This window comes from Marmota monax, unplaced genomic scaffold (genome assembly GCF_021218885.2).
Source record: "Marmota monax isolate L192 unplaced genomic scaffold, Marmota_monax_Labrador192_F-V1.1 WCK01_AAM20220418_F8-fsc00040, whole genome shotgun sequence".
NCBI classification, from domain to species: Eukaryota; Metazoa; Chordata; class Mammalia; order Rodentia; family Sciuridae; genus Marmota; species Marmota monax.
Window position 1 is genome coordinate 13251519 of NW_026692782.1, and position 144179 is coordinate 13395697.

At 39.6% G+C, this 144179-nt stretch overlaps 1 protein-coding gene across 1 annotated transcript; it reads left to right on the forward strand.

Annotated features, from left to right (window-relative positions):
- The first annotated feature begins 15638 nt into the window (after window positions 1-15638).
- Window positions 15639-63377, forward strand: Adam7 (ADAM metallopeptidase domain 7). Its single transcript, XM_046447749.1, has 23 exons — window positions 15639-15691; window positions 16602-16707; window positions 20640-20716; window positions 22873-22951; window positions 24153-24229; window positions 25655-25844; window positions 27009-27062; window positions 28562-28633; window positions 35295-35464; window positions 38007-38091; window positions 39937-40067; window positions 41571-41745; window positions 43132-43221; window positions 44057-44252; window positions 44653-44755; window positions 45668-45854; window positions 50900-50980; window positions 52237-52315; window positions 52833-52938; window positions 53305-53404; window positions 57435-57500; window positions 60273-60329; window positions 63264-63377. Exons 1-23 carry the CDS (start codon window positions 15639-15641, stop codon window positions 63375-63377), a joined length of 2448 nt encoding a protein of 815 aa, XP_046303705.1.
- The last annotated feature ends 80802 nt before the right edge of the window (window positions 63378-144179 follow it).

Consider the following 144179-nt stretch of genomic DNA (forward strand, 5'->3'; position numbering starts at 1 on the left):
GGAAGTTTGCTGGCAGCTGGAAGTTTGCTGGGGCCCCTTCGGCTGTGGCTCTCAACACTCCCCTAGCATGCACGAGGCACTGGTTCAATCCTCAGGACCGCATAAATGTAAAATAAAGATATTGTGTCCACCTAAAACTTAAGAATAAACATATTAAAAAAAAAAAAAGATAACTCACAATGGCACGTGATGTGCAAGAATAAAACATAAATATGAAAGAAGTAAAGAAGAAAAGTGAACCTTGGGTTTTTAATATTCATTATTATTACTTTTACTCCTAATATGCATAAGAGGTGTCCTGGATGAGAGTGAGGTTAGTTACCAGTATTTTCATAATAATAACACTGCCCCCTTGTGGCAGCTCTTACCCTGGGATGACACAATGACAGCCTGATGGGAAGATCCCCTTTGTGATGGCCAGACACTCCCTAGACAAGGATCGGGGAGATCTGGGTTTTCTTTGCTTGCATCTAAGAGAAGGCCCAGTGCTTCTTTTACTTTTAACAGAAGAAGGAGGAACAGCCTTTGATCATCTCAGACAGAATGAAAAAGACCCTGGATTTTCACTCTAATCTTTTGGGATGTAAAAATACACTCACCGAAGTCTCCAGCTTTGCTAGGCTGGGTAAGTCTCCAAGGTCCTGGGACTCCTACCTACAGTTAGGCACACTCCTCTGGATTCCCCCAACCACCACCTTATTGTAAATCACCTCCAAGCCTTGCTCTCAGTCCAGGGTATGTAATATGTTTAAATTTTATTCAGAAAATTCTAAATCTTCAGAAATTTGAAGATAATTTTTATGCATCCCACAGAAATCTAACAGCAAACCCATGAAATTAATACTAACGAGAAAAGTAGATCTAAATACTGCTGGTAAAGTCCTTGAAATTCTCTTTTGGAATACATCCCAGAAATCCACTAGTTTCCGAGTTAACTGACTCTCTGGGATCAAATGTATCTGCATATAGACCTGCGGATGTACACACAGGAAACAAAGGTGTAAAGCAAATCCATCATTCTTACTCCAAAGAAAAAAAGTGACTACATTGTTTGTTGGTTTTGTTTTTGTTTTGCATCCACTTGGGAAGTTAAAATAAGCTTCATAGAAACAGAGGACCCAAATATTCTGTCTGTAGATTAGAGAGAAAGCCTCATTGGGTTTACTGAAAAACGCTCTTTCAGTAATTTTACTCTTTGAGAGTGCTTTTTACAGAGCGCGTGGTTGAAGTCAGATTTATTATTATTAGGAACAGAACATTTTAGAGCTAGGAAAAAACTTTCACTACCTAACAACCTTAATGGATTCGGAGCTAATTTTAGAAAAATGGACACACATCGATCCTGGTGCTGATGAGGTTTGTGTTTTCTTTAGATATATATGCTCCAATCACCTTTCTGTTTTTCCAGTTACTCAAATGAAATTTCTAACTGGTCTGAATCAGAAGTTTCCGCAGGAGAAATGTGCTTGGGTTTAACAAAAAGATCATGTACCTTTGAAAGAGGTCAATGTGGTCTTCTGACCAAACCTGGACCTTGCAGGAGAGATTGAGATGGAACCCTTATGCTCACTTAGGACATGGGTGGGACTGCAAAGCTATTGGTTTGCTGGTCTGTGAAACCCCCAGCAACACCAAACCCACTGCACAGAGGAGGACCCAGGTTCATGAGCATGGGAGGAAGCACAGTCATCTTTTGGAAGCTTTGGAGGATTTAACATTTAGCTGTGTGTGCGGGCTACAGTAAGCACTCAAATCAGCGAAAGACGATGTTAGTAAAGGTCACTAATAGAGGTTGTGTTCATTTTGTCTGATCTTAGAGGTGATGTCTAGATTTTCTTGATTTTTCCATAGTGCCATTTTTCTTTTCCTTGCTCTTTTCATTGGCCCGTGTGTGTGTGTGTGTGTGTGTGTGTGTGTGTGTGTGTGTTTGCACGCCCCTCCCCGTGGGCGTGTGTGCAGTTTGAGAGGTCTTCTACTCCTTCTACTCTCCAAATTCTCCTTTCAGTTCTTCTTAACTAAAATGTAATATAAGAACCTTCGAGGGACAAAAAAATAATTCAAGACAGAAATATACTCTTGGGAAAATGATTCCTGCTTTTCTCTGCCATGGCTTCCATGTAATAAAATAGCCAGTTCCAGATGCGGGTGTGTAATTATAGAAGGTCTGCTCTAGAAGGGGTATCCTGAAGCAAAGCACTTCATGGCTATCTGTTTCAGTCTGATGCTTATTTCCTTGGAGTTTAACCTGCCTAGCATTAATTTTTTCAACATAAGTTTGAGAATCTCTTTTATTTGTTCTTTTTAGTTATACATCACAGTAGAATGTATTTTCACATATTATACATACATGGAGTGTAACTTCCCATTCTTGGGGCTGTACATGATGTGAAGTTACTCTGGTCATGTATTCCTATATGAACATAGGAAAGTGATGTCCAATTCACTCTACTGTCTTTTCTATTCCCAACCCTCCTTCCCTTCATTCCTCCTTGTCTAATCCAATGAACTTCTATTCTTCCCCACCCCATCCTCCTTATTGTGTGTTACAGTCCCCACATCAGGAAGAACATTCAGCCTTTGGTTTGAGGGGACTGGCTTATTTCACTTAGCATGATAATCTCCATTTCCATCCATTTACTGGCAAATGCCACAAATTCATTCTTCTTTATGGTAGAGTAATATTCCACTGTGTATATATACCACATTTTCTTTATCTATTCATCTGTTGAAGGGCACCGAGGTTAGCTCCATTGCTTAGCTATTGTGAATTGAGCTGCTATAAGTATTAATGTGGCTGCATCACTGTAGTATGCTGATTTTAAGTCCTTTGGATATATATTGAGGAGTGGGATAACTGGGCAAATGTGATTTACTTCCTAGTCTTTTGAGGACTTTCCATACTGCTTTCCAGAGTGGTTGCACTAATTTGCAGTTGCAACAGCAATGTATTGAGTGTACCCTTTTCCCTACACCCTCACCAACATTTATTGTTTCTTGTCCTCTTGATAATTGCCAATCTGACTGGAGTGAAATGAAATCTCAATGTAGTTGTAATTTGCATTTCTCTGATTGCTGGAGATGTTGAACCTTTTTTCATATATCTTCCTACCTTTGTGTTTCTTCTTTTGAGAAGGGTCTGTTCAGTTCCTTTGCCCATTTATTTATTAAGTTATTTGGGGTTTTTTGCTTTTTGTTGTTGTTGTTTGTTTGTTTGTATTGGTGTTAAGTTTTTTGAGTTCTTTGTATACCCTGGAAATTGAAGCCTAATGATTTTCTGTGATACTCAGTAATGAGAGGATGGAATAGTAGAACCTTATAAACTAATTCTTTAAGAGACCTGGGCTTGCATGAAGCTCCACCGTTTGCTGATTGTCTTTAAATTTTTCTCTTGAGTCTCAGGTTTTTATTTGTAAAATGTCTCAATAATAGCTAACACTGATTGTTAAAACTGAATGACTAAGTGCCTTATAGAAGTCAAAGCTCTGAGTATCAGTTTTCTTTCATCCTGGCTGGAGGGGTTAATTCAAACCTGAATCCAATGTGTGCATTCTGACCTAAGGAATCTCTGGGTGCCCAAGTACCCTCCGTAACTCTCCCTGGTGTCAAAGTTAGCAGTGGGGGAGTTCCTGGCACTGGCTTGGGGGCCTCCTCGGCCTCTGACCCTTGATCAGTGAAGTGCTGCTACTCCAGGCACACAGAGCTCCAACTGTGCCGGAAGGTACACTTGTGGGTGAGCTCAATCTGCAGGCCTTGAATGGGCAGATCACAGAGATGCCCTTGCTTTCTTTTCTATTTTCAGATGAAAAACATGATGGATGTCCCAGCTATCGCAGATTTTAATATGACCTTGGCTCCCAGCATTTGATAGTCCACAAATAACCAGGGAGCTCTGGGGGGTTACACTACAGAGACCAGGAGTGGTCCAAATTTTACTAGAAAAATGAAGGTTGCAGTGAACACTCTCAGTCACAGTAACAAGCGATAGTGATAAAGTTAAGATAAAATCATCAAATTATTGAACTCCCATTTGAGTCTCCGTATCTGTGAGTATAGCATGCTTGGACTGGTGGTGTTAGACCCTGCACAGGACAAATGGATAGGAGCCACAGATTCTGTCTTCCAGAAGCTTGCACATATTTCTAAAGATAAAAATCAAAGTTTTCCCAATAATTCCTAATTTTACTAATCACTTGCAAATACTTTGGAACAGTCGTAGGCAGAGGCAATGTGACTTTACAGATATGACTTCAAGATCTAAGCCAACAATTAAACTTAACATCCAGACCTGACTACGACTAGTCCACACCAAGAAGAAAAGAGAAGAGGGGACCCTCTCTCCAAGCTGCTCACCACACACTGGCTACCGACTGCTGGGCACAGGCGGGCACAGTGTTAGCAGTCGGGGAAGAGTGACAGATGTCATGAAGTCCATGGGCCCCATGGAGCTCTGCGTTCTAGAGAGGGACTGACCATATGGTCAAGCTGAAGGAGAAGGGCATGGAGCGAGACTACCCCAAAGCCACCATGGAATAAGGAGGGCTTTCTGAGTTCCGCTCAGTCAGCTTTGAAAATGTTGCTTCAGCTGAAACCGTAGGCAGATGAAAGGCGAGTCGTGTGGGAGAACCCACCCAGTGTGACAATCAAGGGGTCAAAGGTGCCAAGAACTGGGCTGATCACCAAAAGGTCATTTGACTAATGTTGAGGTCCTTTCTCCCTTTCCGTGGATGGCTATAAAATAGTTTGCAGATCGCAACTGGACACGGCACCTTAAGTCTTAAGTTGGACTCAACATGCTGCTAGGAAATCCTCCCCAGGAAGTCAGAGGAGTCTAGAGTCTCAGAAACTCGTTTATGAGACTTGGGTTCTTGAAAATAAAATATAAACTAAAAGGACGATATGGTTCCATGAATAACTTTCACTACAAGTAGCTACTGAGAGTTTACCATGTGTGAGGGATGGTTCTGGGCATTGGAGATGTTGACTTGATAATAGACAAAAATCTCTGCATAGCATTCCAATACCTGTAGATGGATCATCCCTCCGCAACGGGGAACCCGAGGAAGGCATCCTGGGTGACTTGGTCAGGGTGCAAACATCATAGGGTGACCTTCCACAAACCCGAGGTGGGTGAGGTTGCTGCTGGCGTGACTCAGTGTACTGGGTCACAGAAGACTCTTTCTCATTAAAAAGAAGCACGCTCTAAAATAATGATACAAATATATGCCTTGCCAAGTTCAAGGAACCCAGAAATATTTCCTTGCCTTCATGACAGAGTAAATGTGAGAGTGAAATAGCCACCTATTATCATTATCAAGCATTATTACTGTACATTAATTATATGGCTATACTTTGATGTGAGTGGCAGTGCAGTAGGCTTTTATACACCAGCATCACCACGAATATATGAGCCACGCACTGTCACCCTGAAGGGGTGGCTTAGAGAGAATGATGAGAAGGACAGGGATGGTGGTCCGTGTTAACTCTTGGAGAACATTTTGAAAACCACTGAGGTTGCTGGAGCGGGATTTGAACTTCAGAGAGTTAATAGGACATGTTTGTAGATGAAGGAAGTCAGACCTTGATTCTTCGCCTGTGGACATTCTCTAGGACCGAGGGGAAGGGAAGATGAAGGAGGGACCCTGCCTGCTGCTGTGAGGTCCTTGAAGAGGGGAGAGACGCTGGGGCCTCGGGTTGTGGTAGAGATGTTGCTGCTCGCTGAGAGCATGGCCTGTCAGCCACGGTCACTAAAGCAGTGAGGATCTGGGCACAGGAAGGTGGCAGACACAGTCGGGGAGCTTGTTCTTCTGAAGGTATGTTTTTTCAGTGGATCAGAACGAGGAGTTCATCACTGATACTAGATACCAGGAGGGACGTGGGAGGGCAGAGGGGTGAGGGGAAGATGTGACTCTGTTCTGCAGGAAGGTGGGACTCAGGGAAATGTGAACGCTATCTCCCAGGGCCTGCTCATCCATGGGGGGGTGGGGGTGGGGATATCTGATCAGACTGCGTCTCACATGCTGTCTCCGTGAGGACTTCAGTCTCCACTGTGTAAGCCACTTTGCTCTTCCTGAAGCCAGTGGACTCCTCCATCAAAGCTGTAGTGAAACCGAATTAACTTGAAAGTGAGAAATAACATCCGCTCTCTGACGAAATTGAGAGTTAGACATATGCTATGAATTATTTTTTGTTCATTATCTTACTTAATTTACATACTGATCCTGTGTAGAAATCACTATTGTTCCCACTTTAGCATGAGGCCACCAAAACTCTAGAAATACTAATTCGTTTAATGTCCTTAGCTAAGGAATGCGATTACTGCAATTAAAGGGTGAAATTGTACACTCTGCTAATGCTAGGTCTGCCACTCCCCAGGAATAAGATCATCCCTTCACATAACAGCATGACTCGGTTTTCAAAAAAAAAAACTTCTTGTTGCATTTATTACATGAGATTTACTATGCAGGCTAATTAATAAATTCATGATATTCCATTTGCAAAATGGAGACTATGATAGGGATAAAATGCCCTCGATTTTTCATAATCATATTTTATCTTCCATTTTTTTCAAGTGAAAGTTTTTGCTTATAATAGAGAAAGTCTAAGAAAAGGAGGAGGGGAGGAAGTAAAAACATGGAACCGAACACCTTAATATTAAAAAAGACTTTAGACATCGAACATGACAACAATCCCAACTTATAAATAAGGCATTGGGGCCCAAAGAAATCAGTAACTTGCCAAAGGAAGCTGAATTACTTACAGGAGAACACAGAGCTCCTGGTTTTGAATGTGGTGTTCTTTTCAGTGCACTTAAAATGTAATTAGTAGGCTGCGATTGACTTCTGAGCCTACCAAGAGAATTACAGGTTGACCTCAACTAATGTGGCTTTGAACTACTGTAGAATATTTCTTTGAAGTCAGACAGAAATATCTAATTTTTAACCCCATGTTAGATGTGCAGTTGGCAAATATTTCCTCCATCCTGTAGCTTCTCTCTCCACTCTGGTGATTATTTCCTTCACTGTGCACAGTTTTTAGATTGACATCATCCCGTTAGTCTCTCTTTACTACTGTTTTAGGGTCTTATCTAAAAAGACCTAAACATTCTGGAATATTCCCCATTTTCTTCTAGTAGTTTCAGGTCTTACAAGTTATGTCTTTTTCTTTCTTTTTTTTTTTTTTTTGAGTTGATTTTTTTTATCTGGTGAGAGGGTCTAGTTTCATTCTCTACATACAGATGTGCATCTGCACAGAGGTACAGGCGCTCACTTCCCGACTTTCTGTTCTGTTCCCTTGGTCCACCTACATAAAATGGTCCACCTATTTTATGCCAATGCTAGGCTATTACCACTGCTGTAGCTTTCTGGTATATTTTGAAGTCAGGTAGTGCAATGCCTCCTGCTTTATTTATTTATTTGTTTTTATGATTGCTTTGGCTATTCTTTTTTTGTTTCCATATGAATTTTTGAATTATTTATTCTAGTCTGTGAACACTATCTTGGGTGTTTTGCTAGGGAGCACACTGAATCTGTAGGTCAATTTGGGCAATGCGGACCTTTTCTTGTGGTTGATTCTTCCTAACATAAATACGGGAGGTCTTTCTACTTCTAAAAACTTTCTCTTTAATTTCTTTCAACAATGCTTGTAGTTTTCACTATAGAACTGAAAGACCTAAGCAATCTCATTCTACTTGGGACCTCATTTTGCTCTGAAACTTAATCTCTGACCTACTGTAGTCCTAAAGTCAGGAAAATACTACAGAAAAGCTCTGTGGAAACAGTTCTCGGAAAAGCCCAGATGGTGATCACCTAAGATAGGCCAAGATATCTACATATCTGAAATTCCAGATGGCCCCCACCTAGGTGTGGTGACCAGTATCTAAACTAGAAGCCCTGCAGTTTGGCACTGTACCCCCCCTTGTGACATCCTCATGACTTAAACCAATCAATTTTAAGTGTGTCAACCCCTTGAACTAACCAATAATTCTTTCCAGATTCTCTCCCGCCACTTGATACACTAATCATGTTTTAGAGTTGTTATTTGATTTTCCCATGGTGTGTGATGATTTGCTAAGAGATGCTATGATGTATATGGGGATCCCTGTCTTCTCCAAAGAATGTATAAAACTGCTGCAAACCCTGGGCTTGGGGTCTCTTAGCATCACCAGTTGCTGTGTGCGCACGGAGGACCGAGCTAGCTCGCAATAAATACCTCTTTACTGTTTACATCGATCTTGGTCTCTGGTGGTCTTTTGGGGGTCCCGAATTCGAGCATAACAGAACTCTTTCACGTCTTTGGTTAAATTTATTCCCAGGTACTTTTTTGAGAGCTATTATAAATAAAATTGCCTTCTTGACTTTTATTCTAGTATTTCTGTGGGAAGACTTCACCATTACTGTTAGAATTTGCAGAAGGTATTTTTTCTTCATTTGTTTCCCTCTCTTCATTCACTTAAACACATTGCAGCTCTTCTTCATGTTTCTCCACAAAGGTGGTTGGTAGGAAGATAGCTTTTCAGGTCTATGAAGTGGGCTGCTTTGCATTAGAACACATTCTTTGTCTCTTGTTCTTCCTGAACCTCCACCACTGTGAACCCATCCATTGACTCATTAATAAGCCTGCAAGAAATAGTGCAAACACTCTGGAAAGCAGTATGGAGATTCTTCTAAAAACTAGGAATGGAACCATGATATGACCCAGCTACTCGACTCCTCAATGCATACCCAAAGGGCTTAAAATCAGCATACTACAGTGATGCAGCCACATCAATGTTCACAGCAGCTCAATTCACAATAGCTAATCTATGGAGTCAACCTAGGTGCCCTCAACAGGTGAATGGATAAAGAAAATGTGGCACATGTAGACACAATGGAGTGTTACTCAACCATAAAGAAGAATGACTTCATGGCATTTGCTGGTAAATGGATGGATCTGGAGACTATCATGCTAAGTGAAATAAGGCAATTCTCAAAAGTCAAAGGTTGAATGTTTTCTCTGATTTGCAGAAGCTAATCCAAAATAAGGGTGCTGATTTAAAATTAAAAGGATAAAAGTAAGATTAGATGAGTCGACAAAGGGGAAGAAAAGGAAGAGAGGAGGAATGGGATAGGGAAAGACAGTGGAATGACTCTGACCTGTGTACATATGTGAATATACCACAGTGAATCTCAACATCATGTACAGCCCCAAGACACTAATTTTTAAAAAGTAACCATAAGTAAATAACAGAAAGATCAGTGCAGTAGAGAGAAGGGGAACAGGGGGTGGGAGGAAGGGAGGGGAAGGGGAAATACTGGGCACTGAGTTCGAACAAATTCTATTCCATACTTTTATCATTATGCCATACTCTATTCTATTGTCACGCAGAACTAAGAAGAATGAATAAAAAGGGGAAAGAAAAGAAGGTTTCAAGAGCTTGCTCCTCAAGTTGCCAGCTAGGAGAGTGGAGTGGGGTGAGGAACAGAAAGGAGAAAGCTGAGGAGGGCAGGCCTGAAGAGGTATCTGGGTGGTGAGAGAGCCAAGGAGAAAGAGGGCAGAATCTGGGCACAGCAGGAAGCCTCCGGACACGTGCTGTTGAGGATTCTGTAAAGGGTTCACACCAATGGTAATGAGGATCCGCACAAGTCAAGTCTCCTCGTGGACACCAGGATAGGAATCCACTGAGCACCTTCTGGGAGAGGTTGCTTGGCTAATTCACAGCAGGGGGGTGGAGTGGGGCTGAGCGGATGGGAAGGGAACAAAACACTCTCGCAGTTGCTTAATCTTCTCTGAAATCTGCTTTTGTCTGACATTTAGACTCCAGGGAGTTCCTTTGATATGGAAATCTGTTTCAGGGTTCATTGTTTTATTTAAAAAGCCTTGTATGCTTTAGGGAGCCCATTAATTTAAATACAGAAAGCAGGGACCCGAGAATGAGAATAAATTATGGACTTTTATAAAATGTTTTTCACCATCCCCGGCCAATGACCCAGTGGAGTTCAGAACTGAGGGATAATGTTTTTTCAAAAGATTGATCATGCAGCGATTGCGAGAAGGAAGAGTTCTGTGCCTCGTTCAATAAAGAGATGTTCTGATATGTAACTTAAAAGAATATGGAGCAAGGCAGAACTTTTCTGATTCTCACTTATTATGTGGCTCAAATACGTTACAGAACTTTTTGTGAATTCTGTTAAAGTTATGATTCGCTAAAGAGTTGACCATAACTTGCTCAATGATGTCAGACAAATGGCTGAAAGCTATATCGGTCAACATGAACTATGAATAATTAAGATGCCATGGCCAGTATTCTAAAAATTGATTTATTCTGTTTTCCACTATTTGAGTGTAATAAGGGAGAACTCAAGGTATTTCCCATCACACAAATTAAAATGTTCAACTGTCACTGTGCATGAAGTTGCTAATTTCTAAGGAGGTTTGTTTAGTGAAGGGACAAATACCTGGGTAGGCCCATTGGCCATCAGCTGTCTCTTCAACTGAGCTGAAAGATGGTAAAAAATTCTGCTGGTAGAAATGATCATTGGGTTAAAGTGGTTTCATAGGTATATTCTAAACTTCTGGGAAGAGGGGATATAATCAGATAATAATCATGATGCAAATTAGTTTAGTAATCCTTTTCATTAATTCATAGCAAGTGTCAAGATGCAAGACCCTGATAGCTTCCTGGTGGTGCAATGTCGAAACACAAGGGTTTTCTGGAACTTGGGTTTTCTAAAGCAGACAAATGCTCAAATAATTGGACAAATTACTGGTTTACAAACCAACCTAAGTTTTCAGAAGGAAAAGTATCTTGTTTCACAAAGAAATATGGCTGAAGACTTGGGGGTTAGGGAGGACTTTCTTGAGATAGTGACTCTAGAACTGAGAACTGAAGGATGGGGAGTTAATTTGGCCACAAGGAGGAGAGGAAAAGGCTACAGGTAGAGAGATAACTGAGCCTGGTGTCCCTTTGAGGGGAGAAACGGTTGAATTTTGGAGTAAATACAGATATCCAGGGAGGCTGGAGCTTAGACAGAGACAGAAAGAATATTAACAGTTGAAGACAGGAAAGTACCCACACTGAAGATTCATATTTAAATACTCCTTAAAATATTCAACATTCATCGACTTAATATGCAGGAGGCATTGCTTTTAAGTGATGCACATAAATTACTTCATTTATTCTTTACAACTGCTACAAATTAGATACTATTGTTTTCCTCATTTGGGGAAGAAAAAAAATCTTAGGGGAAGAAAAAAAATCTTAGGTGCAGAAAAATAGGATATTGTCTAAAATCTAGAGGTAGGAAGGTTAAGTGCTAGGAATTGAACCCAGGTGAAGGGGCTCTGAGTGGGTACTTTTATCTACTTTATAATTTCCTCATAATTAAAATAATAATATTTTATTTTGATTAAGTGCTTTCTCCATACCAGATATCTTTCCAAGTTTGAAAATATATTAATGTCTTTACTGAATAAAAATCTATTGGCACCCTGTTGTTCCAGGCACTGATGATTTGGTGGTAAACAAAACACAAAATAGACACCATATTGTCCTCTCAAAGCTTATATTTTAAGGAGTGGAGGGGTTTGGGGAGGAAGGGGGAAAGTGCTGGGGAGTGATATTGTGTGCATATCTGAGTATCTAACAATAAGTTCCATCAGGATGTGCAACTATAGGGCACCAATAAAAATGTGGGAAGAAAAACAATAAAATAATACAAAAAAGCAAAAATAAATAAATAAATAAATAAGTAAGTAAATGTACATTTCTGATGGTGACTAACGCCAAGCAACAAAGGGCCCTGCAGTGCCAGCACGGACATGGAAAGGTCTATTTGGCACAATGTGCTTGGAGTAGACCTCAGTTATGAGATGATGTTTGCGCGGAGACCTGAAAGGAGAGAGGAAGCAAAACACGTGACTATCTTCAAGGAGAGCGTCCCTGGCAGAAGGTACAGCAAGCCAAGACCCTTGAAGCGGAATGTGCCTGGCATGCTCCATAAATACGTATGGGCACACAGTAACTGGCTCCGAGTGGAGAGGGAGGGGGATGGTAAGATGTGAAGCCAGAGAACATCAAGATAAACCATGTAGGTCCTGGAGGCTATCACAGGACCGTGGCTAGCACTCTGAGAGGGGAAGCCATTGAAAGGGTCAGGACAGAAGAATCACATATGTGGTGCATCTGGAAGAGGCACAGAGAACACATGGCGAGGGACCAAGAGTAAAACTGTGAGATAAGTGAAGAGGTGATTTCAATAAACTAGGGTAGAGATGAAGGTGTCTTGGATCAGCACAGTAGAAGTTAAGTGTGGGAGGTGGTGAGAACCTTGATGTCATTTCAGGATAGAAGCAACTAGATATGCTGACGAGGGTGCTGCCAACTGTCAGGAAAAGAAGGGATCAAGGATGATTCCTGAATAACCAAGTATGGAGTTGAAATATCCCAGATAGGAAAGTCTGTGAAAATACCAGGTTTGGAGGATGAGAGCAGGGTTCAGACTTTGTGCTTGTGTTTGAGATCTTGACTAGACCTTCAAGTGAAGAGGTTCTAAGTCTGAAATTCAGAGACCAGGTGAGATGGAGAATTTGGAGGTCATCATTTTATACATGAATGTCTAAAGCCAAAAGATGGGAAGACAACCACCTCCTTTGGTGAGAGAGAAAAGTTTCAAGACTTGAGCCCTGGGAATCTGGAGCATTTAGACACTGTTATGAGGAGGCAGGAAATAAGCATGGAAGAGAGGCACTGCCTACAAGGAGCTAAGCTCTTTCCAAAAGATAGAAATGGGCTAGGAGACGTGGAGCTCACCTGTAATCTCAGCTAATTAGGAGGCTGAGGTAGGAGAATCACAAATTCCAGGCCAGCCAAGGAGAATCAGTGAGATATAAAATAAAATAAAATAAAGGGCTGGGTACACAGCTCAGTGGCAGAGCACTTGCCTCAGATGTGCACAGCCCTGGGCTCAAACCCCAGCACCTCAAACACAAAGAAAAAAGATACAAATATCAATTCTGTCAAATCCTGCTAAAAGGTAAAGTGAGTGAGTATTGAGAATGGACCACCAAATTTTGCATGGCTCAGATCACTGGTAACATCCACAAGATCTGATTTGTTGAGTAAGATAAACTGTTTGACAGGGACTGGAGACCAACTGTGGGATCATTCATTGAGAAGTTTAATAACTGTCTAAGCCAAGAATGGGTAATAGCTGGGTAAAAGAGAGAGTGACATTAAAAAATAAATAAATAATTTTATTAAAGGATAGAAAAATGATCACAGTGATGTATGCATATATTAATTGAAATACTTTGAGTCAGGGAATAACCATTGATTTTGGGGTGGAGGAAGGAATAGAAGTGAATACTTTAGTGGTGCATATACCTTCAAATAAGGGATGGCACATCCATAGAAAACAGGAGGCACACAGACCATCAGGGCACAGGTATTGATTGACAGCAAGGTGGAGATGGTAATGGAGAAAGTGAGAGCTCTTCTGATGGCTTATTTCTCAGTGAACGAGCAAGGCAACTAGATAAGAGCAAAGAAGAGAAGATTTAGAGATTTGAGGACAGAAGAAAGAGTGTAAAATAGCCAAGTGAAAGAGTGGACAGTGAATAAACCAGGAAATAGAAGATTGCTTGTCGCACAGATTAATTTACTTCTCATATCAGCCCCATGAGATAAATATTATTATGCCCATTTTATAAAGGAGAGAACAGAAGTATAGAAATATTTCACATCTTGCCTGAAACCTCAAACTTAGTGACATACAATACAGCTTTGGGAACTTTAAAGTCTACTGGGTCTTTCTGCTAGCATCAATGAAAAACTATTGAAGCATTTTTTACCAGGGACTTGACATAATCAAGTTGGTCATTTGAGAAGATCTCACTTGCTAGACTTTGGCCCAAGAGAGTCCATGGTAACTTAGACTAAGACAAAGACAGAAAAGGTAGAGAGAAGGAGATGGGATCTTTTTTGTAGGTCAAATAAACATTCTTAGTGATGGAAGGATTGTGAGAGGTACAAAGATGGTAATGACTTTGAGAATTGTCATGATAAATGGATGGGGGATCAGTATCTGAGACAGAGATTCAGTGGGGGGGGGGGGGTAGAACTTTAAGTCCTGCTCATGTGGAGCTTGTGTCTCCCAAATGAAAAAGTTGAATAGAAAGTTGGCTGTGAAGGTTTGTTGTTTAGATGGCTAGAAACATAAAATCTGAGACATAGAGCAGAAAGATAACCAAACCACATCTGAACATGAGATGGTTTTGGAATGAGCATAATTAGAGGAAAGAAGGTATAGGATAATCCTGGAGGAACTCCAAAACTTAAAGGATAGATAGAATGGGTATGTTTACTAGTTGCCAGAAAACTAGGAAAAAGTTAAGAAGTCTGTCATGTCAAAGGAGCAAAATAGAATATTTTAAGGGGTAGTATAAGGACAAGTATGATGAGAAACTAAAATGCCCATTGGATATAGACATGATATATCCACTAGAGACATTAAGCCATTCATTCAGATAATAATACAGGTAGATGCCATCCTGAAATGTATCAGCATGAGTTGGATATAAGAAAAGTGCCTCAAGTCGGGCACGGTGGTGCAAACTATAACCCCAGCAGTTTGGGAGGCTGAGGCAGGAGGATCATGAGTTAAAGCCAGCCTCCACAAAAATGAGGGGCTAAGCAACTCAGTGAGACCCTGTCTGTAAATAAAATACAAAATAGGGCTGGAGATGTGGCTCAGTGGTCGAGTGCCCTTGAGTTCAATCCCAGTACTGCCTCTACCAAAAAAAGTGCCTCAAACAGTCCTGGTAAGACATAATATCAAGATTGAGAATTAAGGGTAAGATTTTTCCAAAAGGGGAGTTTCAAGCTTGTTTAAATCTCAAAAGGACACCTGCAGTTGGCATGGATTGCTTCAGTTGGTGGGAATACTAGGGAGACATTGCGAGGTGCAGGAGGGACAGAATCCTAAATGCAGACCAAGGGCTGGTACTGGCAGGGGAAGATCTCCTCTAATACCTCAGGGAAGCCAGACCTTATAAAGAGCTTCACCCCAGTCCTTTGTACACTTGGCTATCTGTATATTCTTTTTTGTATTAATTTGAAACCACGCTATATTAAAAGGCAATCCGCACCTTTTGTTAGATATTTTGCATTCACGTCTAGAGTTTCTGTCTTTTATGTGATTTATGACATATTTAATTTTCAATGTTTTTATCTTATTTAGTAAATGTCCCCTTATGGCTTTTACCTGTGGTCATCAACATGGCCGGGACTTCACCTTCTTCAACCAAACTAGACATCATCCCTTCAATATTTTTTTTTTTCTAAAACATTCCTGATCTTTTCACTTTTGAAGTTTTAGTAGATCAAGAATCATACTCTGTTAGGCATGAAGTAGGAATCTATGCCAAGCCACCTCCACCACCACCTCAGGGGTTCTTTAATTAGCACACGCTGTCCAGCCCTCAGGTTTTGGCCTCAAGCATTCTAGCAAGTTGTGCAGCTTGGTCAGGAACACTTCCTTGTGCCAGATCAAAACTGCCCATCTAGCTGATAGGCTCTGCATCCTTGCGGTGGACCAAGGACGAGGAGCAGGGCACGGCTCTTCTCAGGTGCCGGTGCCCCTCTTCCACCAGGACCGTTCAGAATGCTCCCCAGGTCTATATTTTTGATGATTTTACTCACTTCTCAGGTCAAAGGTATGTCTTTTTTTGTCAGGGTTTTCTGGTTGTACTATGAGGCAATATCTCTTTAGCCACAAAGTTTAAATTGTAAATAATAAGAACATTAGCTATGCACAGGTGATTTTGCTGAGAACCGTTAGTGTAGGGCTTGGACTAGGTTATGGCTAATCCTGAGGTTTGATGATTCTATGAAATTCCATATCACTCTTAAGCACTCTGACCCATAGTGGACATTCACCAAATACCTACAATAGCGCAGGACTGTGCTAGCCATTAGTCACATTGTACATTAGAATGTTTAAATTCAATAATATCATCTCCACTTTACAGACAAGGGACATGCGAGTAGTGTTTACAAATCAGAGAGCTACTCATAATCACACAGCTGTTAAACTGGTAAAAACTTGATTTGAATCAGAGCATGTTCCAAAACGTGCATGCCCTCTCCTCTTTATAGCTCTTTAAGGTCCCAGGTCACCTCACAGGTGACCATCAATGTGATAGGACCTGAGTAGAGAAGATTGTGTTTATCCTGACGTGGGGCTACCTACAGTTCACTAGCAAGTGAAAGCCTTACCCTTCACTGTGGGAGTTAAGACCTCAAATGTCAATGTTTCTGAAAGACAAAAATTTGGTAATTTACAAAGCAACAGGACCTTCCAGTTCAGACTTTGACAGGAGGCAGAACCAGAGACAGGTCTGAGGAGACAAAGATGGCCAGTACAGAACAGGGTGAAACTATGGAGGAAGATGAGGGACATTTATGTCTTTGACCCCTTTCCAATTTTACTTATATTTTCCTAATTTGTAAATATCCATCTCAATGTTGTTGTGTATAAAATGAGAAAAATGCACATTCAATCTCTGTGTGGATGAATGTTAATATCAGCTGGATTTCCCCCCTCATGTTTTTTTTTTTTTCCTGAAAAAGTGATCCTTGGAGCAGATCTGTACCAACTGGTCCATGTGAAACGGCTTTCTCTGATGCAGAAGCGAGACCTTGACTATGCCCATGATCACCATGACGTGCCGGTAGGTATGAGTGTCATTCAGTAAATACAGTTTATTGCTTTCACAGGAATATGGAAAGCTTCCTCTGGGTCCAGCCAGAAGCAAATAGAAAAAGAGGAGTCTCAGTTCTTGGGAGGACTCCCATTCCGCTTAGAGCCTGTGCTCAGGGGTGCACAACCCTTCAATGGGTTAGGAAACAAACATCTGCTCAGGTTTTAGGGGGTGCCATTAAGCGAGGTGTTCCAGCCACACTTCTCCAAGTTGGTCTAGAGCCACCTCACTTGTTCTGAGCTGGTGCCCATGGAATGTCATCCTGAGAATTTATTTTGTTTTCCCTGAGACCTAGCATGCAGGTTTCTTTGCCGTACAGCCAATATATTCTGAAGCAGAATTGGACAATTTTCTTAGGAACAAAAAGTCCTTCTTGGCCTGTACTTAGAAGGATGTTTGTGCAAGTCTTGAACTTTAAAAATATTTAAAATATTATTGTCAAAAGAAATGAATATTTATCATGGAAAATGGATAATAAAAGGGAGCAAGATTCACAATTAGTTTATTTTCAATCCCACTGTTATGAAAGGTCTTAGATGAATGTTCTTGATGTGTATCATTAAACACTTGCAGTTTGCATTTTAGGTTTTAAATTTGGTGCATGGAAAATATGGACAGGCATTTCACTCCAACAACTATCCTAAGGCAGGGAATTGTTTCTCTCTACCACTGCAGCAGCCTGTTTCCCAGGCTCTCACTTATTAGAGTTCTCAGTCAAAGGAAGATATTTTTCAACTTTCCAAACTGTCCTATTGATACCTCTGTCTCAGGGCTTGAGACAAAAAGTAACTCTCCTCCCAATCTCATTTGGTAAATGATGTCTATTTTTCTCCAATAATTATCTTTATAAATAATTTTTCTCTTGATTTCCAACTCCTTTTTCACCTTCCCATCATTTGTACTGGTCAAAGGTTGGTATCCAATCAAGGATGCACAACCAGTTTTCTACCACAGTGGGCTCTCCTGGAAGCTATTATCTTAAGCCTTCAATATTAATATTAAAATTTCCATTATTAATATATAGCCTGAATACAGGTGGGAAAGATTCAAGATGAGCCTGGAGCATTTTGTAGTACTAGAAAGTGCCCAAACAAATGAACAACCCCCTTTTCCCCAAAAAAAAACACACAAAGCTCCAAACTCACATTGATGAACTCAGGAAATCACTTAAAAAACTCTCAAGGGCCAAAGCTAGGATAATTTGAACAAATAAATAACATGGCCTTGTACTATAACCTGAAGAATAGACTAAGATCCGTGAGCCCAAACAGATATAAATAAATCAATGTGGAAGAATAGGCAAATCTCTCATCTACAAGAATTAAATAATTTATGTAGACATTTCTGTTTCCAGGAGGTGGAGCATGAGTCCCCACCCCTTACGTATGGGCTGGGCTGTGCATTATGATTTCCTTGCAAAGAGTACAGTATGGAGGGAAAGAAAAGAGTAACTTCACAGAGGGGAGAGGTAGCAAACGCCACCTCAGCCCGGTGATGAAGGCCAACCTCATGAATGCAAAGTCCTCCTCATAGCAAGGACTCTGGATGTGACAAAATGGCACCTTCTCTTGTGGCTTTCACCCTCATATCCATAACTACAGTCTAACCATAAGGGAAAAAAACATCAAAAAATTGAGAGGCATTCTACAAAGTACCTGTTGAGTATACCTCAAAACTGTCAGTCACTGAAAATTAGGAAAATCTGAGGGTTGAGGAGGCTGAGGAGACATGACAAATAAACAATGTGGTGCCTGGAAAGGGATTCTGGAAGAGCAAAATGTCATTATGTAAAAACTAAGGGAATCCGAATAAGTGTGGATTTAAAATAATAATAACACATCAATCCTGATTCATCAGTTGTAACAGAAATACCACAGTAATGTAGGATATTAACAGTAGGGAAGACTTAGTGCAGCATGTATCTAAGTATGAGGTAATGTCTTCCCAAGTATTTATAAGTCTCAAAAAAAAAAAACCTAAAATGAAAATCCCATTAATTTCTTAATTAATAAAATTTCACACTCAAATATTCAAATGATACAAAAAGCCCCACTGTCCCATCGTTATGCTCACACACGCGCATATATGTTGAAATATGTGACTGGACCCTTCTGGATGGAGCACATTGCTTCTTGCCTGCCCGACTGTGAATTCCATGTCTTTATTATAAGTCCTATTTTTTTTTTGCAATCAAAAAAGTCTGAACTGTGCACACCTCACTTCCAACAAATACAAAACTAAGGCCCCCCCACACCTCAGAGCCGTCCCTCATCAGATCCTCACCTGGTCAGGACAGAGTTAAACAGATAGAATACCCCAAACCCTGGGCTCCTTCTTGACTCCTCTAGTTTGCCTACCCTGACAATCAATGACTGGTGCATCTGGAGTCTAGCAGGTGCATATCTTTGAGGTTACTTACTCCTCTTTACTCCCCTGCCAAGGCACCTGCTCTGCACGAGCCGCCTTCCAGGGGCTTCCCCTCCTCAGTGCTGATTTCTCAGACCCAGTGTCTGAAATTCCATGCTGGCCTTTGCTTGTCTGCTCTTAGGAGAAGTCTCAGGCCTTCACCTCTGTGGGCTGTTCTTGCTCATCTTCTTCCTGTACCTCTCCCTCCCACTTGTGCTAAACGTGTCCTTGGTTCTCTAGCAACCTTGAACTTCTCCCTCCATGTTCCTCCAATCAGCCGGGTTCCTTCCTACCTCAGGACCTTCACAGATGCTGTTTCTTGCCTGTGGTGCTGGAATACTGCTGTGGTTCTCCTGTTATGATGTTAATCACACCTGATTCTGTGGCTATCTGGTCACCTTCTTTGCCAATCTAGAGCTTCTGTGAGGCCAGCAGCCTCCACCTTGTACACCACTCTGTCTTCATTATTATCACTGTAGTTGAAGCTGCAACTGTCAAATAAATGGACATTGAGCTCAAAGAAATTTGTACAATGAAGACCAACAACTTAAATTATGAAAAAATTATTATCAATCATAAGAAAATAAAATACTACCAAAGAAGATGGTAAATGGACATGAAGCAGAAATTCATATTTTAAAAAAACTACAAATAATGAAAGACACAAAAGAAAATTACCAATGCCAATGCTATCAAACAGAACATCACAAGTTATAATGTATAAAAAAATTATTAGTAGTAATATCCATGACTGGAAAGTTATTTGCAGCAGTCATATCTATTACTGGTATGTTAAGCAATCAACATACCAGTAATAGATATGACTGCTACAAATAATCACATGAAACCAGTATTAATTTTTGGTGAAGTTCTACATTTAGATTTCTTTTCTTTAGGATATTTATCAGTATTTATCAAAAGCCCTACATTTTTTCCAAGTTGTCAACAATGCAACTCTAAGTACAGTGAACATCCCAAAACAAATTTCTGATAATTGATACAGATTAAATAAATGATGTATGATGTTTCACTCACATTTTTTTTTGGGGGGGGGAAGCCTTAAAACACACTCTTGCAAGAGAACATTTGTAAGGGAATGGTCATGATTTCCTAATTGAAAATGGAAACTATAAAACAGCATATACAAAACTGCTAAAAACAAAACCAGAAAACAGAAGATCTGTGTGTTTTGGAGGCATGCTGTATGGACATACAGGAATTTGTGTATGGCTGGATGAGGGGAGAATATTTATTGTATTTTATTATTATTTCATTTCTAGAGAAAAACGTCCTTTGAAAATTTTAATTAAGAATAACTTGGGTGAAATCTTCCTTCTAATACTAGTTCTCTTTAAGACAAGCATGCCCAGTGTTTGCTCCCTGTAAGGACAGCTAGGAACTGGGGATAGGTGACCCCTCCTACCCCACACCACCCACTAGCAGCAGGCTCCTGACCAGCTTGTGTGGAAGTCACATGACAGATCTTGTCTTTTCAGGAAGCCTATGAAGAAGAATTGTTGTATGAAATAAAACTCAATAGAAAAACCTTAATCCTTCACCTTCTAAGATCAAGGTAAGTTCTAGTGTGATTCCATCACTTACAGATTTTGTCATCTCTGATATCCCAGTTTTTCTAAAACTGCCAGTAAAGTCAATTCTTCAAGTCACTGTTATCTCTGTATTATGTGAATTCTTCCTCTTCAGATATAAAGTCATTGCCTCTCAACAACTTAGAGACAGCTATCGACACTCTTGTGTGGTTTCTAAGTAACTCTTTGGGGCACTTGGAGTTCCTGAGCTTCATATAGACACTTTAGGAAAAGAGTTGACACGTTAGTACTTTTTGAATCAGTAGAACAAAAGAATTTTGAAACCCATGGTTTTGAAATTGACTTCTACGTTGTTTAAAATAGATATAGAACCAAGTGTTTTGGAGAGTAAGCTAAGAACTGGGAAGAATTTGCTTCATCCCGACATCTTATATAGTTGAACCAACCCCGAAATCTCTTCTTGAGTCCTTCCCTTTGCTGTTAATTTTCACAGTTTTTCTCTGAACCCTTCCTACATGGGATAGCTGTATCTCAGAGACCCAAACTATAAAAGCACAGGTTGTTGTTGATTGTTCAGTCACTTGGAATGATGCCACTATTAGAGAATGGAGACTCAGGTCTGTTAGCTAAAACAAACCAAAAATACAGAAAAACGTCCTTCCCATCCTAAATCTCCCACTAGACAAACATGCAGAAAATGCAAGCCTAATAGCATGATCATATTGATAATATTTTCAGATTGCATATTCTCCACATGAAGGGAGCTAATATTTATTAAGTGGTTTCTGTGTATTTTTATTAAAGTTATTTCTTGAGTCTTACAACATCTATATGAAGTAAGTACATTAAAACAATAGCTTATCATATATATAGCATTGAATCCCACTATTAGGTATTATTATAACACACCAATAAAAATATAGAAAAATAATAGCTTACCTAGGGTCACAATGAAGGGGGCTTTATGTTTCTGATTAAAATTTAGAGTCACGTTATCAATTGACTGAAGGTCATTCAGATTCTCTATTTCCCTTTGTGTCAGTTTTAAACTAAAACTTTCATGGAAATATGGGTTTTGCCTAAGTTACCACACTTTAGGCATGATGTTTCATAATATTCTCTTGCTCTTTTTTAATGTCTATAGTATCTTCAGTGATAATCTTCTTTTTTTCTGATTTCAATAATTTGAGTGTTTTTTTCCTCCAAGAGAGTTTATCAATTATTGAAAGTGTTAAATATTAAGTAATTAATATGACATTACTTTATAGATATGCCATTGATGTGAACTATTAAGAAGTTTGTTCCAGGTGTTTTGTTTGCATTCATCTAAACATCAATACTGGGATTTACACTGATTGATTGTACCTATGCTTGCATTCCTGAGATAAAATCTTATTTGCCTATTATTCATTATTTTAAATTATATTGTGGTATTCAACTTACAACTTGTTCATAGTGTTTGAAACTGTGTCGAAGTTGACATTAGATGACATTGGTCATATAAAATTAATAGGAGCCCAGCACTGTGGAGCTTGCCTGTAATTCCAGTGGCTCGGTGGGCTGAATCAGAAGAATCCCAGATCTGATGTCAACCTGGGCAAATTAGGATACCCTCTCTCAAAAAAAAAAAAAAAAAAAAATTTTTTTTTTTTTAAAAAGAGAGCTGGGGATGTGGCTTTGACCAGTAAAGCACCCCAGGGTTTAACCCACAGTTTAATCTACTCATTTTAATAAATAAAATGAGTTGGGTAGTGTTCTCTTATCTTACATTTTCTAAAGATATTATTCTTTTAAAATGTTTGATAGTACTCACAAGTTTTTAATTTTGTTACCTGATATTATGTGTAGACTTCCTATGTTTACTATTTACATAATACACTATTTTTCATTCACTTTTCACTACGCTTTTGTCTTTACATTTAAAATGTGCATTTTGTAAGATGGCAGTTAGTCGGCTCTTGATATTTAATGAAGTCTGTCAAAAACCTCTGATTTTTTAATTGGGATGTTTAGTCCATTCATCCTGCATGTTGTCATCGGTAGGGCTGGATTTTAAGTTTTGTTTGTTTGTTTTGCTAATATTTGATCATGGTCTGGAGGCCGCTCATCACATGGTTGCCTTTATCGCTTAGGGTTTTAGAGTGAATCATCCTCACATCCTCTCTGCTCTCATTTTTAGGGAGTTCCTGTCCTCAAATTACAGTGAGACCTTCTACACCTTGAAAAAAAAAATGCTCGTCCATCATCCTCTAATCACGGTAGCTTACAGAACCTTTCCGTGTCACTTTTCTGAAACTAATATTTCCTGATGTGATTCCGAAACTCAATTCAAGCCTTACCAATTTCTCCAAAAGGCGCCATGTCAGCACCAAACCCTGAATTGATTCATCTCACCGAATGAGACCTGAATAGAAAACAGGCACCTTTCTGTAACAAATGATCCCCATAATGTGTCTCTCTTTAATCAACTGACTTTTCTAGAGTCAATATTGTGCTAAGCCTGGAGGAAGGGCAAAGCAGGACCCCAAAGAAGACTAGAGCATCCTGGTGGGATCTACTTAAGCTAGTGATGGTGGTTTCTTCTTATTTTCCATATGAAACTTTGTTTTAACCACTATTATTCTAGTGGATATAGATTATAGTTTTTACTTCACTGTCCTTCCAGAACATACCATCTGCCACCCTCTAGCCAAGAACAATATAAGTCCTTCTTACCAAAATTATGCGTTAAAAAACTTATTTCCTCTATTTAAAGCAAATGCCAACCTCTGGGGGATCTCAGTCATCATATCGCCTTAAGACACAGAACCAGAGGAAAACTTGGTGACGTTCCTTTATGCAGGGGCTGGTGGCCATCCTGTGAGGGTGTGAGGTCCCCAGAAGGCCTCTGTCATCTACAGGCAGGAGCTGAACCATGGAAATAATGGGAAGAGTAGCACCGGACAGGCTCACCATGAGCAAACCACCATGAGGAGTTGGGGGCTGCCAGCAGGATTGAAGCAGAGAGGCCGGAAAGAAGGGCATGAGGGGGACTTGGAGGAAGGCAGGGTCTTCTTACAGGAAGCATCAAGAGCTTGGCTTCATTTCATAGGCAGCTGGGGAAATTGTGATATGAACACAAGAGGGTCAGCATGGCAAAGATTTTAGGATGAACTGAGGGAATGATATTTATATAGAAAAGGTTTGCATATCTGAAACTGGTGTCATCACCTAGTAGACTATGAAATGTGTGATGAAAGAATCCATACTTGGTTTTACACAAAGTAATGATGTGATTCAGGTACAAGATCTCTAAAGCAGACTCAAATGTTTCCAAGTGAGAGAGTGTAGTTCAGAAAGCACAGGAAAATGTGGAACCCAGGAATGAAATACTAACGTGTCTGAAAGGAAAATAATGAGATGGTAATATTTACACAATATTGATATTCATACTTACATTAATACACTCTTCTATGTTAGGAGCACTGCTTTTACCAAGGATCCATTATACATGAATTTGATTCTGCAGCCAGCATCAGCACGTGTAAAGGTCTAAGGTAAGGCAGAGTATCTTCCTCTTTCTTTCTCCGCGCCACCGGCCCCCCCCTTTTTTTTTTGGTTTCTTTTGTTTCTAGGGATTGAACCTAGCAGTGCTCTATCCCTGAGCTACACCCCCAACCTTTTATTTTTTATTTTGAGACTGGGTCTCATTAAGTTGCTACAGGGCTCACTAAGTTGCTCAGGCTGGACTCAAACTTGTGATCCTCCTGCCTCAGCTTCCCAAGTCACTACAGGCATGCACCACCCCTCACAGCTTCCTATTTATTTTATAACTTTTCCTATAAATGTTTGAAGACACCTGTTTTGCTTATTTCTTTTTACTAACTCTCTAAATAGAAAATATAATGGATAAAGGGCTATAGTATAATTTTAGCAGTGAGTGTGAGCTCCTGTGATTTATGTTCATTTTGACAAAAAGATGTCTAACACACACCCTTAGCAAGAAGAGATTTGCAACATATGACCAAAGGATTCAGAGCTGGGGGTGGAGGGTCCTGGAAATCTTTTAGTTTGTGCTCTTATGTTAGAGAACAGGACACTACATCAGAGACTTGCTCCTGAACATTCGCTAGAGTAGAACTGAATCCAAAGTCCAATTCTCTTGAATGCTAGTTCTGAGTCCCCACTATACCATGGCACTTTAGTGAGTTAGCATTTTACTCAATCAGGCTGTGTTTATGATCTCTTTATTTGGGGGCCGTTATTGGGAATTGGGAACTCGAACACTGAGCCACATCCCCAGCCCTATTTTGTATTTTATTTAGAGACAGGGTCTCACTGAGCTGCTTAGCATCTCACTTTTGCTGAGGCTGATTTTGAATTCTTGATCCTTCTGCCTCAGCCTTCCAAGCCTCTGGGATTACAGGTGGGCGCCACCACGCCCAGCTGTCTATGATCTCTAAAGAGTAAAAGGTCAGAGGTAATTCTCTATAGATCTTGGACTCAAGGACAAAGAAAGGTTCAAGGAAAAGAAGGAAGATGAGGGGTCATAGAGGGTAGAACAAGGAGTTTTTCTTTGAGTCATCCCCCATGTTCCAGCTTTTTTAAGAAAGAGAACCCCTTTAGTGACAAAATTCCCCCAAAGTAGTTTTGTATCTTCATATATTTATTCTGCACTTAATGCACAGACAAAAGAATGAACAAAATTTCTGCAAAACCTGAAGCCACCAGGGTGGGAATTATTATTGTACCTAGAAATTGGATTGTCAAACTTCTGAAAATCCATGTCGACTGACTTTTAGAAAATGTTCTTAATTCTACCAAAGCCCACAGGCTATCTTGCTTCTTTACCACCAGAAAACCTGGATCCCTGTTCATGAAGTCTTGACTTTGTAGTTTCCCATTCTTCAAAAGAAAAAGTCAATAAAATAGAATAGGATAGTTATGGATCTTGAATGCATATGGTGTTCCAATTCCCACAGGGGATTCTTCAGAGTTCGTGATCAAAGGTATCTCATTGAACCAGTGAAATACTCAGATGAGGGGGAGCATTTGGTGTTCAAATACAATGCCAAGGGGCCGTATGCTGCCAATTTTACTTGTGCGGAGCTCAATTTTACCAAGAACGCTGCTCCAACGGACACCTCACACAAGGGAAACTACAAGATGGAAGTGAGTGCTGTGTTTAAGTCCTCTTAACCCAGGTGAAACACACCCATTCCCCATGATTCCTGTAGGCTCTGGAGATTGTGAGTCAAGCTAGTGAGCACATCGCAATCTGTTTCATCAGTATCAAGAAAGGGAATGTCTACAGCCCTCTATATCGAAGACAGAAATTTTCAGTGTCTTGAAACTTGTCTTAGATAATGTCTCTCTCCTTGCCTCCCCTGCCACCTGGGGACTGTCGACGACAAGCCCTATTCTCCCTTCCCTCAGGCCAGATGTTCTGATGGTGAAGGATAACTAAGAACAATAACAGGTGGTCTGTTTCTGATGGGATGGTGGCAGAGTCCTTGGGTTTTAGACTTATATATAACTAGTTGGGTAGAAAACTAGTTCTTATCCCCAAAAGAACCAGTTGATATGAACTTGAAAGCTCCATGTTTGTTTATCATCTTCTCAGGTCCAAGGTCCAGTGTCTGAAACTTATTGGATGACTAACAAGTGTCTCCCGATAGAATCACTCAGGGAAGAGACAATTCCTTAGTTCATGAAAGAATGACTGACTTAAATCTCTGAACAAGTCCCTTTCATTTGTCCTCAGAGAACATGCCCACTCCTCATTTACGCTGAAATCATAGAAGAACTTCCTGGTATTGGTGTTTTCTAGAAATAAGAGACCTAGATTTAGCAATATTCATCTGTTTCCTTGAAATTGAGACCATGCCAATTAGGAGTTTGGGAGGCAGGAAAAAATTAGGAGGGACATGGTCAGTTCTGTCATTCAGTCTGGTTGGAGCTCTCACTATATATATATATATATATATATATATATATATATATATATATATATATATATATATATATTCATGGGTGCTTCCTACATGAACTTGCTTATGAACCATTTAATCTGTACATGAAAGAAAAAGAAAAGGAACCTTAAGTATTAAACATGGGATTCATGATTATATTATATCTCTTGTCTAACCTTAAAGACTAAACAAAGGGTAGTCAAATATGGAATGTTGCTTCAGGATTATTAGATATGCTCATTTCATTCACCTTCCAATGTCAGCAAGATTAATTTTCTTATCTTAAAAATGTTAGCTTTTCAGAAATTCGCTGTTAAGGTTAAAAATGTTAACATACTTCATTGAATTGTTCATCAATTTCCAGAGCGTCCATGAACAAAAGTATATGGAGCTGTTCGTTGTTGCTGATGATTTTGTGGTAAGTTTCCAGAGAACATTTTCGCTTTTCATTCATCCTCATGAAACCGCGGATGTGATGGAGCCCAGAGTAGTGGTGTTCTAATCGGAGTGCTATTCTGGTCTCAAACTTCTGTTTTTAACTTCTTCAAAATACATGCATATAAGAGATGATTTAGGTCTTTTGATATTGCAGGGGACTAATCCAAACTAGAACCCTCCTCCCCACTGTGAACATATGGAGAAGCTGAGCAGCATATGAAAAGTTGAAGACTCGTCAACACTCTGTTGACCAAAAGAAAACATTGAATATTTCCAGATACTAAAAATTAAGAAGAAAATCTCCATCAGAAAAGGAAGTAAAACCCAAAGCCTTGATGACCCGTGACATAGAGAATACAGTTGTAATGAGTGAGGAATTAACCTCCTTACAAGCAAAAGTCTGGCCTTTGGAAACGAGTCCTCCACATAATTCTCAGAGCTAGAAGGGGCTGCCCCATCCCTGAAAAAGAAATTAGAAAAGCTCCACTGAAACCGTAAAAGATAAAGGAAGTTTGGTTTGCCCGTAGGCATGGGAAGGGAAAATATCACCCAAGAAAAACCAGAAATTTTAAACCTGAACCATGCACAGAGAGGGCACATGGTGGTTGGTGATTTTGTTTTGTTTTGTTTTTCTTCAGCTGCAGACATACCACGCAAGGCTTTCAGCATAAAAACTGACTAGATATGTATGTGGTAAACAACTTGAGCTGAAGTAAAAAATGTCCTATAAAGACACTTTAATAATCCAAGACGAAATGAATCCTAGGAGGCAGGGTCAGCCAGCATAGTGAAGAGGAGACTAAGACTACCAAGAACTATCAGTTATCCAGTGATACCTTCAAATCATTCTTCATCACGAAAGTATAGGTTTACAGTTATCAGAGAATATAGAAAGTGAATAGAATAGAAATTACAAAAAAAAGAATTAGATGAGATGGTAAAAAATGGCCAGCTTCCTTGTAAAACTATTCCACATTGATAAAAGGAAAATGCATATATCCTTGAATGAATGAAACAGCAGATTAGACACAGGTGAAGAGAGAATCAGTATACTGGAGGATGGAGATGACAGGGAAACAACCACTTATTGATCACAGATAAGTACAGTTGAAAACTATGAGAAAATAGGAGACATTAATGCAGAATAAAAGATTGCAGAGAATGAGTATGGGTTACTGGATGACAGACACTCTTTGAGAGGCAATTCTTGAAAATGTTCCAGAAATAAATGGGGCTGAATAAACCAGATAACAATGTAGAAAAATTACAGAATAGTGAGTATGAGGGGGAAACTGTAACAAAATAAACACCTTAAATATTAAATAGAACAAAGAGAGGGAGTTGCACACTATTTAAGCAAAAGAAGAAGACTTAAGTTTTTTTTTCTTTATAACAGCTCATGATGGATGAAGCATTTTTATTGAGCTTTTATGAAGCTCCTACTATGAAAGCATGTTGATATGATGTTTTTATTTCCAGTATCGCAGGAATGGTCAACCTCACTATAAACTAAGGAACCGAATTTGGGGAATGGTCAATTTTGTCAACATGGTAAGTTTTGCTGTAGTGTGAGTCAAGCTGAACATACAAAGAACATTCTGGGGTCTATCTCCATTGGATTCTTATAGTAACCTTGATACAGTGGGAGTTCATATCACAAAAATTCATCAAGTAAAATGACTGGCAAAAATTTATTGAAAACATTGTAACAACCAATGACAGCTCTGAGATTTTGGTTTTCTACATCAATAACATTTAATATTAAAATAAGTTTTAATATTTATCTCTAACAAAATTGATGAAGCAATGTACAAAAAATTTGAAAGCCAATCACATGTAAACTGAATCTCACGTGTTATATGACCTTGTATGAAAAAAGTTTCTTCAAGCTAAAATGTATTGCCCATGGTTTGGCACAGAAATTATGGGAACTATTTCAGTAAAATCTATTAAGATGACTGCTTTTTGTAGATTTTAATGAATTATAAATCTTAAACAAATTGTGAATTGTACACATCTCTCTTTGCTGCCTCCTTAGACACCCCTGCCCTATTACCAGGATAGTAAAGAACTATGGGAACATGCTGGAAGGAATAGCTAGTGGCTGTTCATTCATCAGTTGAGAAAAACTTAATCTAGTTATCTTATTTGGCTGCTATGAAAACAACTACTGCAGACATTTGAATGCATTGGTGTGGGTGAACATAGAATTTTATGCAGATAACTAAGAGGTGGGAATGCTGGGTTATATGTCACATGTATGCCTCCTTAATTGTTTCCCATGGATTTATATTTTATTTTTAATTTTCATTCAGTTGAAAATGTTTGATGTTCCTTATGGATTCTTTTTGTTTCAGTGCTTATAGCTAGGATGTTGCTTCATTTGCCAATATTTGGGGACTTTTATGGTTTTTGTTACTGATTTCTAATTTTCATTCCATTAGAATTAGAGACTATTTTGTCAATTTCAATTCTTTTACATTTGTTGAGTTGTTTGTTTTTTCTTGACCCAGAATCTGATTGTGTTAGTCAGTTTTTTTTTAACCACTCTGACCAAAATACCTGACAAGAATAATTTAGAGAAGGAAAGATTTATTTGGCTCAGGATTCAAGTTTATACTGCTTGAATTCTCTGAGCTTCTTGGATCTATGATTCAGTGTTTCCTATTATTTTTGAAAGTTCTCTTCAAATACTTCTGCTTTATTCTCTCTCAGCTGGCTCCATGTTGGGGGCCTGAGGTGAGGGAGAACATCATGGCAGAAGAGTATAGTCTAGGAAAGCTGGTCAGCTCATGGTAGCAAGAAGGAGAGAGAGAAAAAAATTAAGAGAAAGCACTCACAAGGGGCCAAGGATTTTGAGGGTTCATCCCCAGAGACCTACTGCTTCCAACTAGGTTCCATCCCCCAGTAGAGTCCGTTCAGCTATCAATGAAATAATCCACTTGATGGATTCATCAGAATGGATTAACCCACTGATTAAATGTATTAATCTATTGATGAAGTCAGAGTCTTCATGATCCAAATCCTTCCCAGAGTCCTGCCTCTGGACATTGCTGCACTGGGGACGTCTTCAGCATGAGATTTTGGGAAACATTCCAGATCTAAACCATAACATTGGGTCTAGCATAGTTAATGTTCAAGAGTACTTTAAAAAAAATATTCTGCCATTGGTGGTTAGAGTTCTCTATAAATACTAGTTATGTCAAGTTGATTGACAGTGTTTGTCAAGTTCTCTCATTTCTCACCCCCACACTCTTGTCTCTGGAAGAAAGTTACTGTGCACAGTTCACACTTCAGGAGAGGGGAGTCATGCTTCCTTTCCACGAGAGTAGAGAGTCTATATCAATTACTGCGAATTCCTCACAAAAGGTATTCTCTTTCAACCCACGAAGTTATTTCTTCAATTGTTGTTGTATATCAATAAGGGCCACAGGGCAATACGCTAGTTGATCTGTGTGTCCCTTTGGCATACCACTATCAAAGTGTGTGAGTGTGTGTGTGTGTGTGTGTGTGTGTGTGTGAGAGAGAGAGAGAGAGAGAGAGAGAGAGAGATGGGGGAATGTGTTAGTTTATACTGTATGAATACTGCTTGAGTTCTCTGAGCTTCTTGGATCTATGATTCAGGGTTTCCTATTATTTTTGAAAGTTCTTGACCATGTTCTCTTCAAATACTTCTGCTTTATTCTCTCTCTCTTCTTCTTCTTCTGGTATTTCAGTTATTCATATATTAGAACCTGTGATTTTTCTCTTCTGTTTGTTTCACTTCTTGTCTTTCAATTTGGGTCATTTCTATAGAGTCAATAGAATTCTTTCCTTAATTGTGTCTTGCCTTTTCAAGTGCTTATCAAAGGTATTCTTTATCTTCACTACTATAATTTTTCTATCATTTCTGTTCATTCTTTCTTATAATTTCCACCTCTGTGCTGAAATTCAAATCTGTTCAAGAATGTTTTTCACTTGTTTTTTTTTTTTAATTTCTGAACAACAAATTACTACAAATTTAGCACCATAAAACAACATCCATTTCAACTTTATTTTAGGCCAGTCTAGGTACAACATAACTTGGTTCTCTGCTCACATCTCATAATGCTGAAATCAGGATGGGGAATGGGGGTTCAGCTCACATATGTTGTTGGTGGAGTTTAACTTGCTCAGTTGTAGAATTGAAGTCCCCACATCTCATGCAAGTGTCACCTGGGCTGAACTTGTTTCTAGAGACCCTGGTCATTCCTTGCTGCCTAGTGCTTCCATGGACCCTTTCACAGTGTGGCAGCTTCTTTAAGCCAGTGAGGGAATCTCTGCTGCTTCAAGTTGGTGGTCTTTTATAAAGGATTAAGTCAGGTACACCCACAGAAACCCTCTTTGGTTTAATTGCACTGATTTGGGAATTCAAACTACATCTGCAAAATCCTTTTACCTTTGCCATATTATAGCCTGATCATAGTAGTGAAATAGTCACAGTCCCACCGACATTTAAGGTACTGGGGTGTTTGTGTCAGAAGACAGAGTTCTGTCAACTCTTTGCTCTTGAACAGTGGGTGGGATTTCCTCACCTTCTAGTGTGTTCCATTGGATAGTGGGCACTATGTGAAGATGGGTAAAAATAAGGAAATAGTCTTTACACCTATTCATGATGCACTTCTTCTTCACAAGGTCCTTCACTGTTCAGTGGAATCCATCTTGTTAGAAATCCTTTTGTTGCTACTCTTAATTGCAGTGCACCAACATTTCAAATCCCACTGGCTCATCTCGTGCTTAGCCTGGGGCCGGGGTTGTTGGTAAGTGTTCGTCCGTGTTCTTGCTCCAAGTTCACTTTGCACATTGGTGGCCAGTACCCAGATCCCTCCTCAGGCTCTCGTCTATTCTTCAGTGGTGATCTGTTGATCAATACTTGATGCTGTAAGCCTGGGTGCGGCCTCAGAGCATTCTCTTATTCTGTTCTTTTTCACCCTTAGAAAAGCACTGTGCAAGGGTCACTGGGTGGGCAGTTCTAATGACCATTCTTGGAGACCTCAGCTGGGCTCAGGACATTTCCTGCCTCTCCTCCAAGGGCAGAAGGTTTTTCTATTTACCCTTTCTTCAGTCACATCAGCCTTCGTCCTTCATTCTAGGCATAAAAAAAAAATGCTGTGGTTTCCTCAAAGCTTAAGGCTTTTGCTCCTTGGTAGAAAGAGTCTGATAGATTTGGTTGAATTTTGCAAAGTAGCAGCTGCTGGTAGCCTTCAGGCCTCTTCCTCTGAGGGTGTCTCCATTCTCCCTCCTGGTCCTCTCTCTTTTTTAAAAAAATCTAAATTAATTAATTAATCAATTTTAATTAGGTACATATGACAGCAGAATGCATTTTGACCCATTGTACACGATTGCAGCACAACTTTTCACTTCTCTGGTTGTACATGATGTAGCGTGGCATCATATGTGCAGTCACACATGTACCTAGGCTAATGATGTCCATCTCATTCCACCATCTTTCCTGCCCCCATGGACCCTCCCCAACTCCTCCTCCCCTTTGTCCCATCAAAGTTCCTCAATTTTTTCCATGCCCCCACCATTATGAATCAGCATCCACTTATCAGAGAGAACATTCAGCCTTTGGTTTTGGGGGATTGGCTTACTTCACTTAGCATGATATTCTCCAACCCCATCCATTTACCTGTAAATGCCATAATTTCATCCTCTTTTAATGCTGAATAATATTCCATTGTGTATCTATATCACAGTTTCTTGATCCATTCATCTAACAAAGGGCATCTAGATTGGTTCTTTAGTTTAGCTATTGTGAATTGAGCTGCTATAAACATCGATGTGGCTGTGTCCCTGTAGTAGGCTGATTTTAAGTTCTTTGGGTATAGACCAAGGAGTGGGATAGCTGGGTCAAATGGTGACTCCGTTCCAAGTTTTCTAAGGAACCTCCACACTGCTTTGCAGATTGGTTGCCCCAATTTACAGTCCCATCAGCAGTGTATGAGTGTGACTCCTGTGAACACCCAGAGGTGGCCTGTGGAGAGTCTGTTCATGGATGTGGAGTCCCTTGTGTCTGTGTCCATATTCTGTCCCCTGCTGGTACCTTAGCAGTTCCATAAAAACGCTTGTGAATTACTCTTACCTGCTCGTAAGGTACTCAGCCTCTTTTTCCCTCCCATTCTGCCATCTGTCCTTGAAGGAGACTGTCTTGCCCTGGATTCCAGCCTAGCTGTAGGCCCTGTTACCTCAGCTCTGTGATGATTTCAAGAAAAATGTACAATTGGTAAGTTCTCAGGGTAGAAGCAACATTCTTTCTGGCATTGTACTTCTCAGGCAGGAGAACTCCTTCCACATCTTAACTGTGGCTATCAATTGAGAATCCTCCCCATGACTTTTTATAATTGGTAGGAATTATCAAGGCTCTGTCACTGACCCCAATTCAAGACTTTAATTCTCTCCTTGGTTTTCTATCTTACAAGTAAGCATACACACAAAATTATTGCTGAATTCTTATTAAAGTTTTACATTTTATATATGAGGCGGGGGTGGGGGTCACATATTATGTTACAAATAAATCCAGGAGTCTTAAAAGCCCTTGAGCTTTCCTATCATATCACTTCTTTTTTTTTGGGGGGGGGGAGTGTGTACCAGGGATTGAACCCAGGGGCAATTAACCACTGAGCCACATCCCCATCCCTTTTTATTTTTTATTTTGTGACAGGATCTTGCTGAGTTGCTTAGGGACTCACTAAATTACTGAGGCTGGCTTTGAACTTGGGATCCTCTTGCTTCAGCCTCCTGAGCCACTGGGGTTACAGGAGGTTACTGGGGTTACATCACCCCGCCCAACTTCCACCATTTCACTTCTGATAATTACATTATCTCATAGGATCTCTCTCATTTTATCTTTCTTCATGCCTTCACCTCTTTTATCTCAGAAGTTCCAAGGTTCTTTCTAGATCATGACGAGTAATTCAACTTTCTAGAACCTTCCAGATATTATTTCAAACCCACCCAAACATCTAAGAGAGAAAACAGGCTTTTGTTGTCTAGGTTCTGTCCTCACCCAACAGGATGCACCTTGGAGGACAAGTGTTTTCCATCTGCCCTTGCATGTGGTTTTATGACATTAAGCACCCCTGGGAAGGGAAACCCTCCACAAAGCTCAGATTAGAAGATTCCCCCTGTGCAGGACCCAGGTCAAAACATTCATCCCACAGTAAAGAGGAAAATTTGGGAATCACAGGCAGGAGTGTCAAATTTGAGGTCATGACTAGATGTCTAAGCTCATGTGAGTTTAAAAGAAGCCTCATTCTCATGGTTATCATAGGTCATCATGGAGACATGAAATTCAGCGTATTCATATCCTACAGGTTAAGAAAAGTAGAAAATCATGCAGGGTCATTGTCATCATCATGACATGACTCTGAAGTGTTTTAATGACTAGTTCCAGTAACACTGCATGAGTGACCTTTCTATTTCGGTTTTTTATTTACTGTTTCTCATTCATCTTTCAATCTCTCCTTCAACTGGTGCTGTGAACCAGCAGTCCTGGAAGATCAGGCTGATAGAACACTTGTTCCTTTTTCTGAAAAATCTCCATAATAATTGCCTCTCTGTGTCAACTTTTGTCCTGCCATGAGACATCTGTCAGCTAGGTGTTTACAAAGCAGTTTGGAAGAGGGGCTTGAGGGTTCAGGGTTTGTGACTATTTCTGCATGCTTTGAGAAATCCCCAGTAAGGTTTCTCAGACAAAAAAGAGGTAGTTATAAAAACCAAGCATGAAGATCAAGCATGTCCCAGCTAAGTTTCTGAATACCAATACCGACATTCAGACCTGCTGCAGAGCCAATCCTGGGCCTAAAGTACAGAAAGAAACAAAGAGTGCTCATACCACCCTGTGCCACTTGTACTGACCATACGTTTTCAGGAGATGTATACCTTGGAACTTTAATAACCTCTTTCTTCTAGATGCATTTGGAGAACGGTGCCTGTGAGGCTTATGATAGTTCAAGGAAAATCAGACCTTGTTGGTCAAGATTCTTTGTTGAGAATGGAAATTTCCCCAGTATCTTGAACAATCAAATATTCATTCTGTTTCAATATATCAATTTGTAAAATAAGAGTTGACTTATTTTCTTAGGTATCTAACAAGTTTACAATGCTTTTTTTTAAAGTATAAAGGAATACAGTTGATGAAGGATTCTTGTAGCAATTTGAATATGTGAGAAATGATTTCTTCTTTGAACAGATTTATAAAACCTTGAATATTCATGTAACGTTGGCTGGCATTGAAATGTGGACAGCTGGAGACAAAATAGAAATAGATTCAAACATTGAAACCACCTTAATGCGTTTTTCAATTTGGCAAGAAACAATCCTTAGAAAAAGGGAGAATTTTGATCATGTTCTGTTACTAAGGTATGTGACCCTTCTTTTCCTACCCACCTTAGGTAGATCATTTAAGAAAAAATAATCAACAAAGAAATCTTTTAGATTAATTGACTTTGGGTAAGATGAAGGGAAAAATACCATTTCTTGCTATATAGAAAATTTCTAAGCAGATTCTTTAATAATCCTTATTTTTGATATTGATCAATACTACAGAAGAAAAATCTGGTATATTTCCTGGACAGAGTTGAAAATATCATTAGGTGAGCAAATTGCTTTGAGAATCTGTGTATATTATTTACAAAATTCTAGCATCAACTTCTTCACCCTCTCATGCTTTGCAAACCCAGTATTACATCAAAACATACCCTTCTGGAAAACTCCCTGGTCTCTGGACACTTCTCATCAAAGGGCGGGCATCCAGCCAGTGGCCATTCTGCAAAACCATCTTCTGAACTATATAAATTGACAGACAAATAATCTGATACGTTAAACCAGCCACAGCTTCAATATTTCTAAGTAGAAGTTTGCATTCCTCTAGACTACTCAGTCATAAATTCCCTTTATGACGGAGCCACATTTTGTCATTACTGTTATTCAAAATATCTAGTGTGATACTTATCCCAGAGGGAAATGATAAGGAGTTATGAAATGGAACTTAATGCAACCTTATGTTTAGCATAGTACTGATATACTAAGAAATGTTAAATTGTGAGAAAAATGATTTGAAGTGATGGCATCTTTCAGCACATTTTCGGATGGCCCTACAGTTACAATATTCGAACAGTACCCATTTTATCTTACTTTATCTAACTGTAAAGTCAGTATTTCTCTAAAGTTCTGCAGACAGCCTGCTGATCTTCTTTCTGGTGTTATTCAGATATTAGCTTGCAGGCTGTATTCAGAAACACAAAGCTTCTAGAGCCTACAAGGAGGGGTCAGGTCTAGTTCTTTGGTAGATTGATGGGCATGAGTCAGACCTCCAAGGTAATATCATGCTTGGTGTTCATACTTGGATGGTCCATAGCATATAGATCCAGGGGCATGGCTGTGCCTGGCTTGGGCTTGCATATTCATGCACTATTGTGCCCCAAATTATGAAAGTTGAAGAATAGTAAAATATCACCATAAACTTCATAGTGGGCAAGAGAAGTCCCTTAGCTCCCTGTTTGCACATGTATTTAAAAATAATTAATAAATAAGTCCAGAAATACTTAAATGGCGATAAGCAAGTAAACTTTTACTTTCACAGAATTTCTTGTTTCTCCAGTAGCTTCTCATATCAATAGGAAGTGTGTAGAAGGGGGACTTAGCATGTTGGGTTTCTCGTGTGTCTTCCCTTCTACCTTCTCATAGATTTAGAGGTGGCCAGCCTATGTGGCATTGTCACAGTGTCACTTTTCTCTCAGGGACCATGAGAGAGGTCAGTCTCTATAGGGTCCTTCTGTGGTGCTTCATCTCCATTCATGGAATTCTCCCAAGATCTCCAGAGTTCAGGAAGGCCAGAATTCTAAGGTCCTCCAAGATGCCCAAGTACTGATACTTGGAATGGAGGTGCAGAAGCATTTCATTAGTACAGAAAGAAACGGTGCATCTACTTGACCAAAAAAAATAAAGTCCCCAGGGGGTCACCTCACCTGGCCACATTCCTTGGATTTGATCCTGTGATAGTCTAAGTGTTGTCTTCCAACCCATGGTAGCTCTCTTTAATTTTCCCACTTTAAAAACTGTTCCTAAATAAAATTGAGGCAGAATTCATATAATATACACATCTGACATTATTTCTTAAGCAATTCAGGAATAGAACGCTTTTTTGGGGGGGTGGGGACGGGGGTAACCAGGGACTGAACTCAGGGACACTCAGCCACTCAGTGTCCCTGAATTCAATCCCTGGTTACCCCTTTGTATTTTGTATTTTATTTAGAGACAGGGTCTCCATGAGTTGCTTAGCACCTTGCTGTGGCTGAGGCTGGCTTTGAACTCTTGATCCTCCTGCCTCAGCCTCCCAAGCTGCTGGGATTACAGGCATGTGCCACTGTGCCCAGCTAGGAATAGACCTCTTTTTACATGACTGCTCTTCTAAATGTTTGATTATATCTACCAAATCCTTTCTGAGTTTCATGATTGATTGAAAGTTTTAAGATTTTTCAATCACAGCTAATTGTCCAAGGTGCTACGTGAGTTCACCACATTACATTTCTCTCCATGAACTGTTTTAAATTTAACTCATTAATTTATTTTTATTTTTTGTAATTTAAGTGGTTTTGTCCATAACTGAATTCACAGTAGACTAGAGTCAAGAAAGACTCTGACCTTATAGTCTTTTTTATTGAAAATAACCTATTTTTAAAATAACAATTTCAACCTAAAATTGGCTTTTTCAATGCCTCTCATATACCATATGCTTCAAATGAGCTCAGTATCAACTAAGGTCAAATTCAATGCCAGAACTACAGAAATAAGAGGGATCATTCATGTGTAAAGGCCTGAACATTGTGCTGGTTCAGTGCAATTTGCCCTTTGTTTTAATTACAAATTTAGATTGAAGAATGTCTTTGTCTCTTGTTTGCAGTGGGAAGTGGCTTTACACACAGGAGCAAGGAATTTCTTATCCAGAGGGCATGTGCCAGCCCTATTATTCCTGCAGTATCGTGAAGGTGGGCTGTGTTTTATCTATGTTATGTTACCTAATCAAAATGTTCAGATTACATTTCTGTAATGTTCTGTGTCCCCTTGAAAGAGACCACGTGTGCATTTGTCATATATTCCCACCAAGGCATGACATGATGAAACTCATACTTCCTTTATTAAATGAGAAAAGAAATGTTTTATTAAAAGAAAAAAACCTATTAATGAATGATAAGGGTAATTGTCAGATCATAATGAAGTGGAGTTCGGAGTTGAAAGGACCATCATGTGCTGGTTAACATACAGTGATTAGTAAAGCTCGTGAGCATGTTAAATACTATTATTTACAAAGACAGGAAACATTCACAAAACTGGATGGCTGATTCAGCAAGTGAGGATAGTTGATCCTGCATGACAAGGAAGCGCATGGAGCACTTAATGTCATACATGACAGTCTTGCCTTGCATGTTCAGCAGGCACAAGACTTCTGAACAGTGTCTCCCTCGTTTATCTGATCTTTTCCCAAGTCTCAAAGAGTCTAGTCATTGATGTTCACATGACTTTTTTCCAAGAGATTATCACAAACATGAGGTTTTCGTTTTTTTCCTGCATTCCGTTACCTCCTTATTGCTGTGCCCATCCTGGTCTTCAGACCTCAAACTTCGAAGCTAGTACTTATTAAAAAGACTATATGATGGATTTATATTGTAACGAAGTAATTCGTAACTACATAGTTAATTGTGATGCCTGTAGATTTACAGGCATGTATTGAGTATTACATGAGGCTCTGATGGAGAATGTTACTCTTTCAACTACATTTTTACAAATCCAGGAACATTTAAAATTCCATATGAATAAAATGAGCAAATTTAAGGTGCTCCATTAGCTTTATCATAAAATGATAGCCTAGCTCTCTTGGGAAGTTATTTTTTTCACTAATACAGGGATTAAAACATGAACTAGAACTATGAGCCTAGGTGACAGATAGTTCTGCCACATGGAGTCTATATTTCTGACCTTCAGGTTTTCCTTGTAACACAATCTCCATCTGCAATGTTGCATAGCAATTATTGAACAATGAAAGACTATCAATTAAAAACAAGAACATCACATTTGTTTTTATTTGTATCCTTTTAAAAAATCTGGTATAGAGCAGATGAGCAGTGACATTTAGTTTGTTGTATAGGACACTTGTCGTAGTCTATGCAGGCCTCTGGACATGGCAAACCCCACAAACAGGCTGGCTAATAAACATGGAAATGTATTTCTCATGTTTCTGGAAGATGAGACACCCAAGATCAAGGCACCAGCAGATATGGTGTCCAGTGAGGGTCCACTTTCTGCCTCAGAATTGGCACTTTCTCTCTGTGTTGTCACATGGTGGAAAGGACAAGAGGACCCTCCTGAGCCTCTTTTATAAGGGCACTGATCTCATTCCAGAGGACTCTGCTGCATGACCTAGTCGCCTCCAACCTCTGGGTTGCAGACTTTTTAAAGTATGGGTTTTGGAGGGACACAAGCATTAGGCCATAGTGACATGAGTTAATAGTTTCTAGCTCTTTGCCAGAATAACGGTGTGTAAATCCATTAGTGAATATTACTGTGCCTCCCCCCACACACACATATAAAAAAAAGAATGCCAAAATTTAGAGGTAGAGATACTTAAAAACTCATTTTCCCAACTTTTTTTCATATAATTAAAGAAACTGGGGCAGAGGGGAGGGAGGTAATTAAGTCCAAGATCTCTCAAAGACGTGCTCATTAACTAGTAGCTAGAAATCAGGTTTTCCAACAACCATTTCAAAGTGCTATGTACTATTCAGTGTGCTTTCTGTTGGAAATTTCTAGTGAACGTTTTTTTTTTCCCCCATCAGGATCTCTTACCTGACATAAACACAATTGCCAGCAGAATAGCCCATCAGTTGGGGCATAACCTTGGCTTGCAACATGACGAGTTCCCGTGCACCTGTTCCTTGGGAAAATGTGTGATGGATACTAGTGGAAGGTGAGGCTCAAATAATGTAGAGAACACATTTAAATATTTTGAGAGTAGTTTGGGGTTAATTCCATCACTTTAGGAATATATATATATGGCTTTTTGGTGTAATTTTCTGGGAGATCTTTCAAAATCACGCACAGGGAAGAATTTCCCTTTTGGAGTTAAATCTAATCAACTGAGACTCTTTCTAGTGATACACCAGAAAAAAAGTGACACTTTATTGCATATTGCAAACATACGTGATGGTCAACTGGTACCAATCTCTACCAAGGTCTTAGTGGAGAAATAGTTCCACACACCTTGGTTTGCTTTCCCTGCTAAAAACTAGAGTTTCCTCCTTTACATCTTTCCTTTTGTCATTCTCAGCAAAGCCCTTCCTGGCCAACTGCTTCAACTTTTAGTCCTTCTCCATCACATTCATGGTCTGGCATTTCACGCTCTTCCTTATTGTTTTGTTTAGTTTTTCCTTGGTACTTACCACTGTCTAAGGCATTCTACCCTTTGCATATTTAGCTCATTTTCTAAGTTACTCCTGAACTAAATCCAAACTCTGTGAAGTCAGGTTTTGACTGGTTTGGTCACTGTTTCGTTACTGTTGTCCAGAGAAGTAACAGACACATGTTAGGAGCACCTTAAATAGTTACGGAATGAATGTCTAGCATTCCCTCATTATTCTGTGAATCACTTTGTGGTTAGGTGTTCTAGAACCCCTTCATAGCAGGCATAGTAATGCACAGTGTACAATTTTTAAAAAGCATTAACATGATCAGCCATTCCATGCATTGGTTAGATGATGTGAAATGGCACAGTGGCGGGCATGGTGCAAGAATTCAGTAACTAATCATCTAATTTTACATCATTATCTGGACATTTAGCAACATTTGCAGGGTCCTGACATCCCCATCTCATGTAATCAAGATTCTAGAAATCCTTCTGTGTTCAATCATTGTGACAATATTACTGTCGAGGAAATCAGAAAAAAAGGAATAGAATGGAGGTGGATTTCAGTTTTGAAGAGAGTGTGTTAGACTCCAAAGGATGTGTATGATATTTTTAAATAGTTTGTTTCAACAAACATTTAGAGGAAACTACTCTGCACCAGGCTCTGTATTAACTAATGCTTATTTTCTTTTTAATGAATGTGATGTAGCCTTGAGAAGTTTCTAATCTTTCAGGGATGTTAACATGAATATACAGTTATTATAAGATTGTTTCAAGGACACATTAGAGGGACTATGGGAGCATCACATACAACCAGTCCAAAGGTGGCTTCAGGTAGGATTTGCTTTGGAGGGAATATATAGCCAAGTACTTTCTTGAAATAACATGTGTTAGCATTGTTTCAAGAGGCATTTTTGGTAATAATGATCCCACTTCCTGCTCTGCTCTCAAACTTAACATTTATATGGATTTGTTCTAAATTCTTCATAAACCTTTCACAGGTGCTGTACCACCTGTGAAAGATATGAGATAATAAAAATCTTTATTTTTACCCTACCCTATTTCTAGCATTCCTGCACTAAAATTCAGTAAATGCAACCAGAACGAGTATCAGCAATTCCTGAAGGACCATAACCCAACGTGCATGCTCAATATTCCATTTCCTGGCTCGTCAAATGATTTTCCATCTTGTGGAAACAAGAAGGTGGATGAGGGAGAAGAGTGCGATTGTGGCCCTTTTGAGGTAATTTGCAATTGATGATGACCTGAAATTACCAAGTTTATGCTCAGCTAGAATCTAGATAGGGGTGTAGCCCAATCACATCAACCATCATCTTCCTTGTCCAGCTCTGGACTCTGCCTTTTCCGTTTTTCATTTGGATACAAGATGTTTGGGCGCCTCAATTCAAGGGTACTTGGCAGATCATGCATCGTGCATAGTGGTCTTGCTGGAGTACACAGCATTACACTTGTCTGCTTTATGTATTAATTGGCTTGTCTGTGAGAAGGACCCGAAGGTGTATCATCAGGTCTGACCTCGCATGCACAGTAGGACATAATGTCCTACAAGTATCTCACAGAGTCAATCAGGTTTTATTCAGGGCCTTGGGAGGTTCATCTGTATCACAGCTGGACAGCTCCCCTTATTAGGACACTTTCTTAATAGAGCAGAAAACTTCAAACCTTTCATGTTTTATTTCAGTCTGGAGCATTTAGAAAAAGCTTTTGAGCAAATTTTAAAGTAATTCTTAATCTGCTTTTTCCCAAGATAGAAACTATTTTCTTCAGAAGCACATCTAATAAGTGCATGTCCTAGACTCAAATTATCAAGTGCATATAAACCACTGCGGGGTGTTGTTAAGGTGTGGAGTCTGGTTTAGCAGGTCTGCAGAGGGTCTGAGCTCTGCAAACTTACTGAGCTGCAAGCTTCTGCCCTTGAGCTGGTCTGAGGACTACTTTTACACTGTCTATGCTCAAGGACCGCAGCCAACAGACACCTTAATCAGAGTGGAGATGGTGACCTGTCTAGAGACATGAACTAATCTTATAATGGCGCATATTAAAGGTGAAGAGGCTCTTAATTTTGGAAATGGATCCTCTTGCCCATGCACATTCTTTGGATGGGTCTTCAGCTTCACCCTACACATGAAGCACTTCACCTGATCAGATGCAGTCAATTTCCTTTGCATTTGGTCTGATCAGACAGGGTCCAGGTGATCGTCCTGCTGTTGTTGCAAGGAAGGAAAAGGGAAGGAAGGTCAGCCTGAACTGAAATACTTGGCATCTTGAGAAAAAGGTAAGATGAGAGCTTTAGAAATTATACTAAATCAAACTCTAACATGAGGCAATGGTAGGACCCTTTGAGGAAGAGGGTCCCTGGGAGAACGGCAGGTCACAGACTTGGGACTCTGAGAGTTCACAACCTGTGCAGTGTTGAACAGCTCGGAGGAAAGGAAATGTGATGAAGTCCAAGCAGCAGCTCCAAACCTTTCTTCACGTGCCACACGTGACTAAGGATTACGCGTCTGTGCGGTGCACACAGAGTCACACAGAAGCACAACCAATGCTCTCTTCACCCAGGAACCGGATCACAATCAGCCTCTGACATTTCACTTTGGTTTTTTGCCAGGAGTGCACTAATCCTTGCTGTGATGCACACAAGTGTATACTGAAGCCAGGATTCACTTGTTCAGAAGGACCCTGCTGTGAATCCTGTCAGGTAAAAGCCTGTGCTGGGAGAGACAGTGTTTGTTTCTGTTTTCACTTTAAGTCTATGTAGGACCAGAGAGCTCTCCAGCCAGGGATGACTGTCCCTGACAAGGGATGGGCTTGTTCAGGAAGGCTCAGCATCGCAGAGTGCTAGGGGAGGAACAAGTGAGTAAGCAGACGCGGGTGTTTTAGGAGTGAAACCACCTGCCCAGCCCTATTCTTACTCCTCTGTAAATCATTGTCAAGCTCCTTAACCTCAGCTGGGAGGAAAACTGGTATTCTAACAGCAGGGAACTAAAAAAGGAAGGGATTATCCTTGGATAACAAAGCAGTAGTGGCTAGTGGTTAGAAAAAGTCTTAGGGAAGAGGACCAGAAATCCAAATGATTCTGCCTAAGGATTTATTGACAACTTTTCAGCTCCATTGAAAAGAAATTTGTCACAATGAAAAGAAAATTGCCTTTCTCGCACCTGCAAGGGGCTTCAGAATCAGCGCAAATAAATGCAGCTTGAACAGCTGAATGAGAGAATCGGGATGTGCTGTCCTCCAGCTGCGAGAGCCAGACTATTCCAATTCATATGCAGGGGTCTGAGTTGGTCTACTGGAGCAGGAGAGGAAGAAATGACAAGAGAACTCCTGCCAGTTTCTCCGTTTTAGGTCCATTCCAACTGTACCCAGGGGGAGTCTAACATCAGATTTCAAAATCACTATAATGTGATGCTTAAAATTACATGAAAATCAAGGCCTTTATAAATTACAATAATGCTCTGTGGGATGAAGAGGGAAGTTAGGTTCCAAGCTTAAAGGCATTTTTGCACATGAGAGTCTCTGTTTTTCTTCAACAGATAAAAAAGGCGGGGTCCACATGCAGACCGGCAAAAGATGAATGTGATTACCCAGAAGTATGTACTGGCCACTCACCCGAGTGTCCGAAGGACCAATTCCAAGTCAATGGTTTTCCTTGCAAGAATTCCGAAGGCTACTGCTTCATGGGGGAATGTCCCACTCGCAACGATCAGTGCTTGGAATTGTTCAGTGACGGTAAGATATGGTCATGGTGAAGGCTGACAAGGAGAATAGCCTTGTCACCTCCCTGTTACTGTCCGGTAGGTCTTGGGGGCAAGATTGGAGATAATATCGCCTAGCATCTCTTTAGCTATTACCTCCATTATTAGCTGACCTTACCTCCAGTATTAATGGACCTGCTCAGTATTGAGCTGGTGCACGTTTGCTACTGTTTGTATCTCTGTCCTCCTTCCTAGAATATTCTCCTGACTCAGTAGAACAGTTTTTTGAATGATTTATTTATTTCATTCTCCTGCACCACGACACTATAGGACATGATACTGAAAGAGCAGTTGCATTAGAAAATAAAGTTTTACGATTCACTAATATCCATGCCTTTGTAATTTTACTTTCATCCTATCATTTTGTATCCCAGGAGCAAAAGAGAGCCACAATATCTGCTACAAGATGAATAAGAAAGGAAATAAATTTGGTTATTGCAAAAGCAAGGACAACACATTTGTTCCCTGTAAAGAGAAGTAAGTGTCCTGTGGTGGTGGTGGGAGCAGAAGTGTTTCATAACAGTGTTTTGAAAACTCAGGAAGGCTGCTCTTCTGACAGCTGTTAATCTCCTGTGCTCAGAGATTAGGAAGAGAGCGGGCGGAAGAGAGGGTATGCACCGTTGCTGGTGTGGACTGGTATTCACATACCCTGTCTACTGCCTGCCAGTCATGGGTTACACAGAGGAAAGACAAACGCGGCCGGAGGGAGATTAAGATGCTCAGGAAGGAAAGGGAACCAAAGCATGCTGCCCCAGAAAGGGAATGGGGCAAACCGGACGAGAGAGGGCATAATTCAAAAAAAGGTGGGGAGGAGGAAGGAAGTGAAGGCAAGGAGGAGGAAGTTGAAATTAGGAGAGTGGGAGAATTTGGAATGATTTATTTATTTCATCCTCCTGCATCACGACACTATAGGACATGATACTGAAAGTGCAGTTGCATTAGAAAATAAGGTTTTTCGATTCGCCAATAGTCATGCCTTTGTAATTTTACTTTTACGTGGACAGGGACCTGCCCCTTTCCCTTCCCCTCCCTTGCTGTCTCATGGCTGACGTGTTCAATGCAAGAAAGAATAAAAAGGAAACCTCTTCCTGCTCCTTAAAGTCATGCTAATTCAAATCGCTACTAAGGAATAGTCTTCTGTAAACTTGAACGAGTGCTGATTTCTGAGGATCACAGAGGAATGTTAAAAATGCTTTTTGACACACTGTATCTACTCATTTCAGTTCCCAGGGTCAGGGCTTAGCTGTCTAATGGCTTTCTCAGCCTGTCTAGGTCCCTCTGCGCTGCTGGTGTGCTTACAGTGACCGGGCCACTTGGCTGACAGTCTAATCTCTGAAGCTCTGTTTTTGCTCCCAAGTTTGAGAATAACCCCCCACCCCTTCTCTTCAGAGATGTCAGATGTGGGAAGATATACTGTACCGGGGCACGGAAGTCATCTCTTCTTGGAGAAGACAAGATCTATCACATTAAGGCTGCAAAGCAGAACATTACTGTCAAATGTAAAACCATCTTTTTATACCACAATTCTGAGGATATTGGCCTGGTGAATACAGGAACAAAATGTGGAGATGGGATGGTAAGATTAAAACCCTTTGTTTATGAAAGCACCTTTGATTAACTGCTCAAAAACATCACTGGGACCTGTAATTGGTTCCGGAGGGCCTTATATATGGGAAAGCAGGCAATTTGTCTTTATTATTGAGGAACAGAATAGCAATAATTCAGTAATACTCTTTTATTTAATTTTAGTTATACTAAATGGTATGACATTGTTTATAAATATGATTAATTAGTATATTTCAGTAGACATCTAATGAAGTTAGACATAAGATTTTTCTAATTAACGCAACCATAAATAGGCATACATTCATTTACTTGATTTGTCCAACCACACTTACTGGTGAAGCCTAGGTTGTCAGTAACTATGCTGGACACAGATGGTTTAAAGATGAGTGTATTTGAAAATTTTATACATTCACTTAAACAGATCATTACGATTTAACAAAAGTGCTTTCCTAGTATTGGGATCAGCAGTATGTATTTGGATCTAAAAAGAAGTGGCTGGTTGCTCATAGAACACATGTGGTCTCTTAAATTTCAGCTTTGGCTTGATGAACATTTAAAAGAATTTTTAAAATTTATTCTTTTTAGTTATACATGAGAGTAGAATGTATTTTGACATATTATACATATATGGAGTATAATTTCCCATTCTTGTGGTTGTACATGATGTGGAGTTTTACTGGTGGTGTATTCATATATGAACATAGGAAAGTGATGTCCAGTTCATGCTAATGTCTTTCCCATTCCCATCCTCCCTCCATTCCCTTCATTTCCCTTTGTCTAATCCAATGAATTTCTATTCTTCCTTCCCCCAACCTTATTTGTGTGTTAGCATTAGCTTTTGGTTTGGGGGATGTTGGCTCATTTCACTTAACATGATAGTCTCCAGTTCCATCCATTGACCAGCAAATGCCATAATTTCATTCTTCTTTATGGCTAAGTACTATTTAATTGTGTGTGTGTGTGTGTGTGTGTGTGTGTATATATATATACACAAAAAAATGTGATATATATATATATCACATTTTCTTTATCCATTCATGTGTTGAATAGGTTGGGATGAACATTTTTAACTCAGAGAAAATGGGACCTTTTATTTATTTATTATGTATTTATTATTTGTCTTTTCACCTTTGACATTTTGAATTGATACTTAATAATTGTACATGTCTGTTGGATGCAACATCACATTTTGATACATGGGTGCAACATGTGATGATCAAACCTCAGTAGTTTGTTATCTGTCACTTCAAATGTGATTTCTTTTTGTTAGAGACATTCAAAATCTTTGTCTGTTTTGGAATATACAGTAAGTTGCTGTGAACTGTTGTCGCCATACTGTACCATAGAACACAAGAGCTTATTACTCCTAACTGTAAACTTGTACCCATCAGCCAAACTCTTCCTGTCCCCTTCCTCTTCCCTCCCTCCCCAGCCTATGGTAACCACAATTCTCCTTGTTACTTTCATAAGTAACATTTTTAACATGAGATCAACATTTTTTATCTTCCACATATGAATGAGAACATGCAGAATTTAATCTCTTTCTCTACCCGGCCTGTTTCATTTAATATAATATCTCCCAGTTTATCTGTGCTGACATAGATGACAGGATTTCATTCTTTCTTATGGCCAAGTAATATTCCATTGGTGTATACATAAAACATTTTTTATCCATTTATCTGTTGATGGACACTTAGCTTGAGTCCATATCTTGGTGTCATGCAGGGGCTCTGACCCAGAAAAGAGATTCAGGGTGTGGCAGGTGCAAGAAGATGCAAGACATAGTTAGGATAGTAGATATGCTTTATTCATTGGTGGCTACAGCCTCCAGCCTCCAGCCTCCAGCCTCAGCTTCAGCCCCCAGCCAGTTCCATTTTAGTCCCATTAGCCCATTGACCCTGGAGTCTTTCCTGATGGCCTCTTTTCTATGCAGGCCAAATGAAGAAGGCACAACTGCCAACAGGTTACATAAGGGGCTGCATGCTCTCAGGTTAATAATGTTCATGACCTTGAGTCTACACACTGAATCAATGTTTCTGCCCTCAACTAAACATAACATGGCTGGTTCTCAGCCCTGGGTACACACAAAAAAACATAACATAGCCCACTGGAAGTCTTGGCAAGGGAGCCTAACTACAGCCATTTGAGGCCTGCCACAACCCTTGGCTATTATAAATAGTTCTGTAATAAACATGGGAATGCAGAAAAATCTTTAGGAAGAAATGCCCACATAATATGCAAAGGTGAAGGTGCACAGCATATTCAGATAATTGATCATTTCAATGTGGCTTGAGCTTCAGGTACAATGGCCAAAGAAACAGCTGAACAAATAAAATGAGGCCAAATTGGAAAGAGTTTATCATACCTCGGTGAAAATGCTAGAATCTGTGCTGTACACAATAGCCAGCTCTTCCAGAATATGTGGAAGGCACAGAATACTTAAAAAAAAATCAACTATTTGAAATTAAATAGTTTCTCTCCAGGGCCTGCTTCCTGTCCCTCTTGACACCATTGCCCACAAATGCTACAGTGGCATTTGCAAAAGGTAAAGGAGAAATAAAAATTGGACAGTAAAAATTCAGGATGGAAAGAAAGACAGCACAAAAATGTGATGATTTAATGGTGACTGACCCAGTCCGCGTGGTGTTTTAGCTGTCCTGTTTCCTGCTAAAGCAAGTCAATAAATATCAAAATGGTGAAAATTAAGGTAGGTGTATCAACCCCAAAAGCAGAAAAGTTAAGAAATTCAGTGAGATAAAGTGCATAAGAAGCATCAGCTCAAAGAAAATGCCAATTTTCAGTTCACTTCAGATTTGCAAAATCCGCTGAGGTGTGAAGCCAATATCTGGCATCCCTTTTACCAAGGGCAGCAGGGACTGAGATAGGGACACTCAATCCTGCAAGTGCACTGTGTCCATGCCACCAGAGTCCTGTCCCTTCATGAGAAGGTGAGGACAAATCACCAGTCCCGCTCTTGATAGTTCTTCACCAGCTCACGATGGCAGATTCATTGCTTAGCAAATGCCAGTTTATGGTGACATCCCAGTGACATCAAAGAGCTTTTCCTATTATCACCCCCGCTCAACACTGGAATACAGCCTTTAAACCCAGTGAACTTCAAATGCAGACAAAAACCTTTGCATTCTCTTTGTGTTTATTTTTACTGGCAAATTTTAATTTTGTACGTCTTTTCCTTCATTACAGGACAGTATCAGGAACATAGAAAAGGAAACAAAAAGAAAAGAGGGAAGAGAGAGGAAAAAAGAAGGAGGAACTTAAGTAGTCCATTCTCTGGCACAGAAGAGCTAAGGCAAAACTATCTTCATAGTTGTCTCCGTATTAGACCCACAGAAAGGACAAAATCAAAACAGCACAGATCTCAGTATCTTCAGTTGGGCTTGAAGTACTTAAGAAAGCTCTGTCTGCATTTTAAGCACTCGGTCCCCAGGCTACGTGATGCAGGTAGAAAGACAGGCAAAGAGAGCAAGTGGTGGGAGACACAGAAGAATTCCAAAGCCTGGACAGAGGAAGCCCATCTGAGAAGGCAGAGATGATAGCTGCCCCCCTCACTACCCCCCACTGTGAAAGAGCTATACATTGAAAAGGAGTTCTTAAAAAGCTAAATGTTCATAGTTTCATTTTACAGAAGTTTTATGCTAATAGTCAAAATAAGGAAAGAGTCCAGAGATTGCCCTTCTCCTACCAGAGAGGTACATTTGTTACAAGTGAGAAATCCAGATGAACACATAATTGTCACCCCGTATCCTTACTAGAGTTCACTCTAACGAAGGTGAAAATGCTGTACATTCTATGGATTTCAATGAATTAGTGACGACATTATGGTCTTATACAGTAGTAGTTTTGCTGTCCTAAAAATATCCCCTGTGCTCTGCCTGTTCACATCTCCCTCTCTCCCTTGCATCTGGAAACCCCGGATCTCTTTTCTTGTTCCCAAGGTTTTGACTTTCCATAATGCCACACAGCTGGTATCATGCAGTATGTAGCCACTTCTCCCACTTAGTAATAATCAGGCAAGTCTCCTCCGTGTCCTCTCGTGGTCCTGTCTTGTCACTTAACTTGCCAGGCCCACATAACACACCTCTGTTTGGAAGTCCCTCAGTCTACTCATTGACCCCTGCTCAAGAACACCCTGGCTCTCCCCAGGTCTGGGCCCTTAGGAACAAAGCTGCTATGACCGTCCATGCACAGACCTCTGCGTGGTGCAGGCCTTCATGTCTCCAGGGTAAACACCAAGGAGAGCAACTGCCGGGTCATATGGCAAGAGCATGTGCAGTCTGGCTAGAGAATACCAAGTGGCCAGCCAAGAGGCTGCGTGACTGCATTCCTAGCAGAAGGAGAGGCCCCCTCATGAGTAAGAAAACATAGACAACATACAGACATCACTGATGTTTCTGAGGGGAAAAAAAGGAAACCATTTTAGCAGCTGGGAAATAAATTTAAATTAAAAAGTTAAAAATAGGGAGATAGGATATTTAAAAAATTGTTACAAGCAAAAAAGTCTATTCAGTTGAGAAAATCCTAGTTATTTATTCTTAACATATTTAGTTTGAGTTAAAATATGCAGTCCATACAATTATTTTTAGAAATCTAGAATCTCAATTTATTCAAACTATTCAACATATGATTAACTGAGACTGATAAAATGCTCTCCACCAATAAACATGGTTTAATAAGTTTAGATCCTTACAGAAGAAATCAGAAGAAACTCAATGGAAATATAAGAAATCATTGTAAGTATAATTGTGGTGTTTTTTGGCAAATTAACATTCAAAGAATAAGGATGTAAACATTTTAATAATTAATGAGCCCATATATAACAATACTTGCATATCTAATGCTTTCATCAATCATTGATACAGGATTGTTCCATCCACCAAAGATTCTACATGTGGAATTTCACAACAGAAAACAATCATACCAATTGCAATTAAATCACAAATAGTGGGATGTATAATCTCCCATGTGATCATGGGAGGTTCCAATGTCACATATATTATAAGTCATTCTAATTTGTGTTTGCTACTTCACGTCCAGGTATGCAGCAACGGAGAATGTGTGAACACTGAAAAGGCCTACAATTCAACCAACTGCCCCTCTCAATGCGAAGAAAATTCAGTAAGAGTGGATTGTTTCTTACGCTAATGTCTTATCAGCCAGTTATTTACATAAGCCTTGTTCTTGAGCTTGTGTGTGAGTGTGCTGTTTTTTTTTTTTTAAATTAAATACATATTTGGGATCCATTTTTTAATGAATTATAATTAATACAAAGAGCCAAACCAGGTATTATTACATACAGATATTGCTAGTATTATGAGTAAATGCATTATTATCAGATGGGTAATCTAGAAATCCAGTAACTTATATACATATGAAGTTTAAACCTGAGGTTTAAAATCTGACCTATCACAATGTCACATAATTAAATGACACCATTGTCAGGATTAACCTAAAGCTTTTGAGAAAAACAACCAAAAATTATTTTAAAATTCAACTCTGTTTAATTCTAGCACTTTATGTGACACTGCTTTCCTAAACTCAGTTAATCAAATCACTTATTAACATTTATTTGAATATGCATCCTATACTTTCAAGTATTGTATATTTTATGTGGATATATATATATATATATATATATATATGCACACACACACACACACACACACACATATATATGAACTGTCATGCAGCCACTTGGTAGGCAGTTTGGTATTCTCTAACCAGGCCGAACATGCTCTGCCATATGACTAGCAGTTGCTCCTCTTGGTGTGTTGGGTGTGTGTGTATGTGTATACACATGTATATCCACTGAAATGTTTAATAACATTTAAATAAACTTAGGAGATGAATAGTATTCCTATGCCCTTTGTTATAAATGGAACTAGGCACACTGGTGTGTTTTAGGGAAAGCTGGAAAGCCTAGATTTAACTCCGAATGTATGACTCCTGGGTCTCTTTTACCATTACATGGTGCTCTTTAATGGACTTAACCTTCTGCTACCACTTTTTCCCCATGTCAGTATGATCTTATTATTTCTAAGTTTAGTATCTGCTCTTTGACCACAATGGGTCTAACTCTAGCAGAGACTATTTTTTAAAGATATGAATGCTTTCTGGAAAGACATGGCATGCTGTCCTGTTCACCTGTCTGAATATGTTGATATAATTCTTTTGTGCAAAGATGTTCTACAAAGGTGTTTGCTAGTTGTATTATATTTGCTTACTTTTGTGCAACATTGATTTTAGTATTCAGTTTAATTCATAGATCAATAAGTGTGTGTGCATGAGTGTGTTTGATGCAGAATTAGTATGAACCAAAATGAGGTTCAAAACATAACTTATGCCAGTCATTTGGTAAAATTATGATTTTCCAGGTGGATAGCAATGAACTTGAGTGCCAGTGTGAGGAAGGACAGATTCTCACCGACTGGGAAGAAACCTTAAACATTACCAGTGAGCATCCTAGAATATAATCTCTTACATATACCAAAAGCTGCGTAGTGAAAAAGCTGTTTCCTTATTTTCCATATTTGCTATATATTTATTATCTTCTACTGGATTTGTATGTTTTTTTTTATTTTGTATGCTTGGGAACCCAAATAGAATTTATTACAGTCACCCTTTAGAATTAGTAAGTCCTCTTCTAGCTAATATGACTCAGTTGTTCTGAAAACTCCAACACAACAAAGCCTTTTCTATAGTCAATTAATAACTAAAGACCAAAACTCTTCTTACCATTGTGGTTCTCTTAAATGTGGTGGAATCTTAAGTTGAGTGTCAATTGGCAATACAGATGGTTATTTGTGTAATGTTTTGGCTTCTTATTCTGTATAAAGTACCTGGGGGAAGGGGAATTATAAAGTACCTCAGGAAGGAAGAAGTTGGGTTTCTAACTGCTCCATTAAATGTTAATACTTCCTCGCCCTAAGATCGTCGCCCTGATCAAAACCCATGTTTCTTGACGTTGCAGATATCACGATCATGGTCATTGTGCTTGTCCTGGTGATTATTGGTGCTGGAATTGTCATGTTATTTATTCGTTACCAAAAATGTATTAAGTCGAAGCAAGTTCAGAGGTACGTCTACAGTTTTTGTGAGAGAGGGACCGTTAACAAGAGTATATAAGCCTTGTGGTCTCATGAGATACTGTGGGAGGAAACTGTCTCTTACTGAAAACATGTAAGATTAGTAGGAAATCAAACTTTTACATGCTATCTCATGTCCATATGTTTATCCCTGTGGTCCCCAAGCTTTGCTGCACTCTGAAATCATCTAGGGGGCTTGGAAAAATTACAGATGTTGATTCCTTCCCAATATATTGTGATTTAATTGTTTTACAGGGCAATCCGAGCATAGCATTTAATTTTTTTTTTCTAGATGATTTAGTATTTCCAGCAGTCTTATCCCATGGCTGTGCCAATGTTCAATTTCCCTCCTGACAGCCCGCCTGGAGATACCCGGGGAGTGGAGAACAAAGGATACTTCGGTGATGAGCAGCAGATGAGGACCGAGTCAGTCCTGCCGGACATCCACCCCCTGCACGTAAGGCACTTTCACCTGCCGCAGTTAATGAACTGAGAAGCGGAGCTGACCCTAAGCTAAGTGAGGCGAGGCAGGCAAGGAAGCCATGTAACAAGGCCCCATGCAGTGAGGCTGTCTGTCTGTCTGTCTGCATGTGCAGACAGCAGTAACCAAGCCACCATTTCCAAGCAGAATAAGCAGACTAAATATAATGTTTATTTTGTGTTCTAATCATGAACATAAACTATATTCTAAGTCATAAAACAAATCTCAATAAACTTAGAAGAATCAAAGTCATGCAAAAGATGTCCTCAAATAAAATATTAGAAATCAGTTACAGAAAGATATTGAAAAAATTCCTAATTAGAAATTAGATAACAAATCCTAAAGAGGTCATGCATCAACCAAAAGATAATTAGAAAATATATTAAATTAGATGAATATTAAACACTTATCAAAGTATGTGGGGAACACTGAAATTAGTCATTAGAAGAAAATTTATAGCTCTAAAGGCTTATAAAAGAAGAAAGATGTCAGATTAATGACCTAAGCCTTTATTTTAAGAAACTGGAAATAGGAAAGCAAATAAGCCCATCAAATGAAGAGAACAAGAGACTTCAGATAAGTCACCAATGAAATAGAAAACAGAAAAATAACAAAGAAAATCAATAAAACCAAGAGTTTTTTTTAAATTTTTTTTAGTTGTAGATGAGTACAATACCTTTATTTTATTTATTTATTTTTATGTGGTGCTGAGGATCGAACCCAGTGCCTCACATGTGGTAGGCAAGCGCTTTGCCACTGAGCCACAACACCAGCCTCCCCAAGAGTTGTTTATGAGAAGATCAATAATTTTATAAACTTCCAGCCACACTGTTTAGAAAAAAAAGTCAGCACCGATTATCAATATCAGGAATCAGAATCAGGAGATTCTATATGTATTAAGTAAATAATTTAAAAAGATGATAAAAAAGCATTATTTTAGTATATTGACAGATGAATGAAATTTTTAAAAATTCTGAAAGATACAAATTACCAAACCTTATGAAGAAAGAGATAATCTAAATATTCTTATATCTAATAAGAAAATTGAATCTGCAGTAAAACAGAAGACATGGTCCTCTACAGAAAAAATTTTGTGGAATCTCAATAACAGTGAATTTAGTAAGATTTCAAGATCCACAATTAGTGTACAAAAAATTATTGTGATTCCATAGATGAGCAAGAAACAATTCCAAAAACAAAGTGAAATAACAAAATAGCATAAAATTACAAAAAAATAATAATTAAGGTTAAAATGAACAAATGATGTGCAAGAAAAGCTATAAAATATTAACAAAAAATAATTTAGTGCCATAATAAATAGAGTGAAATACATGATCATGGATCAGAACATTCACTGTTGTTGCACTGTTAGTTGTCCCATATTGATCTATAGTTTGAAAACAGCCCAATCAAAATATCAACAGAATATTTTTGTAAAACTAATTAATGAATTAACAGAATAACATGATAAGAAAATCAGTAAACATAGCCTGAGACCTAGAAATTTCTGACATGAATTCAGAAATTTATACCTCAGAGAGCATTTACAGCAATCTTCTAACAGCATAGTTTGCAAAAGTTTAAAAGAGAAGAAATCCCAAAGGTCTAGCAACAGTAAAAGGAATCCACAAATTGCAATACATGCATCAATGGGCCACTACAGGAAAAGGATAGTAGTTGATTGACTGATGTATAACACTTGAATAAATCTCTCAACCAGATTCTGAAGCTAAAGAATCCAAATCCAAAAGCAAACTGTTAGATAATAGATGATATCAAACTCAAAAACTGGCAAAGCAAACCTGTGGTATTAGAAGTCAGCATAGCAGTTACCGTAGGAGAGAGAGGATCTGCAGGGGGATTTTAATTTTCTAATTTTCGAGCTACGTGGGGGCTGGTCACAGAGATGGTTCATTTGTGCAAATTCATCTACCTTTACACTTAGTATTTGTGCATTTGTTTGTGTATACTTATACAAAAGCAGAACATTTGTTAAAATACCAGCCTTAGCAATGCATAAAACCTGAGAAAGAAGCTGTCAAATCCTGCAGAAGTTCCTGCAAATAGTGGCTTGTTTCACGCCCATAACAGCTGTGTTTTCCAGTGTGTTTGGCTTACTGAAAGCATCATGTGGACAGATTAAGAAGCTATGTGGTCATTCCTTTTTTAAAAACATCAATAACTGGTGTAAAAAGGAACATCGTTCCAAAAATCATACTGATGAAACAGTGAAAAGCATCTTAAAAGAGGAAAAGCCTCAAACCTTGGGGCTGTGTATCAACCGACTGTTGCTGCATGTAAATGCCAGTGAGAACACGACACCAGTACTTTAGAACTGCTGTCCAGTCCTGGTTGCTTTTGCTCTGTATACACAGATCCAGATGCTTCGGAAGCTTTGTCCAGATGCAAAGCACCTATAAGCCCTGTATCTTTATTGCCCAATGTTGAAGAACACGCTCCTCTTAACCGCTGTGAGCGCACAAGCCACATTTTGGCAGACATGCTTCTGTTGAACTTCCCTGGAGTGTTTAGAAAGGGACAGCTTTCTTTGTTATATGAAGGTTTGCTATCATCTTTATGCACGTGTATGTTTTATCATGGTGACAACAACAACAACAAAAAAGTCTGAGTTTTAGAAAAAAATGTAAGCCTATGCTGAAAGTTTATGGTCTGAAACTACATGAATCTAATATCAATCTTATATGTTGCCCCCAGGTTGAAATGTTAAATGAGAAACTGTATGTTACAGTGTTGGGTGTTAATTATATTAATTATTCTGTGCCTCACACGCTGATACCATTACTTTGCTAATTATGGCTTCCTTAAATTCATATGTAAGTTAGGCACGCTCCCAGAGAAGGGAATCCATGATGCAAAGTTATAGAAGCCAGCATGAGATTCAAGCAAAGCTGAATCTGGGGTACCTGAACAGGTAACCCCGTGATGCATAGTTATAGAAGCCAGCCTGAGATTCAAGCAAAGCAGAATCTGGGGGCATATTTGTTACATTTCAAGACTAAAAAAAATGAAAGGCACTAAGAAGAGAAGCTTGATAAATATTTGTTGAAAACCAGGATAAATTCAATTTACTACTAAGGATGCACTGATGATAGACAGGTTTTACCATAGAGTTTGGGCCATTAGATCTCACATTCAGGGCTTTTATGTTACTTGACAAAATTATTTGAATGATGATGATTTAACTCATCTTATTTGACACCTTAGCTCCCCATTAAAGACCAGTCCTCTGCAAAATTGTGCTTGGGGGGCAGGGATCTTTGGTGTGACTTCCTTGTTATATTACTGAGGCTTGATTTTCCTCCTTTGGCATCGAGTGCCTCTCCCAGGTTTTGTTTCTCCTGGGCCACACCTTCTGGTTGTTTTAATGTCTCCTGGGGACTTAACAGAAAACACTTTGCAGAGAGTGGCCTCAGTCAAGCCCCGCTGTATTTTATTTTATTTTTTTATGTTTTTGGTACTGGGTATTGAAGCCAAGAGCACGTAACCCACTGAGCTGCATTCCAAACTCTTATTATTATTATTTTTTGAATTTTGAGACAGGGTCTCTCTAGGTTGCTGAAGCTGGCTTTGAACCTGTGATCCTCCTTCCTCAGCCTCCCAAGTTGCTGTATAGGCATACACCACCAAGCCCATCACCCATCTTTTTTAATAGGAAGTTCTGGAGATTCCAAAAGACCGTCAGGTGCTAAGGAATATATCTGGCTGTGGAGCCTCAGGATGCAGACCTACTAAGATTAGAGACTAGCAGACCCACCTGGTGCCATACACAATATGTAAAGGAAGTCACTCTAATGTGTGTCTTGGCTTTGTAGACAGGTCTTGGGCTCTTGGATGCATGACAACCATCCAGGGAAGAATAGTGTTTTTCTGACTTTCAGTATTCCTACATTTACTTGGGATTTATCCCAGGGATGGCCATGGGCTTGGGAAATAGTCCTGCTTTCGTGAGTACTAATTGCAGGGAAATGGTCTCTCTTTTCTCTAGCGGAGAACTGCAGAAACCTTGGAGAGCCTCCCATCCAGTTTCTCAAGTCCCCATTACATCACCCTGGTATGTCCCTGCCCTTTCTGTTGGTTGTGGTAGCCTGTGTCCATTTCATTAATCATTTTGATGCCAGGTAATCGTCTGTTGGATCTTTGAAAAGGCCAGTCTCGCGGCTTTCTGATTTAGGGTAGAACAGGTCAGTCTGGTATAGAGGCAGACTTCTCAGCTGCATGGGGAATTGGGCGAGGAGAGGAGCTGGTAAATCCTGGGCAGCCCTGTCTCTGTTTAACATGTTGGCATTTAGATCATCATGAATTCTTGTCAATTAATTTTTACCATATTAACATATTGTTTATTGTGATTATTGATTTTGTTTTTATCCCTTAAATTCTGCTCCTGAGAGTAATGCCTTGCTCACCTCCCCCTAGTCCTGAGACAAAACACAGTGAGGGTTTTCAATGAGGCCTTGACCAGCTTGAGGGCTTTAGAAAGCTTCTTTAACCAAAGTGGTAAAAAAATAAAAAATAAAAAAATAAATCTCAGAGAATCACCCAAACTGCTAACTTGTACATGCAAAGTTGTTATGTTAGCTGAACAACTCTCAGAACTGGGCCTGAACACATCAAGACTCTCAAATCTATATTTCAAAATGAGCAATGGTCCTTGAGGTTTCTTTAGGGATTGATGACTGTGATCAGAATACTTTTCAGTCTATGGTTTCACAGGATCCTCAGACCATACCAAAGGATCTCAGAGGAGGCTAGACAGTATTTCTGGAGCTAAAGGGCAAATACCCTTGTATATGTCCAAATACCCGTGGAGCCAGAGCAGGCCTGTCTTTGAAGTAGGTTTGACTAGGATTCCAGTGGCAAAAGTTTCTGAATGAAGGCTCTAACTTAAAAAAAAAAAAAAGCTTTGAGAATCTCCTTTATTTTTATTTGTTCTTTCTAGTTATACATGACAGTGTGACATTTATACTCCATGTATGTTGATAATATCATACACACATGGAGTATAACTTCCCATTGCTGTGGTTGTACATGATGTGGAGTGACACTGGTCGTGTATTCCTATATGAACATGGGAAAGTGATGTCGGATTCATTCTACTCTATTCCCTATTCCCATACCCTCTCCTTTTCCCTTCATTCCCTTTTGTTTAATCCAGTGAGCTCTTATTCTTTCCTCCCTGCCCCTTATTGTGAGCATCTGCATATCAGAGAGAACATTTGGCCTTTGTTTTGGGGAAGACTTGCTTTTTTCACTTAGCATGATAGTCTCCAGTTTCATCCATTTATCAGGGAATGCCACAATTTAATTCTTCTATATGGCTGAGTAACATTCCATTGTGTATATGCACCACATTTTCTTTATCCTTTCATCTGTGGAAAGGCTCCTAGGTTGGTTATTGTGAATTGAGCTGCCATAAACATCGATAGGGCTGCATCACTGTAGTATGCAGATTTTAGGTCCTCTGGATATTTTAAGTCCTTAGGAGTGGGGTAACTGATTCAAATGGTAGTTCCATTGCTAGTTTTCTAAGGAATCTCCATACTGCTTTCCAGAGTGCTTGCATAATCTGCAATCCCACCAGCAATGTATGAGTGGACCTTTTTCCCACATCCTCGCCAACATGTAACATTACTTGTATTCTTGATAATTGTCATTCTGACTGGAGTGAGATGAAATCTCAGTGTAGTTTTAATTTGTGTTTCTTTAATTGCTAGAATGTTGAACATTTTTTATATATTTGTTGGCCAATCATATTTCTCTTTTTTGAAGTGTCTATTCAGTTCTTTTACCCATTTATTGACTGAGATATTTGGTTTCTAGAGTTAAGTTTCTTGAGATTTTTATATATCCTGGAGATTAATGCTCTGTCTAAAGTGCAGGTGGCAAAGATTTTCTCCTGTTCTATAGGATTTCTGTTCATGTTTTTAATTGTTTTGTTTTTTTTACTATGAAGATTTTTAGTTTGATTCCATCCCATTTATTGATTCTTGATTTTACTTCCTGAATAGTTGGTTCCTAAACCAACTTGATGGAAAGTTGGGCCTAAATTTTCTTCCAGTAGGCACGGGGTTTCTGTCTGAGGCCTACATCTTGATCCACTTTGAGTTTTGTGCAGGGTGAGAGATAGGGGTTCAATTTCATTCTGCTACATATGGATTTCTAGTTTTCCCGGCACCATTTGTTGAAGAGGCTATATTTTCTCTAAAGTGTGTTTATGGTGCCTTTGTCTAGTATGAGATAACTGTATTTATGTGGATTTATCTCTGTGTCTTCTCTATTCTGTTCCATTGGTCTACATGGCTGTTTTTATGCCAATACCATTTCATTTTGGTTACCGTAGCTCTATAGAATAATTTAAGATCTGGTATTATGATGCCTCTTGCTTTACTTTTCTCACTAAAGAGAAAAATAGATATTCTGGGCCTCTTATTTTTCCAAATTAATTTCATGATTGCTTTTTTTTATTTCTATGAAGAATGTCACTGGAATTTTAGTAGGAAATGCATTAATCTGGGTAGCACTTTTGGTATGTGGTCACTTTGACAATATTAATTCTGCCTATCCACGCACATGGGGGAAAATCTCTTACCTAACATATTCTAGGAAAAAGCTGCAAGTTTTTACAAGGACTAATGGTTCCAATAAGACTTTATCTAACTAGTACTATCCACTCCCTCTCCATTCCATAGCAATTTACAAACTGTCTTAGATTTTTCATGGAGCAAGAGGAAGTGTTCTGTATGTGTGCGTATATGCTCATATGTGTGTGTGCCTGTGTGCTCCTATCTGGTGCAGTTCCTGATACAACGTAATTTATTGATTACAGAAATCTACAAATAAAGATCCCAAAGGAGTTGCAGATTCCAATCAAAGTGCCAAAGTGGTAGGTTCCTTTAATGGAGCACCTCCCCTTTTATTTTTCAAATGCTTTTTATCTACTTTGGATTAGGGATGCCCTCTGAACTTATCAAAAGAACAGGATGGTTCTTTTCACCAGTATGCTGAAATTTCTAATGTAGAATTCTGCCAAGCATATTTTGTGGCAAGGCTATTAAACTTGACCACAAGAGCAAGCTAAAATTCAAGAGTGCCCGGGTCTTGACATATATTACAAATGACAACAACAATGTTTCTCTCTCAGACTCTTGTTGGCCAGAGTGTACATACCTACAGGTTCTCCAAGTACATTAAGGAATAATAAGAGAAAAAGACATGTTGTTCTGATGATTGCTTAACTAAAGTTTTTTTTTTTCTTACTAAATAAAATATTGGCTGTAGGTGAAGGGTGATTTCACATTTGAATTACTATGTCTGTTTTGGAAAAAAATGTGAAAAAAAAGTATGATTTTGGTCAAAGAGAGAGGAAATGATTCTTGTTTGAGTTTGTTTCCAATGTGCTGAGAATTGTTTTCCTCCACACAGTGTTCTTAGAAGGAATTCCGACCAATACAGAGACCCTGTCCCTGCTGAGAGAGATACAGCAGAACATTTTCTAATGATCCTTTCACTCCACAATGACAGGTCTGTAGCCTAGAGAGAAGAGTGGAGATGGTCCTTAGGGCAAGCAAACTGTTTGACATCTTGCACTGGAGAACACATTGTTTTCTTTCTTTTCTTGATTGGCTTGTCATTTTACAAGTGAACAGTTAGCCATGGCTAAGGAGATCTAAAATAAGTGTGAATCAATGTAGTACAACAGAATCCAGGAAGGCTCTCCTAGTTAGTAGATAGAAATGACTAACTGAAGTACGTGTCTGTGGATCTCCTGGAAAGCAACTTATCTCTGACCATCTGTTTCTGTTTAGACCTTGAAACTTGACATCCAGAATGGCTGCACAAGCCTGGGCGGAGGATCCGGAATATAAGATCTTCACCACCATCCCTCCATATTTGTTAAAAGTATTTCAGTACTTTTTCAGATGTTCTTTATCAACCCAGAAAACGTTTTATGAGAATTTCTTTCTGTTAAAATTTACTTGTAGAATTCACAACGTACAGCATAGGCATATGCTACAGAAAAAAAAAAAAATGTCTATGGCTTTTCGAATGCTCTTTAGCTTAATATGAAAAGGAGAGTCTCTATGCTCCAGCATTAGCCTGCAAAATGTCAATCTGGTTACTTTTAAAAAAGCTAAAACTTGGAGGATGCTAAATTACAATCCTGAGTCTAAGAAGCAAAATTGCTCATAAGTGGTTAGTTCTTTGGGGGCATGAAAGTACTTTAATTGGAACTGGTGTCCTGATGTCCGTATCACTAAATCTGATCTAAACTGTGGCCTGCAGAAATGCCTAGGAAGGCATGGCAGGGTGGCTGGTTCCAATAGTTAATTAATTGAAGGAGGCAGAAGAATAGTTACCTTGACTGCAGGATAGTTCTCAAAATCACAGGCTGGCAAACGAGGACACGGAAGGCTCCTGGCAGTTCTAAGTTTGTAGGTTTGCCTTTCTAGAATTCCTTAAGAGGCTGATGGACAAATTGAGAGGAAACAGCATTTCAGAAAATTAGCTCTGGCCAGCTGGGAGGACATGCTCAGACCACGGGGATGGGGGGGGGGGGCTTCAAGGTCCTTGGGATGACACAGGAGCACCCAGGGTGCAGTTTCTGTACCTGACCTGCAGATGCCAGTCAGTGTTTCAGGGTGCATGCCTCGAATTGGGTTCTCCTCCATTCTCAACTTTCTCTCTGTGAGCTGTTTGACCTATTGCAGTTGTTTTGTTCATTTGCTAAAATAAAGATCTCAAGTGCGAATTTCGTGTGAAACTTTTCTGACTCAGTGAAACAAGGCCGTGGGTGAGGATGGCTGCCGGCTGTCCTTGGCCTGTCTCTTGCTGAGTGAACTGGCTTATTTCTCCATCAGGAACAACAGTGACTCAGCACTTGGTCCCTGTCAGCTTTCCATGAGCTTTTATTGTCCTCATCAGAACCTCCACTTAAAAAAGGAATTTCCATGAATGTGTTCTGAGAGCAAGATGCCAATTTAAATATTTTATATAAAAAAATTTGGGAGGGAAAAATTCTGTATCAGATGCATAGCAGCCTCATTAAAGCCCACAGTGATCCTCTGACATCACATTTAAGGGACAGCCATGTCTTCACCTTCTCCTGAACATCACCAATACAGAAGGGCTGTAATTTTGGTAATATCTTCTGCCCTCCATGAAAGGATCACCCTCCCAATTTTTTTTTTTTTTTTTTTTTTTTTTTTTACTGTTCCCTTATGTCTTCTAGGAAATTTAATGACTGTTGTCTACTCTTCTAACTCGGGCTCCACATTCAACTAACTACTAAATTCTGATTCCATTTCCCCTCAAATGTCTTCTTCTTTCTCTAATAATGTCTGGTATCCTGTGAGTCATCCTGCCCTGCTGTTTCCTGACTAGAGAATCTTTCTAGATTTCCATCTGCTTCCCTTCTCTTCAGATAAGGGGCTTGCTGACAGGGCAGCCCCTTTTTGATTTTAGGTCATGTTCCCGAGCTTTGCCATCCTGCTCAGCCCAGGCCTCAGGGGCTTTACCAGGCTCCTTTCAAATGCTGCCTCTGCTACCTGCTTGATTTCTTAGGAGTCCTCTCCTTCCAGGACTTTGGAGAGATTAGGGAGCAGTTCTTCCAGCTTCTTCTTACTAGTTGTCCAGCTAAGACAGAGAAGTCCTGCCCCTGGTTGTGGAGCCAGTCATGACGTCATAGGAATATGCATCAGGGGTACTGCTCCATCCTTTGGGATGGGGGTATGTAAAGACTTGGAATTAAGTTATTCTGCTGACCAGATCCCACAGTCAATGTTTCAGGGGCTGAAGCTCTCCATAACCTCCACACCAGCCCCAGGGGGCTCTACTGGATGTCACCTACATACTACAGCTGCAGTCCTATATCCAGCCCCAGGATGAGAGCCCTGCAGCCCAGGACTGCTCTCCAGATGCATCCCTGACCTGATGCTCTCTGGCTCTTGTCGCCTCTGGGGAATTGAATTCTCTCCCTTGAACCCAGAGTTGCTGATAGGAATACTGCTATGCATGGACTAATCCACTCGACCTGTGGCCTAAGACCCTAAGCTTCACACCTGCCCTCGTGGAATTTTTGCTGCCCTGCCCCACACATGGACTTAGAATCCTACCTGCTGCTGGAACCTGGCTAAACCAAGCTGGTTCTCTTCTGGGATGCTGGGTTTGGGGCTGTAGTGAGTCATGGCTTCTGTATCCTGGGCAAAGGCAGAATGATCAGGAAATGAAAAAAGCTTAAACTTGGGGCCCAGCAGGTTTTAACCTATTCACCTCTACAGCATCTTTTTTTTAAATTTATTTTTAATTATTTATTTATTTATTTTTTTATTGGTTGTTCAAAACATTACAAAGCTCTTGACATATCATATTTCATACATTAGATTCAAGTTGGTTATGAACTCCCAATTTTACCCCAAATACAGATTGCAGAATCATATCGGTTACCTAATCTTTTTTAGCACTGCATCTTTTTTTTTTTCTTCAGTGGGACAGATTTGAGTTGAGGAGGAGGAAACCAAATATTTTGTAAGCAAAAGTGACAAAGCTTATAAGAAACAAATGGAATTGGGTGTGGTGGCACACAGTAATCCCAATGATTTAGGAGGCTGAAGCAGGAGGATTGAAAGTTCAAGACCAGCCTCAAAAATTTAGTGAGCCCCTGGACAACTTAGTGAGACTGTATCTCAAAACAAACAAACAGGACTGGGGGGGTAGTACAGGATAAAGCACCCCTGGGTTCAATCATCCCTATTACAAAAAAGGGGGAGGGGGCAAAGATTCATCTCTGCTATCTTGAGTTTGTAAACCCTAAGATGAAGAGTAGATGGCCAGAGATGGAATTGAGAGACAGTGTCCTAAATCAAATCTCCCAGCTCTCCACGTACCCCTGGGTTGCATGTGCATGGGGCTGGGGACCCAAGAGAGGAGCACAAAAGACAAAATCCATGAGAGATCTGAAAACCAGCTACACCATCCCAAAGTCTGAAGTTCCACACACTCCTGGGGTTTAAGCAAAACATCTGCCCAAATCACTTACCACTATACAGAGCAGGTCCAAGGGCAACTCGTAGAAAAGAAGATAAAATACGAACATGAGAATCAAAATCTGAGCAGGCATATCAGTGGCTACACACTGCAGGAAGGGGATTCCTGTAGGGGGACATGAGGGGCAATAGATTTTGCAGTATAAGTCAGGCAAGTCACTTAAAAAAGAAAAATCAGAATCCATTTTTGGTAAATGATTAAATGCTGTTCTACCGACCTTGACACAATCTAGACTATATTTTGACATAAGTTCTGCCAGGAATACGGCACTGGTGATCCAAAAAGAAACAAAGACCTTCACCTCCCTGTGGTAATCACCGGCCCTCACAGTACAGCATCCTGCATTCTCTCATCTCAATCATCTCGGACAGCCACTCTACCTTTTTCTCAAGGCATCTGTCTTGACAATGATTATAGAATTCAAAAACTCACATTGGCTATGCTAAATTTGGAAAGTTACATTCCAAAGAAAGGTATTAACTTCCTTAATACCATGCAAATGTCTGTGTACCTGACCGCCCATCAACGAAGTTCACAGACCCACCACTAGGTGGCCACATAGCTAACTAAATTTCACGTTAACTGCAAAAATGCTCAATGATTCTCTCCCTTTTCCAGACATCGCTGGGCCTTCACAACCTTGACTTTAAATAAACTTACTAAGAAATTTGCTAAACTGCATTATTGATTATTAAGGATGAAAATATGGGTGGATTTGACTAGAAACCACTTCCTTCTCTGCCAGGAGTGTGGGTCAAATAAACAACAGGGACCACATGCTTAAATGAAAGGTAGGGGGTGGGGGCGTTAGCTGCCCTGACACCTTTGAATAGATATTTTAAATGGGAGAAGCAAATGCTCTTTACTCTTGGCTCTCAAGTCCAATCTTCTTGATGTTGGAAGGCCAACAGACCCAAATAACCCAATCTCTTGAAACCAAAATGGAGCTCTCGTTTTTGTTTGTTGGGTTTTTCGTTTGTTGGTTGGTTGGTTTTGCTTTGTTTTAACTGTATCATTTGTTAATTTATTTTTTCAAAGGCCAGAAAATTGACACGGCCTACTGCTGCCATGTGTGGAAACCTGAAGATCCCTCCCCAGCAACGTGTAATGGATAGTAAATGTCAGGGAAAGGCAGCAGACCCCGTGAATTATCTGACTTTGTGGTGGACCCTGGATGACAATCAATGCCCACCTACCAATCATTGCCTAATAACGAGAAATATTGATGAGATCCCCAGGCGTATTGGAAGCTTCCTGATCACTTTCTAACTGAAGGCCAGCTTTTAGAAAACTCAAGGGCCTTTATCTAAGGAAGTGGCTGTCTTGTGGGCTTGACAGACTCCATTAACATCTTTCTCCAGGAAAAGCTGTAATCATGAGCTACATGTAATGGATATTGATTGCTAAGAAAAGATATATACAACTTTAAACCTCTGGGGTTTCCAGGGGCTAAAGGTATAGAAAGGGGGTCTTGAGGATTACAGGAAAGCCATCTGGACAGATACTGTATCAGAGCAGTTGGGAATCTTACATAAGTGAATGCAGAAGACAGGGCACCATGACTTGCTACAGCCACCCAAGGACAAATACAACTTACTGAGCATACACTGTTGTCAGGCATCACTCTAAACTCTTCCTTTGTATTATTTCATTTAACTTAAAAACAGATCTATGAACTAACTACTATTATTATTCTCATTTTGCAGCTTGAGAAAATGAAGGTCAATGATTTGCCAAGAGAGAGAGAGAGAGAGAGAGAGAGAGAGAGAGAGCTGATTAAGCCTTGTAGTCAGAATCTCAAACCAGGAAGTCTGCCTGCAAAGGTCGTGCCTTTAATTATTATGTGCTGTCGGTGTAAGCACAGTTTTGATAGGGAAAAAGAATTCACAAAAACAACCACCCCCACTGCCACTGTCACCACCTCATTTAGACGTGTGCAAGTGAAATTAATGTATCTCTCCCCAACTTTCCATCTACCAAGCTTCTCAGCTCTCGCAGCCATAGTCACAGTGCTGTATGGGTTCACAGAGCAAGGAAGAGAAAGCAAAGAGAGACAGCTGTCACCCAACCGAGGTGCCAACCACAACTGAGGTGCTGTTGTAGAAGATGGAGTGCATTTGTGAAGGGACATGAGACTCTCAAAGTCCACTCCCTGGCAGGCACTTTGCCATCCTGAAATCTTGTTTTACAGAGGCCTCAGGTTCTGAAGGATGCTTTTCCAATGGACAGGCATCGCCCTGGGCGGTGCCTTGATTCTGCTGTGTGTGCCTGGGCAGACCTGTCTCTGCTCCACTGTGTGGTGACAGGAAGGCAACAGAAAATTGATGCTCAGCAGCCAGTGGATCAGGGGACATCAGGTGCCAATAAGGAGGGCCCTCCGATAGAACCTTCTTCCTTGCTTTCACAAAATAAAAGATGGAGCCTATGAACAGTCACTTTGGACACCTAGGGAAAAGGAGAGCATCTTTATAGCACATTGGTAGCCCTGAGACCCACTAAGTCATTTCACATCTGTGAAATATGCAAAGCTCTACAGCAAGGATTATTCTAGAGAGGAGGAGACTAGGGATAAGAGGTTCTCAAACACACAGCAGGTAAAAGGAATAGCAGAAATCTGAATGGACCCCAGACCAAGGCCCTGATTTTAACCATTCCCCACTCCAGTTTTGAGCTGATTCATGTAACTGCAGAGTCACAGGGAACACTTGAGAGACCTGAATCCATATGGGAAAAGGCAGCTTTGATCTTAAAACTAGCTGGCCAGCAGAGAACAGTTAGTGGCCCTCTCTGATCCTAGTCCACGCTTTCCCCTTAAAGCAGCAAGTTATCAATTCTATTTTTCCATCTTCTCCAGGTTCATCAAAGCCATGACTAGAGGGGAGAAAAATTTCAAAGGTCAATTGTCATTCTTAATTGAACTCAAGAGAGAAATCACTGCTCACATTTTGGAAAAATATGAAAAACAATGCTCCATCCATATTTCAATATTTAATCTCACATAATCAGCATCAGCCTCTTGTTATTAAAGTTTGTGTCAATAAGCCAAGAACGGGGAATAACAATTTGAGTAACGACCTAAGCTTCCAGGTTGTTCTCTCTTCTCCCAAGGTCCTGACCCTGCAGGTTCATCAGAAAAGTGAGAAAGTGGCTCTGGACTAATTTGATTTTCTCTGAAGTGTCTCTGATGTTCTCTCTGCAGAAGGACATAGCGGGTTCAAGATAGCATTACCTGCTTCAGTTTGGGGGTGGGCTGAGAGGAGGGCAGGATAATCTCATAAGCAACCCACTGAGCAAAATCTTATGACTTGACACCCAGGCGCTGCCACGCAATTCAGAAGAGAAATAAATCAATTTCTTCCATCTCGTTAAAGCTGCCCTGGTGGTTTGACAGGTTTCGGTGCTGAAAATATCACCAGCTGGACACTGGGACACTCAATATCCCACCTTCAGAAATGAATTATCAGGTGCAAGCCCAACCGGATGCTGCCCCGGAGTTCACTTCAGTCTTCAAGTGGGAGAACACAGCTCAGTAGCACAAGGGCAGAATCAAATAACAGCATCTCCCGTGTCACAAAACAGCCACTGATAACTTCTCCACGAGCAGCTCTGGGGTCTCTTCTAAAAAGAAACAAACAAAAGTAGGGACAAAAGCCAAGAAGACTTGTAGATTTTAGAGAACAAATGGTATGAAAATTTAAAATAAATAAGGAGAAGAATGCATTGACACCATTTAGGTTCTGTGTACTTATTCACTTAAGACGGAATCCTTGTTGTATTTGGGTATTGTTCTAGGGACAGGAGAATACATACAGGTGCATAAAGCTCCACCCTAGAAACCCAAGCCCCTCCTGGAAAAGCAAACAGGCTTCTAAAGAGAGGGACACAGAGTGATGGGAGTGAAGGATATGGAAAATGGCATCCCCCAGGATAGAGAAATGACCACCCCCAACACTGTCTGACGAGGAGGAAGAGGGAGGAGGATGACAATCATTAACCCTCTCCCAGTAAAACCTGTCCCAGTAACAATGGGTGGGAGGGGAGGGGAGCAAACTTTCATCCCCTCCTGGTTCCATCCCCAACATCTCCACCAAAAGCAAATCTCCATCCTTCCCAGCCACAGTGGGTCCTGAAGGGAAGAGCTGGATACGGAAAGGCTGGGCCCTGGACTTTCACCCTTTCCCGTTGCCGATGAGTCCTGGAAGGAGAAAAGCCAATAGTGAAGCTCTGGGTGACAATGGGTCCCAGAGGAGGAAGATAAGCATCGGTGCCAGCTGAGTTCTGAGCTTTTCTCTCTTCCTAGTAACAATAAGTTTCAGACTTTTTACAACTTTTTTTCTGACTGCCCAAACCAACCACTCTGCTTCAGTCCCCAGTGATTATTTCACTCTCATTGTAACCTATAAAACTCAGAGCCATTCTGTAACAAGCCACCATCTTTCTACCCAGAAAGTGAGCCCCCCAGTGCCTGAGACTGATGGACTTCCCAGTGGAATAAAGGAAAACTTGCTGGTCCACTTGTCTGCTCCTGGGTCATTCGTGCTTACAGTGAGGAATGGCACAGAGAAGGAAATGGCCCAGAGGTGGGTGCAATGGCCCAAGGGACAGGAAAGGAGGCATACACTGCTTATTGGGATGGAAAAGGCTTCACATTGGCAGATTCTTATCAGGGTCAAGCCAAGACTCAGCATTCCCAGGAGAGGGAGTGGATCTGAACATTCAGGAATCTGGTAGACTCGCTTGTGGTGGGTATTTTGGTACCACAGAGGGCATGAAAGCAGATTGAAAGTGGGCTGTGTAGCTATTCTATGCTGAGGTTGTAGTAAAAGCAGTGGACTTCCTAAATGACTTAAATAAGAGCAACGTGGTCAAACTTTGAGGTTTAAGGGGGAAGGGAACTCAGTTTTAAAGGGTGGATTAGAGGAAAGCTAACGTGCTGGCCTGGTTAGAAGATACCAAACCTTCCAGAAACCAGGGGAGGTAGACACATAGAAGAAGATGGTTCCAAGCGGATCTTTCCTGATTGGATCAGGGGCAGGGATGAGGAGGGAGAGGTGGCTTGTCTTCTAGGTTTCTGATTTACATGGGTTACACTGGTTCCTTCATTAAGAAATTAAATGTGAAAGGAGAAGAATGTTTGAAGTGAAATGGAGGCTAACTCTGAGGTATTTTTAAACTGAATTTTATGTAAATAAAATATAATGAACAAATATAATAATAAAATACATTAGGACATATTACTCATATATATTTTTCCTCCTCCCCCAAAAATAAGACCACTTAAAAACATGTGCTCCATTTTACTCAGTTACTATGCTAACAGCTGACTAACTAAAACCCTGGACCAAGATCACAGGCATAGTACAGAGTGAATTTTTCAAATACTATTTTAAATTTAAAAGAAATGTATTCCTTTTAGAAGTAATGAAAATAAAGCCCAATGAAGTCAAGTAACTTGTGGAAAACAATCAAGATATTGATAATTCTAGATATGGTACCCAATTTCCCTAGCTTCTCAGGCAGGGTATGGTCCCTGCCCATCCTCAGACTAGAGTAGAGTATAAGGATACTCCAGAAATTCACCCTAACTCAAAAGATTCCATAATCTTCCAATAAGCTCTACTGTAACTGACACATGAGCCCCAATAAAATCCTTCAAAGGAGAAAGGCATCCTGTTTGAAAAGACAGAGTGACACTTTTATTTAATTCTATCCAACATAATCTTCTTTGTCTCCTTTCCTGGGAACATTAAATCCAACACTAATCTTTAATATCTTTTGTGCCTCTACCTAAAGTCTTGAATGCATTTAATATTATAATAATAACTGTTGTGCTAGTCTGCCTTTGTTTGTTCTGAGTCAATTTGGTTACATTTTCTCTTGCCAAAGGTCCATACCTTCCTGTTTGTCTACATGCCTGGTCGTTTTTCATTAGTTGTCACACTTTGTGAATGTCACTCTTGTTGGCACTGGACATTTTTGTATTCCTATAAATGGTTTTGAACTTGGTTCTGAGAAGCAGTGACATTTTGGGGGAAACAATTTGATCCTCTGGGGCCTTGCTATCAGGCAGGACTGGAGCAGGGTTAGTTCAGAGCTGTTTATCCTCCTACAGAGGAAAGACCCTTCTCAGTGCTCCATTGAGTGCCCCAGAAATCATGAGGCTCCCCATCTTGCTTTGGGGAGCAGATACTATTCACTCCTGGGAACTAGGCACATTTTCCCAGAAGCCTTTGACATGTTCTCTTCCCAGTCCTAGGTGGTTTCCCCACATGTGTACACTGACCAGTCCACATTGCAGGTTCCACGTCTGCAGCTCTGTCTTCTCAGGTGCTGTTTCCTGTAAAATATGATTTCAGTCCCCTACCTGGGCTCTTGGTTCCTTCTTCTTGGGGACTCCAAAGGGTTATGCCTGGGTTCTTCTCCTTGGTGCTGTAGCCTGGAAACCCTCCAGGGAGTGAGTTGGGGAAGCCATAGTTCAGCTCCTCATTCACAGTATCTGGGATCACCGACCTTCATCGTCCTTCACATTTTCTTCCATGCTCTATGGCCTGTGTGATTTCACAATTGTTCCAAGTGTGAGGGTAAATCTGGCCTCTGTCATTTAAACTCGTGCCTGGTTGGGGACACAAGAGGAATGAAGCCAAATTGTAATGTCACTCTGTCAAATGGTAAACTAGAAAGCTGAAGACATACCTTCAAAAAATTATGGTGACTTTTTTTTTAACCCTTAAATATAAAACTTCATGCTGCTCTGGTACACAAGCAAAGGGAATCCTCAGTCCTGGAACAATGAGAGGAGGATATACCCCAAGGTTTAAGAGATTAAAAAAGAAAAGAAAAGATTTGAGAAACAAGGATTCACCATAGTAGAAAAGCAAAGGAAATTCTCCCGATATGGGTGGAGGGAGACCCAAGGTGACTGTCACTGAGGGTGCTCTAGGGAGGCTACTTGTATTGCAGCGGGAGGATGTGGAAGTCTGGAAGAGGTTTCTCCAAGAGGAGATAAACCAAAAGGGAATTGTTGGGTACAAAGTGGTCCCTGCTGTTCTGAGATGCAGTTTCTACTCCCAAGGGAGTGGTGGTTCTCAGCAGGGGTGACTTTACCCCTCACAACAATTTGGTGATGTCTGGAGACATTTTGGGTTGTTGCAACTGGATGACAAGGGATACTGCTGGGATCTAGTAGGATGACATCAGAGATGCTGCTGAACATCCAACAATGCACAGGACCACCTCTAGGCCTGCACCCTTCCCATCAAATCATCATCAGACCCAAGCATCAACAGTGCCAAGATGGAAGACTGGAGAGTCTGAAACAAAAACTGTAAATGGGTTAACTTCAAGGAAAAAGAATGTATGTGGAAATAGATGTAAATCACATGTGGTATACAGTTCAAATATGAGCAATATTTAAAGCAACTGCTATAACTTATTTAAAGGCGGTGAGATAAAAGATGAAAAAAGAATCTTTTTCTTAGTTGGAAAACAGTATATATTCTTTAAACTTAAAATGCACCAATGAAAGTATAAACAACTTATTTAGAAATATGGAGATAGCTGGTATAGAAACAATGAAAACTGTTGAATGTGTAGAATGTAACAGTGGGAACCAGGAATGGGAGAGTATGGGGCACAGGTTCCTGCATTACAAACCTTTTAACATTATTTGATATTTAAAACTGTATGTAATTGGTATTAAGATAATAAGACCCAGCAAACTAATTAAAAATTAGAGTCTGTTCAGGTAAATGGGTAACTTGGACAATTTTGATGACAATTTACTATCTCTATTCCCCAGTTGAAACACCAAAAGATGCAGTTTTTCTAATCTTCTTCATAGTTTTTCCAATTATTTTAAGTTGGTTTCCCCTAATTGAAAATTGAGACTGGGAAGGTTGAAGGGGGGATGCTGTGTCCCCTTGTCATTGCTTCATAGTGCCAGAATGCCAGCGTCAACTTGTGATGGGTTCAGGATGAGCCAAGAGGATAGGCATAAGGTGCCCTTAAAACTGGACAGAGGGAGCATCGAGAGCCCACATACTGAAATCAATGGGAACTGAAGAGCTAGGCAATTTGGAGAGAATCAGCTAGAATCTGTACATTCTTTTTCCTTGAAGTTAACCCATTTACAATTTTTGTTTCAGACTCTCTAGTCTTTCATCTTGGCACTGTTGATACTTGGGTCTGATGGTGATTTGATGGGAAGGGTGCAGGGCCTAGAGGTGGTCCTGTGCATTGTCAGATGTTCAGAAGCATCTCTGATGTCATCCTGCTAGATCCCAGCAGTATCCCTTGTCATCCAGTTGCAACAACCCTAAGTGTCTCCAGAGGTCACCAAATGGTTGTGAGGGGTAAAGTCAATATCTGCCATTAGGTTTGTATGAAATCTCCACATATTTATTTGCATGTGTGAATGCATCCAGTTTTAGGGGATAGGATAAAAAAAGAACTTAAATCAATCATGTGGTAAGAGGGCTCAGAAGTTGAACAAATATACATATACAGCACACAGTTTGCACAAAGGGTAAACTCTTACTTTGAAAGTCAACTCATGGTCTCTGTAAGCCAACCAACTAAACTGAACAGTTTAGATGAGCAGTCTACAGTGATTAGAGCAAAAACATCGTTTGTGCAACCATGAGATGGCATTGCTAGATGATAGCATCACTCATTATCCATTCACTGGATGAAATATCAGCATCTGGCTTTCAATTAAAGAGTGGAGCAGCCAGGGCTGATTCTTCTGGTAAGGTGAACCTCTTTGCTCTAAGTAGCACTTTTCATTTAAAACTACTAAAGCCAAGGCTTCAATAATAACCCAAGGATTCTTTAAATGATTTACTCTTTTAATTAGATGCAGTGGCCAGAATATCTTGTTCTACATTACAGAACTTGGAGGGTGACAATGCAATTTCCCTTTCTTCACTAACATAATAATTTTTATTAGTTTGGGACTCACAGAATGTCCATATGTTTAAGAGAATTTAGAAATGGTTTTTAGAATAGTTATGTTGCAATAAGAATTTCAAACTCTACCAAGCTAATGATATTAATATTTGCTTCCATTTGGTTAAAAATATTTCCTTTTTCAACTCAACTATCTCAATGATACATATGTTAATGTATTATTTTTTATCCTTAATCACAAAAGGTACAAAATGGTTCATTATGGTGGTGGCTTCTTTATAAAATATTAGAAGTGGAAGGAGTAGGCATTTTGTTTTACTTTTTGTTTTGTTTTGTTTATAAAGTCAATGATAGCCAAGGAAATTCTAACCTTTTCAGTGGGTCACCAGAGTATGGTGGGATAGGCCAAAGGCACAAAGGTGCACCTTGGTGCTGATGAGTTGGGGTTGGCTTGGGAGGTGGGAAACAGAGGTGTGCTAGGTTGGGATAAATACATACAGGGAAAAGGAAATAATCCCGTGTTAAGCAGCTTGCACACAGACTAGAAGCATGAAGTGAACTCTCTAGTGAGCGTATGAGTTTGAATACGAAGAGCCTTGAGAAATTATTTTCCTGAACCTAAACATTGATTAGTGCAAGGAAGGGAAAATAAAGGAGGTAGGGAGATTATTAAATTCCTCTGTATAATTTTACAATTATTCACTGGTTAAACTCAGTGGGGATTAGTTTTTGAAAATGAATGATACTTGATCTGCTGTTTTCCCTTCTCAGAAAATCCCGTGACCTCCGTGAGGCCCTAGAATAGTCAAAACCACAATAAATGATCTTGTACCCCAAGGGTGTCCCCTGCTCATCCTCCCACACACAGCAGGTGAATCCTTAACCATACCACTGCCATCTTTTTATGGCATTTCTCAGAAGTTTTATGTGGATAAAATAGCCAGAAGCAGACATGTGTTTCTATTTACATATGACTGAGTTTTATAAGATTTTAGTTTTCAAAGGCGGGTAAGTCATCAAGAAACATTTAGTTAGTACCTACTATGTGCTTAGCTCTTAAAAGCATTAAATTTCTATGATAACTATTTTTAAAAAAGCAATTTTTAGCTCTCTACTTAGACTGTGAAAATATCTACCAATATGCAACAGAAAAGAGTACATCACTCAAAACTGGAATTCAGGGCGCATTCAATAAAGTGCTGAGCCATTCAATATTCCAAGTCTCCACATATGTGACTTCAAAACAGAGGCAGAAAAGTGAAGCCATTGAAAATGCAGCCTCTGCAGTAAAGCCCCCCAATTAGACGCTCCAACTCTGATGCATACTGGAGGGTGTCCCTGGTCATTGCTTGACTTCTCGGGGTCACCTGCAAACATTAGATGGGTGCATGGGTGACATCCCTCATGTCACCTGCAGAGATTATTTTCTTCTCTAAATTCCCTTCTTTTATTTCTGAGGGCCCTACAGGAGTTCTCATGTGTGTCCATAAATCACAGATTGGCTGCAGTCACCACAGTGGGGGCACCTGTCCGTCCACCAGGCTTCGGCTTGCTCACATCTGCCGCCTCATCCTTCCCACCAGCCCTGTCCACATCCTCTCTGGCTCATTCCTCACTCTCAGTCCCTGGGAGGCCTCTGCAGGAAGCCTCCATGTGGCCCCCAGATCCACTTTCCGCCTCGTCTATGAACTGCAGCCAGGCACCGTGTCCCCCTCTGGCTTCCTTTTGAGTGTGTCCCCAGGAGCAGCCAGCAGCAGGTGGAGAGGCCAGGATGCCTGGGCTTCTACTTCTCCCTCCCTGTCCTACAAGGCTGCGGTGGGAGTGGCTGGGCTTCTCACTTGTCAGCCACTGCCTCCCGGTCCCTTATAGCTTCTCTCTCTCCCTCTCTACAGTTGAGTCCCTTCCTTCGCCTCTTCAGGGTCATGGCAATAAGGGCCAGCTGCCATTGATAGCATGAGATTCTTTGATGACCTTTTTGAGTTTCTTAAAACCAGAAATATACATTTTTATAAATTAGCAAATCTTCCTCCTCTTTTCAGGACACTATCAATTACCCCCATCTGTGACCCTCAGGGACCCTGACTGCCACGGCGTCAAAACTCTACCACCTCGTGCAGACAGAGTGAGCATATCCACGCTCTTCTATTGGGTGCCACACAAAGATAGGAGCCCCAAACAGACCAGCTTATATCCAGCTACGTCTGCTCACAACAGCTCCACAGAGTCTCATAAGACTCAATTCCCTACAATCGGGAAACAGACCAAGTCAGTGGATCAGTGCGATCAAATCAGTCTCTCTGTCCTCCTCACAGGCCCTGGACCCACTCATGACACCCCTCCCATGCAGGAAACAAACTGGCTTTGCGTGACTACAGATACAGAGGGACACGGCTGGGGACTGTGAGAGGAGGGAAGCCTGGCTTCAGGGCATTAATTCATCCGAACACAATGTTCTCAACTCCAATAACAGCAAGAGGCGATCCAGAGACTCAATGTACAGAGCTTGGACAAATCAGAAAAGGCTTCATGGAGAAGACAGGAATGGCCTGACCTTGACGGATAAAAGGATTAAGGGGTTTTAGAGAGTGTCTCAGGGAAGCTTCACATTTTCCCAACAGGCAGATGTAGGCCCATAAGAGATGGTGGGGTGCGGGTCCCAGGAACCGGATGCAGATGAGGTTGAAAGGCCACTTGATTCAAAATCTTAAACACCACGTGGAGATATTTAGACTCTAAGTGGTCATCAGTGGGTAAACATTGAAATTATAAAATCAACTTGAAGAGGCAAGCCCAGGGCCCCTGGAGGCAATTCTGCTCTGGCAATTTCGGTGAATTGAGCCGGACCAGGAATTCTGATAGCACTTTTTTCAGAACAACCTTATTTGACTTTCAGGATCGTGGAGAAACCAACAGAAGCCAAGCCAAGCCAACATTCCATAATAGCACAACTGAGCACCTTTAAATCTTAAGTTTAGGGAGGCTTACAAAGAATTATGGCCCTTTGCTAAAACTCTGCTCACTAGAGGAGATATGACAGATAAATGGGCCTTGGACACAGTTCTGCACTTGGAAACTGCAAAGCTGTCAAAGTCTTCAGAAACTCAACCAAAAGTGGTTGCTGCACAGGAAAATTTCCTAATTTCCATTTCTTGAAAAATGAGTAGATAATAATTCTTTAGGCCCATGCTACATCTGTAATGGGGCATGGTATGATTTGCAGTCTAAAGAAAAAGCAAAATACAGAAAAAGGGAAAAGAATTGAAAATGATCAAAAATAGCTATAAAAGAAGTCACTCTCTCATGAAATCCAGTGAGATTAGAAGTTGTAAAGTGGTCTATGCCATCTGATCACCTGAAAAGTCTGCATATGACTTTTTCTTTTTATCTCCATAAAGAAGGATAAAAAAGATACAAAATCTTTAAAGGAAAAAAAAACTAACAGGTTTTGAATACTTAAAAATGACCCAAGTTCTGGATTATGTTCTTTGTCCTTCTTGATTTACTAACAGCATTATCAAGTCCTTGAATGTTACATAGTTTGCTCAGGATCACACAGAATAAGTTTTAACTCAGAACACTTAGTCCAACAATCAATGCCTTTTACATGCTACCCACTTGGTATAACTGAGCAAAAATAGTTTCCTTAAATTTACGTATGCTGTATTAGTCTATTTTCTGTTGCTATAACAAAATGTTTGAGGTTGGATATTTTATAAAGAAAAGAGGTTTATTTAGCTCACAGTTTAAGAGATTCAGGGACAAGCTAGAATCTACTTGGCTCTGGTGAGGGCCTCTGGCTACATCACATCATGGGGGATGGCATTTTGGTGAGAGTGGGAGAGCACATGGTGAAACAGAAAGCCAGAGAGGTTCAAGGGCAAGGCTTGATTTTTTTTTTTTTTTTTTTTTTTTTGGTACTGGGGATTGAGCTCAGGGGCATTCAACCAATGAGCCACATACCCAGCTCTCTCTTGTATTTTATTTAGAGACAGGGTCTTGTTTAGGGCCTTGGCATTGCTGAAGCTGGCTTTGAACTTGCAATCCTCCTGTCTCAGCCTCCCAGGCTACTGGGATTACAAGTGCACACCACAGCATCCGGCAGGCTTGCTCTTTTTGTAATAACTTTTCCTGAAGGGAACTTGCCACAGCTCACAAAAACTCCATTAATCCCTTCCAAAGATGGCATCCTAACCACCCTATGTTAGGTCCCACTTGTTAAAGGTTTTGCCCCTTGACCTGCCATATGAGGAGCTAAGCTTCCCATGCATTAAGCTTTGGGGATATACTCAAATGTTAATTAAACCACTATGTATGTTCAACTCAATAGATCAGAGACTCATCAGCAGGGATACTCTAAAGCTGGGCTCCTGCAGGACTGTAAAAAATGCTGTATCTTTCTGATCTAAACTGGATATCTAGCTAAAATAAATATACTCTATATTCCTTCCTGACTCTACTAGATTTCCTTATTTTAAAATATTCCTTGATTGTGTGTATTTGAAAGAAACTCAGATTTGGAGACCATTTATTCACTCGTATTTTATCATCTATTCAATGCAATTTGTTAGTTAAAATTAAAAGAAAAATATAGTAACAATGCTTTATTTAAGAAGTTGAGTGAGAAAATGGGTAAGTGTGCTAAAAATGCTATTGATCCTCTAAAGTTATACATTATATATTTAATATTATATTTCAATTGTGACCCTGAAAAATATAACACGTTGAAAGTGGTAAATTATATTCTGTGAAGGATTTGAACCACCAAGTTTAGAGAACTGGAAATTTATCTAGTCACTGCAGAGTCATTTTATATATTTGAGCAGGAAAATTATTTTAGTGTTCTTAAATTTGTGTAGTTTCCGAGTACAACTTTGAGGTTATCTATACTCCCAATATAGAGTAGAATTAAAGCACAGAATTCAGAACACAGAATTACCTACTTCTGTCCCCTCATTGGATAAGGAAGATGTTCAGGCCCAGAGAGGTGAAAAACACTTATCTGGCTGTGATGCTTCTTTTTAAACTTAAATTTATTGATACATTGTCAGTGAACTGAATGTCTGCTAACTAAGAAATCGGTACTTCATATAATCTATGCATATTGACTGCATAAATAATAACTAGAATATGCATGCTACACACTGAGCATAATGAACAAAACACACATGGTCCCTGCCCTAGATGACCTTCATGAGATGGAGAAGGCCAAAATGCAAAGCAATACATTTGTTAATAATTTGAATTCCCATTCAGGAAACGGTGGAGGAGGGTTCGTTGCCTCCTTTAAACATTTCTGACTGTTTTGTAGCAACAGGCCAATTTGCTGAGCTATGGAAATCCCTCTTCTATAAAGAGATTTTACCTCCCTGGTGCAGAGGGGTTCAGGCGGTAAAGGCCACCAGGCCACTTTCCTCATGTTCAGGTGGGGACACTGGCGCCAGAGAGGCTGATCCCTTGTTAGTTTGCAGCCAGATGCAACCAGACACCTGAACAGCCAGCACCTGTCCCATGTTGTTTCCATGACAACACGCTTTGTTGATATGTTCTAATGCAACTCCCCCATTGTCCATGAGATCACAATGGCCCCATTATGGAGCAGGTTTCAAGAAGATGTCCACCTAGTCATTCAGCACTATTCTAACGTCCCTATGAACATTTACCTCAAACAGAGGAACAGGCATAAAAAGACCGAACCATAAAACCACCGAAATAGGTTTTCTCTTTCTGGCACTTTGACTGGAATGGACCAATTATTTGTTTTTTATGTTGAACAATGATTCCTTCAATGATTTATGAAAACTTGAAGACATTCTGCTGAGCACCTTGCACCTTGCTTAGGTCATCTCATTCAGCCCTCACAAGTGTGTGTGTGTGTGTGTGGGATATCTTTATTTTGCAGATTAGTACCCAAGGCTCTGTCAGATCATGTCTCTTACCTAACGAGTGCTAAAGCTGAATGTAAACTCCAGACTTTCTTGAATCCAAATCCATGCTCTTTACCCTGTAGCAGGTTATTCATCAAACACTCTTCCTAAATTAAGAAAAGCAATATTTGTTTTCGTGCAAGATAATCATGTGTGTATGGTTCTAGGTTTACAACTCACAGAGCCATGTGTAAATCAATATGGCATTTTGAATTTGCCAAGTAGTTTGCATTCCTTTTTATTGTTTGTTCAGTAAGGAAAATCTTTACAGTGAATTTTGCAAGTCATAGTGGTTTAGGGAAAAAAAAAACAAAGCTAAGCAGCGATAGGCTCTGCCATTCTATGTCCTCAGAGACAGGGACCAATTGCAACTTTTAAAGTTTCCTGGGTGTATCTCTAGCTGTCAGAGAAATGCAAATCAAAACCACCCTAAGATACCATCTCACTCCAGTTAGATTGGCAGCCATTATGAAGTCAAACAACAACAAGTGCTGGCGAGGATGTGGGGAAAAGGGTACACTTGTACATTGCTGGTGGGACTGCAAATTGGTGCAGCCAATCTGGAAAGCAGTATGGAGATTTCTTGGAAAGCTGGGAATGGAGCCACCATTTGACCCAGCTATTCCCCTTCTCGGTCTATTCCCTAAAGACCTAAAAAGAGCATGCTACAGGGACACTGCTACATCGATGTTCATAGCAGCACAATTCACAATAGCTAGACTGTGGAACCAACCTAGATGCCCTTCAATGGATGAATGGATTAAAAAAATGTGGCATTTATACACAATGGAGTATTACTCTGCATTAAAAAATGACAAAATCATAGAATTTACAGGGAAATGGATGGCATTAGAGCAGATTATGCTAAGTGAAGCTAGCCAATCCCTAAAAAAACAAATGCCAAATGTCTTCTTTGATATAAGGCGAGTAACTAAGAACAGAGTAGGGTCAAAGAGCATGAGAAGAAGATTAACATTAAACAGGGATGAGAGGTGGGAGGGAAAGGGAGAGAGAAGGGAAAATGCATGGAAATGGAAGGAGACCCTCAGAGTTATACAAAAGTACATACAAGAGGAAGTGAGGGGAAGGGGAAAAATAATATAAGGGGGACAAACGAATGTCAGTAGAGGGAGCAGAGAGAGAAGAGGGGAGGGGAGGGGAGGGGAGGGGAGGGGAGGGGGGATAGTAGAGGATAGGAAAGGCAGCAGAATACAACAGACACTAGTATGGCAATATGTAAATCAATGGATGTGTAACTGATGTGATTCTGCAATCTGTATATGGGGTAAAAATGGGAGCTCATAACCCACTTGAATCAAATTGTGAAATATGATATATCAAGAACTATGTAATGCTTTGAACAGCCAACAATAAAAAATTTAAAAAAAATAAAATAAAGTAAAACTTGGTTTATTGTCAAAGGGGAATTTATAAGATCACTTTGACAAAAATGGTGAAAGAAAATTAAATTCTAATTTTTGCTACCAAAAAAAAAAAAAAGTTTCCTGGGTGTTATTAATGCCTTGCATTGATACACCCATTCATATGACTTGAGATTCAGCATAGAATTGTCAGGGCCCTGGAGAACTATTCTCTGAAATATCTGCTCTCTCTGATAAGGAGTAAAATGAAAAAATATTATAAGGGGAGACCTGGGAGTCACAGAAACTAATGCTTGTGATTTGTGGGTGCCTCATTACCATCACTGAAATATCAGTGTCTCCATGCAACATGTAAGGAACCAGGTGGCCTTAAGGCACCTGGTGCGTGTAATATCACAGTACTCCACAGGTTGAAGGGGAGGGAGATTGAGACTGCAGCGGCCAACACACAACTGCTTTTACACTCATTTCCTTGGCTTCACTGATTATGCCACGTGAATATACAACAGCATGGCTGTCAGTCTGGTTCATACAGAATGACTTCTAGTTAGCACCATCAATTTTCCTGCAACCCCAGCTTCACAGTTCCCAGAACTAAATGCTTGGGAATGGTATATTAAGCAAAATTGAGGTACTGCAGGGTTAATCCAAAATGTGGGAGTTAGTCTTCTCATCTACCTCCAGCTACAGAAATAGAGAGGCCGTGGAAACCTATTTTGATCATGAGCAGAATAAAAACAAGAAATGGAACTGTGGCAAAGGAATTGAACCAGCAGGTAAGAAAAAGTTGCCGGAACAAATTCTTCTGTACAGCACTGCAGCTGAAATCCAGGGGCCTCCAATCACAGTTGAAGCCGGGTACCCAAAGAACTTGAAATTGCTCCTAGCTCTGCATTGACTCTGAATAACCTTGGACTCAAAGTTTGAACTTGGATATTTATTTCCACTTCTGAAGTTGGGGCATTTATTTATCTATCCTTCTGTCAATATATCTAAGTCCTATTTATTACAACCAGAACACAGAAGTATGTACTTCATAGAAGTGACTGAGATTAGGTTCATTGAATAAATTAGCATTTGGACTTTTATGACCTTTGTTGTTCATGCATTATTAAGAGACAACAGAGTGTGGTACACAGTTTGGTACAGAAAAACCTGTGACTGACTCTTGAGGACACTACTTACACAGATGAAGTCAAGTTCAGGAAACTTTGCACTTCATTTTCCTCAAAGGCAAATCATAATAACAGTACCCAGCTCCTGAGGTTGTTATACTGATTAAATGAGCTGATATAAGTACAGAAGTTAGGGAAGAGCCTGGCACATGGAAAACATTAGTATGTCAGCAAACATTACGAGGTTAGTGGGAGCATCCTTGACTCTACAGGGAACTGTTTTATTCTCTTCCTGGAATATTCTGTTAAAGATATGCATGAATGCTGAAAACATCCATGGAAAAGCCAGGATGGCAAAGATGAGGAACCCAGAGAAATAATGAACATTTCGTCCGTGTGCATGTCCCCCACAGTGTGCTCATGTTCGGGGAGTCTCCTTCATAAAACACGAGTTATTACTACTTGTTAACTCAGGAATTTGAAAATGAGAGGCATATTCTTACATTTGTGCAAGTAAGGGGCAGGCAGATCACCGTGCTCCTGTTTGAATTCAGGATTGCAGTCGGCTTTCTTTTTTAACACCATGCTCCAGCAGAGCGGTCCCTTATGAGCCTCCCTTGGAGGCACTCATTGCAGTCCCTCCCCACGCGTTCTCCCTGCAGACACACTGGGGAAGCATCCTTCAGATCCTTTGTTTCACATATAGCCGAGAGGTTTACCTGTCTTCATTTCACATTCCACCGAGTAAAGGAAATTGTTTCCAGTGGAATAAAGCAGTAACAGTCCTAAGTTGGTCTTTCAAACCCATGGACATGGGGCCAAAGCACTTGACAATATAGCAGCTGAGTCCGTTTCTACCCTCGCCATCCAGGTCTGAAGGTAGCACTCGAACAATTATTTGAAGTCTTAGCTTTAAAGAGTATATAATAGATAACTTGTGCTCCTAAAAAAGGGCAAAACTAAATGGGAATAGAGGTTATCTTTGGGCAGAAGTAGAAGGGATGGAGAGGGGCCCTGAAAGTGTCTTCCAGGACACAAGGAAGATGACATTATTCTGCAGGCCCTCGGTAAAGCAACACCTTCACATTTGATATCTGGGCACTTTTCTGAATATATATTGTATTTTAATTAAAACATTAAAAATAAAACCAAAGTCTCCGTCATTAAGGTCCTGGCTACTTAATTCGGGGGCTTCAGGTTAATAAATAATACACATTATTTCCTTTGGTCATCACCCATCTTCCTTCTAGTAATGCTCTCCAGTGGCCAGATGATGCCAAAATCTACAGCTGGGTCCCCACCATCGCTACCCTCCTGTCAACCAGAGTTGGTGCAGGTGATAACCTGAGCACCTTCTCGCCCAAAGGCCTCACCCACAATACCGTTCCTCCTGTCTCTGAAATCTCTGGAGTCCACAGGCCCCTCTCCTCCCTGATGACCCTTGCTCCGCCTGCCACTTTGGGACTTTCCGACCACAATTACAGCAGTTGCCTGACTGGCCTTCTGACTGAAGTTTATACCCATCATAAATAAACCTGCTCAAGCCCATGAATGTGACGATGTTCATATCTGTTAATCGCCAACTGAATGAAACCAAAGTCCCGGACCTTCATAGCCGGCTCCAAATGTCTCACTAGTGACTTTTGCAATTCTGTTTCTTACGTCCTGTTCTCTAACAAGACCATTTGCTCAACATTTGCTGTAGACAGTCTTACTATTCATAATGTTTCCTTCCCATGTTCAAAGTAGTTCCTCTTCCAAGGATTTCTTTCTTCTTCTCTTCAGAGACTTAATTCTATGTATCCTACAAGGTCAAAGTCAAATGCTACTTCTTCAATCAACTCTTTGCCTCACTCAAAGATGCAGATGCAGTTTCTCCCTCCTTCTCAAAGACAATATCTCCTTATTTTTCTAACTCTTGTCTACATGCCAGTCTTCTCCTTGTACAAGGGTGCAGCTTGCGTAAAGGTACTAACTGTCCAGCCAGAAAGCCTCAGTCAGAAGTCCCTCTCTGTTGCTTCCTTGCTGTTTGATTAGAGGGAAGTCATTTAACTTGAGCCACAATTTCTGTTTTGTCACAATACAGAAGACAGATAAGAATTTCACTAGAATACTATTACTGTCATAAAATGAAGTTCTTCCAAGTCTCTAGGAGATCTGGAAGTCTCTGCTCTACTCCAGGTTTCAGTAACCCCTCCACATTATAAAGGTACCTCTCTTCCGTCCAGGGCTTCAAGCTCCTGGAAGATAGTGTTTGTGGCTATTCGTGGTTCCTCCTTAGCACCAGCATGTGCCTGCCACGCTGCTCACGCTAGAGGTATTTGTTCTTTAAGTAAACCCTGCAAAAGTACCACGCACTGGCAGGGTGGCTTCTTTCACAGAAAATGAGGTAAGCAAGGAATTTGACCAGGGATGGCCAAAGATGCCGCGTTCCATGATAAATCAGGAGCTGCTCCCAGGTGCCACATCTCAGAGTCCAAGATTCTAACAGCATGATGGTTCCGTCAATCATAGCTGAGTCAGTGACAGGAACTCTAGTGACCACATGGCCACACACAGCATTAGGTAGGCAAGTTTCCCCAAGTGCTGAACATGTTCCACCAGGACTACAGCAGGCAGGCTCCAGCAAAGGCCAGGTTTCTGCTCTTCCCTGGAGACTTCTTCAGACTGTCACATTGCTTACCTCAGAAGGTGCCGTTGCTAGGCAACCACGAGCTCTTTCAACCACTTAAGTTTTAAGTGCGTTTTATGAAATTTCTCTGCTTGACATCCTTGAATGATGGTGGGGTTTGCTAACGAGAAAAAACAAGCCTGGAAATGGCCAGTTCATGCACCTGGTGCCGTTAACTCAATCAGCTTCTCAAGGTGGAAATGGGGTGGTTCGGCCCGAGGGGAATGATGAGTAAGCAAGGAAAAGCCATTGCAGTGCCAGGCCCTGGTCCCGGCAGGCTGGGATCCTCAGGGAAGCTCCACAATCGCCTTCAAATGCAGTGACTAGTATGCTCTTTTAAAATACAGATTTTCACCAAAAAACAAACAAACAAACAAACAAAAAAACAACATTTTTTACCATTTGTTTTAACAGGGTTTTCAATTGTAGATTTCTGCATTTAATCTGATTTGTATGGCAATTTAAAGCAGTACAGAGACCTTTTTCTTCCATCTGATTTATGATCTTCCTCCGGGAAACTGCTCTAGGGACCCCACCCTGGCCCACTGCTGAACTCCTGTGCTCTGGATGTCTTTGGCTCCTTTGCTGGGGGTGGAAGAGGAATTGGAATTGACTTCTATAACTGGATTCAGCACTGCTGTTCCCGTTTCTCTGCAATGCACCACAGAAGCCTCCTCCAAGCAAACCTAGCTCACCCTGCACTGCATTCATAATCTAGAATACTTCTCAACATTGGAACTTGGATCATGCATGGAGGAGGGTTCCATTTTTTTTTTCTTCTCAAATGTTTGGAGATGATGAAAGGTTTGTAACTAATTGTCCTCTGAACCATTCTTCTGCCCCATAAGCAGACTCTGAAGTCACGTGATGTGCCACAGAACATTCTGCAGAGGATCACCTTAGACTCATAACTTCAAACCCCTCATTTTGTTACTAATGATACTCTAAGTGTCAGAAAATCATATTCAATGATCTAATGCTAACACCCAAAGTAGCTAATACATTTAGAAGTAATGTTTCATTACATAGGTGCTATACTTCCCCCCTTTCACTGATGAGGAGACTCAGGCAATGACAAGTTGCACAACTTGCCAAACATCATGTGCCTAAGAGAGGGATATGGATCAGTCCTGGGGCATCGGTGACTTTGAAACACCACTACAACAAATGTAGCAGATTTAGGGTCATGAGTAGAAGCAACTACAGCGCTGAGAAGCAAGTTCACAAGTTCTTTGGGTACCCATCTTGTGGTCCCAAATTCATTAACACAATACTAGCCTGCTACAGGCTTCAAAGTTTGGTTTGTGAAGGAAAAGTACTGTAGGCTGACAGCATTCTGCCAGTGAAGAACATCAGGCTCCAGTACAGGGGTCTCAGTGCAGTTCAAGTAGAAGAGGGTGCAACCTCTTCTGGGGCGCTGATTGGGATACTTGCTTTCCATCCTGCTATAAATTCCTAATACATCTTTCTGTTTTTCCCCAGTGAGAAAGTTTAAATAAGTTTCAATACATGTGATGATCATAATTCCCTGTTTTCTCTGATCAGCTGTTTTAAGTCTGCTGTCCCAGAGTAACTGTTAAGAGTACCCTTTTCATTCTCAAAAACCTTCCCAGAATGGATAGTAGATTACACAGTAAGGAGATTAGAGTTTCTAATCTATCAAAGTTTTTAAGTGAAAAAAAAACCCTAAATTTTGTCATATAATTAACTTGATCATAGATTCTAGTTAATTTTACATTGATTAGATTATCAGTTATCTTGGTTTTTATATCTTTCACCTGCAAAATGATGATGCCAATACAAATCATGCATGTTGATCCTGAGGACTAAATGATGCACCTTCACAGTGTGGTTCAGTAAGTGTTTGTTGCATTCCTCATTTCCAGTACCATTTATTCAACATTTAAATGCATGCTGACAGTTGCATTTTCATTGCTATGGAAAATTAGATCCTTTCCAAATTAGATGCATTCCTCAGCAAGCATGATCCGATGTTAAATCATTGCATATCTCCAAATACTCAGAATGCTTCCTTGCAGTGGTTGTTAGTGTAATAAATGTCTGTTGATAGTAGATTTGCCTATTAATTGATCATGTTGAAATATTTAAGCATTAAATGATACAATCGTCTCATGGAATCAATGTTAATGCTAGAAAGCCACCCAGCTCAACCCAGTCATTTAATAGGAGAGAAAACTGACGCTCAAAGAAGAATAGATCTTACTCTCCCTGGTATAAGCAAGTCCCTCTTGGCAGTTAAAATGCTTCTTTCATGCTCCTTAGCAAGCAACTCTAATAGTTTATATGCATACTGTGCATTACAGGAAGAAGTTTTTGCATGTATTATCTCTTTTTGATTCTTATATATTTATTTTTTTCATAAAAAATAATAATTCCTTCATCAAAGTGTGAATAGCACCGCAGTCGCCTTAAAGTGGACCACGTGTTCTATAAGAAGGTATGAGCTCTGTATGCAAACACTGCATTGAATATTAAGAAGGCATTGACTCAGTTTAGCTATACAGAAAGTCAGTTCAAGTTCAGGTTTGCAGATATGCTTGCAGATGAGGAACTGAGATATGGGGAGGGGTCTCTGCAGCTTGTAGACTGATCTGCATAGGATCTCAGGCCTGTCATCACACACAGGGAGGCCGGACAGTAAGACACAGAAGTTAATCTGAGGCACACACCAGAGTCCTGCTGGAAGAGACTGGCCTTGCTAAAAAGGGTAGTTGTAGAATTGACCAGGCAGCTATAGCAGAGTGAAACAGGTCTCAATTAAGACTTTTGCAGTAGTCAGTGTTGAGGAATAGGATTGGGTGGGGAAAGAATGGTGTAGGGAAATGCAGGGAGAAGGGGGGAGGATTCTTGGCCATCAGATAAACTGTTGCCATGATTTTATGAAATGTCCTAATTGATCAGAACTCAGGGTTTGGCCTCTCCAGGACATATGATGTGTACTGTCCTGATTACCACCCGTCACATTTTATAGTAATTCCTTATTAAACATTAGTCACCTCACTAGACTGAAAACTATGGGGAGGTAGGAGGATCTCAACCTTGCTCCTACTCTAACCTAACCTGAACAAGCACACTGTTATTGTTCAATGAATACTTGTTGTCACAAATAGAATAACTGACAGGACCTTATTCATGAGTCTAGATGGGATAATAATAAAAATATTCATAAGGGAGGTAATGAATGGGGCAGAGAAAGCTCTAAGGTGGACATCAAGGTGAGATCCTACATACAAGGCTGAACTCTGGCTGTAATGTGGACTCACTTCCATATATAAAACCCAAGTCAACCTGGCAGAGAAGGAGACTCCATAGGACCCTTGAAACTCAGGCTGGAGTATATGGCTTAACCACAATTCTACCCAGAGAGGAGCCACTACCACTAATATTCCCTGTGCTTGCTCAAATTAGCTCAGAGGACCCAAGTCGGACCACCAGTGGGTAAGCAGTGAGTGGTCATTAAAGCATTGAAGTCCTTGCAGTTTTTCACTTAAAGCAAACAGTTCTGGAAGATTCTGCAAAGTCTACATATTCGTTTCATATTTAATTGTCATTTAGTGGACAGCACATATTGATTTTTTTAAAGTAAAAGCAAGAAATACTTGGAAAGGTTTTGCTCATTTCCATTAACTTTATTAGAACTATAACAAATCAGCCATCTATTAAGACTAAAGCTTTTTTGCAGAGGAGACAGAGTCCTGCATTAAATTTATTTTGCTGCATTCTCTGCCCTGCTCTAAGAAAGAACAGTATGTGACTTAACTACACTTCTCCTAATGCAACATTTTCTTGCTCAATCTATCCTTTCCAATCTATCCTTTTGTTAATCTCTTTACTATTATTGTAAATGATTTCACTTAGAAAAGGTAATTTGCTTGTTTGGTGATGAATGAAAGACTTCTGGAAATATCTAAATTATTCAACATGCATTAGGATCTGTTAAGATTTTCTTCATTTTCCCATTTTCTATAAACAGTTTAAGTTAGATTTTAAGGATGATTCAGGCTCAGCTATGAGTCATACTGGGATAAGTGCAGTGTGAGGTGAAGTTGAGATATGGCCAGATGAAAACCAATGGAACTCACTCCAGTTATTTAACTCTGTATCCTAGGGCTTAGGCAAGGGTACAAAGTAGGATGTGAGCTCAGACAGATGAAAACCTGGAAGAGTGAATGAATTAACCAGCCAAGAAGGGTGTGTGTGTATTAACTGCAGTAATGAAAAGTAATATCCAAAAAGGTCAAAGCTTACGGCTCATTACTGGTAGGGATAACATAGACTCAGGCCAGTCTGTGGCTCATGACAGGAGATTCCCTGCTGGACAAAGATGGCACAGCTCTGTCTTGAAGATAGGAAGGTAGCAAAGAACAATGTCTAGATCCTAGTAATGTGAACTACAGTTGAGTTTGACACTCTCTTAACATCATGGAATCAAAAAGTTGAATAGGAAAAAAAAAGTCAAGAGAGAACCTAGAGCCTCCACTTAGGGGAAAAGGTGAAGGATGCAGACTTGGAATTCAGAGGCTCACAATTCATTAGACTGAAGCAGATGGATGGCAGCAAATGTAATTCAAGACCCCTTAATTCACAAGTTGGATGCTCTCAATACACTTACTGATGGGGACTGACTACAGACGATGTGGGAAGTCAAGACAGAAATGAAGCTTTTCAGAATCTCATGGCAGGAATGAGTCAAGTAGTGGGTGATACTAGAAATTTCCTCCTAATGCAACATTTTCTTGCTCACCATCCAAGATGAATGAGTCCTGCCCAGAGTGAAGGGGAGACAGTAAAGAGGACAGCCAGAAGAGTGGGTCTGCACATCTGTCTGAAATCCCCAGGATCATTTTTGGAATAGGCTCCATTTCCCCCCACCCCCCGCCATTTTACAGACAAAGAAAGTGAAGCCTCTGGAAATCCAATAATGTATTAAAACTTTCCATACAGATAGAGATGAGATAGGCATCAAGTCTAGCTCTTTTCCAAGCTCACTGCATAAAGACTCAAGAAACTAAGTCTGTGAATTATGAAGGAGAAAAAAGACCTAGCTCTACTCTTCTGGACTGGACGGTGCTCATCCTCTTAACTATTAGGAAGTATGGCCATCTTCTGGCCTTTATTCTGGAGTCTGACTCAAGTCATCTTAATATCAGCCAATTTCTGGGTGTTTATTGTTTAGGTTCTGAGTGCTGTTAAAAAAAAAGTGACACTTAATTTTTGTCCTTACAGGATTTACAAGCTAATTGGTAAAACAGAATAAAAAATATTGCCTAACAATACAATCAGGTCACAACTTCAGCACAGAATTGTCATGTAACAGTAGAAAAGAACAAATGGGCCGGGGGTGGGGGGAGAGTAGGCAGGTGGCATCAGAATAATGGGAACTGCTATAAATAGAAGAGAAAGGATTTTACTTCTGCCTAGAGGATTAGTGGGACTGGGAAGAAGGGTATTGGAGAAGGTGTTCCTGTACTGTAGAAGGACATGATTAACTACAGGAGTCTTCTAATCCCTGGATCCCTCTAGTGCTGGTCTAATCCTTTATCTGTATTCATCGTTTTTTCCACATGTGTTGATTTCTATTTAACTTTCCAACACCTAAACTCAACACTAAGCCCCAGCTTGCTGAACACAGATGGGTAAGGAGATAGATACCATGGAGAAACAGGCTATTTCAGAAGACACAAGGTTTGGTACACACAGCAAGGCATCACTAGGGTTATCTTTGCTCTTTTTCCTTCTTGTTTGGACTAATATTTTTATAGCATTCTAGCATGAAAATTGAGTTATTATGAGTCAGCAGAAAAAGAAAATTGAGGTTTTTGTTTTTATCAAATTGACCACTAGTATTGCTTATATATTTTGAATGGAAATAAGTGGCATTTGCTTCTTTAATCTAGCCATATGTCCTATGTATATCCCACAGAACAGTTTTATTATCAAGGGTTAGCTACAATGCTGTACTATATAGATTTATACACACAAGGGTTAAAGTATTAGAAACTTATATTAAAGCTACTTGGAAAGTGAGCAGCCAATGAAAACCTCTTTTGATGAGGTAATGTTGTTTGCTTGAACTTCATTGGTTGTGTCTAAAATTCCTGTTTCCAGGAGTTGGAGGACAAGTTTCTCTGCAACCAGAAAGAACTGGATATTCTCCAATTGCTTATGTAAGATATTTTATGACCACTCAATAAAAGCAAGTCCATCCTTCACTTGCCAATAGCCTTCTTGAATTATTTCCCAACAACCCTTGAACATAAACTAGACTGCAGGGGTTTCTGTTTGTTCCAAAAGAAAACCCACAGAAGAGATTAAGGAATGCACAGATGAATTTTTTCTAATTATGTTTGTGTGCTTTGCCGGGAAGAATACTGAACTTAGAGTTAACACACCTGATTCCTCATCCAAACTTGGATACAATCACCTCTGCGACCCTGTGCTGCTACTCAGTACTTCCAGTTTAGTTTTTTCTCTCTTTCCCTAAGACTTTAAATTTCTTAGCTGACAATGATAATAATTGTCAGTCCCACCCACCTCATAGAGTTTCTGCATGCAAGGGCTTAAATACTTAAATATGAAGTGCACAAGAGTTCTGAAAGATATAAATGTCTACCTCAACTTCCAGGGTTGCCTATAATTTTAAGGAAAGATGACATTAATAATGTCTTATTTTTGAGGCAATGTTAGCACCCTTTGCAAGCCTCTTAGCTAGAAGTGATATCTCCATATGTTAAAAATCCCAGGAGCTGGGAAGGCAGTCTGTGCTTCAGCGCTCAGGAGAAAAATCCAGGCTCTCTGTAGGTAGAGTTCTATCTAAGCCAAACTGCCATGAGGCTTAATTATCTAATTAGAATAGTGCTCTTATCTCGGTGGATCATAATAAGGCTGTCCTCAACATTGAAGACTTGAACATCCATCTTGGAGCCCACTAGTCTTTTAAACGAGCTGCCCACATCCCTTTCCAATGTCCAGTCATCTCAGTCCACAAGCCACCGCATGGGCACAGCTGCAGCTCTGAGTCGGCTGCTCTCTTGGCAAGAAGAGAGATGCAGCTTATTCCTTTTCTAGGAGACTGTGCTAGTTATAGATTGTAACATATTTAAAGGCTAAGCTTTTGATATTCTTACTACCCAACTCCCACTTCCCAAATCACTATCCCTCCCAGCCTAGGACATGGCAATTTCATTTGTCACGTAGCTCAGACAAAACACCTTGGAGTCATTCTTGACTCCTCTTCCTCTGCACTCAAATCCTGCAGACCTGCCTTCAAAATGCTTCCACAGTCCATTCCACTGCTCACCATTTCTTCTCTCACCACTTTGGCCAAAACTGCTGTCATTTTCCTGCTGAGTCATTACAATAACCTCCTAACTACTCTCCCTGATTATGTCCCTAGCCCTAATGGCCTATGCTTCACACATCAACCTGAGTGATTCTCCAAGAAAGTAAGTGAGCTCTGTCACTCATCTACTGCAGACTCTCAGGTGGCCCAGAGGCTGACAGTGATCCAGCCCCAACACCCATCTCTTGCTCACATACTATTGCCCACTTCAAATACTTCAAGCTCAAATACATCAAGCACACTTTTCTCTGACCGGAACCCCCTAGCTCCAGTTCTCAGGCCGTTGGCCTTGGATTGACCGTTGCACTATTGGTTGTTCTGGTTCTCAGATAGAATTATACCATCAGTTTTCCTGATTCTCCATCTTGGGACTTCAAAGCTTCCATAATCACTCCCATAATTTGAGCCAAATCCCATAGTAAATCTCTCATCTGGATCTCTATCTATGCTATTTTGATTCTGTTTTTCTGGGGAAACTTGACTAATAATTTAGATATACATATCCTTATATCCTTACATTCATTATAAAACCAAAGCCTCACATATATATGTGTGAGCACAAAAGTACTAATGAGATACTAAAAGTGTTGTCTATTATCCTGGGTATAGACACTCAAATGCTAACACATGAGTAAGTCATTCTCTGAAAACAAATTAAAAACAGTTACATAGGTTGCAAAGAACATAGTTCATTTGCTTCAGATATATAGAATTAAAAAAAAATATCTGGAAGAATCAGCCTGCCTCTCAAAGTTCTCATTTATGTGCAAAAGGGACATAAAAGAACAATGTAGCTGTGTTAATGAAAAAAAATGATTCTGATATTTGTTATAATCATAAGGAAGATTTTTTTCAGGACTATTGTAATAGGTGTGAAGACTGTTGACATCAGGGAGAGAGATAACCTACAAATATAAAACAAAAAAGACATTTGAGGATCGATAGCTAAGAAGCAGAGTGAGGGAATTGAAGGATGGAAAAATCACTAAGAGGAGGTAGGTATCCAGGGGAGGGTGATTCTTGCTAAACTGGATTCTTGCTGCTACTGACTGGATAAGCCTAGGGCAAGGCCCAAGGACCAGGTCTTGCCTGAAAGAGGACTCAGGGGAGCCTGACTAAAGCTTGGCGAAGGCGAGAAACTTTGTGACATAAAAGAGGTCAAGAGATTGTCTGAAGCCCATTTGTCTCCAAACATCAATAAATACGTGTCAGCCATCATTTTAATTCAATAGCAGGCATTTAGTTAGAATCCTGCTCTAGGCACCGCACTGCAGATGAAGGGTAGAAATTCCAACGTGATACAATCCTGACTTGGGAACTTGCACTCTCAATGGGGAAACTAAGGTTTAAATTGCTAATTGTGATGTGATACAGTTGGGCTCTGACAGAGGGCTGAAGAGCAGCTAGACAACAGGATGGAGAGGGCATTGAGGCTAAGCAGAAAGGGACAGAGGCCAAGGAAGGCTGCACAGGGAAAATTCTTCCGGTTTAGATTTTGATGGAAGGTGACAGGTTTTCTGGTTAGAATGAAAGGACGGACAGCTTCTTTCAAGGCAAAAGTAATAACATTTAGACAGGTACAGAAATATAAAAGCAAAAAATGTAATAAAGCTCACTGAGAAAGGTGAGAAGGAGCTGGACCCCACGTTGGGTTCCTGGAGGGACTTGGAAATGGGTAAGGCTGGTGGCCACCTGAAGCCAGACTATGAAGGACTTTACTCCAAGCCCTTGTCCTTGGGCTTGACCTTACAGAAGGAGCAGAAAAGGGAATGTCAGATTTCTGGTATAGAAAGATTTCTCTGGCACAAGTGGAAGACCAATGTACTAGAAGTTTAAGAGATCAAAGGCAAAAGGACAGTTTCTAAAGTCTAGGGAGAACAAAATAGTGTTCAAGGAGGGCTGATGCAGTTGGAAAGGAAAGATTGAGAGATTCAGATGTCCATTAGCAATCACACGTTAATTATAAGGAGACAGTGGGATTTCATAATAGCTCCCACATAACTGAGTATTTGTGAAGATAGTGGTGGTATTAGAAAGTATGTAGAGTACAGACAAAACAAAGTAAAGTAGCTTCCTTTGGGATATATAGTGATTTGCTTTGAACATGTTGAGCTCAAGGTACTTGAGAGGCTTCCAAGTCTATATGCCCATAAAGCTGATCTGCACATGTGGTTGAGGCATATAGAGAGGCAGAAATTGAGAAGGAATTTAGAATCACTATACAAGGAATAGGAACTAAAAGCCCTAGAGAAGAAAAGGGTATACAGCAAGAAGATCATGTGAGAAGACAATGAAGGATGGTACCCAGGGTACTCACACGTAAGAGGAAGCATTATGTGTCCAATAAAACAAAAACAAAAACAAAACCCTCATGATTTATGCTAAGCAGCTCCAACTGTTTCTAAGGAAGGTATATCAAGTTAATGAGAAAAGCCTTGTTCAGAAAATATACCAATAAGTTTATATGAGCAAATTTAATATGTGCAAATCTATTGAATTATTTTGCAAATTGGAGAATTGAAATGTTTTTAGATTAAAAAATAGGGGGAAGAGAGTCAAAAGGGAAGGTCAGATGCTTTTTAGCCTACTGTTCAAAGAAACCTTGGTGGGAACTTTTCAGAAAAAGCACATGCCAAAGAGAGATTTGGAGTAAGTTCAATGTTATGATTTAAATTCTTCTCCCCAAATGAAAACTTTCAGAAGTCTTCAATTCATCCATGTTTTGTCTGTGGGTTCATTGGTTGGGGTGGGGCAGGGGCAGGAGTGGTCAGTTATCAAAGAGCAATGGTTTCCATTTTTGGCTATTTAGTGCAGGTAGAAGACAACTTTTATAAGATAGAGAAGGCTATGAGAGAAGAGGCCCCAAGAACTGACACAAAAATTAGTGTGGGGCCTCCTATGACCCCCAGGGACAGGATAATTCCCACTGACTGGTGTGTTACTTGGTGTAGACATTCATAAATGATGCATATGAACAAAACATATTTGTATAATGAGCTTAGCTATCTAGCTGTGTGATCCTAGGCAAGTTGCCAGCATTTACCCATATATTGATTCACATATGCCTCTGTATCCATATATCAAATTCAAATTCAAAATGATTGCCTCATTGAGATGCTTAGCATGAACCATCATGTCTGGCTATATATTTAATTGTCTTTTTACATTCATTGCCATGTGAATATGCAAAATGTTGCTTTACTGTATGCCCCAAAATAATACAGGAGCAGTTTATATGTAGTTTTTAAAGCTTTTTATCTCTCTCTGATTTTAGAAAATGTCAATTTTAATTTTATAAATATTTTGAGATAACCCAGTCATGTAAAACAGTTAATGGAAGCTTTTAAATATTTCCATGATACAAAAAAGTAAATCAGAAAAGATTTCCTATAAAAAGCAACACAGGAAAGCAGATCTTGTGTGCATTCTGCAGGCAGCTGGTGTCAAATTTTCATGTTGCCCTGTGAATCCCAGAGGACACCCTTATTCATGCCGCAGAGACTGCAGAGATGTGGGTGTGGTTTCTAATACAGAAGCAACTGTCTATGAATATTCATAGACATACGCTAGATAAAGCCCTCTAATGGTTTTCTGGGAACAGTTAAAATAGCAACAGTAAATTTTGAGCTAACCAGATATAAGTAGTTCAGACAAGATACTGAACCCTGAAAATGAATGTAAACAGCACTCCTCTCTCGAAGCCTTCATGCCTAAGGGAGTCACCTCTGAATCAGTCTCCTCTGAGATAAGGAGCATGTTACTTGAAATGAATTAGTAAGAAACAAGAAGCACAATTCACAGATAGCTGCAAACAATAGAATCACATTTTCTTAAGACAATGCCTTATAATTGGATATTTCTGGATGTCAGAAAAAAATACTCTAAAACTCAGATAACCTCAAACTTTCCTTACATAGTATTTATTTAAACAAAATTGTGCATTTAATTGGTGTAATGTTTTTCCTATTCATGAGCTGATCTTTGCCCAAATAGGGAAAAATATAAAATTGCATAAAGTCAAAATACATTTAATTTCCCAATCCAAAAATTATAAACACTGTAACATGAGATAATTACTACCACATAGATAAATTGCTTTATACAACTTTATCTGTGTATACATCTATCTGCCATCTATTTATATGCACATACACATATACATAATATTTTACAAATGCTCTTTCTTTTCAAGTTACATCAAGATAATTTTTTAAATTTATGAAGGATCTCAAAATTCCACAGTATGGATATACTAATACATATTTAAATGTTTAATTACTTTATACTCAATGATTTCTAGTTTTTGCTATCATACATAAGAATATAATAAATACTATTTTACATAACTCTTTGTGGGGCATCTCTGAGGGTTTCTTATAAATAAATCTGCTTATTAATACTAGTCAAAAAATGCCTTCAAAAACTTGGCAAATTAATGTGTTCATGGGCATGGTGCCAGGCTGGGGTGACTAGCAGCCATGTCTCCCGCCAGGAGAGAAGGACAACTTCCAGAAAAGGGACTGAAGCCAACACACAAGAAGCAGAGGTGAGCAGGTAAGAGAGAGAAATGGAGCTCAGGGAGAAATTAAAGAAGACATATTTCAAGTTTGGGTTGGAACACCAGAGAGATACAATGTATGAAAGCAGAATTCTAGATCAAGAAGCCACAAAAGTAATATCTTCACTCTTTCCCACCATGCCTTATAAATTTTGGGTACATGAGGAAGACTTCATACTTTCAAAGTCCATGGGCTCATTTGGAGTGGAAGTGCAGTGGATGAGTGTTCCTGTGGCTCCACATCATCACCAACGTTTGGTGATGTCAGTGTTCTGGATTTGGTTATTCTAATAGGTATATTGGGATCCTGAGCATAAAGGGATTTGATAGTGGTCAGACTCTTCCACAATGATTTCACAATCAAATAATTTATCTAGAGAAGGAATTTGGGAATCCGTTGTAGTGATCTAGAAGAGATGTTGCATAACGCTTTAGAAGAAAAAAATCTTCCAACTCCCTTTTCTTGGGGACTAGACTGATCCCCAAGATGCTTCCTTTTAGCCAGTATTTCTGCACACCATTTGTAAAACTGGGCAAAATTTAAAAAATAAGAATTAAATCTTTAAAGTAGATGATGAAAATAGCATAACATAAGATGGTAAGATAAAGTGGTATAAAACAGGCACTGAAGAAACCAAGACGTGATAAAAATCAGATAATGAAAAGTGGAAACAAAGATTAAAGAAAATCTTAGATTTAAAACACAAAGCTAGCAGAGTAAACTAAATAAAGTCATGAAATATAATGTATAAATAACTAAGAGAAGGTAATAAAAATGGCCAGAGTAATAGGGAGGACAGAATTGAGGGATTAGCCGAGGCTGCTGTGGCCTGTTCCTAAGCTTCATACTGGGTTCTTCTTCCTGGCCGGGGAGTCTGTTGGCTGGGATTTCTAGCCTTTGAGTTTCTCTGATAGTTAATTTTAGGGGAGCAGAACCCTGAGTTTTGGGCCATAGAAGTCCCTTCTTGCATTTCCCCTAACAAGACCTCCCCTATCATTTCCAAAGTTGACCTCAGCACTCTGCACCTCTCCAAACATGATTGATGCAAACTTCAACACATATTTAAATACCTGATTTTTAAAATACCAGTTATTTTGGAAAAAGGGAAAGATTAAAATGAAACTGAACAAAAAGCCCTTGTGTTCACTCCTAGCCATTATTAACTTTTTCAAAGGAAGAACTCTTCCACACAAGATACCTTCCCAATTTGTAAAACTGGTTTAAATTACTTCTGTGCCAGTACATTACAAAACCTTACTGTTCATTTCATTTCACATACATGAAGTTCTTAGAAAGCTGATATTTTTCCTATTATCTATTCTAAAAAGCAAGTGGCTCAGACTGGTTTGACTCTCAAAACCTATGAACAGTTTTATGAAGGTTTCATTTCGTTTTTCTAAATAAATGCAAACATTTCCTAAATGAAATTGATAGCATGGACATCTAAATAATGAACAAACTTTTTCCTACTTGGACTAGTTTGAGTTCATTTTATTTGAACACACTGCAAGGATTATGTCATAAGCATGATTTAAATTGAGCAAATGTCCTTGAATAAAATTTCACCTTGACTTGAAAAAAATTGAGGAATTTCTGCTCACAAATTTATATTAATTATTTCTCATCATATTCAACACAATTAATAAACCTGATAATATTGTAATCATGATTACAAAAAAGCTTAATCTGCAGTATTTGATTATTAGAAAAGTCAAGTTTTTATGATTATTCATTTTCTTCCCTTTTTTTTCTTTCCTCAGTGCTGAAACAGCTTTTTAAGGGCCCAAATCAGTTTGATAGTATTTAGTTTATGTACCTTAAATAATAGTCTCTCTCTCTCTTTTTCTCTGTCTCTCTGTGTTTCTATCATCATCAGGCATAGATTTTAGGAGTAAATAAATTTTTCACTGAATGAATTAGGAAGCGTTTCATCTTTTTTTCTTTTAACATAGCTTAATTTATTTGTATAGATATCAAATCTTTTTGGATGTTCAAAATAAAAATGGAGATGAAATTAGAAGTTGGGACAACAGTATTTTTCAACTTGTTTTTTTGACAAAAAAGAGTCACATTTCTTCTTATCTACGGTCAAATCATATCTTCTATTTTTTGAACAAAAGAAATCATAAAATTGCATATGTGTCTTATCAAGATTTCAAATGAAATAAAATTTTTGGTAGAAAGTTATACATAAATATGATTTATTAAAAATTAATTTGATTTAATTTATTTAGAACTTTATAGTGGTTCCCCACCCTTTTTTAAAGAGATAACAAAAGTTTCCTCCAATTAGGAGTCTTTTCAAAAACCAATACTTCATTTTCAGGAGACTTGAGATTAGTTTATAAATGATCTTCTCTTCCTATTTAAAACTTTTGTTCTGGAATTCTTTCTACTTGATGTGTATACTTTTCTTCAGTATCTTTTAAATTATTCTTGGTCTAAAATATTCTCTCCATCATTATGCTGGGCAATGATCCTATCTTGGTCTCCTTTTAGGAGAGTATGTGTTGGATTTGTGTGGTTACAAGTTGAGAATGGAGGAACTAATTCTCTGTTGTCTGAATTTCTAGCCATTCACCCAAATATCAATCATTGGTTAATCAATCCTTGCCTATTTGGGAAAGCCACCCAAACATACTTGTACTAGAGATGTCTTCCATCACAGTACTTCATAAAATTAATTTTATAGTGCACTTATACATCTTTCACAGATGAGGAAACCGTAGGTAAGACAGATAGCTGTGTCTTCCCCAATGACTTAGATTATCTAAAGCATCTGTCTACAGCTCTCTGGAATGCAGCCAAACCCTGTCGGAGGGGAAAAAGGCCTTGGAGCCTATCCATGAGAACAAGCCCGGAACCTCGGCTTCCTTCTTAGCATCCATGTGTTCTCCGCTGAGGTTCCACTCAGGCGACCTTCATCGTAGAGCTCCTGCATCACTAAGATTAGAAAGTGGGGAGGGAAACAAGAGATGATGCCCGCATGGGGTGGTAGATATGTCTGTTACCTGCTCTGATCATGGCACACCACGTACCTCTATTGAAATGCCTCACTACACCCCACGAATGTGCGCAATTTTACTGGGTATCAATCAAAAATAAAAATACGCTTTAAAACGCAGAAGGGGAATTAAATCTAGAAGACTTATTGGGAGCAGTGAGAAATGTCACTGAACTCTGACCCCAATGGAAAAAACAAACAGAGCAAGGTACAGACTTGGGACAAGAAAGGCAAGAGCTGAAGACCCTTCAATACAGTGGCAGATGATTTTACTCACCTCGCAATGCTGTAAAAATTTATTTTGGGGTCATTAGTGATAAGCCAAAAGCAAACAATATTTTATGTGTCAGTTTAAAGTGGCAGGAAATAGAATGTCTCACCTCAACAAGGTGACTTCAATGAAATGCAAAACGGTGGTCAGAGCTTTATGCATCCCTATACCAAAATGGACTTTTGTCAAATACATCTGGAAGACGCTGGACTAAAAGCTTTCTACTGGTTGGAACAGAGTCAGTTCTGTTGCTGTGAAGTGGGGAGTTGACTCAGTGTGGGCTTGGGCACGTAAACCCCGCATGTCCAGAGGGAAGACTGGCCTTGACCAGCTCCTGAGAGACGACCTCTAAGCCCTTGAAACTTCTTGATGAGGGTTCCTTGTATACCTGGGGCCTGGATGCCAACCACATAATGGGCTACCAGTGTGATCCATGAGGAGCACCTGTTTCCGTTCACGTGGGTCCCTAAGCCATGTTGTATCAGCTGACCCTGGGGTAGCGGGAGGCAGCTAGAGACGGAATGGTTAAGGTTGGTGGAAATACTTCAGACATGGCATCGCCACTAGAGAACTAGTGCTGTGTACCTAACCCACTGGGAGAGCACGGCTGGATGCTCAGGGCTGGTTTCTTCTAGACACAGCCTGTGCACATCTTTCCTTTGCATATATCCACCTGTAACATTAATAATAAACCTGAGCTGTGCATATGATGGCTTCACTGAGTTCCATGAATTTTTCTAGCAAATCATCAAACCTGAAGGTGGCCTTGGGACCCCTGGAAGTTACTGAGAAGGTGGAAAATCTTCAATAGATGCTTGGTTAATGCAGAGAGAGTAACTGGTACTTAAGCTCGGAAAAGGCGACCAATGAAGTCTGGGATACAGCCGGAGCAATACCTTGGACCCAGGAGACAGAACTCATCCAGCTATGAAAAACCAGGGGACCTAGAGTGGAGTTCAGGGCTGGAAGTAAGAGTGCAGATATTTGGATTTTTCACCTACTGCCTCTTATCTCTGTATACATGTGCAAGTGAATTAACCTAAGTGAGCCCTAGCAGTGTCTCCTGTAATGTGGACGTAATAGTAGGTTGTATGAATGTTGTTTTAATGTATGTAAATAGCTAAAAGCAGTATGTAATATTAGTTCAACAAATATGGGTGATCATTATTACCCCGATTACATTGTTTTATGGGTAAAATTCCAAGGAAGCTATCACAGAATCGATGATGGAGTTATTTAACTCATCTAGGAAAGAAAAGTTCCTCCATGATTAATAAAACTAGCCTTGTCTTATAAAATACTTCAGATATATTAAAGCAGTATTTTAAAACAAATATAGAAAAATTTTAAAAGTAACTGTGAACAATATTAGCATACAGAGATATGAAGTCTTATCCCACAAGCCTTTCCTCATTCTTCCTTTTGAATAGGCACATTGATAATTCATTATTATGTCCTTGTATTGTGGCTTTCTTTCTTTTGTTGAATTATTCTCATAGGATATACTGCCCGGGGTGATATTACTGCTATAAAGGATAATAACATTTTTTATGATTGTGCTATTTATAATCATATTGTTTTATAACAAATAAAATGCCACAATTCAGCACTAGCTAGACAATGTGTGCAGTGGTTAAGCCGTAGGGTCCTGAAATCACTTGATTTGGGTTCACCAACCACCTCTGCCGCTTACAAGTTTGTGACACAGCCTTCTCCACTTATGTCCTGAGCATGACTTATTCCTTTATAGGGTTCCAAGGATGAAAATATTTGGATTGTTTGGATGTTGGGAGGATTAAATGATAAATTTCCATGAAGGTGGTTAGAATCATCCTGGCAATTGATACTCCCCAAAATATGAGTCACTTTTGTTAATGTTAATGTCAATCATGCAGGATTATGCTCCGTGTGCTTCTATTAGGCTAAGCATGAGAATACAAGGATCTAACACATTTTAAGATATGGCTAAGTATAGATTCATAACAATGAAAATAAGTGTGTGCCAGAGTTCATAGTTTAGGAAGGAAACAGATCTAACCAAGCAGCTTAGGCAGAGGAAAGAGAGGAGCATCTGTGGGTTGAGGAATGACATGGCAAGTAGACCCCACGGTCAATCCTCAGGTGTGTATAGGTTTCAGGAACAAAGAGACAGTGAAAATTATGAATCCCAGTAGCAGGAAACTAGACAGTGGGTAGAAGTGGGGAGGGTCGGCATGGCACCTGGATGCAGGCACTGCACTATTTCAGAGCCTCTGTCTTAAAGCTGTGGTACCCCTAAGACTGTGCAGTGTGTTCCTTCAGGAGCTAATGACTTGCCCTTTTGGGTATGTGGCTGAGACTTCTGCAGAACAAGCTGTCTGCAAGGCCTGCATTTCCAATGAGATCTTCCTGATTTATTTCCTCTGCAGTAATTAAACTTGCCTTCCTTTGCAGCAATGACTTAAAATGCCAGGCGCTCTGGGCCACAGTGAAGGTGTTTGTTCTTGTCACTGTTGGGTGACTCAGGGACAAGTTTAGATGTCTCTTAACCCCTGCTGAGGCCATTTAAAAATTTTCCTGCAAAATCCAAGAGGAAAGAGCCCCTCCACTACAATACTGAGGCACACCGCCCAGCCATCCTGTCTATTGCATTGAAGACTGGTGACAGTGCTTTCCATCTATTAGTGTCCAGACAGGAGATGGCCCCACCCTCTCAGGGTGTGCTTGTCCACCTCTGCTCCCCAGGGCAGCCACAGGGGAGCAGACCTCTGCCAAGCTGTGAGGAAAATAACAATTTGAGGGACATTTTGTGCAAGAAAGTACACGAAACAGAGGGACTTCAAGCCGAAAAAGATACACAACAAGCTTTTTAAATATTTAAAAAAAAAGAATGCTATTAAAGCGAGCATTCCACTTAAGAAATCCATGGACATTTAAAGTAAGGTTCTGTCTCCCATCTGCAAAGGCGTGAACTCATTGTCTCACTGAAGTGTGTGCAGGCAAGTTTGAATCAGTGCAGAGAAAGATAAGGGCATCAGCTTTTTGTCACTGTGATCAAAATGTCCAAGAAGAACAACTTAGAGGAAGAAAAGTTTTATTTTGGCCCATGGTTTCAAAGGGTTAGCCCATGGTGGGCCAATTCCATGGCCCCAAGGTGAGGCAGAACATCATAGCAGAATGGATTGGTGCAGGAGGCTGCCAGGAAGTGGAGAGAGGAGGACAGGGGCCACAGGGAAGATGCACCCTTCCAAGGCACACCCCCAGTGACCCACCGCCTCCAGCCATGCCCCACCTGCCCAGTTAGTCCATTCAAACCAGGGTGGACTGATGAGGTGACAGCCTGACAATCTAATCATTTCACCTCTGAATATTTCTACATGGACGCAGGAGATTTCAGGCCACCTTACATCCAAGCATCACAGAATGAAAGGAAAGACATAGACAGTGGAGTCAGTCTTTGCAAATCATCTCCCAGTCAAGTTCAAAGCCAGGTAAACAGGCCCTTGGGAAGTGGATGTGGTGTAGCAAACCCAGAAGGAGACTGTGTGCAGGAAGGTGTCGGAGATCAGAGCATCCACACTAATAGAGCCCCATCCCTCCCACACTCCCCCATGCTGGGGACTAAGCTAAGCCTGTCATATGCTTTATCTTATTTAAACTTTATGATGGCTGGCCCTGCTAGGTAGGAACTTCCTCATCCCAGGTTTGCCATGGAGGGGCCTGAGGTACACAGAGTGGACTGGTCAAGGTCATTCACATCAGGAGCTGGGTAAAGACCAAGTGATCAAGGGTTATAAGTTATCATTTAAACTTCCAGGTTCCCTCTGAAAGCAATGAGGAGATGCACAATCAGTTCTACATAAAGACAGGCCTGGAGATGGAGGTAGGAGAGGAGAGGGGGAGACATGAGGGAAGGCAAGCAAAGTAGCACCATTTAGAGAGCTTTAGGTGACATCTGGGGTTAGTAATGAGGGAGAAGTTGTTTCTCTGCTGAGAGGGGGAATCCACTTGGGGAGAGAAGGGAACTCTAGTGGCCCATCCTAGGCAGTTCAAGAGTTAAAGTAAGGAACAAAAGCAGATATTAAAGACAATTCATTATTTTATATTCCCCAAAGGATGATAGGAATCTGCATAATTATGCAGGATTTATACTCTATAAATATTTACTTGGCAATCTGGAAAATCTGATTAGTGATTAATAGACTGGGTGATTTTAAATTCATGGGCCACGGTCATTAAGAAAGAAGAAATTGCCTCCCTTCATGCATTATATTTTAATTCCAAACAGGAAGACTTATTTAGCAGCCTTTGTTACAAAGCTTATCAACACAGTTGGAAAATGAGATAGCATAAACAAGTGTCACCCCAACACTGCTTGGCCAGCTCTACAAAATAGGACAGATGTATTTCTACAGTCCAAACCACTAGTCAGAGCTTCCAGAGAAGATGCCGAAATGGCTCATCCCTTTTTGAGAAAAACAAACAAACAAGAAGTTGCAAACTGATCTATGAGGACTTCAGTTAGAAACAAACAAACAACAACAACAAAAATCATCAACTTAGCAGTCCCAGGAACAGTTTTCTTCAATTTCTGTCTGAGTTGTCCATAAAATCTGGCCAAGGATTATTACAGTTATGGTTTTCATTTTTTAAAAAGGAAAGCAAAAGCAGTAGCTATTTACAATTTTTCCATGGTAAATGAGACCACAGAACTGTGACTATGAGAACACAGTATGCCTGGCTTCAGAATATTTACACACACACCAACACTATGGGGTTTCAGGTCATAAAATAAAGTAATTTGATGTGTTTCACAAAGGCCAAGTGAATGTTCACTTCCTTCTAAATCCTGTTTTTGAAAATTGTAAACCATAGATTCATGATTTGTGTTGAGTTTCCATAAATCATATTCAAAATAAAGCTACATATTTGGAAAGCTTGAGAGCTTTTTGAGACATGGCATATAAGCTGCTTTTAAGGTAGGAAAACTGATCGAAGTTGATATAGATTATTGTTTAGGCATATTTCTTAAGTAAAAACAGAAACAAGACAACTAAAAAAAGAAACGAGAAGGCATGAAGTTAAATATTAGAAGAGTATCATGTAGAATTTTTTGAGCAATTTGATTTTTTTGAACATACACCAAAATGTGCACAGATCTTAAAGTGTACAACTCAATGTGCCTTTACAAGATGTATATGTCCACGGAACCAGTGACCAGATCAAGAAAGCCAACTTGGCCAGCTCACTTTTGACTCCTTCCAGGAACTATTTTCTCCTGAACAATGATGGTATGAACTGAATAATTTTGTCCTACCTCCCAGTTGGTATGTTGATGCTATCACTCCCAATGTGATGGTCTTTGGATGTGAGGCGGTTGGGAGAGAACCTGGGTTAGGGTGGGGCCCTCATGATATAAATAGTGCCCTTCTAAGATGAGACACAAAAGTGCCTGCTCTCTAAAAATGCACCAAGAGTTCATGAAGACAGAGCAAAATGGTAGCCACCTACAAGTGGGGAGAAAAGGACTATAAATGAACATGCCTTGCTGTTACCTTGATCTTGGACTTCTCAGCCTGCAGAACTGTGAGAAATGAATGTCTGTTGTTGAAGCCACCCAGTCTACATTTTGTTACAACAGCCCAAGCCAACTAAGACATTCTGACTTCTGACAGCATAGATTCCTTTTCCTTGGTTTTAAATTTTATGTAATTGGAACTATACCAAAGGAATTCTTTTTTTGGCTTCTTTTCTTTCATGAAATGAAGAATTCATTCATATTAACTAGAGTAAGGAAAGGCTTTTTCTATTTCTAGTTTGTGGAAGGATGTTTTTCTTATGTTTTGCTTTTTCTGTTTGTTTGTTTTCCCATGAATAGTGTTGAAATTTCTCAAATTTTCTTGAAACTAAGGAAAAGGCGATGTGATTCCCCATTCCCACTAACAATGCTAATATGAAGAATGACATCAGTTGATTTTCAAATGTTAGCTGACTCTTACATTCCTAGAATAAGACTAGTTTAGACAAGACATAGTTTCCTTTTTCTACATTTTGCTAAATTCGCTCTGCTAAAATTTTGTTGGAATTTTTGCCTCTGTATTTGTAAGATATACTGGATTATAATGTTCTTACTAAATTTGGGGATCAAGGATATCACAAAGTAGTCTATGGCTGCCTTTATTTCAATAACTTGAGTGAATTTTTAAATATTGGTATCATTTTTTTATTTTGGAAGAATTTATTGGTAATGCTATATGAGTGTGCCTTTGTTATTGTTTTGTGTAGGTGGAATACATTTAGCAATGAGTTCAATTTATTTACCAAATATCAGGCTATAGAAAATTTCCTGAGGCTTTTAGTTTGCATAAGTTGTTCTCTGAAGGACTTCATCTATTTCATCCAAATAATTTTTTTTTGGCAAAATTTCTTCCTAATATCCTCTTATCACTTCAAAGTTTATAGGATATGAGGTAATTCTCATTCTTTTTATTGGTAATTCGTGTTTCCTTTTCCTTCCTTTCTTTCTTCCAGGCTTCATCCTTTGTAGTTATTTATCAATGCTATTATATTTTTTAAGGGTCAACTTTTGAAAGTTGAAAATTAAAAATTTGCCCCAGAACTGCAATTAAATTTCATAAATTCTTCTTTTTTAATATTGTATCTTCCCTAGAATTGAATTGAGAATATGCTTTAATTTCAATAGTAGTTTCTTCTTTGACCCACGAATTACTTATTGTTTAATTTCCAAAAAGTTGAAGATTTTTAAAACATTCTTTTCTAGAGATCAGACATCATACTCTGGAATGATGTTAATTCTTTGAGATTTGATAAAGCTTTCTTTATGGTCTGGCATATGGTGATTTTTTAGTAAATGCTTTATGTGCACTTGAAAACCATGTGGATCCTATGGTAATTGGGTGGAGCATTCTCTATATGTCAACCACTACATGTTTATTCCTGGTGCTGTTCAGATCTTTTATATCTTCACTGAGTTTTGTCTGTTTGATATGAAGTTTTTAACAGCTATTGTCTATCACTTTGGATTTGCCTATTTCTTCTTTAAATTATGTTGTTGTTATCATTATTATTTTGCTTTACAGATCATGAAGATCCATTATTGAGGACAAACATTTAAAATGTTAATATAGTTTTGACAGATACAGCCCTTTATCACTTTGAAATGGACCTCTTCATTTCTAGCAGTTTCTTACCTTCTGGGCTATTTTGTTTGATATTTACAAAGCTACTACACCTTTCTTTTACTGTTTGCATGTCATACACTTGTTTATTTTGATCCATTTATTGCCTTTATATTTAATATGTTTAAATATACATATTTATTCCATTAATATTCAATTTCTTATAGATCTATGCTCATATATAACATTTTAACTTGCTTCCTATTTGATTTACATGTTTTATTTCCCCCTTTTCTCATTACTATATTTTACATTATTGAAACATTATTTTATTCCATTTTCCCTCTGTTAGCTTAGTTATTCACTATTATGGCTCTTGTGTTACTACATAACAGGATAGCAGGCATTTCATTTTCTATTTAGTTTAATACCGCATAAATAACCCCTTTTCTACTCCCCAGTAATGCTCAAACTTACAACATTTTGACTCTATTTACCCCTGTGGTGTTCATGTTATTTTTGTGACACATTTTAATTCTACAGGTTGACTTAAATCCAGAAAACATTTCCAGTCTTCTTTTCTACAGTCAATATTTCTTCATAGTTATGTACATAAATCCTCCTTTTTGATGCTCTTCAGTCTTTCTCTTATTTCCATATTTTCATTTGATTCATTGATTCTTTTAAACATTTCCCAGCATTGTTCTTTAGATACAGACCTGCTGGTGATAAATTTACTGAGTTTTATTTTAAATATGTCTTAATTTTTATTCTCATCTTTGAAGGACATATTTTCTGGGTATAAAAGTCTAGGTTGGCAGGTGTTTGTTTATGTTTCAAAGGTTGTGCTTTTACTTTCTTCTGACTTCCCTTGGTTCTGTAGAAAAGTCAAACAGTCAATGGATCCGTTATTTCCCTCTGATGACTCAGGATTTTCCCTTTCCCTTTGATTTTCATCAATTTAACTATGATGTACCCACCAAGTAGCACTTAATTTACAATTTATCAATATGACTTTCCCTGAGCTGTCAGAAGCCATGAGCTGATGATCTTTCTCACATTAGTTTTAGAAACAATTCAGGTATCTTTAAAATATGTCTATTTTCCATCTCAAATACCAGTAACCAGGAACATGAGTCATATGTCTCTTACCTATTTTACTTAACTCATTCTCCTCTCTGTGTGCTCATTTTGGATATTTCTGTTTACTGTTTTTCCTACTCCTTATTCTGTCTTCTAGCTTATTTTATTTGGTATTGAGGTCTTCATTCAGAGATTTTACTTTTTCAGTTAAAAAAAAATCCATTTGATTTTCTACATGGATATTCACTTCATGTTGAAATCCTGCATGGTTCTATTTTTATTCTTTTTTCTCATTTTGTTAAATATATATGTGTGTGTGTGTGTGTGTGTGTGTGTGTGTGTGTGTGTTTTGATACAGGGGATTGAACTTAGGGCCACTTGACCACTGAGCCCCAGCCCCAGCCCTTTTTTGTATTTTATTAAAGACAGGGTCTCATTGAATTTCTTAGAATCTTGCCATTGCGGAGGCTGGCTTTGAACTCGCAATCCTCCTGCCTCAGCCTCCTGAGCCGCTGGGATTACAGGCATACACCACTGTGCCCAGCTTTGTTGGACATCTTAATCCTAGTCACTTTGAATACCTTGTCTTCTAACTCTGATAATTTGGATTACTTTTTCTTTGTTTCTAGGGCCTCTTTTGTGGCTTTGGTCCAATAATTCTCTCTGTTCACATGCATAGCAACTTTTTATTGATTGTCCTATGATGAGTTAGAAGATTTGTGGAGACATCAAGTGATGTTATCTTACGCAGGGAGAAACCCTTCATTTGTGGTATAACATCACTTGTGGTAAGATAAGTGGTAACAGCAGGGCTACCACTTTAATCCGGTCAGACTGCTCTGGGTCAGCCTGGTGCTGCTGTTTTGTTAAGACTGTCGGCTTCTTTTCTATGCCTGTTCCTAGGGGATGTCCCTTCAGGGCATTCAGTTGAGATCCTTATGATTCATTGCCTCCTCCACAATCAGAAACTACTGGAACTTTCTGCTCTGATTTTCAGAGGTTTTCAGCTTGGCTCTTTAACCTCCTGTCTCATACCACATGGAATACTGACAGTGGCTTTCAGGAGGAGACCAGCTGTGGGGAAAGGCCCTCCACTTTCCAGTTGTATCACTCTGGCTCCCAGCAGGTGCCAAACGCTCTGCTGGTTTCTTTGCCTACTATGGTGGTCCTCTTGCAGAGGTCACTGGATTCGTGGCCTGGAGCTCTACCCAGATCCACAGATATCTCTAGGGAAAAAAGTTGGAACTATGCATCTCTTTGCTCCATCTCATCTCTTCTTTTCAGCTGACTTGTTTTCAGTTCTCATCTCTTGTTTTTAGGTGTAAGTAGTAAGCATTCATTTTCCTGGATAACAGGAGAGTATGGAAAATTCCACTCAGCTTTTCTGAGATTTGGGCTTATTCTTTAGCCTCCTGTCCTGTGCAGATTTGCAGCTCTGCAGATATATTAAAAGGGAGACTAGCTATCTGTTCAAGGACTTTACATCTCAAAATCTGTCACTCAAACCCGTCACGACTCCTGAGATCACTGTTGCTTGTTTGGCACCCAGAAGCAGTTCACAGACTCTGAGCCCAGATTCGTTCCTGGTCTGTGCCCAGAATCAGATGATATCCATGGAGAAGCGAAAGATCCTGACTTCATCTGCTAGGTGTTCCTGTTCCTCTCCCTAGGATTTTCCCCTGTGTCCCTCATATTTCTGTGGTTCTCTGACAGTATTAAATCTATAAAAATTGTATTTTGTGTGACTTCTCTAGGAGGTCTCAATGGAAGCATTGATCTGTTATGAAATTCTTCATCTTATTCCAAAGTTGAAAATCCTTATAAAATAAATGTCATTCTTCATTTTTTTTAACTTCTTCAAATCCAGTGGATTTATTTAGGGCATCTTTTCACAAAGATAAAGATGGGGAAAATAATTTTATTTCAAAGGAAAGGAAGATTCATATGCCACAATTTATTGTATCATATACAAAAATTTGGGGGTGCTTTTAATATAGAACCAATGATAAAAGAGACTATTAAAACTCATTTTTCTATAAATGTTGGTACTTGTACAATGGGGTATCTATGACTTCTACATAGGAGTTTTTTTTTTTAACTCTTAAATTTTGTGGATGTGTTTTCTAACTGTGCATCAAAGGATTGGTAAAATCAACTGTCCTGACTTCTCTGTCCCCTACTGCCTCTTCAGTGACAGTCTATACAGGTTAGCTCTGCTCTTGCCCCAGGCTTGTATCCAAACATTCCCTATTCCCTTCTTCTCCAGTGTAATCCATTAAAAAATGTTGATGGTTTTCTGTTTCATAATGTAATTTGAGTCTTAGAGAGGTGTTGGCAGAGGGATTTGACTTTAAATTCATACAGGCTTTTGAGAGCAATAGCATGATATCATGACTTAAATAATTTGATGCCTCTTTACCTCTGTAGAACAACATGGCAATAGTGTAGCAGTTTACACTCACAAAGTGGTTTTACATGACCTCCCATTTGCATCTCATCAATTTCATAACAAAGTTGCTATTATTATCCCCATTTGAAAACTGGTGATCTGATTTTCCCAAAGGATGACAGCTGGAAGAGAAGATACTAGACTGAGTGGGACTCAACCTCAGGTCTTCCAATTATAAATTCTGTGCATTTTCATTGACTTCAGTGATTTAGTTTGGATAACTAGTATACCAGATATGTGCTTAGAACTTGAAAAAACATAACCATTTAAAGTCCTGCTATTATATCTGTGGAGTCCATGAACAGTCAGACAATAACTTCCAATTTCCAGAATGTAATAGTAACATGCCATGCGGGTGATGATAAGTGAACATAAAGCATTCACTTTTAAACAACAAAAAAGATGAGTCAGTAAACACTTATCTAAAGAATAACACTTGTGCTGAGTTTTATAGGTTACAAAGATTGTGTGTAGAATAGAGGAGGAACAGAAGCTGAGAGGTAGCAGTAAGGGGAAAGTCGCAGAGGTGTATATCACAAACGTTTGAATATTCTAAATATAATCTATTTGGGGAATCACTCAAAAAGCAATCATTAACCTATATTCTATTAAAGATTCCTAGAGCTAGAAGGGTTCCCCAGGGTCTGCAGAGTCAATCCACCTGTCAGCTGCCCCACAGCATCTTAATGAGACCAGCCAAGTGGGTCATTTGTTCATTAAATAAAACTTCAAAGTCTTTTCAATACTATTTTCCACTAACTAACAATGTGTCTATTATTTCTTACTTATTTTAAGAAATGTTCTTTAGAACTTTCATTCTACTTGTTTCTGCTTTGGTGTGATTTCTTTTTTCTTTATATCATCACCGACAAGTGAGAACACAAAGAATAATGTGCAATTGCTCCAATTTTTAAACTCACTGTATATTTTATCAGCTATTCTTGGAAAAGTCACTGTAACCTTTGAAGACATCAGTTTCTCTCCAGGTGGTCATCATAGATTCTCACCTAAATTGTTATGCTTAATGGAAGAACATTTATAAGCTTTTGTTCTGCAGATTTTTCATTCATTTAGCAACAGTTTTCTAGTATAAAAAAATAAATAAAACAATGCAATTACCATTTCTGTATTACAGGTACTATGGTGAATTGGAATGATTCATCCATCCTAACTGACAAATGTTTATAAAATGTATGCTTCCCAAAGGTAAGTTGTGTATCTTATCTCCTTTCATTGTATTATCACTTTTTTTTGACAGATTCTGGGTCACAAGCAGACACTGGGTCTGGGTCTGCCTTGCCCTTAGTCACCAGCACTGAGCCAGAATTAAACCTGGTTTTTAAGGCAGTGATATCCCCATTACTCATGCTGTCTGACTGCTAGCTGCCTCTCTCCTCTTTTTTTAAAATTTTATTATTTTATTTTTATTTTACTGACTACACTCCAAAAAATCTCATTATACCTTGCAAGTGCTACAGTGAACAGGCAGGTGTTGCCTTCCCGGGAGTTTATGCTGCTGATTAGAGTTCCTGAATCCAGAACCAAATGACAAATGACTTTGATTTCAGGGAGCTCTCCCTTTGTGTCAGTTACCGAATATTCCCTTTTAGAATCTTAGATGCATATTTTTGTCCCTGACACAGAAGTAGGACCTGACCTACTTTCTAAATTTATATTACATTGCGCTTTACCCTCACTTCTAACGACCCAATTTATTTCACTGCTTGCAAGAGGAAAAAAAAATGATGTGAACATATATCTGGGTGATTTTTAAGTTAAACTGTTAACAATTCCATCAGTTCAAGGTAAGTCATATAAAACTACTGAAAGAAGAACTGGAAGAAAAAAATTAAAACATTGTAACTTATCATTTAATTGGAAGGGTAAGTATGTTAAAATAGTCCCTGATGTGAAGCTTATTAAAACCACTATCCTCATAGGCTAGTTTGGGAAATGGCTTTCTAGTAAATCATTTCAATCATTGTAGCGAGAATATAGTAGAATGGAAATTGGAATTAAAATATAAAAAAAAAACTCAGGGTTCAATTAAGAGGAATTTAAGAACAAAGAAAAGAGAAAGACACCCGAAAAGCAATAATACAGGAAAATTCCCAGAGTTGAGCAAATGGGTTTCCAGATTTAAATAGATGGAGTTACGATATGGTACAGGAAGAAAATCCTCAAAACATCCAAGAGGAAAAAATAATTCATGCAGAGCATCTGGAATTTGAAGGTCGTCAAACTTCTAAACCAAAATGTTTTCAAAGAGAAATGGCATATTTGATTTATGATCTTATAAAAAGACTCTGGATGCCATGTTAATAATGGATTGGAATAAAAACAGGATGATTGGGAAACTGTCACACTCACCCAACCAATATGCAGTTGACAGTGAGATTGGAGGCTTGTCTGCAGACCTGAGATAGAGTCAATAGGACGGTGAAAATAAGGTACCACAAAGACCAAGAGACTTCCCAGGTCCCAAAATCCCTTGGAAAGTCCCTATGCAGTCTCTTTGTGTAAGTGATACTCAGATTTTATCTGCAATAAGCATAGTCTGAAGACTTGGAATTCTGTTCATAACAAAGAAAGCTTGACTTTTCTATCCCTGCATCCCATACATTGTTCACTGAGTATACAGAAGACCTTCAGCACCGCTGGATTTCCACTCTCTTTCCTTTTCTCATCCCACATTACCCAACTGCTTTAGTCAGCTTCGTGTTGCTGTGACCAAAAGACCTGACAAGAACAACATGGAGGTCTCAGTCCATGGATGGCCAGGTCCATAGCTTAAGCCCAAGATGAGGCAGAACATCATGGTGGAAAGGTATGGCAGAGGACAGAGGACGGCAGCATTCAGCAAGAAAACTAACTTAAAAATGTCTTTTCTAAAGGGCTTCCTGAATCCCCAGTATTATGTAAATCTTAAGTGTTGCTGCCATTTTCTTTAGTGTCTAACAATGGTTCCTGAAACAATTTTGATTTCCTTCAAATCCTTTTCATGAGGTTACTGTATCCCAAACTGCAGGAAATCCTATTAATCTGTGTTTAGACTTCAAGAAATTTGGGCATGAAGGTACTAAGCCGAATTACTTAGGTCAGGTTGCTCTGTCTCTCCTGGCAATGCCAAAATTACAATTAGGAACATTAGTGCAATAGAATATTAATCCAAAAATTTGGGATGCTTTTGTAATATGGTTATATTGGACTGAAGTATATATATATATAAATAAAATATAACAATATATATATTTATAATATATTATTATATATAATATATTATTTATAATATATTATTATATATAATATATTATTTATAATATATTATTATATATAATATATTATTTATAATATATTATTATATATAATATATTATTTATAATACATTATTATATATAATATATTATTTATAATATATTCTATAAGTATATATTACTACTGAAGATAAAAGAATTTGCTTTATATTTTAGTCACCAAAAAAATCTAAAAATTTAACTTAATTTAGGAAGAGGAAAAAAGGATAACTTGATTAGAATCCTGGGATCAGAAAAAACAGAAACATGTTCTGCCTCACATCAGGCCTAGAGCAATGGAGTTGAGTAATAATTAACTGAAACTCTGAAACTTGGAGCCCCAAATAAGCTTTTCTTCCTCTAAGTCATTCTTGCCAGGTATTTTTCTTACAGCAAAGAAAAGCTGACTAACACAACGTCTTAACCAGAAATGTCATGGAATTGGAATCAGCTGAAAAGCAATGGGTGACATCTCTATCACTGAGTGTTTGCTGAAACCCACTGAATAGCCACATTCTCCATTTTAAATCTAAAAATAGAAAGAAAGAAAGAAAGAAAGAAAGAAAGAAAGAAAGAAAGAAAGAAAGAAAGAAAGAAATTAAGCCTTAAATTTTTATAAATTATTTATCCCTGGCCTTGTATAATTTCAACAGAAGCTAGAGGTTTACTTAAAAGGGTGATCTTAAAAGACATGTTATAATGGAAAATACCAGGGGAATGAAGTTTACATTAACATGCTAATAGTAAAAAAAAAAAAAAAAATTTCCTAAAGATCATGCATGACCTCTCTTTAAATATCAGCATCATCGTAAAAATCAAGAATAAAATTGGTTTTGTTAGAGTCCAACATTCTGGGAAATATCCAAGCTTTTATTGAATACCAGAATCAGATGTGATAATTCCATTAGTTTTGGTTTACCTTAGGGTGAAAGGTGTTTGTTTTGTTAGCCTGAGTGTGCAGTAAGAAGTGTTCTCGGATGCAGAGCAAGAGGCTGACTTGGTTTCTTGAGGGCTGAACTGTTAGAGTCTGTAAACAAGTCTGGATGGTGCCTGGCATTTTGCCATAGGGAGTGGTTTGTGAAGTAACGCCAGCTAGCCATTAAGTGTGGAGATTTCTTATTGGTTGACTGATGTATCTAGTTTATGCTAATTAAGATAAGCTGTGTGGAATGTATAAATACCTCTGTTGTCCTACAGTAAATGGCTTCCACTCCTGCTGTATCAACGTACACAAGTTGTTCGTCACCCCCCGGTTATTTTGCTGCAGCTGGCCTGCGGCACTGAACAACTTGCCATAAGTCATACATGCTTAGAACAAAAGCTGGAAACCCAACTCTCTTCTCTCCTCCTTGCTATCTTGAATGTGTCCCTGTCCATCTTGGCTGTAATCCTAAAACTGAAGGACCAAGCTCTCCCAAAATTAGAATTGAGGTTCTATTTGATTGGATTCATAGCCCTTTCTTAGATCTTCCACTCTGGTCCTCTAATGAGAAATCTAGTTTGTTTGTTTTGGTACTAGGGATCAAACTCAGGGGCACTCAGCCACTGAGCCACATCCCCAGCCCTATTTTGTATTTTATTTAGAGACAGGATTTCACTGAGTTGCTTAGTGCCTTGCGTTTGCTGAGGCTGGTTTTGAAATCACAATCCTCCTGCCTCAGCCTTCCGAGCCACTAGGATTATAGGCTCACTCCACTGCACCTAGCTTGTTTTTTGTTTTTAACCGCAAGATACTATTAGTGATGGTTTCAAAGAAAGTCCCAGCCCATGACATTGGGGGGCTCTGTATTTCAGACCAGAATTCCAGAGCCCCCATGAGCTGAGCCCACCGCTGGGCTGTGACCATTCAAGGGCTCCCTGTCTCTCCCATCCCTAGTCTTGGTCAGAGATAGAGACATCTTTGGTTTCTATCATTTCTTCATTTCCCACACAGAACTTTAAACTTGTTTTCACATCATTCAAAAAAATTAAAAATTTGTTCTGTCAACCTCTTGAGAATAGAGAGGTACTCCTTATTATCCAGAGTCATTAACATGAAAATAATATTCAAACACTTTAACATAATAAAATTACTCTCACATACTCAGTGTTTTCTAAATCTTTGTATTGTTACCTACTCTGATCTTCAAAACTCTTGGGATAGATATTATCCTCATTTTAAAGAGGGAAATATGGGCCAGGGAGGTAATTTAGAAAATGGCTTACAAAGAAATTTTCCAAATGGCTCAGCTAATAAGTAGAAGAACCAAAATCCAATCTCTTTAATGCAAAGTCAAGGTCTCCTTTATGCAACATAACCTGGGAACAAAGACATCAGCATAGCCCGCCATGCACCCAGACTCAGAAGTTGTTACTGACCCAGAGGCAACATTACATCATTCTCTTAATAGTCTCCAGTGGCATGGTTGTTTTTTCACCCTTGCATTATACCTAAATTATCCCATCTGTTTTCAAAGCCCTATTGTAGCTGAGCCTAAACTTCTTTTCAATTATAAGAATGACTCAAAACAGAGCTGTTCTGTGTGCTGAGTAATATGAAAAAGCATTTTAACCCCATCCTCCATGACTCTCTTACAACCATATCATTGTAGTCTTCATGCAGAAAACAGAAAAGACTTAAGCTAAGAGACTGACTGACCAAGATAGACTTCACTCTGCAATTTCCTGCAATGATTAACATTTGTCTTTATGCAAAACACATTTGCCTAGAAACTTTCTTTCATTTGAAGGCATTCCTAAGTATGTGGTAGACATGGCTAGAGAATGGCTGTGTCCTACTGCACCTCCTATAGCACAAATCCACATCTCAGGTTAGACAGTGTCATTTATTGTGACATCATGGAGGTCTTCATTATGACTGACCTCAAACGTCCACCCCACTTTTTGGGATTTATGAGATCCCCTGGTCCAGGAACTTCTTGTTCTAGCTCTCATGCACAAAGAGCCTAGAGTTTTCATTCCCAACCCTACAATGAGAAAAAACTTAGATAATCTAAAAAAGCAATGGCTTTTCTTGGGCACATAAAAGAATTCAAGATACAGGTCCAAACACCAACCTCAAACCTGGAAAGACAAAGACGTCCATTGAGAGACAGAAACTGTGTTCTGTTCCTTTGGAATGGAAACAACTGGAGCTGTGAACTGGTAGGAAAACTCATAATTTTGGTGAATTGCTGAAAGTTGAATGTGGACTCACATGAGAGAGAGAAACCACAGGAGCTGCAGGATTAGGGGGCAGGGACCCACATTTTCCTGGGCTTTTCCATCTGAAACCACATCAGGCCTTCACAGTGAGAATCCAAGAAAGATCCTCTCTTTGACTCCATCAGAGTAAGACAGGCATCCACACCCCTAGAACATTATCCATAAAAATGCCTACCCTCCAAAGCAGAAACCTTAAACTCAATTCTGAAACCTAATCCCTGCTGGGAGAAGGAAATTTCTCACCATTATTTTCGGTCTCACCTCAAGGAGGAAAAACATTTGAAAGGAGTCAGGACTGCAGGGAAATGTATTGGGAACTCTGCGGCCAGGAAAGAAAGTTTTGCAGGGGCAAAATGTCATACAACTGGAAAAATACTCGTGAATGTCACAGACATGGGCACACGTCTACTAGACGACTGAGATTCAATCATATTATGGAACGTTCCTCCTAACCAGTGCTTTCCTGTTTAACTAACAGGCTACCAGTATAACAGAATTCCAGCAGAAAGAGATGCTAGACCCAGAGACTGAGAAAATGGGATCCCACAGTTAATAGTGAAGAAAAAAATAAGGTCCCCAGAGACCTTTGAAGCCTTTGGCACCTAGAATGATAGCAAGTATTAAACAACCAAATTTCTAGTTGGATTAACATAACATAAATCTTAAAGGTCCATACCTCAGCCCTTTTCACCCAAGACAACAAATCTGACATCCAGCTGTTACAAGCTGGGGCTTCCAGGAAACTGAGGCAGTTGAAGACCCCTACCCCATCAAACACCAATTATTGTGATCAACTCAGAAATATTTCAGACATGTCACTCAGAATAAGAGGCATGAGTTTATTGAAGTGATAGGAAAAGGGAAAGGGGACACTCTCAAGGGAGAGTGGGTCTTCTCAGAGAGGAGAAGGCCAGCATGCCTCTCCTGCACTCCTGCCCAGGTCCACCTCTAGACATTTGACTGACAGCAAGATGATATCAGACTTTCAAATCCCCACTGCCATGACAACTCCAAGTCATTTTGGCCCATGCTCACCCATTCTAACTGGATTCATAACCATTATTATTATTATTATTATTATTATTATTATTATTATTATTTACAGATTTTATGGTTAAGAGGAATTATCCTTATCTCCCAGAGTTTCAGGATCTGATCTGTGAAAAGGGTAACGAAAATCTTCTCCTTCAGGGTAACCTAGGTTCCTCCTCTTGACATTATTTGGGGCCTGCATTTCTCCTGCAGATAACAGGTTGTTTGCTGAGGAATGTGACATATCTTGTCCACTTCAGCTAGTCAGGGCTGCTGATAGATTGCTTCTTGGAAAAGAGAGCATGTAGGGGTCAGCACAGTGGGCCCAATTTATAGAATTATTCCCTTAGTCCTGTGTTCTCAGTACTCCCATCTGTCTGTCCCCATCACAACTAAAAATGACAAGGAGCACCGAAGGGCAAGAAAAAACACCAAAGAGAAAAAACAGTCATCAGAACCAGACTCCTTTATGACGCCAACGTTGGAATGATCAGGAAAGGCACTTAAAATAACTATGATTTGTACTGAAGGGTTCATCCTTATCCTAAGGGTTTTCTGTTGTAACAACATACCTTGGGCTGGGAAATTTACAAAAAAAGTCAAATCTAACAAAATTCCTGTCTCCAAATATAATGCTGAAGTAAATCAAGATGTTGTCGCCTACGCTGGTGGGTAGGAAGACGGAGACACAGAATGATCTGAGTAGAGAAGATTGCCTTCTGTTACAATTATAATCAAATATCTCTATCTGTGATCACACAATCCAGGAAGCATTTCTATTACAGGATGCTCCTGTGCTGAAGAAAGGCACAAGAGCACAGTGGGGTTGGCACCACTGTTGCCTGCCATGTTGGACCCTGCAAAAGTGCCACTGCAGAAATCGCCTGCATTATTCATCTGTCTGATGGTAGCTTCACTATGTGCCACAGATACAGTTTCACAAATTTAATGTTAAGAAATAAAGAAGTCTTAGAAATGGGGCTGGGGATGTGGCTCAAGCGGTAATGCGCTCGTCTGGCATGCGCGGGGTGCTGGGTTCCATCCTCAGCACCACATACAAATAAAATAAAGATGTTGTCTCCACTGAAAACTGAAAAATAAATATTAAAAAATTCTCTCTCTCTCTCTCTCTCTCTCTCTCTCTCTCTCTCTCTCTCTCTCTCTTTAAAAAAAAAGTCTTAGAAAATCCACATAATGTTTGCCACTGTCCTATTCATAGGGCGGTAAGAAATTGTTACAACTAGTGGTAAGATGGAAAGAAGAGTCAGATTCCAAGTCAAAATGGATTTATTTTCTTCAAGCTTTCATCTAAAAATATGTTAAAGAGGGAAAAATGGTAAGAAGCCAAAAGTGATGATTTACACATTTTACATTAGCAATTTTATATTTGGCATTACCTCTATCAGATAAAAAAAATACATTTAGGTTTGATATAATGCCTTTGGTATTGATGGCCTATAAAATTACATTGAAAAATGAGCATGTTGTGGTACATACATAAGTGACGGTGAGAGGAACAGGGAAGTCACTATCATTTTACACTGCCTTTTACTTTCTCAGTTCTAAAATCCTTGTTGTAATACATCCATGATTTACATCCATTTTCTGTCTATCTTGGAATAAGAACTCCCACCTTACCAACTCAGAATTTTTTCATGCAAATGAAAAAATAATGTTCACAGATAAATTATATTAGGTATGGATCTATAAGAAAATCATTTCTTTTGATTTTTAAAAATATATGGCCATTGGAGAGATTAGTAGTGTCGAAGATACGGAAATATTTTGCTTAAAAATTGAAGAAATTCACCCTGGCTTTAACAGAAAAAAGTAAAAAATTTCGAGAGATTTTTACTATTCTTTCTTGAAATGGAGTTTGATTTAGAAATATTATGTGCTCAAAGAACTCTGCCTTCTGATGTGGACTGTAAGCCAACAGAACCCCATCTCCAGGGAATACCGTCATCCTGGGTGAACCATCCATACACAAGAGTGATGAATCTACAAAGATAGAGAGATTACAGAACAGATTGCAGAAATATTTTGTACTAATTTCAAATGAGTCCTTTAATCAAAGGAGAATTAGGTCTGAGGTTTACTTTCCTTATAACCTGCTAGTGAGGGTGTGGTAGAGAGACCTAACTTACTTACCCAGCTGAAATATCTCTAATATTCCAAATATGTATATTTGAATATATTAATAATACATATTTTGAGATATATAATATTTTGAGGTGTATGTTAATATTTTGAGAGATATATTTAATAATTAATATTATGCATACCCATATTGGTTTCAGGCTATAATCATCTCCTATTTCAGATCAGTCCATGCATATTAGTTCTCTCAGGCTGCCATAATAAAAGACCACAGACTGTAGGTTTCAACAATAGAAATGTATGTCCCCAGAGTCTTGGAAATCCAATATTGAAGTGCCGGCAGGGCTGGTTTGTTCTCAGAGCTCCCTCCTTAGCTAGTGGACGGTGATAGTCCCTATGCCTTTAGGAGGTCTTCCCTCTACGTTCTCACATGTCTTCCTAAGGACACCAGGCATACTGAATCAGACCAATACCAATGACCTCATTTTAACTGAGTTACCTCTTTGAAGATCTTATCTTCAAATGCAGCCACATTCTGAAGTACTGAGTAGTTAGGACTTTTAACAGATGGCGGCGGGTGGGGTGCACATAAGCCACCCTTAGCTGAGTGTGTAGGAAACAGTATATAATTGAAAGTCATGAGGACTCTGCTCACCAGCCCACCTGCCCGCCCTCTCTGTTTGTTTACCTCTTTATCTTTTCAGTCTCCCCATCCTATGCTTTTCCTGGAGACAGGTTGACAACTTTTTATTTCCTTAAGTAACAACCTGGATGGTCACCAATTTTCTTTCCCTTCACCCTTGTCATTTCCTCTGAAGAGCGGGGACTTCCTGCTGAGTTCTGACAGCCACACGATGCCTCTGTTACCCTTGAGGAGGTGTAGCACAGACCTGGACTCAGGGTTCCTGAAAGCACAGGGATCTCTCCCTTGCTGCTGCCCCTTGCCCCACCCCCATTCCTTTTCTCCAATGGTCAGTGGGAACCTGGAAATCCCCACCATACGAATGAGCCTTGTCTCCTGGGGAAGCTAATGACAGAGACTTGTGTCCTTCTGCCGGTGCCATCTACTCAGATATTTAAATTATGTTTTGGTGGCACCAGGAGGGTCACCATGCTGGGCCTGGAGAATGAGATCCCAGTCATGATTTACCCAAATCTCATGTTCAGCTGTGTGGGGGTGGGGTGAGGAGGACCAGGATATCTTTTCCCCAAAATGAGAATAAAAGGTGGGAACGTGAGTCAACAATGTTTAACAAATGCTTTCTGAATTCCAAGACCCACCTTTACTGTCCTAGCTCTTTTTCTGTGCCATCATGTGGGCTTTGAGTTGGGAAAATCTAGTGAGAGAAGTCAGCAATTTCAACCTTAAAGTGAGGTAGCCCTAAAACAGAAGTTAATCACAGAAGTTAAGGGAACATTAAATCTTCACTAGAGACTTAAGATGTGAGTGTTCACCTGCTCACCTATTTCAGTTTTCTTTACTCATAAAAATAATGAATATTTTCAATGAAACCTGCCAGTCATTTGGTACATTGGGTTCCTTAGGCTAAGATGCACGATAGACTGGAATGGAACTGGTTTCCATTGTTCTCTCTCTTCCCTCGCCATATTAAGGACCCCAGGAGAAGAGATTTCACACAGTGGAAACACAAAGTACTGAGTACAAGGAGACCTGGATTCCAGACCTGTCCCTGATGCCAACAATCTCTATTTTGAGAAAAATGGCTTCATCTTTAATGCCTGTGTTCCCACATCTAAAATGATAGATTGAATGAAATAAACTCTAAGTTCCCTACTGCTTTTATTCGCTGAAGGGAGAATAAGACGTCTTCTAAAGCAGAGACAAGAACAAGGGTAATGGAAGCCTGGAGGTTAAATGCTCTGCCCTGCCGTGTTTTTAAAAAGCAAGCTGAACATCTGCAGTGCCAAAGCTCTATGGTAGTTTATAAATAAAACATTGTTCCACCATGTGAATAAGATACAAGTCATCTAAAATTGGCAAGTTAATTTCTCTGTATTGACTCTTTATTTCACACTCTAAAGGGAAATATGTTTATAAAGTTGATGCTGAAAAATAAAGCCAACCATGATTTCACAGGTCTCACTGCCCAAAGGGTGCAAATAACCATGCCATATGTTGATGAACCCATCTTTAGGTAATGGAGTGAACTCTGTGGGGCTCAACGCATTCTGAGTTCTGGGTATCAATAGGAATGTTTTAAATAAAAGAGAATAATACAGAGGAGAATATAAGTAGAAAAGAAAGCACATTACTCACAGTAAGAAGCATCATTCTGTGAAACTATTTTCATATGCAGCATATATGCATACACAACATGCATTACTACATGCACAGATAGATGTGTGTATAACAGAGATGACATTTCTGGGTATATGAGACTATTGGGTCGTTCTATAAACTTATTTATTCCAAATCCAGGTTTTAAAAATATCATGAAAGTCACTGCTCCAGGGCATCTCAAGTCTTTCCCAGTCTCACATCTACCCTAAACTGTGGACAAGAAGAGTTCTGACATTGTATGCTTTCTTGCCGCAACCCTCTCATCTCTCAGTTGTGGCCATTAATTAAGGGGTACTGGATACAGGGGTGATGGGAGATAAAGAAAAGACAAACAGACACAAATAGGGAGAAAAAGCTGGGTGCAGGTGGGTAGCCAAGCCCTGGTGAAGCTTGACTGACTCCAGAGCTAGCTCAGCAAGTTTATTATATAGGTTTCATCAAAAGGTTATTTTGTCGGAAAGTTTCAGCAAAGCAAACAATATGAAGGACACAGGACTGGCAAGACAATAGGGTCCTTTTGTTATGCCCAGAATTCTCTATCCCTGGGAGAAGGTGCTAAACTCAAGGACTTGACTGATAGAGCCACATGCCTTTGCATGTAGCTACCTGGCCAGCATTACCGTAGCAACTGGGGCATCTTAAGCTGTACCTTCCCACAGGCAGCTCCCCACACAAACACAGCCACAAGAGTCAGGCCATAATTTAGATTACTGCTCACCACACTTTCTGGAGAGAAATTATCTTGTGATGGAATGAAGCATTTGTGTTATGAAATATTCTAACTTTCATGATACCTCTTGATCTTTGGATTTGTGTCTTTCTCTGAGTTCCTGTATATACATACACACACACACACACACACACACAACTATACATATGTTAGATGTTATAGACACACATATGTATATATAAATAGCATATATATAGTTGAAGATGAATGCATGATTTCATACAGAAATAGTGGTCATGGGCTATTTTGCCTTCTTGGGGAATGATACTGTCCTCTGCTCCTTAAAATCAAGAATGAAGGGTAAGGCAGGGGCAGACCTATTGTTGATACCTTCTAGGGCCTGGGGACAGGGGCACTGAGCAGTGAAAGTCAGAGAAGAATTAAGCTAGGGACAGACACGGGAGTGCCCTGTATGACATCCTATAGAATTTGGAAATGATGCTTTGGAAGATGGGAATACAGGGTTCGGGGTCACAAAGAGAAGACACAAGATATTTAAGAAACATGCAGCTGTTAACTAGGGTACCAGCAGTGTGGAGGGAGAGGAGGATGGGTGTACCCAAGACTTTCTTAAGAGATCGAAGGCTTGGCCCCAGATCTCCAAATATTTTCTCTCTATTTTTATTATTTTGCTACACACTCAAAGTATCTAAAACTAATTTATTTTTATTTTACATTTTTAGAGAAAGGGAAAAAAAAGGCTTTTCTTTCCTGCCTTGACTTATTGCTAATGTAAGCATTATCTGGATGCTCAGAGGAAAAAAAAATCGCAGTCATTGTCCTGCATACAGTGTCCTTTGACCTTCTCTTTGATCAGTTGCCTAGAAATTCAAATCCATTTCTCCTTGTCCTTCATTAAAAGACTCCCTTTCTGCTTGCACTACTCTCCAGCTGGGGAGCTTACTGAGAGAACTTTTCTATTGAATGTCTTGCACCTTCTCATCCTTTTCTCTCCCATTTATGCTCTTCCCCTAAATTAATTCTTCTATAACACCTTTTTTCTATACCTCCTTAGTCGTAGACACATTATGGGGTCCCAGTGACAAAGAGGATAAAATTCAAATGTTTTCTGCTGAAAAACCACTACAGTTGATTCCCACCTTATCCCTCCTACTTTATTTCTCAAATTCTCTTGAGCAGTTTCATTCATTCAACAAACAAAATCTCTGAACACCTCCTATATCCCACATATTACTTAAATTGTAGGCAGGAGCCTTTGTAAAAATAATTGAATTTGTTTCAAAGTGTGGCTGGAATCCATCAGAGGTGTTTGCTGTGTTTTCAAATTTTGTCCGTTTGTGCTTTTTAAACAGAAATGGCATGATCTGCCTCTGCTTCAAGTTTTTAAGGCTCACTCTGGAGACTGCGGAGAATAGATTCCCAAGAAACAAGATAGAAGAAGCAGGAGAGCCATCACAGTGTTGGGGAAGGTTTCTGTGACTTGGACTAAGGTGACAGTGGAGATGGAGAGAAGCCAGTGGGTTCAGGATTTTAACAGGACCTGGCTGATTGGCTACACAGAGAAACAGAAGTGATTCGGTAAGAACTTGGAGTCAAACGTAACTGTCTGCCCCTGAGCTGATTTCTTCTGAGACTAAATTTATCTATTTAATAAGGTTAATAACATTTGATGAGACCAAACATAGCTGCCCATTTTGACTTTTAGCAACCTTAAAAACCATATACTTACATGTTCAGTGTAATACCAAAATCAGAGAATTATCGGAAGTATTAAATGGGATCAAGTATGCAAAGATGCCAAATAATATGGACCTTAGTAGACGTCAGTTTCTCCCCCTTTTTTCCTTCCTTCTACTTCAAGATCCAAATTAAAAAAAATTATTGTAGTCTTCTTGGAATAACCAGTGCACAATGATCTCCCTATCCTCAGAACTCTACCTTTATATACCAGATTCTCTAGTGCAACCATCTTCCACATCTGCCTATTTGCACAAGTGAAGACTGATCAAAAGATTCCATTGGTGTCACAAGGTAAATTAATGATAAACTCGGGACCAACATGATTTCCTGAGCTCTGGGATTCACCACATTGATACTGCTTTGCTACATATTGATTAAGGTAGGTATTTTATTTCTTCAAGTAGATTGTAAGCTCCTAGGTGACAATGAAGGTATCAGTTGTTTCCAACTCAACATTGGCTTGCATCTACCGTGTATTCAGTAAGTATTTCCTAATGTAATTCAAACCAGATATCACCAACCATTTATAGTAATGAAAGAGAGAAAAAGTAACACTTGGAAAAGAACATGAAGTTTACTATCAAACTCATGCAAAGAAAATGACTAAACATTCTCGAACTGAAGAAGCGATAAGGGAATTATCAGAAAATTTGGGTTAATTAAGGAAAATTTCTCAAAGTGAAAGTTCTCACCATTGCTACTAATGCTACTAGTTCTCTCAAGGCCTTAGGAAAAAATGTTATTTATTAAAAATACAATAAAACAGCAAATAGGACATTGATTCAGAACCAATTGCAAGCACTGGCTCCAACTGGCTATAAGCCTCTGTTAGAGCAGAGGAGGATAACAATGGATCTGAAAGAACCTGTCCAACTGCTTAGTGCTAGGTCTTAATTAGCATCACAGAACTGGAGAAGTCTCATGTTTCAGTTTATTAAGCAATTTGTTTTTACACAACAATGCTTTTTCATCAAAGCTGCCTGTAATTCTATACACAACCAGTTAGACCAATTTAACCCAAGTTAGTAATCCAATCAGATGAGATACCCATGAAATTTATTTGAGTTAGTGGATTAGTTTTAGTTTAAGAGCCATGTAACCTTAAGAAGGCAGTTAAATAATCAGTATGCAAATACTGTGGGATAATTTGCTTCACCAGTTTAAGGAATTTGAAGAGAAGGATCATGAAAAGGGGGCAGCTAACAACTATTCTTGAATTTTTCAGTTTATGAAACATTTGGGGTTCCACTGGCTTCCATCAACTTTAGCATAGCTACTATATTTTTCCACTTTGCAGAAGAGGAAATTAAAATTCAGAGAATATAGGCAATTTTCTCAAAACCCCAATTCTAGTACATGAGGAAGCTTGGTTTCAGAACTGAGTCTTTTCTGTACAAATAACTTTGCACCCCCAGTGCAGGTGGTTTATGAACAATGCTGGTGTTGGAGTCACCTGGAGTTTTGTTAAATGCACGTACCTGCACAAACAAGAGGAACACACCTGGTGGCAGGTGATCTGAGCATGATACTTTGAGATACATTATCCTGTGTACTATCCTGAAATCCATGAAGGCCTAACCACAACCAGATACATCCCTTCAATAAAAAAACAAACAAACAAAAAAAAAAAAACACTTAAGATGTGTTTGAGAAAATGCCTCCAGAATACACCCAAGCACAGATTGAAACCAGCTTTTCAAGAATGGACATGCACAAAAGAAGCCAGTTTGTTCACTCAAAGAGCTTTTGATGTCACAAGCTCAACATGCACAGAAATGATAACTCCCCTCCAAAAGACACGCTCAGCCTGTGAAGAGGCATGGTGACATCTGCACCTGCTCAAAGAAACCCCCAAAGGTCCCCTCCTTGACACCCAATCGACAAGCAGCTTCTCCCCTCTCCCTACCTATAAATCCCTCCACTGCATATCTATTGCTTTGAGCTTTGTTTTCCAGCTGCTTGTTTCCTGGCCCATTAACTTTACAGTAAAGGTCTTTGTTGCAAAAACTAGTGCCATTTTATGTGGATTAATAGGAGTTAGGTAGGTGCCAAGTTTTAGGTATGAAGCCATCTTTTAAGTAAATGTACAAGAAATGACATATTTGTAGGCATTTTACTCAGTGCAAAGACACCGACATGAACATGACTCCACTTAGAGTAAGATGAAGGTTAGCAGGGACGTGGAGCCAGATGCAAAGTATCTGCATCCCTGAGGTCATGCTGTGTATCTTTCTGACTCCCAAAAGCAAGCTGTGTTTCACCACTTCAATGACACTTACACAAAAGTCCCTTCAATCACACTTGAAGCATAACTAGCCAAGGCTAAGGCCGTTGCAAATATTCTGATTAGGAGGAAACCAAAGCACCATCAATAGGAAGCCAGTTTTTAGGAATATGTCAAACTTTTCACTGAATGGGTTTATAAGATAAATGACAGTAGTCACTATAGTGGATAACACAATCAAGTTATTATTGTCAGGTGTATGTGAAGAAAATATGAAAAACAGACTGAGCTCCACCTCCTTTTAAAAATATTGGGTATTTGTTTTAGTCAGTTTTGCATTGCTGTGGCCAAAAGACCCAACTAGAACCATGCAGAGGAGGAAAAGTTTATTTTGACTCATAGTTTCAGAGGTTTAGTCCATGATTTGCCAACTCCACAGGTCTGGGCTCCAGGTGAGGCAGAACATCATGGCAGAAGGGTAGGCTAAAATAAAGCTTCTCAGTTCGCCGCAGTCTGGCTGGGCACAAAATTACGAGCCACTCAAGCAGGAACAAACTTTATTTTTGAAACTGCCGCCAATGCCCTGTACGCTCCTGGGAAGATTGCCGACTGACCCATGCTGTGTTCTCCTGGACGCCAACAGGAAATCCCTCCTCCAGAATCCCCTCCTACCGCACTTCCCCAACCAATGGGAACTCTCCAGGAGTCCCATAGCAGGCCGAGGTGGACAGCAGGAGTCCAATATCCATATGAATGCAGATCTTAACCTAATCATATCATCTCAAAGGCTTGCTGGTGTCACCTTTCAACCAAAAATGCCATGCATCATATTACTTGGCTGTGGCTCTTAGCATCAGTTCATGACAGTCAGGAAGAGAGAGAGCTCCTCCAGCAACAAATACAGACCCCAAAAGTACACCCACAGTGACTACTGCCTCCAGCCACACCCACCAGCCTACAGTTACCACCCAGCTAATACATTCAAGTGGATCATTTCACCTCTGAACTTTCTGGCATTATCTCATCCGTGAGCTTTTGGGGGATACCACATACTTGAACCATAACAGAGTTCCAAGGTTAGGGTGAATAGTCTGCTGATTTGCCCAGGACTGGGTGGGTTTCTGGGATGTAAGATTTATAGTGTTAAAATAGGGATCCTCCCAGACAAATAAGGAGACATTGGTCATTCTATTCAAGACATTTCAAGGAATGCTTTAAAAATTCTTGATTATTTAATCAATTTAAAGTTTTAAAAGAGTATGTTCCCCACAAATCTTTTCTGGGCAATAGCAGTTAGATTGAAGTATGTGGTGTAAAAACAGCTTGATAACCATACGGAGCAACGACCCCCAAAGGAGTGGGAATTAAACATTCAGAAATCCAGTTGCATCCAATGAATTTGTGGAGATTGTTCTGCTAGCTCTGTGCTCTGCGCTAGAGCTTGAAGATTAAAAGATGACCGGGGATGGTCCTGTACTGCAATAATTAACAAGATGTAGCACAGCTTCTAGGAGGAAACATGTTTCCCAAATAATGTCAAGCAGCAGTAGTTCCCGACATGCCCAATGCAGCAATAGGGAAAGAACAGAATGTGCATAATGACTTTGGGCATAACCCAGCAGGAAGAACCCCTGTGCAGAGCTAAAAATGCACAGGTGATTCCACATCCCAGGAAAGACTAAGCCATGTAATGTTAGAGAAACCCCAACAGAAGCATTTCTAATAAAACTAACTGATTGAGAGCATCTCTTTGGATAACAGACCTGCTTCCACTTACTCAGGTAAAGTTACCTATTATTGTCTTTATTTTATTTTGTTTTCTTTTTTCATTCTTCTTTTTTGAGAACCAGTTTTCTAGTTATTACAAAATTACTGAGAATCTGACAGAGTGAGCATAACAAACAGATCACACACATACACACACACACACACACACACACACACACAGAACACTAACTAGCCTCTTTGCTTCATTGTCATTACCATGGCCTTTTATGAACGTGCAACTCCATAAATTCTAAGAAAATGTCACCTTTGTAATTGAACAGATTCTATTTGAATCATAATCTTTTCTTACTTAGATACCAATTTTCTATCCCTTATTTTAAAAACTTCATTTTTTTAACAGCAAAGACTCTTATCAGTAACATGTTACAGCTAAAGCTTTTTGAAGTATAATAAAATATTGTGAAAAAAATATTTTGTAAAGAGGACTGGTGTTCCTCCTAGGTTTGGCTCCTCCCTGTGATGATCTGTATTTGGGGGAAGGATGGTGGACCCAGGGCAACATGGAATCAGGTCCTGTCATGTGGGGGCCTGTCCTGTTCTCAAGGAGGGTCCAAGTGGTCAAAGCCACTGTGAGCTCTATTGTCTGTCTGACAAGAATTATCACTGAAGTTTCTAAACAAGTGGGCAAACTGCTGGAAATGCAGACATTAACAAACCCAAATCACTCTGTGCTAGCAAATCTCAGAGAATCACATTTCCCAAGAGAGGTATTTACTTAGCTCAAGTTGAAATACCAAGCACAGTTTTTAAAAGATGGTTGGCTGTAGAAAGAAAGAAGAAGACAATGTTTAAAATGGAATTAGGGAAGATTTGCTTAATCCCCTTTGTTGTTTTTGTTTTTTGTTTTTTGGTTTTTTTTGTCTTTACAGAAAGGACAAGCTTGAACAGACAGAGCATCCAGAATCAAAGCAGGTGCTGGAAACACACAAGGCGGAAAGCAGAGATGGAACTGAGATCCCTGGACAGGCTGCAGGAAGGATCTGGAGCTCAGGCACGGGCAACCCAGAGGGAACAAGGTGGTGGGGTGTGGAGATGGGCACCGGGGGGTCAAGAACATTCCCATCAATGACTTGAATATCTTATTCTAAAAATGAAACAAGGTTGCATCTAAGAACTAGAGAGAGACTTTGGGAGGATTAATTAAGATTGCTTGAAATAACTTCTAAGAAGAAGGGAATTAAAGGCAGAGTGGGCACGCCCAGGCAATTGCTGAAGTCACTGACCACAATTTCCTGAAAGTATCAATTCACGTGGTTCAGAGTTGAACAATCCCCACATGTGGACCCACCGAGTAATTCTTGGTTTGCACTTTATTAAATGCATGGAGGCGAAGAAGAATGAGAAAAATCAGTTGGTATTTTAAGTGAGAAGCTCTGAGTGCTAAGTTGACTGAAGTGAGATAAAAGGCAGGAAGGCACTGATAGGAAGAGAATGGAGGGTCCCCAACCAGAGCTGTAAGCATCACAGAAGAAATAATTAGTCCACATTCACTAAGTATTTAAGCTGAATGCTCGAATTTAGATTTTGACCTTGAATCAGTTGTAGTTCAAGTCAAGGGGATCATCAGGGTACTGGGAACCTGTGAAGAGAGGCCAGTCAGGACTGAAGGAAGAGTCCGTGATAATTAAAGTGTTTGTGCAGCCGAATAATCGCAGGGCAGAGAGGGGACAGCGGAGTTTGGTGTCTGTAGCAGTTTTCAGCCCTGAAGAGCCCTCGAGCAGCCAGTGACAGGAGAGAGGACACCAGCTCAGAGGCAGGGAGGGTCCATTAGGAGGATGGGACAGGGCTCTGAAGTTGAGCTCAGTGGAACAGGCTGGAGAAAAGGGAGAGGACTTGGTGCCAGGAAAGAGAACAAATAGAGTGAGATCTGAGCAACAGGGGCCAGGGGCGATGAAGGGCGATGGATACAACAGGCGCTTGTTTGTGCAGTGACTGAGAATCAGGTGGACTGTGCTTCTTTGGGGAAGTTACGCAGGGTAAAGCTATGGTTGACTGGACTTGACAGCCGATCCCCTCTAATTCTGTGTGCAGGACGGTATCCCAGGGGCTGAACGTCTACAAGGACTCCCAGACACTGTCAGAGCTTAAGTTCCGACAGTGAAATGGACTTGAGGAAGTGAGACCACAACCCTGCGTCAGTGACATGGGAGACAGACTCTCCTAGATACCCATGCTTGACCAACTGGTCACCATGTTCTACTGCTGGCCACTTTCTACTGGCACCACAAGCCACAGAACAGTAAAGCATCAATATTTTCCTGATATTTGCATCCAAAAGTTCAGTTATAACCCCTTATTTCTGCTTATTCAGTCCTTCCCATGATCTTATAGGTACCCAATTCCCTGTAGAGAATCTTGTCCATTTAAAATCCTGGAGTGATTCCCACTTCCCATGGTCACAGGTACCACAGAAGTGCACAAGAACAGTCCCCTCTCGGGTCCTCATGGGTTGTTGAAACTGAACGGAAGGGCTCTGGCTTGTAAAGAGTTCACTTACCCTTAGTTGTGTTCCAAATCATCTCTTGATCCAGCCACAGGAATTTGGCAGTTTATGCTCACTCATGCACAAGTTAGAAAGAGCAGCAGTTCCCTTGGAAGGCAGCAGAGAGGAACAGAAAGGAACCAGACCCTTCTTTAAATGGATTCCTCCACCCAGGGTAGGGAATTCATCTGTTAATTATGAGTTCTAAGTGGACTCTTGTTATGCTTTTTCTCTTAATCATTTCAATGTTTTTAACTTTTTATATTTATATAATCATAGAGTCCTAGGAAGCTGCAAAATATACAAGAATTTTCATGCACTCAACCCTCAGCCTATTGAGAGCCACGGGCCAGCTATTTATAACTGCTGTGATGCTGGATTGATTGTATTGTATATTTGACCTTTACTGTCGGGCAATGGGGCGGCTCTTGCTGCCTCGGGCACCCGCTACTTCGGAGTTCTCCCGGGGATTCCTGGAGGGTTTGCGTTGGTTGGGGAAGGTCTGGAGGAGGGATTTCCGGTTGGTGTGGTGTGTGCCTGGAAGGGCCGCATGGGTGGCGTTCGCAGAGCTCAAGAAATAAAGGAGTTCCTGTTTTGAACCTACAAGTGCCGGTTATTTTGTGCCCAGCCAGACTGTGGCATCAGCCAAAGTTATCCTCTCACATACCACAGCATGTCAAAATCCGCATGTTGATGTTGGTGCAATTACCAGAGCTAGTGGGCTTACTCAGATCATCAGTGGATTTCACCGTTCATGAACCCATGTTCATGAATGCTGTGTCTTTGCGGTATTTCTACAAGTGTATCATCCTAACCAGCACCCAAATCAAGATACTCAACTGTACCATCATAGAAGACCTTCCCTGTGTTCCCTCTCTCCTCCCCCATCCCTAACCCTGGCAACTACTATTCTGTTCTCCAGCTTTATTTATTTATTTATTTATTTATTTATTTATTTATTTATTTTGGCATACTGAGGTTGAACCCTCGTTCAAGAAAGCTAGGCAAGCATTCTACCATTGAGCTCCACCCCTAACCCAATAAACTGCTCAGCCTGTCCTGAAACTTAAGAGCCTTCTGCCTCAGCCTCTCAAGTAGCTGATATTATAGACACGTGCCACCATGCCCATATAGTTCAACTTTATCATCATGTTATCTCACAGTGTTACATACATAGAAACATATCACATATATCCTTTGAAACAGTCTTTTGTTAATGAAAAATGCTATTTTTTTGCATATGTTAGGTAGCAGATAATGTGTAAAGAGAATGATCTTTTTTAAAAAAATTATTTTTTTGTAGTTGTAGATGGACAGAATGTCTTTATTTGTTTATTTTTATGTGGTGCTGAGGATTAAATTCAGTGCCTCACACATGCTAGGCAAGCGCTCTACCACTGAGCCACTGCCCCTTATTTGCTTATTTTTATGTGGTGCGAAGAATCAAACCCAGTGCTTCACACATGCTAGGCAAGTGCTCTACCACTGAGCCACAACCCCGGCCCCAAGAGGATGATCTTTAGGACAGCTTTAATGTCTTGCTATAAAAATACCTCCGCTAGAAAATATTTTGTCATTTGTAGCTACAGATTTATTTAAAGTTCAGAAATGACTTCAATAGCTCAGCAGATTCTAAAAATGAAAAGATGATCAAAATAATTTTCAAAAAGAAGGTAATCCTGTAGTCAATAAGTGTACAGATCTCTCTGAAGAGACAGGAAGCATCTCACTCATGTGCTCAGTGTCCACACTTTGAAGCAAATGAAGTTCTCCCAGTTATTAACCCAGCCTTCACATTTATGAACCTTGACAGTACTTCTTTTAGAAGACAATTTATTCCACCTACTTTGCTTTAAAAAAAATGGTCTAACCCCAATAGAATTCAGCAAATTTTCTATGCATGTGGGCAAAGTTGAAATTAAAATAGAAACCTCAAGGAGGACTCCTGTAACACTAATTTGATTCAGAAAGAGTGATTGGGGGAATACCACTGTGAATTCCCTTATTAGCAGGGGCATTCAAAGGCCAGGGCCTCATCTTTTAAACTCTTTTTCTTCTGTTTAAGCCCTGTATTTTGGGGCAGATCACAAACTCTTTACCCCAACTCTGGAGTCTAAGAGCCCCCCTTGAAATAAATGACTCCATGTTACTACAAAAGAATTTTAGGCCACTTTCAACTAGGTACAACAGGATGTGTAGTTTAGATGATGAGATATGAATTTTCAAGTAATGAAGAGTTTTGGGGAGGGTGTGAATAGGAAAGATAGTAGAATGGATGGGACATCACTTTCCTATGTTCAGTACGAATACATGATCTGCACCACAGGGTGTAACTCCACATCATGTACAATCACAAGTAGAAGAAGTTATACTCCATGCGTGTATGATATGTCAAAATAATTCTACTGTAAAGTATATCTCAAAAGAATAAGGGAAAAATAGAAAAATAAAGAATTTCAGGAGTATTTCATAAAACTTCGGGACAGATGTAAGTCCTCAGAGCCCTTCTGTGTTCTAGAGCTCTGTAAAACTTTTCTAGAATACCCAAAGCAAAGTGCGGCAAAGTGACTCAAATAGCAGAAATGTGCTTTCTCACGGTTCTGGAGGCTGGAAGTCAGAGATCAAGTGCTGGCAGGCCTGTGAGAGGGGATTAGCTCAGACCTCTGTCCTTGCCTTGTGGATGTCCTCTCCATATTCTCATGGAGTCCCCCTGCATGCACTCCTGGGTCCTACCTCTCCCTTCTATAAGGACATCGGTGGTATTAGGTTGGAGCCCAGTCTACTCCAATATGACCTCGCCTTAACTAATAATAATGATCCTATTTCTATTGAGGACACATTCTGATGTCCTGGTGTTAGGATTTGAACATATGACTTAGGGCAGGGTATGACTCAATCCATAGCAGTGTGCAGGAGATCTGGTTTTAACAAAGCGAGGAGTTACTGGGAAGAGGATTTGCCAGTCATACTACAAATCTACTCCATACTCTACTTCATAGCAGAAGTGTTACCTCTTCTTCTTTATATTGTCACTATTAATAATAAATTTCATTAAGTAGGAAGTGAGCCTTGTAAGACTTGTAGTATAAACTCTTATCTTCTGTGCCTATGTATAGGGCTGGCCCCGGGATCAAATCTTTAAGAATGTTCCTGAAGAAATAGCTCAGAAGAGAGACCTGGTGTTTGAAAATCAAATATGTGCTGGGCTCGATGGTGCACACCTTTAATCCCAGCGGCAGGCTGGGGAGGCTGAGGCAGGAGGATCCTCAGCAAAAGCAAAGCACTAAGCAACTCAGTGAGACCCTGTCTCTGAATAGAATACAAAATGGGGCTGGGGATGTGGCTCAGTGGTTGAGTGCCCCTGAGTTCAATCCCTAATACCCACACCCCAAAACAAAAGAGAAAGAAAATCAAATGTGGTAAATCACAGTGGGATCAGCAAGTAAAAAGACCCAGAACGGTGTCTCTTTATCCCAGCCATCAAGTGGCCAACAGGGGGGTGGAGGAAGAGAGGGAGGAATAAACTGGAGTAAAAAGCAAAAAGAATCTCTGCGTGCCTTGGAACCACTCCAGAAAAAAAGTAAAGGAATTCCTATTTCTACCAAGTGTAGAATTCACTCTACAGAAGTTATCTGTTTATATTAGAATCAAAAACTTCAGAATTTCTCTAGTGAACATGTTGGTAGAATCATCTTTCTACATTAAAAAAAAAAACATACGAAAAGAAGCTCTGATTTGGCAAAAAGATGCTTCAATAACAAGAACTGCAACATTTAAGTTCAATAAATTCAACAATCACCTACTTGCAGCTTAGAAATATTTATTCTCATAATATTTGACTCACAGTGGGGAGGACTACTACAGAATCCTGCTGTAGTAGAAACTGAATTTCCAGATCTCAAAACAGAAAGAGAAAGCCAGGCATGGTCAAGGGCAGTTCACAGGTCCACCCTGTGGTGCAGTTCCTACATCCAGCACCAGCTGGAAGGAGGGTTTACCTTGCAAAGGGATGTTCTAAACTTTTTACCTGATATACTTAGCAAAATAAATATGTTGTCTCCTTCCCTCGATCATGACAGGACACCCAAAACCAAACCACCCTTTCTGATGAATTAAATATTTAAGAAAATAGCAGGCCTCTTTTTTTTTTCTTTCAGCAGGCAGAGCTACCACAAATAAACAATAGAATTCTTAACATGCATTTAATTTGTGCCTTTCTTACTTTTGGAGAACAAATAGTAGAAAGAATTTACTTTCCACTAATATCAGTAATTTCTGAGGATTTTTTTTTGTTTGTTTGTTTGTTTGGTTGGTTGGTTGGTTTTTTTAAGCATGTGAGAATGGCAAGAAGAGTGAATAAAAAGTTAATATAAACTGTAGGATCTTTTATTAGGTCCAGACCTAGCTTCTTTTAGCAAGTATTAACATAACAATTGCTTATATTTGCTGAATGTGATCCAGAAGATTATATTCTTCTGCACAAGTCATTAGTGGAGAAAATCATCAGCGTAATGAGTATCTGGAATTTACTTAATTACCCATCCAGTTAAAGTATATTAGCACATCTTAGATACTATCTAAAGCATTTATAATGCATGAGGCAAAGTTAGGCTAGCTTATCACCAACTTTTATTATTAACTGTAGAGAAGTTGACTAGTGTAAAAATAAGTCAAGAATAAAATTACAAATATATTTTAAAGAAATTCCAATTTTTTTATACTCAGCAGTCCTGTTTTATGGTTAGAAATGCATAATTTGAGAAACATAAAATTCTTAGAAATAAACATGAACCTTTTGACCTGCAAATTACATGTAAATTTTACTTGATAAAGCTTTTTGTGCCTTGTGGAAACAGAACAAGATGGTGAATGGTTGTGGGTGATCCCTTATTAAAGCAACTGCACATCCATGTGTGTTCCCAGCCTCTGGTCTGTCCCACTGGACTATTATTTGTATTTGTGCCAGTCTCACACCATCGGACTGAATTTACTCATCATAAATCTTCAATCTGATAATGGAATTTTATCCAGGGTGTGATTTTTCAAAATTGCTGTGGCTGTCCTTACCCATTGAATATTCATACAAATTTTATAACTAGGCTGTCAATTTCACCACTGAGATTTTAATTAGAATTCCATCTATTTTATAGATCAGGTTGGGGGACTGGATATCTTTATGGCATTCTAGTCTATGAAAATGGTTTTAATCCATCATTTCATTTAAATATTTTAAAGTCTCCAGTGAAGATATCTTCAACTGGTTTTATTAGATTTTATTATGAATATTTGGTACTTTTAAAATCACTATAAATTTTATCACTAAAATGTAATTTTGTTTATTATTTACATGTAAACATTTTAAAACATTTTGCATGGACTCAGATGTAGTAACTTTGATGAATTTACTTGTGAATTCTGTCTTATCAGTGTGTTTTTTCTACATACTAATATCATCTGTAAGTAGAAGTTTATATCATTATGCTCAAGACTTAATTTTTGCTTCTTTCCCTTGCTGTGTAACAATGAGCAAGACTGCTATACAATGTTGAATGAAAGTAGAACTGGATGTCTTAACTCAATCCCAACCCAGGGGGAATCTTTCAATCACTCACTTCAATTACCCTATTTTATAGGGCTTTGGTTGGTTGCTATTGTTTACAAATTAGTTTAAGGAAGTATATTTTGGTTTTAATGTATCAGTATTTTAAATTGAACCATTAGATTTTTCTTTAGCTACTGAGATGCACCTATGATATTTCTGTTTGCTTTCTATTTAACTTGGTGAAGTACATTGATAAATTTTAAGGATGAATTAATCTTTTTGTATATTACTAAAGAAAGCATTATTTTCATGAGGGGTATGATACTGTAAGTTTACATGGAAATCAACAAGCTACAGGGTAGTTCACTGAGAAATCTAAACACAATTGATGGATCTCTAGCCAAGATGATCAGGAAGGGAAAGGAGACAAAGTTGTCCACATCAGGTTGAAGGGGGCCATTGCTACAAATTGGCCCAAAAAAAAAGTTAAAGGAAGTAAGAATTTATAAAAATTTTAAGACAATAATTTTGAAATTTTGGTGAGAGAGAAAAACTCCTGTAAATACATAACTTACCAAATTGAAACAGGAGTATGTGGACAGTCTAAATGATCTTGTACCTAGCAAATAAATAATCTATAATTTAAAACCTTCCCACAAAAACCCTAAGCCCACACTTTAAGAGAAAAGAATTTAAGGGGAAAGTAAAATGCCAACCTGACCAATGCTTCTAGGGATCAGACAAAGGATTCCCTTCCCTGCTTATTCAATGATGCCATTATAATTTCAATAGTAAGATCCCAGAGACGCACTGAAAATAAATAGAAATTTCAGGCTAGGCTCTATATACTTATTTCTACCTCCTCCACTCACATACACACACATGTATTTTTTATGCAAGGGCAGTTTTGAAGTGGTAAAGTTTGAAATGATTGCCATTGAAGGGATAAAGTGAGTATTTCTGGAAAATACGGGGTAATTGGCATGACGTTAAATTTCCAACTCAAGGAAGAGGTTTGAGTGTCTAGATGAATCAATCTCCACCTGTTTTTGCTTTGTCGCCCCTTATAGCATGTGGCAACCTAGGAAGCTGAAGAAGGCAGAGTTTTGGGTTGATCCAGGGTTGAAGTAATGCCATATATGACTAGGGGGAAGGCAGAGGAAGGAAGGAAGGAAACATGGGAAGGAGGGAGGGAGGGAGGAAAAGAAAGAAGGAAGCAGGTAGGGAGAAATGAAAGACAGGAGCCCAGAGGACCCAGGAGAGAGGAAAAATAAGTATGTAGATCAGGTACTAGGGGTATTAGGAGAAAAAAATATAATGTAGTAATAAGAAGACTGGTAATGAAATCAGAGATTGCCATCACCCATAGAATGCAATGTTTAAAATATCAGAAGTGAAATAATTGCGGTTGACCCATGGGTAGATGGAGAAAAGTAAAGGTGAAGTTACTAGAATTGAGACGTCATGCAAATTAATGGCCAGTGTGTGGGATGGGGCATCCACAGAGCTGTTAGGTACCTGATGATGGGGTAAGGAGAACCACCCGTCCATCAGTCCACTATAATATGGGAGTACATGGGGGTCTGGACATTTGCTGGAAGAAGCATTCAGGACAAGTGGTGGCCTCTGGGAGGATTCTTGCTTCTGCCATGGGAGGTGTAGAGAAGGTTTCACATAGAAAATTATTAGACTTTCTCTACGTAATCTTAGGCAATTGAATTAGCTCTAAACAAAGGTGAAGTTTGAAAACATATCCTTGGACTCACCTAGACCTTTGTATCAGAACCTCCAGGGAAAGAATATAGGAAAACATATCTTTAAAACAAATGTCTCAGTTGATTCTTATGATCAGAATAAGTAGGAATTATTGGGAAAAATCGATACACAGGGGGATTTTTTTTTTTTTTTTTTTTGCTCAGAGAGGAACAAAAGGATTCTCCAGATGGGTTGGACTGATCAAGGCATGGTGACTCCCCACGTGAGTGCTCACTCATTCCCAACATTTGTAGCACTTTTGCTGTGTTCCCAGCTCTGTGCTCAGGGTATTGTCCCTGCTCTGGAAGGGCTGGCAGCCTAGATCAGCAGCAGCAGCAGAAAGTGAGGTGTGCTAGGCAGTTGTTTAAACAACAAGAGTCTTACAGGAACTCGGAAGGACCAAGTAGCTCTTCACTGGGAGCCAAGAGGAGGCGTCTCATAAGGAAGACATTTAATTTGAGTCTTATAGAATCAGTATCAATTTGGTACACAGGGATGAGAGGGAAATCACTTTAGGTTGAAAGAATGGGAGGATAAGAATGTAATTAGAGTTGGAAGATTTTTTTTAGTCTTTTAATCCAAATTTCATTTTTTATGGATTGATTTGTCCCTATACTTCCTAAAAAAGAAATTAATATGTTGGAGTCCTTTCAACCTGTCCCTCAGAATGTGAGCTCATTAGGAGATGGAGTTTACAGAAGCAATGAAGTTAAAATAAGGTCATTAGTGTGGGCCCTGAACCAATATGGCAAGTGTCCTTAGGAAAATGGGAAATCTGGACAGAGACAAACATGCACGGAGAGGTGACAATGTGGACACAGGCAGGGAGAAGAGGCGCATCTTCAAGCCAAGGAGACAGTCCTGAAGGGTTTCCCTCCCCGACCCTCTGTCCAAAAAAGTGGACCCTGATGACTCCTTGATCTCAGACTCCAGCCTCCAAAACTGTGAGGTAATAATTTCCAGCCCTTTAAGCTATTCGGTTTGTGGCATTTTATGTTGGCAGCCCCAGCAAGCTGATACACATTCTGTTAAAACTAAATAAAATAAAACAAAACACATAGTGGAGTTAGAAAAGGCTTCTACTTCTTGGCCTGTCAACTTCAGTGCCCAGAATCTTAAATGGTCTCACTTAGTATTATGTTGTTACATTTCCTTAATAATGCTAAAAGACCAAAGGCCTGTTTTAATTTTAAATAAATAAAATGAAAAGAATCACATGACAATTATGAGGCCCACATTGTAACATTACTTGCAGAGACTGCGTAAGGTATAAACCAAAGTGCATACACATGGCAACCATGTCCCATACACACCCACATTGATTGTGCAATGCTCAGTCCTGCTATTGCTGAATTTAGGAAGATTCACACTGCTCAACTTTCCAATATGTGCTCTGCAAAAGTGCTTGCCTCAGCTGCCTACTAATGTGCAGGCAGCCTCTGATCTCTGGCACTGCAACGGGTGGGCTTTACAGCATGTCTTGGCCTTTGGCAGAAATTAAGCAGAACTCAAGTACTTCCTTTTAATTTTAAGCAAGTGAGAAAATAAGAACAACAATAAAGAAATAAACTGCTTCGTGCTTTTTCCCCCTATATTTCACTATAAAATATGTCCTTTTTGTTTCTCTCCAAGAAGCTACAGCATTCCAGCGTTATTTGCTATTTCATAATTCCTTAAGCATGAACTCCAAAATACCTTAAGAGTAGACATACATGCTTTGCTCAGGAAGGGGCAAGAAGATGGTGAAAGTGTATGCAGAGTGGGAGATGTTTTTAATGTTCTTATAAAAAGTGGCAAGAAATGTTGATTCAAGGTAAAAAAAGAAAAGTTGTAGTTAGATTGTAAAGAATACTGTTGTGAGGCTAAAGGGTTTGGATGGTGTTATTTTATGAGGTATGCGGTTGACTTGGATTGGAGGAGTTGAAGCAAAGGAGGAACATGACCAGATTCCTATTTCATGGTTTTATAAAGATCCCTCTAATGGGCAGGTAATCCGTGGGCACTTCAACCTGCAGGAGACTCACAGGAACCCAGGAGATAGATGAAGGTCTGTGTTATAAGGGTCTCCATGATAAATGGCAAAGGTGAATGAACGAGAAGCACCCTGGAGGAAGAGCTCATGGGCTTTGATCATTGGTTGGCACAGGGCAAAAGGAGCCTCCTAGGGTGCCCAGAAGCTCGCATTGTAGAGTCATACAGACCCAGGTTGAAAGGTTGGTTTCCCCTTCCCTGACCTATGTGAATTTGGATATATCACTTAAACCCTTGGCCTCCGTTTCTTTATCTGGAAAATAACAGCAAGTGAGATTGTCTTAAAGACAAAATAAGACAATACATTAAAGCATACCACACAGAGCCAAGTACAGAAGTAAAAGTCTGCAAATGAAGTTTCAAATAGGGTAAGTAAGCACTGAAGGACGACTCTGAAATTTCTGACTGGGCCTTCTTTCAGCAATATTCTAGAGGGGATTAACACACTGAGCATGATGAAAATTCATGATTTGGTGGTTAGAACCAAATGTAATTTCTAAGACAGATAAATATAATTTACAGAGCATTTTTTTATTGCTTTTAGTGTCAGTGAACTACAGCAGAGTCTCTGGTTGATGATCTCACTCTGGGCAATGTGTCTTGCTTCCTTTGATGAATTGATCCTTGCAGAATGCTAGGAGTAGGCGTTTGACTCGGCAGCCTTGTAAGGGATCCCTTATTAGACTGGCTGGTCATTGTGGGCTCAGGTCAAGCCCTTGTCAGAGCATCCCAGCTGCTCCAAAGCAGGAGGCACTTGGCTCTCCATTAACGGGATCTCGGGAAGCTCTGATAACCATGGTAATAATTATCAGAAGATGCAGCCCATCCCCACAGTGACCTTCTGACCATCCCTAGTGAAAAACACAACTCCTTCCTCTCTGAATGTTTTGAATTAGACACTCATAAGATCTTTCAGTCAAGGGAAAATACCAGGTGCCCATGATAACAGCGGGGGATATCAATCACAGCAAGACACAAATGATAAAACTCGGTTCTAACATCATTTGGAGCAAAATGCGGGCCTTTATCTCAAAAGGGCAGCCAACATTTTTCAATGTCTGTATTATTCTGAGATTTGGGATGTCTACTTACAATTTTAAAACGTTTTCTGTATGAAGGAAATACATTTAGTGCTTCTATAAGAGGAAGATGAGAAATAGAGAAAACTTAAAAATGGCACCATAATGAAAATTAATGGGTCTTCTAGTTCTTCTGCCTAATTCTAAAAAGAAAGAAACTGTTTTGAAAAGAAAAGATCCAAAGCTCCCCAAATTAGAAATGACTTAATCATTTTGATTTTTTTCTACTGGCCATTTTCTGCTGAGTCCTTCTGCTTGCTGGAAGCCAATACAGCAGTAAAACTGATGGGACTGCCATAACTGCAACTACTTTTTTGAAATGTTTAAGACCGACAACAAACCAGCTCCATTGTAGCAAAAAGAACAGTCTTTAAGTTCAGAGAGCTGTATTCAAATTCAGCTTCTGCTGCTATCTCCAAACCAGTTGAAATCCTTCTAGTTTTCAGTTTCCTCCTTTATGCCTTTATGAAAAGGCACAATAGTTATGTGTGTTCAGGGCCAGTGTGACAATTAATTAAAACTATCTAGATAAAATGCCTGGCATTAAGGCAAGTACACAACAAATACTTTTCTCTCTCTCTTAGATTCTGTATCCAAATTCCAGAAATGAATGAACAGCATGTATTTAAAGGTAGCATGGAGGAATATGAACACAGGATGGATTCACTTCTTTTTTTTCTCCCCTCAAGAGAATAAAAAGTTGTCCTTGTCCTCTTAGAAGTTCTAGCATACATACACAGGTTGCATAAAGAAATCCAGTATAAAGGAGCTAGAAGATGACCAAAGTGGGGTTTTTTAATCCACTGTGTAGACAACCTGCATCCTCCTTTGGTATGAGATCAGCAAAGTTCAGGGAGAACTTGACCTTGGGGGACCCTGAGCCCACTCAGCTGCAGACAGCTCACAGGCCACACAGGAAGTTCCTGGGGTGAATGAAAGTCAAACACAACTCATTTTCCTTTCACCCGAGAATTTCTGAAGAACCCAGTGAGAGAGTCCTTATGAAAAGAAAGAAACTGAAGCTCCAAAAATGAGAAGTGGCTTAACAAACACAGCAAGTCATGAAGGGGCCAGATTAATATTCTAAAGTTTTCATCTGACTTCTCTACTGTGTCCTGCTGTTTGCTGGGTGCCAGAAGAGTGGTAACAGACTTACTATGTTGTCATGTTTGCAACGAGGCTTTTGAGGTCTTAAAGATCTTATATTTCTTCTCATATGCAAAGGAGAACAACAAAAACAATTCAAGTGTGCTAGTAAGAAAAAAAAATAATAAATATGAACACAACCTAAAACCAAGATGAAGATACATCCAAAATCAGAGTCAAGATGAAATCTAACTATGAGTCAACAAGACAGAGTAACTCATATTGAGAGGAAACCCTCCTCAGGACAGAGTAAAAACAAGTACCTCAACATAAAATAAAGATATAGACAAAAATGGAAGAGGGCCCCCGTGCTCTGTCTTCCATTGTCTCCAAATACAGGGCACCAAGTGCAAGTTCATGAGACAGTACCATCACCTCACTCCCCTTGCCATACCTCGAGTCTCTGCCATTCTTATCAGCGGGATGTTCTGTAGAGAGAGTCAAAATTACATTCTCTCATATAACCTGTGTTTACTGAGTTTCTAACCCAAACAGTGCTGTGTTGGTAAATATTTAGCAACTATATTGTGGGAAAAAAAAATATGGCTGGATATGTGCAAATAACAATTTTAAATACATTTTAACTGTCATAAAGATGAGTAGCATCATTTTTCAAATAATAATAAAATATGTGATATTCTTTATTATAGCCAGAATGCCACTGATGATCCAGAAGACTCTCCCTGCTTTTCCTTGAACCATATTCATACCCATGTCAATCCATATTTGCAATGAACAGGAGAAATTGTGACTTAAATGTATGTCCCTGGTTTTCTTTATATTAATAAAGAGAAAAGTGAAACAATGAAGATTTGTGTCAGATTCATTGGTCAATGACATGATCAATTTTTATTTTTCTGAATTTGATCATTTCTGACTACTAGAGGAATATTTCCTCAGATTTTGGTGTTAGTGAAAATGTGATGGCTGTGGACACTAAGTTTAACATCCTCTGGTTCTTAACATTTTGTCCAACATTTCTCAAGTGTAGTCAGTCAACAAATAGATAAATGCCAAGGGCTGAGGATTCTTCTGGTGTGAGTGTTCCCACCCAGCCTTGTGGTGGTGCCTTTTTTAAGGTGTCCTCATGAGGTCACTGAGAGCAGAGTGGGAAAGCCATTATGTAATATTTCAACCTTGCAGACACAAGATTCATAAGTGACTTCTAGTGCACAGGAAATAGGACAGTGCACTAAAAAAATTACCAATAATGTGTTTTGAAAATTCAATTTTTAATATAATTTTATTTATGTTTACCTAATTTAATCTTTAATGAGAGCTGCACTTGACAACTTATAAAACTCCTGCAAATTGGATGGTCTGACTTTTAGATAAATGTGAACTGGGTCCAAGTCACCCACTGGACGTGCAAAACACCTCAGTGTTAGCATGGCCACCATCTCTAGGGCACATATGTTCTTGCTGGGAGGACAGA

Coding starts and splice junctions, on each gene's coding strand:
- Adam7 (XM_046447749.1), top strand. CDS start 15,639: ATGCTCCCCAGGTCTATATTTTTGATGATTTTACTCACTTCTCAGGTC. Junction 40,068..41,570: donor GTGATGGATACTAGTGGAAG/GTGAGGCTCAAA, acceptor CCCTATTTCTAG/CATTCCTGCACTAAAATTCA. Junction 52,939..53,304: donor AAGTCGAAGCAAGTTCAGAG/GTACGTCTACAG, acceptor CCCTCCTGACAG/CCCGCCTGGAGATACCCGGG.